The sequence below is a fragment of the Phyllobates terribilis genome, unplaced genomic scaffold (genome assembly GCF_046119375.1).
Source record: "Phyllobates terribilis strain yellow unplaced genomic scaffold, ASM4611937v1 Scaffold_92__1_contigs__length_6168646, whole genome shotgun sequence".
In the NCBI taxonomy this organism is placed as follows: domain Eukaryota; kingdom Metazoa; phylum Chordata; class Amphibia; order Anura; family Dendrobatidae; genus Phyllobates; species Phyllobates terribilis.
The window spans coordinates 5,144,720-5,288,898 of record NW_027362852.1 but is presented as its reverse complement, the minus strand read 5'-3'; the positions used below and the strand labels follow the sequence as shown (position 1 = coordinate 5,288,898).

The 144,179-nt window shown below is 46.3% G+C and overlaps 1 long non-coding RNA gene across 1 annotated transcript; it reads left to right on the top strand.

Moving 5' to 3' along the window:
- Positions 1 to 29,049: 29,049 nt before the first annotated feature.
- On the top strand, positions 29,050 to 86,292 carry LOC141197845 (uncharacterized). Its single transcript, XR_012269875.1, has 3 exons — positions 29,050 to 29,389; positions 32,796 to 32,882; positions 86,232 to 86,292. It is a non-coding gene; the product is annotated as an uncharacterized lncRNA (long non-coding RNA).
- Positions 86,293 to 144,179: the final 57,887 nt, after the last annotated feature.

Genomic DNA, 144,179 nt, shown 5'->3' with positions numbered 1-144,179 from the left:
CATGCGCGGCTCCGCTCCGCACACCTTGTACACGCGCAACTCCGCTTTGCACACCTCGTACACGCGTGACTCCGCACACTCGTACATGTGCAGCTCTGCTCCGCACATCTCGTACACGCACGGTTCCGCTCCATACACTTTGTACACGCGCAGCTCCGTTCTGCACATCGTACATGCACGGCTCCGCTCCGTACAGCTCGTACACGCGCGGCTCCGCTCCGTACAGCTCAACACGCGCGGCTCCGCTCCGTACAGCTCAACACGCGCGGCTCCGCTCCGTACAGCTCCTACACGCGCGGCTCCACTCCGTACACCTTGTACACACACGGATCCGCTCCACACACCACATACACGCGCGGCTCTGCTCCGTACACCTTGTACACGAGCGGCTAAGCTCCGCACACTCGTACACTTGCGGCTCTGCTCCGCAAACCTCGTACACGCGTGGGTCCGCTCCGCACACCTCGTACACGCATGTCTGCGCTCTGCACACCTTGTACATGCACGGCTCCGCTCTGTACAGCTCGTACACGTGCGGCTCCGCTCCGTACAGCTCGTCCACGCGCGGCTCCGCTCCGTACACTTTGTACACTCGCGGATCCGCTCCGCACACCTCGTACACGCGCGGCTCCGCTCCATACACTTTGTACACGCGCAGCTCTGCTCTGCACAACTCGTACATGCACGGCTCCGCTCCGTACAGCTCATACACGCGCGGCTCCCTCCATACACTTTGTACACGCGCGGATCCGCTCCGCACACCTCGTACACGATTGGCTCCGCTCCGCACACTCGTACATGTGCGGCTCTGCTCTGCACACCTCGTACACGCGCGACTCCGCTCCGCACACTTCGTACACGCGCGGCTGTACTCCACACACCTCGTACACGCGTGTCTCCTCTCCACACCTTGTACTTGCGCGGCTCTGCTCCACATACCCCGTACACGCACGGCTCCGCTCTGCACACCTCGTACACGTTAAGCTCCGCTCCGTACACCCTGTACACGCGTGGATCCGCTCCGCACACTCGTACATGCGCTGCTCTGCTCCGTACACCTCGTACACGTGCGGCCCGCTCCGTACAGCTCGTACACGCGCGGCTTTTCTCTGTACACTTTGTACACGCGCGGATCCGCTCCACACACCTCGTACACATGCGGCTCCGCTCCGTACAACTCATACACGATTGGCTCTGCTCCGTACACCTTGTACACGCATGGTTCCGCTCCATACACTTTGTACATGTGCAGCTCCGCTCTGCACACCTCGTACATGCACGGCTCCGCTCTGTACAGCTCATACACGCGCGGCTCCGCTCCGTACACTTTGTACACGTGTGGATCCGCTCCACTCCGCACACTTTGTACACCATTGGCTCCCCTCCGCACACTCGTACATGTGCGGCTCTGCTCCGCACACCTTGTACACGCACGGCTCCGCTCCGCACACCTCTTACACGCGCGGCTCTGCTCCACACACCTCGTACACGCGCGGCTCCGCTCCGCACACCTCGTACACGCGCAGCTCCACTCTGCACACCTTGTACACGCGTGTCTCCGCTCCACACACCTAGTACACGCGCGGCTCCGCTCTGCACACCTCATACATGCTCGGCTCCGCACACTCTTACACGCGCGGCTCCGCTCCGCACACTTGTACACGCGCTGCTCTGCTCCGTACACCTCGTACACGTTCGGCCCGCTCTGTACAGCTCGTACACGCGCGGCTTTTCTCTGTACACTTTGTACACGCGCGGCTCCGCTCCGCACAACTCGTACACGCACAGTTCCGCTCTATACACCTCATACACGCGCGCCTCCGCTCTGCACACCTCGTACACGCACAGCTCCGCTCAGTATACCTTGTACAAGCGCGGATCCGCTCCGCACACTCGTAAATGCGCCGCTCTGCTCCATACACCTCGTACACGCGCGGCTCCGTTTCGCACACATCATACACGCTCGGCTCCGCTCCGTACAACTCGTACATGCGCGTCTCCATTCCGTAAAACTCGTACACGTGCGGCCCCTCTCCACACACCTCGTGCACGCGCGGCTCTGCTCCGTACACGTCGTACACACGCGGCTCCGCTCTGTACACCTCGTACTTGCGCAGTTTCGCTCCGTACACCTCGTACTTGCGCGGCCTCGCTCCGTACACATTGTACACGTGCGGCTCCACTCCGCACACCTCGTGCACGCGCGGCTCTGCTCCGTACACGTCGTACACACGCGGCTCCGCGCCGTACACCTCGTACTTGCGCAGTTTCGCTCCGTACACCTCGTACTTGCGCGGCCTCGCTCCGTACACATTGTACACGTGCAGCTCCACTCCGCTCCGCACACCTCGGACACGTGCGGCTTCGCTCCGTACACCTCGTACATTCACGGCTCTGCTCTGCACACCTCGTACACGCGCGTCTCCGCTCCTTACACGTCGTACATGCGCTGCTTTGCACACCTCGTAAACGCGCGTCTCCGCTCCTTACACGTCGTACATGCGCTGCTCTGCTCTGCACACCTCGTACACGCGCGGCTCCGCTCCGCACACCTCGTACACGTGTGGCTCTGCTCCGCACACCTCATATACGCGTGGTTCCGCACACCTCGTACACGCTCGACTCCGCTCCGCATACCTCATACATGCGCGGCTCTGCTCTGTACACCTCGTACACCCGCGGCTCCGCTCCGCACATCTAGTACACGAGCGGCTCCGCTCCATACACCTCGTACACGCGCGGCTCCGCTCCGTACACCTAGTACACGCGCGGCTCCGCTCCGCACACCTCGTACACGCGCAGCTCCGCTCCACACACCTCGTACACGCGCAGCTCCGCTCCACACACCTCGTACACGCGCAGCTCCGCACACCTTGTCCTCGCGCGGCTCCGCTTCATATACCTCGTACATTATTGAGTTGATCAAAAATGTTGTGACGTTTGGTGTTTTCATGTCAGTTTTGCCCAGCTTCACCAAAATGGGCAGAGTTGGGGCAGGATGGAAGTGTGGCACCACAGCTTGTCTAATTCATAGCGAACTGTGGCTTCCCTTACACCAGAAATCTTACTCCAGTCCATGACTGGAGTAAGATTTGTGGCAAGGTGCACACACCACTTGTCAGAAGTGCATAATTCATGCGCCACTTAATGAATCTGGACCGTCTGACTCCAGCACGCTCCCTCATCAAGAGCAGCTTGAATATGGCCAGTCTTAATGAATCCGTGTCCTAAGTGCTTTATTAGTTAAAGAATAACCGTTGTTTTAATTTTTGTTTTGTAAATTAATATTACACATGAAAATAAGTAATTTTATAATCTTATCAGAGAAGTCTTCTTTTTCCTGCTGGATTGATCTTTCAGTCTCAATTCGCGGTAACATCTGTAAAATCTGTATTCAGTGAAGACAAACTTTCCTATTAGTGAGATAGATGACAGTTAGTGCTATTAATACTCTTTACAGAAGGAAGGGGAGGAGCTAGCAGAAGGGGGAGGAGCTAGCGGAAGGCACAGACCTTCTGCTGCAAGTTCTCCTGAAACCACAGTTACTTCTCCATGGAAGATTGCAGCTGGTGTTTATACATAGAATCCCAGAACATTAGAATTGGAGGAACCTCCAGGGTCCTAGTGTCCAACCCCTGCTCAATGCAGGATTCACTAAACCATCTCAGACAAATGTCTGTCCAGCCTCTGTTTGAAGACTTCCATTGAAGGAGAATTCACCACCTCTCGTGGCAGCCTGTTCCATTGAAAAACGCACCAAATCTGCAGCGTGTGCACACAGCCTTGTTGTTCTTTTGGTCACAGGCAGGTCTTTGCACAGTCCTGAATGATAAGTACAGCACATACACGCTAAGGCTATGTGCACACGTAGCAGATTTACATGCATTTTTTCTGCCAGAGAGAAGTGTTTTTTCAGCATTTTTTCAGCGTTTTTTCAAGCACTTTTCCAAGTGATTTTGAGCATCACCTGGAAAGTGCTTGACAAGTTGGTCACACAATATAAATCCATGCAACCGGTATGGATTTATATTGTGTGACCAACTTAGATGCTTTAAATGCTGCATCTATAGTAAAAAAAAAGAATTAAAAAGTTAAAAATAAAAAAACCCTGTATACTCACCTCTCCAGTCTCCTCCCGGGCGTTCTCTCTCTTCAGCGTCCCGCGGTGTACTTGCAGGACCTGCGGTGACATCATTTAGTCAGCTGATGGTCACGCGACCATCACCTGACCTCTGACATCAGCGGTCGCGTGACCATCAGCTGACTAGATGACGTCACCGCAGGTCCTGCCAGTACACCACTGGACGCCGAGGAGAGAGGACGCCGCCGGGAGCAGACCGGAGAGGGGAGTATACAGGGTTTTTTTTATTTTTAACTTATTTATTTCTTTTTTTCACCGCTTGGTAGCCGGGATGAAGAGGAGTTGTAGTCTCTTCTTCATCCTGGGTGCCACACGCACCCCAATTACGCTGCAAATTCTCGGCCATTGAATTTAATTGAAATGCAGTAAATCCACATATACCTGCGGGTTTGCTGCTTTTCAATGGCCGCGTAATCGCGGTAGAAATGGTCATGCTGCGTTCTGCAACGCAATGCGGATTCGGCGCGCTAATTAGCGCATCATGTGCACAGCACATCCCAATTCACATTGCTTTGCATGGCAGACGGTTTTACATGGGCACATAGCCTAAGAGCGGGGAGCGGCTCTAGTGTCACCGGCTGGGATGGCACAATCACTGTCAGCAGGATACAGGGGACATTATCAGAAAGGAGGAGATGACGTCTCTGCCCTCTCGCCTATCAGAGAATAGATGGCTGTATACGGGGGGCCTTATCCTCCTCTATTACACAGCACTCAGCTCCTAAAGGGAATGATTTGACCATAATACAATATATTTGAGTGGGGCCAGTGCTCCAGGTTTACGTTCATAATGTTGAATGGAGATTGATCAGTTCCAGTGTGTCTGAACAGGGTCCGAGCCCACATCTCCTGAGCTCAGGCTTTACACTGAGCATCACTGTCACGGACGTCAGATTAGAAGGGCATGGAGCACGATGTGGATGGTTGCCTCCGTATCCGCCATTACCTGGACTGCTAGCTTTCCCTGGACACTCTGGATCAGCTCCTCCGTCTTGTCGAGACCTCTAAGGGCCTGTTCACACAAGCAGATAAAATATCATTCAGAGTTTCATCCAGAAAAGTGGGAGAATTCTTTTCTCACTTGTCGTCCATGTGCAGTCCAGATCTAATCTGGCTTTTTAACCATTTACAGTTTCCAGGGCTACAGGATTGCAATGTATCTGTAAAAAGCAGATTTTTTTTCTGTACCCATAGACTTGAATGGGTGAATCTTGTCTGACGGATGAAACGAGGACATGCTGCCATTTTCTTTCTTTATTTTTTGCTCACACACAGATTCGATCAGTGACAAAAAAGAAAAATGACTCCTCTGCACTTTCCCATTGAATCCCATTGGTCTGAGTGCCGTCCATTTGTTCCACAGACAACTTTCCTACTGAAAATACATTCGTGTGAACGAGTCCTAAGAAAGACATTGTAATTGGTTATTAGATGTTGACTGAAGTTTGGCTCTGAAAATGCAGGGCTCTTAAAGACGTTCTCTAATACTTTAATGCAGATGATTTATGCATAAAATAGGTGGTCTATATCAGATCGTTGTAGGTCCGACTCTTGGCTCCCCACCAATAAGCTGTTTATAGCAATGGCAACGGCCGGATGTAACTTGTGAACAGAGCGCACCCCAGTGGCCACTGCCTGGTGCTGCAGATCACCTCCGGTACTCCTCAATAGCTGGTCTGCACCCGGCAGCGGCCGCAGTGTACGGAGCGGTTTTGTTCCACTTTGAACATTGCCTGCATCTTGCCAGAGGTGATGACAGCTGATCATCGGGGGGCCGATGGTTGGACCCCACCTATCTTATATTAATGACCTATCCAGTGGAGTATAAAAGTGTTTGATAACTCCTTTTAAAATCTTGTTTCCATCCCATTGTCTTATACAGCGTGTATCTGTGTTCTTTCTGTAACCAGATGGGCCTGACCTCTGATGGTTCTTCTAGGCTTCTATTACAGCTCTTACAGCCCCAGCATGCATCATTTGTGCTGGAGAGGAATATGAAGACGCAGGAGCAAATAGAAGAACAATTAGGAAAGCTTGGATTATTAGAAGAGCAAAAAATGCTCATAGTGGAGGTGAGACTATTATTATTTTTTTGTAACTTTCATTTTTATATTTTTTTATTTTTAGGACATTTGTTTCCTCTCTTCAGAAAATAACAGCAGATAAGATTGATTAAAGCTTCTGGAAAGGTGTTCAATAACGTCTGATCAGGTGGCTGGTTTGTAATGGTTGTCCCATCTTACCAATCCCTCTCTTCTACCATGAATGTGACATTGTGGGATGAATATATATATATATATGTATATGTGTATGTGTGAAAAGTTGTTTGCCCCTTCCTGATTTCTCATTCTTTTGCATGTTTGTCATACTTAAATATTTCAGATCTAAAAACAAATTTTAATATTAGACAAAGATAACACAAGTAAACACAAAATGCAGTTTTTAAATGAAGATCCTAATTATTAAGGGAAAAAGAAATCCAAACCTACAGGGCCCTGTGTGAAAAAGTGATTGCCCTCTAAACCTAATAACTGGTTGAAGCACCCTCAGCAACAACAACTACAATCAAGTGTTTGGGATAATTGGCAATGAGTCTTTTACAACACTCTGGAGGAATTTTTGCCCACTCATCTTTGCAAAATTGTTGTAATTTAGCCACATTGGAGGGTTTCCGAGCATGAACCGCTTTCTTAAGGTCAGGACTTTGACTAAGCCACTGCAAAGTCTTAATTTTGTTTTCCTTTAGCCATTCAGAGGTGGACTTAATAGTGTGTTTTGGATCATTGTCCTGCTGCATAACCCAAGTGCACTTCAGCTTGAGGTCATGAACAGATGGCCGGACATTCTCTTTCAGGATTTTTTGGTTAACCAGCAGAATTCATGGTTCCATTTACCACAGCAAGTCTTCCAGGTCCTGAAGCAGCATAACAGTCCCAGACCATCACGCTACCGCCACCATATTTTACTGTTGGTATGATGTTCCTTTTTTGAAATGCAGTGTTACTTCTACGCCAGATGTAATGGGACACACACCTTCCAAAAAGTTCAACTTTTGTCTTGTCAGTCCACTGAGTATTCTCCCAAAAGTCTTGGCGATCATCAAGATGTTTTCTGCCAAAACTGAGATGAGCCTTTGTTCTTATTGCTCAGCAGTGGTTTTCGTCTTGGAACTCTGCTATGTGTGTCATTTTTGCCCAGTCTCTTTCTTATGGTGTAGTCATGAACACTGTCCTTAACTGAGGCAAGTGAGACCTGCAGTTCTCTGGATGTTGTTGTGGGGTCTTTTGTGACCTCTTGGATGAGTCGTTGCTGCGCTCTTGGGGTAATTTTGATCAGCCGGCCACGCCTAGGAAAGTTCTCCATTGTTCCATATTTTCGCCTATTGTGGATAATGACTCCCACTGTGGTTCGCTGGAGTCCCAAATCTTTAGAAATGGCTTTAGAACTTTTTCCAGACTGATAGATCTCAATTACTTTGTTTCTCATTTGGTCCTGAATTTCTTTGGATCGCAGCATGATGTCTAGATTTAGAGGATCTTTTGTTCTACTTCACTTTGTCAGGCATGTCCTATTTAAGTGATTTCTTGATTGAGACCACGTGTGGCAGTAAACAGGGCTGTGTGGGGCTACGGAAATTAAACTCAGCTTCCCAAAGATGTGACAAATCACAGTTAATTTATGTTTTAAGGAGGGAGGGGCATCACTTTTTCACACAGGGCCCTGTAGGTTTGGATTTCCTTTTCCCTTAATCATAAAAACCTTCCTTTTAAAAACTGCATTTTGTGTATACGTGTGCTATCTTTGTCTAATAGGAGTCTGCTGCTGACATTGGTATTGGGGTAATGTCCCCCAATTCAGTTAATATCCTCCATCCTGGTATGTATGGTCCCTCCTTCCTGGTATATGTGACCCCCATCCCATCTTGGTATACGTGGCCCTCATCCCCATCCTGGAATGCATGGCACCCCTTGATCCCCCATCCTGGTATTCATGGCACCCCTTTGATCTACCATCCTGGTATGCATGGCACCCCCTGATCCCCGTCCTAGTTTTCATGGCACCCCTTGATCCCCCATCCTGGTATGCATGGCACCTCTTGATCCCCCATCCTGGTATGCATGGCACCCCTTGATCACCCATCCTGGTATGCATGACACCCCTTGATCCCCCATTCTGGTATGTATGGCACCCCGTGATCACACATCCTGGATATATACAGTACAGACCAAAAGTTTGGACACACCTTCTCAGTTAAAGATTTTTCTGTATTTTCAATGACTATGAAAATTGTACATTCACACTGAAGGCATCAAAACTATGAATTAACACGTGTGGAATTATATACTTAACAAAAAAGTGTGAAACAACTGAAAATATGTCTTATATTCTAGGTTCTTCAAAGTAGCCACCTTTTGCTTTGATGACTGCTTTGCACACTCTTGGCATTCTCTTGATGAGCTTCAAGAGGTAGTCACCGGAAATGGTTTTCACTTCACAGGTCTGCCCTGTCAGGTTTAATAAGTGGGATTTCTTGCCTTATAAATGGGGTTGGGACCATCAGTTGTGTTGTGCAGAAGTCTGGTGGATACACAGCTGATAGTCCTACTGAATAGAATTTGTACTATGGCAAGAAAAAAAGCAGAAAAACACGTCCCCAATATGAGACACCCATTCAGGGCCAATAAACACTAAACTATGGAGGGCACCATCCAAATCAAAAAGGGGATCAACATGCTGCACACCACATAAATACACGTGAAAAAAGGGAAAAGAGGTGTGCTATGAAGCAGTGATCACCCAGCAATACTTCAATAAATTATCAAACGTTATAATAAGTGACAATAAATTTTATTCATTACAAATATAAATACATACAAACAACGTCAAAAAACCCAAATAGCTAAAACACAAGTAAAATCAATATAGTGGGGTTACCCACTAATTTGAAGCCCACCTGCTCCAAAAAAACATCCCTAGTTACAACAGAACAACTTTTTGTGGTATGTGAGTATATAGTATTTGTCAGCTCAGATATTCTATATGGGCTTCATTTATGTTTGGGACTCTTTGTATTTTTCAATATATACTCTGCTGTAGTAGGCACATATTTCCCTCTTCATCTTTCTGGACTATAGTACACCTCCTTGAATACTAATGTCAGGCAGTCATAACTAATTTGCATGTGTACGATATTGATCACCAGGGATAATACTGGCACTTGTTGTATTATGGTACTGCTTGTTCTGTTGTAACTAGGGATGTTTTTTTGGAGCAGGTGGGCTTCAAATTAGTGGGAAACCCCACTATATTGATTTTACTTGTGTTTTAGCTATTTGGGTTTTTTGACGTTGTTTGTATGTATTTATATTTGTAATGAATAAAATTTATTGTCACTTATTATAACGTTTGATAATTTATTGAAGTATTGCTGGGTGATCATTGCTTCATAGCACACCTCTTTTCCCTTTTTCACACCCATTCAGGGCCGGCGTAAGGGCATGTAGACTAGGCATCTGCCTAGGGCCTCCAGCCCGTGGCGTGCCGCTATACGGCCCGTGAGTTCATCCCCCCGCATCGCGCATTGAACTGTATTGGTAGCGGGGAAATGACTGTGCCTGCAGAGTGGTGCTGCTGAGACGCTCTGCAGAGCATGGAGCAGCTGGAGAACGAGGAGAGGTGAGTATTGTATGTATTTGTTTTTTATACGTGGTGACCATAATACTGCAGAACTGGGGGGCTGCATTATACTGTATGGAGTGGCTGAATTATACTCTATCGTTGGGGCCGAATTATACTTTATCGAGGACTATGGGTTGCATTATATTATATGTACTATATGTTTGGCTGCTTTATACTATAGGGAGGCTGCATTATACTCTATTAAGGACTGAGGAGAATGCATTATACTATATGAAGGACTATGGGAGTGCATTATACACTATGAAGGACTATGGAGAGTGCATTATATTATAGGGAGGGCTATGGGGAGTGTTTTATACTATAGGGAGGGCTATAGGGAGTGCATTATACTATATGGAGGGCTATAGGGAGTGCATTATACTATATGGAGGACTATGAGGTGCATTCCATTATATGGAGGACTATGGGGAGTATATTATACTATATGGAGGGCTATGGGGAGTGTATTATACTATATGGAGGACTATGAGGTGCATTATACTATATGAAGGGCTATGGGGAGTGTATTATACTATATGGAGGGCTATGGGGAGTGTATTAAACTATATGGAGGACTATGAGGTGCATTATACTAACATGGAGGGCTATGGGGAGTACATTATACTATATGGAGGACAATGAGGTGCATTATACTATATGGAGGACAATGAGGTGCATTATACTATATGGAGGGCTATGGGGGAGTGTATTATACTATATGGAGGGCTATGGGGAGAGTATTATACTATATGGAGGACTATGAGGTGCATTATACTATATGGAGGGCTATGGGGAGTGTATTATACTATATGGAGGGCTATGGGGAGTGTATTATACTATATGGAGGACTATGAGGCACATTATACTATATGGAGGGCTATGGGGAGTGTATTATACTATATGGAGGACTATGAGGTGCATTATGCTATATGGAGGGCTATGGGGAGTGTATTATACTATATGGAGGACTATGAGGTGCATTATACTAATATGGAGGGCTATGGGGAGTGCATTATACTATATGGAGGGCTATGGGGAGTGTATTATACTATATGGAGGGCTATGGGGAGTGTATTATACTATATGGAGGACTATGAGGTGCATTATACCATATGGAGGGCTATGGGGAGTGTATTATACTATATGGAGGACTATGAGGTGCATTATAGTATATGGAGGGCTATGGGGAGTGTATTATACTATATGGAGGACTATGAGGAGCATTATACTATATAGAGGGTTATGGGGCAGTGTATTATACTATATGGAGGGCTATGGGGAGTGTATTATACTATATGGAGGGCTTTGGGGAGTGTATTATACTATGTGGAGGACTATGAGGTGCATTATACTATATGGAGGACTATGGGTAGTATATTATACTATGTGGAGGGCTATGGGGAGTGTATTATACTATTTGGAGGAATATGGGCCATATTATACAATATTGAGCGCTGTGGGACGCATTATACAATATGGAGGACTATGGGGAGTACATTATATTATAGGGAGGGCTATAGGGAGTGCATTATACTATATGGAGGGCTATGGGGCAGTGTATTATACTATATGGAGGGCTGTGGGGCAGTGTATTATACTATACAGAGGGCTATGGGAAGTGTATTATACTCTATGGAGGACCATGGGGAATGTATTATACTATATTGAGGAATATGGGTCACATTATACAATATGGAGGGCTGTGGGACACATTATACTATATGGAGGACTATTGGGAGTGCATTATACTATATGGAGGACTATGGGGAGTATATTATACTATATGGAGGGCTATGGGGAGTGCATTATACTATATGGAGGACTATGGGGAGTATATTATACTATATGGAGGGCTATGGGGAGTGCATTATACTATATGGAGGGCTATGGGGAGTGCATTATACTATATGGAGGGCTATGGGGAGTGTATTATACTATATGGCGGACTATGAGGTTCATTATACTATATGGACGACTATGAGGTGCATTATACTATGTGGAGGGCTACGGGGAGTGTATTATACTATTTGGAGGAATATGGGTCACATTATACAATATGGAGCTCTGTGGGGCACATTATACAATATTGAAGACTTTGGGGAGTGCATTATACTATAGGGAGTGTATTATACTATATGGAGGGCTATGGGGAAGTATATTATACTATATGGAGGGCTATGGGGCAGTGTATTATACTATATGGAGGGCTATGGGGCAGTGTATTATACTATATGGAGGACTATGAGGTGCATTATACTATATGGAGGGCTATGGGGAATGTATTTACTATATTGAGGAATATGGGCCACATTATACAATATGGAGGGCTGTGGGGCACATTATACAATATGAAAGACTATGGGGAGTGCATTATACTATATGAAGGTCTATGGGGAGTATATTATACTATATGGAGGGCTATGAGGTGCATTATACTATATGCAGGGCTATGAGGTGCATTATACTATATGGAGAACTATGAGGTGCATTATACTATATAGAGAGCTATGTGAAGTGTATTATACTATTTGGAGGACCATGGGCCTCATTATACAATATGGAGGCCTGTGGGGCACATTATACAATATGGAGGACTATGGCATGTATTATACTAAACAAGCAAAATGCTGCCTATTCATCGAGTAATTGGATTGTTTATGCCAGAACAAAAATCCTTGTTCTCAGCAGCACATCGCCCGGTGTAACCTGCAGATGTGCTGCTGATAACATGATGCTGTATGGGGACAGATTGATCTATTAGTGATTGTTCTGTATCCATCATTCTTCCTCAGCTGGTGTAAAGAGGTCGGGAAACAAGCGTTGAACGGCTTCAGTATTGCGGATTGCGCTCGTTTAGCGGCCTGATCTCAGCGCATGTACATACAAGCTAAATGTTTGTGTGGTGCTGTATGTCAGCATTTGGGACCCCACTTTAAACTTTTCCCCAGGGCCCCACTTTATCTAAAATCGGCCCTGCACCCATTTAAATGGTTCCCGTCCGCTGCACAGACTGGGAGAGAGAGGGGAGACTATTTATGGCTTATGTAGTGGCGCTCAGTTTTGTGGAAATTGGAGGGAAAGTTTTCTTTTAATTTATGAAATTCAATTCATGTGATAAATTTAAAAAAATATTAGTAACAATTCAACTTTATTTTAATCCTTAGGTTATGGGTGAGGATCTTTTGGCAGAAAGAACAGAGGAAGGACAAACGGACACAAAAACCACTCAGACATTGGCCTCTTACATAATGGCGTCTGACGCCGAGTTCAGAGTCAAATGGTTTCAGAAAGCGACCACTTTCCTAATGAGCAGCGAGTAAAGATGATCAGCTCTCCGCCATCACTGACTGTCTGCCAACTGGAGCTTGTCCATCTCTAATCATTCCTGCTCAATGGGGGCCACAATATTTTGACTTCACAGTAATCACTGACATCTTTTCGGAGTATATTGTATACATAGTGATCTTTATACGGCTGGAGCACTTACAGTAGCCAATCAGATGGCGTGCAGGTAGCGTTGTGCGAGATCCAGTATGCCGTCCTGCTTCTATCATTAGAGGGTCCTGCTAGAGAACAGCGGCCACACTATTATACTGTGTCCAGAGTTACAGGACTCTGTCAGATGTGGACTGCTACGTTCCAAAAAATGCTTAATAAGTTATTTTTTTTCAAACTGGATTGATATGCAAAATATTTTTAATAAAATCATTTTCTTATACTTGCAGGGTTTCTGTTTATTCAGTAATGTTGTAGCTGTTTTCTCTCACGCTGTGGATGATTGTAAATGAATACAGTTTCCTACATAATCATTGCAGCGGATCAGTTAAAAACGGGTGCCGTATGTGTTGTACCCAGGGCCGGCATCACCACCCGGGCAAGTGCCTGGGCCCTGAGCGAGCAGGGGGCCCACTCACCCTCTGGGACACCAGCGCGCTATGGGGCCCATGAGTCGGCGGGGCCTGATGCCAGCGAATGGGCACTTGCACTGGGCCTTCCCCAGTGCTTTAAACTGTTTGCAATACTTACCTCTCCCTGTTCCTCTGCTGCTCCTCTGTCTTCTGCGTCTTCTTACTCTGTGACATCTCAGGGCAGAGGGCGCAATGACGTCACTACAGAGCGCCCTCTGCTGAGCAGTCCCAGTGCAGAGAGTCGGAAGACGCTGATGAGACAGGCCTGCTTCCAGCAAGGAGCGGTGAGTATTTGATTTTTTTTTTTAATGTAATGAGTATTATATGGGGCTCATTATCTATTGAACAATATATGGGGCCCGTTATGTATGGAGTATTATATGGGGCTCATTATGTATGGAGTATTATATAGGGCTCATTATCTATTGAACAATATATGGGGCTCATTATGTATGGAGTAATATATGGGGATCATTATCTATTGGACAATATATGGGGCTCATGTATGGAGTATTATATGGGGCTCATTATCTATGGAACATTATATGGGGCTCATTATGTATGGAGTATTATATGGGGCTCATTATCTATTGAACAATATATGGGGCCCATTATGCATGGAGTATTATATGGGGCTTATTATCTATTGAACAATATATGGGGCTCATTATGTATGGAGTATTATATGGGGCTTATTATCTATTGAACAATATATGGGTCTCATTATGTATGGAGTATTATATGGGGCTCATTATCTATTGAACAATATATGGGGCCCATTATGTATGGAGTAATATATGGGGATCATTATGTATGGAGTAATATATGGGGATCATTATCTACTGAACAATATATGGGGCTCATTATGTATGGAGTATTATATGGGGCTCATTATCTATTGAACAATATATGGGACTCATTATGTATGGAGTATTATATGGGGCTCATTATCTATTGAACAATATATGGGGCCCATTATGTATGGAGTATTATATAGGGCCCATTATCTATGGAGCATTATATGGGGCCTATTCTTTATGGAGCAATATATTGGGCCCACTATTTATGGAGCAATATATAGGGCCCATACTGTATGGAGCAATATATGGGGCCCATACTGTATGGAGCAATATTTGGGCTCCATTATTCTGTATGGAGCATTATATGGTACCCATTATGTATGGAGCAATATATAGGGCTCATTTTACTTTATGGAGTAATATATGGGGTCCATTATACTGAATGGAGCAATATATGGGGATCATACTGTATGGAGCATTATATGCGGTCCATTATTCTGTATGGAGCAATATATGGTGCCCATAGTACTGGATGCAGGACCATGTGCTGCCCATAATACTGTATGGAGGACCATGTGGTGTCCATAATACTGTATGGAGGACCATGTGGTGTCCATAATACTGTATGGAGGACCATGTGGTGTCCATAATACTGTATGGAGGACCATGTGGTGCCCATAATACTGTATGGAGGACCATGTGGTGTCCATAATACTGTATGGAGGACCATGTGGTGCCCATAATACTGTATGGAGGACCATGTGGTGCCCATAATACTGTGTGGAGGACCATGTGGTGCCCATAATACTGTATATGGAGGACCATGTGGTGCCCATAATACTGTATATGGAGGATCACGTGGTGCCCATAATACTGTATATGGAGGACCACGTGGTGCCCATAATACTGTATATGGAGGACCACGTGGTGCCCATAATACTGTATGGAGGACCATGTGGTGCCCATAATACTGTATAGATGACCATGTGGTGCCCATAATACTGTATGGAGGACCATGTGGTGCCCATAATACTGTATGGAGGACCATGTGGTGCCCATAATACTGTATATGGAGGACCATGTGGTGCCCATAATACTGTATATGGAGGACCACGTGGTGCCCATAATACTGTATATGGAGGACCACGTGGTGCCCATAATACTGTATATGGAGGACTATGTGGGGCCCATAATACTGTATATGGAGGACCACGTGGGGCCCATAATACTATATATGGAGGACCACGTGGTGCCCATAATACTGTATATGGAGGACCACGTGGTGCCCATAATACTGTATATGGAGGACCTCGTGGTGCCCATAATACTGTATATGGAGGACCATGTGGGGCCCATAATACTGTATATGGAGGACTACGTGGGGCCCATAATACTGTATAGAGGACTATATTGTCTGGTCTGAACTGTGCGCTGGGAGGATTCGCCGGTTTCTGAGCTGTTGTAGACTTTACAATAGATATCACTCATGTAATGTGAGAAGTGAAATCTTTAGCATTGTACTATACCTATATTCCTGTGCATCATGAATCGTGGTAGGTGTGAAAGGGGCCCACTGAGACTTTTGCCCGGGGCCCATGAAATCCTGGAGCGGCCCTGGTTGTGGCATCTATTTCTTTTTGTACTGTATGCATGAGTTTTAATGGCGAATTTCTTTAAAAAATCAGTGGGATAAACCGTCATCTGAACTTGTCCCTTAACTTACATTGGTCTGTGAGGTGATCTGAAAGCAGAAAATCCAATGCTGACTTCTAGAACATTTGGGGTAACTTTCCCGCATTGGTCTCTACATGATCTGTGAATTCAGGGAACTGCTAGATCTGCGGCAGATAAAAGAGGGATTATATCAAAATGCCATCATGCAGACCAGCAAGTGACACATCGCTGGGATAAGGTCCTCTGCCCGACTTGTTGCTTTTAGATTACATAGCAAAAACCTGATGACAGTTTCCCTGTAATAAAATCCCAGAGCTTCTCACATGGGAAATCCAGCGGGTGGCAGATACTGGCCTGGAATCCTGCAGATACACAGCACTGCCGTCGCCTATACACTGCATTGTGAAAGGATTTGGCCCCCTTGAACTTTTCTACCTTTTGCCACATTTCTGGCTTTAAACATAAAGATATAAAATTCTATTTTTTGGGGGAAGAATCAACAACAAGTGGGACACAATCGTGAAGTGGAATGAAATTTATTTGCTATTTTAAACTTTTTTAACAAATTAAAAACTGAAAAGTGGGGCGTGCAATATTATTCGGCCCCCTTGAGTTAATACTTTGTAGCGCCACCTTTTGCTGCGATTACAGCTGCAAGTCGCTTGGGGTATGCCTCTATCAGTTTTGCACATCGAGTGGCTGAAATTCTTGCCCATACTTCCTTGCAAAACAGCTGGAGCTCATTGAGGTTGGATGGAGGGCGTTTGTGAACAGCAGTTTTCAGCTCTTTCCAAGATTCTCGTTTGGATTCAGGTCTGGACTTTGACTTGGCCATTCTAACACCTGGATATGTTTATTTTTGAACCATTCCATTGTAGATTTTGCTTTATGTTTGGGATCATTGTCTTGTTGGAAGATAAATTTCCATCTCAGTCTCAGGTCTTTTGCAGACTCCAACAGGTTTTCTTCCAGAATGGTCCTGTATTTGGCTCCATCCATCTTCCCATCAATTTTAACCATCTTCTCTGTCCCTGCTGAAGAAAAGCAGGCCCAAACCATGATGCTGCCACCACCATGTTCGACAGTGGGGATGGTGTTTTGAGGGTGATGAGCAGTGTTGCTTTTACGCCAAACATATCGTTTTGCATTGTGGCCAAAAAGTTTGATTTTGGTTTCATCTGACCAGAGCACCTTATTCCACATGTTTGGTGTGTCTCCCAGATGGCTTGTGGCAAACTTCAAACGAGACTTTTTATAGATATCTTTGAGAAATGGCTTTCTTCTTGCCATTCTTCCATAAAGCCCAGATTTGTGCAGTGTATAACTGATTGTTGTCCTATGGACAGACTAACCCACCTCAGCTCTAGATCTCTGCAGTTCATCCAGAGTGATCATGGGCCTTTTGGCGGCATCTCTGATCAGTCTTCTCCTTGTTCGAGATGAAAGTTTAGAGCAGTGTTTCCCATACTCCAGTCCTCACAGACCCCACAGGTCATGTTTTCAGGATTTCCATAGTATTGCACAGGTGAGAAAATTCCTGATGCCTTGATGATACTTCCATCACCTATGCAATACTAAGGAAATCCTGAAAACATGACCTGTGGTGGTCCGTGAGGACTGGAGTTTGGGAAACACTGGTTTAGAGGGACGGTCGGGTCTTGGTAGATTAGCATTGGTCTGATACTCCTTCCATTTCAATATGATCGCTTGCACAGTGCTCCTTGAGATGTTTAAAACTTGGGAAATCTTTTTGTATCCAAATCCGGCTTTGAACTTCGCCACAACAGTATCTCGGACCTGCCTGGTGTGTTCCTTGGTCTTCATGGTGCTCTCTGCACTTGAAACAGAACCCTGAGACTATCACAGAGCAGGTGCATTTATACAGAGACTTGATTACACACAGGTGGATTCTAGTTATCGTTACCAGTCATTTAGGACAACATTGGATCAGTGGATTCTAGTTATCGTTACCAGTCATTTAGGACAACATTGGATCATTCAGAGATCCTCACTGAACTTCTGGAGTGAGTTTGCTGCACTGAAAGTAAAGGGGCCGAATAATATTGCACGCCCCACTTTTCATTTTTTATTTTTAAGTTTAAAATATCCAATAAATTTCATTCCCACTTGTTGATTCTTCCCAAAAAAATTTGAATTTTATATCTTTATGTTTGAAGCCAGAAATGTGGCAAAAGGTGGAAAAGTTCAAGGGGGCCAAATCCTTTCACAATGCGCTGTATCTACCACTCGCTGACCTCCCTCTGTGAGAAGCTGATGGTTATTAATGATGGAATACAATGTTTTATTATAGCGGTGAGTGCTGCATTCACTTCTTACACTCATTCATGTGGATTTGTCTGATTAGTGACCTGCACCAGCTTATATCATGGGGCTGCTCAAAGTATAAACATTTACCAAAAAGGTGTGGTCTGTTTATTTTCTTTTGGTTTCCATTTTGTTTTACTTTTTTTTTTTCTTTACGTGGATCTTTCTGTAAAAAATAAATAAATAAAATATAGTCAACCTCTGGTATGCTCTACTACCATGAGATCCCCATAATAAAGGCAGAATTTAATAAAGGGTTACACATTTATCCAAGACATTGAAAGTTATGGCTAAAAAGGTAAAAAGACTTTTCTTTTTTTGCAGCAAAATTGGCTACAATTGCCCAGACAGGTTATATTTGCCCACAGCGTCGGACTGGGGAGACTGGGGCCCACCCTACAGCTAGATGCAGATACCTGATAGCCGTTATCCCCGTTATAGTGGGACCTCGACTGTAAAACACAGGCGGCTCCTGCACATCTACTGTGCGCACAGCACAACTGGGATGGACAATTACGGTAGTTTGCATTAAAGGGCTTCTTTGGTGAAAACAAGTTATCACCGATCCATGGGCTCCTCAGGATTGGTGATAACTTAATGATCGTTTGGGTCCGACCATAGGAAACCGCACTGATCAGAATTGGGAAGTTTTATCCCTGACAGGACACTTTTATCCCCATTTTAAAATGCAGCGTCAGGTGGGATGTCTGACCGCAGATCCATTCATTCTCTTTGGGGCTTCCAGAAAAAAACAAGAGCAGCGCTCGCAGCCATTGAGGGAATGAATGGATCAGTGGTGAAGTCACACATGCTGCTCCAGTCTAGTGGGGATAAAAGCTCCACATTCTACCAATCGGTGCGGGTCCCAGCAGTCAGACCCCCACCAATCAATACCTTATCACTTATCCTTTGGAAAGGTGATTACCTGTTTTCACAGTAGAATTCCTGTAAGTTCATCTTGTTCCAAGTATTTAATCAGAAATCTAAATAAAGATTATTCTCCTAATATCAGAGAGAACAATTGACTGCTATACACAACACAATCCACTTTTTCAAGACCAATAATACCACATTCAAGGGAGAACTAACGTGACACTGTGACCAGACCACATATTACCAGCATAAAGCGACCGAATAATCCCACGTAGAAGGGAGAAATACAGCCACACCGTGACCAGACCACATATTACCACCACATAGTGACCGAATAATACCACATATTGTATAAGGGACAAATATCGCCACACCATGATCAGACCAGATTTTAGCAGCATATAGCGACCAAATTATTCCACATAGAAGGGAGAACTACCGTCACACCGTGAGCAGACCACATGACCACCACATAGTGACCGAACAATACCTCATACTGTAAAAGGGACAAATATCGCCACACCATGACCAGACCAGATTTTAGCAGCATATAGCGACCAAATTATTCCACATAGAAGGGAGAACTACCGTCACACCGTGAGCAGACCACATATGACCACCACATAGTGACCGAACAATACCTCATACTGTAAAAGGGACAAATATCGCCACACCATGACCAGACCAGATTTTAGCAGCATATAGCGACCAAATTATTCCACATAGAAGGGAGAACTACCGTCACACCGTGAGCAGACCATATATGACCACCACATAGTGACCGAACAATACCTCATACTGTAAAAGGGAGAAATATCGCCACACCATGACCAGACCAGATATTACCAACATATAGCGACCCAAATAATTCCACATACAAGGGAGAAATACCACCACACCATGTCCACACCACATAGTGATTGTTCTGTATCCATCATTCTTCCTCAGCTGGTGTAAAGAGGTCGGGAAACAAGCGTTGAACGGCTTCAGTATTGCGGATTGCGCTCGTTTAGCGGCCTGATCTCAGCGCATGTAAATACAAGCTAAATGTTTGTGTGGTGCTGTATGTCAGCATTTGGGACCCCACTTTAAACTTTTCCCCAGGGCCCCACTTTATCTAAAATCGGCCCTGCACCCATTTAAATGGTTCCCGTCCGCTGCACAGACTGGGAGAGAGAGGGGAGACTATTTGTGGCTTATGTAGTGGCGCTCAGTTTTGTGGAAATTGGAGGGAAAGTTTTCTTTTAATTTATGAAATTCAATTCATGTGATAAATTTAAAAAAATATTAGTAACAATTCAACTTTATTTTAATCCTTAGGTTATGGGTGAGGATCTTTTGGCAGAAAGAACAGAGGAAGGACAAACGGACACAAAAACCACTCAGACATTGGCCTCTTACATAATGGCGTCTGACGCCGAGTTCAGAGTCAAATGGTTTCAGAAAGCGACCACTTTCCTAATGAGCAGCGAGTAAAGATGATCAGCTCTCCGCCATCACTGACTGTCTGCCAACTGGAGCTTGTCCATCTCTAATCATTCCTGCTCAATGGGGGCCACAATATTTTGACTTCACAGTAATCACTGACATCTTTTCGGAGTATATTGTATACATAGTGATCTTTATACGGCTGGAGCACTTACAGTAGCCAATCAGATGGCATGCAGGTAGCGTTGTGCGAGATCCAGTATGCCGTCCTGCTTCTATCATTAGAGGGTCCTGCTAGAGAACAGCGGCCACACTATTATACTGTGTCCAGAGTTACAGGACTCTGTCAGATGGGGACTGCTACGTTCCAAAAAATGCTTAATAAGTTATTTTTTTTCAAACTGGATTGATATGCAAAATATTTTTAATAAAATCATTTTCTTATACTTGCAGGGTTTCTGCTTATTCAGTAATGTTGTAGCTGTTTTCTCTCACGCTGTGGATGATTGTAAATGAATACAGTTTCCTACATAATCATTGCAGCGGATCAGTTAAAAACGGGTGCCGTATGTGTTGTACCCAGGGCCGGCATCACCACCCGGGCAAGTGCCTGGGCCCTGAGCGAGCAGGGGGCCCACTCACCCTCTGGGACACCAGCGCGCTATGGGGCCCATGAGTCGGCGGGGCCTGATGCCAGCGAATGGGCACTTGCACTGGGCCTTCCCCAGTGCTTTAAACTGTTTGCAATACTTACCTCTCCCTGTTCCTCTGCTGCTCCTCTGTCTTCTGCGTCTTCTTACTCTGTGACATCTCAGGGCAGAGGGCGCAATGACGTCACTACAGAGCACCCTCTGCTGAGCAGTCCCAGTGCAGAGAGTCGGAAGACGCTGATGAGACAGGCCTGCTTCCAGCAAGGAGCGGTGAGTATTTGATTTTTTTTTTTAATGTAATGAGTATTATATGGGGCTCATTATCTATTGAACAATATATGGGGCCCATTATGTATGGAGTATTATATGGGGCTCATTATGTATGGAGTATTATATAGGGCTCATTATCTATTGAACAATATATGGGGCTCATTATGTATGGAGTAATATATGGGGATCATTATCTATTGGACAATATATGGGGCTCATGTATGGAGTATTATATGGGGCTCATTATCTAAGGAACATTATATGGGGCTCATTATGTATGGAGTATTATATGGGGCTCATTATCTATTGAACAATATATGGGGCCCATTATGCATGGAGTATTATATGGGGCTTATTATCTATTGAACAATATATGGGGCTCATTATGTATGGAGTATTATATGGGGCTTATTATCTATTGAACAATATATGGGGCTCATTATGTATGGAGTATTATATGGGGCTCATTATCTATTGAACAATATATGGGGCCCATTATGTATGGAGTAATATATGGGGATCATTATGTATGGAGTAATATATGGGGATCATTATCTATTGAACAATATATGGGGCTCATTATGTATGGAGTATTATATGGGGCTTATTATCTACTGAACAATATATGGGGCTCATTATGTATGGAGTATTATATGGGGCTCATTATCTATTGAACAATATATGGGACTCATTATGTATGGAGTATTATATGGGGCTCATTATCTATTGAACAATATATGGGGCCCATTATGTATGGAGTATTATATAGGGCCCATTATCTATGGAGCATTATATGGGGCCTATTCTTTATGGAGCAATATATTGGGCCCACTATTTATGGAGCAATATATAGGGCCCATACTGTATGGAGCAATATATGGGGCCCATACTGTATGGAGCAATATTTGGGCTCCATTATTCTGTATGGAGCATTATATGGTACCCATTATGTATGGAGCAATATATAGGGCTCATTTTACTTTATGGAGTAATATATGGGGTCCATTATACTGAATGGAGCAATATATGGGGATCATACTGTATGGAGCATTATATGCGGTCCATTATTCTGTATGGAGCAATATATGGTGCCCATAGTACTGGATGCAGGACCATGTGCTGCCCATAATACTGTATGGAGGACCATGTGGTGTCCATAATACTGTATGGAGGACCATGTGGTGTCCATAATACTGTATGGAGGACCATGTGGTGTCCATAATACTGTATGGAGGACCATGTGGTGCCCATAATACTGTATGGAGGACCATGTGGTGTCCATAATACTGTATGGAGGACCATGTGGTGCCCATTATACTGTATGGAGGACCATGTGGTGCCCATAATACTGTGTGGAGGACCATGTGGTGCCCATAATACTGTATATGGAGGACCATGTGGTGCCCATAATACTGTATATGGAGGATCACGTGGTGCCCATAATACTGTATATGGAGGACCACGTGGTGCCCATAATACTGTATATGGAGGACCACGTGGTGCCCATAATACTGTATGGAGGACCATGTGGTGCCCATAATACTGTATAGATGACCATGTGGTGCCCATAATACTGTATGGAGGACCATGTGGTGCCCATAATACTGTATGGAGGACCATGTGGTGCCCATAATACTGTATATGGAGGACCATGTGGTGCCCATAATACTGTATATGGAGGACCACGTGGTGCCCATAATACTGTATATGGAGGACCACGTGGTGCCCATAATACTGTATATGGAGGACTATGTGGGGCCCATAATACTGTATATGGAGGACCACGTGGGGCCCATAATACTGTATATGGAGGACCACGTGGTGCCCATAATACTGTATATGGAGGACTATGTGGGGCCCATAATACTGTATATGGAGGACCACGTGGGGCCCATAATACTGTATATGGAGGACCACGTGGTGCCCATAATACTGTATATGGAGGACCACGTGGTGCCCATAATACTGTATATGGAGGACCTCGTGGTGCCCATAATACTGTATATGGAGGACCATGTGGGGCCCATAATACTGTATATGGAGGACTACGTGGGGCCCATAATACTGTATAGAGGACTATATTGTCTGGTCTGAACTGTGCGCTGGGAGGATTCGCCGGTTTCTGAGCTGTTGTAGACTTTACAATAGATATCACTCATGTAATGTGAGAAGTGAAATCTTTAGCATTGTACTATACCTATATTTCTGTGCATCATGAATCGTGGTAGGTGTGAAAGGGGCCCACTGAGACTTTTGCCCGGGGCCCATGAAATCCTGGAGCGGCCCTGGTTGTGGCATCTATTTCTTTTTGTACTGTATGCATGAGTTTTAATGGCGAATTTCTTTAAAAAATCAGTGGGATAAACCGTCATCTGAACTTGTCCCTTAACTTACATTGGTCTGTGAGGTGATCTGAAAGCAGAAAATCCAATGCTGACTTCTAGAACATTTGGGGTAACTTTCCCGCATTGGTCTCTACATGATCTGTGAATTCAGGGAACTGCTAGATCTGCGGCAGATAAAAGAGGGATTATATCAAAATGCCATCATGCAGACCAGCAAGTGACACATCGCTGGGATAAGGTCCTCTGCCCGACTTGTTGCTTTTAGATTACATAGCAAAAACCTGATGACAGTTTCCCTGTAATAAAATCCCAGAGCTTCTCACATGGGAAATCCAGCGGGTGGCAGATACTGGCCTGGAATCCTGCAGATACACAGCACTGCCGTCGCCTATACACTGCATTGTGAAAGGATTTGGCCCCCTTGAACTTTTCTACCTTTTGCCACATTTCTGGCTTTAAACATAAAGATATAAAATTCTATTTTTTGGGGGAAGAATCAACAACAAGTGGGACACAATCGTGAAGTGGAATGAAATTTATTTGCTATTTTAAACTTTTTTAACAAATTAAAAACTGAAAAGTGGGGCGTGCAATATTATTCGGCCCCCTTGAGTTAATACTTTGTAGCGCCACCTTTTGCTGCGATTACAGCTGCAAGTCGCTTGGGGTATGCCTCTATCAGTTTTGCACATCGAGTGGCTGAAATTCTTGCCCATACTTCCTTGCAAAACAGCTGGAGCTCATTGAGGTTGGATGGAGGGCGTTTGTGAACAGCAGTTTTCAGCTCTTTCCAAGATTCTCGTTTGGATTCAGGTCTGGACTTTGACTTGGCCATTCTAACACCTGGATATGTTTATTTTTGAACCATTCCATTGTAGATTTTGCTTTATGTTTGGGATCATTGTCTTGTTGGAAGATAAATTTCCATCTCAGTCTCAGGTCTTTTGCAGACTCCAACAGGTTTTCTTCCAGAATGGTCCTGTATTTGGCTCCATCCATCTTCCCATCAATTTTAACCATCTTCTCTGTCCCTGCTGAAGAAAAGCAGGCCCAAACCATGATGCTGCCACCACCATGTTCGACAGTGGGGATGGTGTTTTGAGGGTGATGAGCAGTGTTGCTTTTACGCCAAACATATCGTTTTGCATTGTGGCCAAAAAGTTTGATTTTGGTTTCATCTGACCAGAGCACCTTATTCCACATGTTTGGTGTGTCTCCCAGATGGCTTGTGGCAAACTTCAAACGAGACTTTTTATAGATATCTTTGAGAAATGGCTTTCTTCTTGCCATTCTTCCATAAAGCCCAGATTTGTGCAGTGTATAACTGATTGTTGTCCTATGGACAGACTAACCCACCTCAGCTCTAGATCTCTGCAGTTCATCCAGAGTGATCATGGGCCTTTTGGCGGCATCTCTGATCAGTCTTCTCCTTGTTCGAGATGAAAGTTTAGAGCAGTGTTTCCCATACTCCAGTCCTCACAGACCCCACAGGTCATGTTTTCAGGATTTCCATAGTATTGCACAGGTGAGAAAATTCCTGATGCCTTGATGATACTTCCATCACCTATGCAATACTAAGGAAATCCTGAAAACATGACCTGTGGTGGTCCGTGAGGACTGGAGTTTGGGAAACACTGGTTTAGAGGGACGGCCGGGTCTTGGTAGATTAGCATTGGTCTGATACTCCTTCCATTTCAATATGATCGCTTGCACAGTGCTCCTTGAGATGTTTAAAACTTGGGAAATCTTTTTGTATCCAAATCCGGCTTTGAACTTCGCCACAACAGTATCTCGGACCTGCCTGGTGTGTTCCTTGGTCTTCATGGTGCTCTCTGCACTTGAAACAGAACCCTGAGACTATCACAGAGCAGGTGCATTTATACAGAGACTTGATTACACACAGGTGGATTCTAGTTATCGTTACCAGTCATTTAGGACAACATTGGATCAGTGGATTCTAGTTATCGTTACCAGTCATTTAGGACAACATTGGATCATTCAGAGATCCTCACTGAACTTCTGGAGTGAGTTTGCTGCACTGAAAGTAAAGGGGCCGAATAATATTGCACGCCCCACTTTTCATTTTTTATTTTTAAGTTTAAAATATCCAATAAATTTCATTCCCACTTGTTGATTCTTCCCAAAAAAATTTGAATTTTATATCTTTATGTTTGAAGCCAGAAATGTGGCAAAAGGTGGAAAAGTTCAAGGGGGCCAAATCCTTTCACAATGCGCTGTATCTACCACTCGCCGACCTCCCTCTGTGAGAAGCTGATGGTTATTAATGATGGAATACAATGTTTTATTATAGCGGTGAGTGCTGCATTCACTTCTTACACTCATTCATGTGGATTTGTCTGATTAGTGACCTGCACCAGCTTATATCATGGGGCTGCTCAAAGTATAAAAATTTACCAAAAAGGTGTGGTCTGTTTATTTTCTTTTGGTTTCCATTTTGTTTTACTTTTTTTTTTTCTTTACGTGGATCTTTCTGTAAAAAATAAATAAATAAAATATAGTCAACCTCTGGTATGCTCTACTACCATGAGATCCCCATAATAAAGGCAGAATTTAATAAAGGGTTACACATTTATCCAAGACATTGAAAGTTATGGCTAAAAAGGTAAAAAGACTTTTCTTTTTTTGCAGCAAAATTGGCTACAATTGCCCAGACAGGTTATATTTGCCCACAGCGTCGGACTGGGGAGACTGGGGCCCACCCTACAGCTAGATGCAGATACCTGTTAGCCGTTATCCCCGTTATAGTGGGACCTCGACTGTAAAACACAGGCGGCTCCTGCACATCTACTGTGCGCACAGCACAACTGGGATGTACAATTACGGTAGTTTGCATTAAAGGGCTTCTTTGGTGAAAACAAGTTATCACCGATCCATGGGCTCCTCAGGATTGGTGATAACTTAATGATCGTTTGGGTCCGACCATAGGAAACCGCACTGATCAGAATTGGGAAGTTTTATCCCTGACAGGACACTTTTATCCCCATTTTAAAATGCAGCGTCAGGTGGGATGTCTGACCGCAGATCCATTCATTCTCTTTGGGGCTTCCAGAAAAAAACAAGAGCAGCGCTCGCAGCCATTGAGGGAATGAATGGATCAGTGGTGAAGTCACACATGCTGCTCCAGTCTAGTGGGGATAAAAGCTCCACATTCTACCAATCGGTGCAGGTCCCAGCAGTCAGACCCCCACCAATCAATACCTTATCACTTATCCTTTGGAAAGGTGATTACCTGTTTTCACAGTAGAATTCCTGTAAGTTCATCTTGTTCCAAGTATTTAATCAGAAATCTAAATAAAGATTATTCTCCTAATATCAGAGAGAACAATTGACTGCTATACACAACACAATCCACTTTTTCAAGACCAATAATACCACATTCAAGGGAGAACTAACGTGACACTGTGACCAGACCACATATTACCAGCATAAAGCGACCGAATAATCCCACGTAGAAGGGAGAAATACAGCCACACCGTGACCAGACCACATATTACCACCACATAGTGACCGAATAATACCACATATTGTATAAGGGACAAATATCGCCACACCATGATCAGACCAGATTTTAGCAGCATATAGCGACCAAATTATTCCACATAGAAGGGAGAACTACCGTCACACCGTGAGCAGACCACATGACCACCACATAGTGACCGAACAATACCTCATACTGTAAAAGGGACAAATATCGCCACACCATGACCAGACCAGATTTTAGCAGCATATAGCGACCAAATTATTCCACATAGAAGGGAGAACTACCGTCACACCGTGAGCAGACCACATATGACCACCACATAGTGACCGAACAATACCTCATACTGTAAAAGGGACAAATATCGCTACACCATGACCAGACCAGATTTTAGCAGCATATAGCGACCAAATTATTCCACATAGAAGGGAGAACTACCGTCACACCGTGAGCAGACCATATATGACCACCACATAGTGACCGAACAATACCTCATACTGTAAAAGGGAGAAATATCGCCACACCATGACCAGACCAGATATTACCAACATATAGCGACCCAAATAATTCCACATACAAGGGAGAAATACCACCACACCATGTCCACACCACATAGTGACCAAATAATAACACATACAGGGATAAATACCACACCATGACCGGACCAGATATTACAACATAGTGACCGAATATTACAATACTGATCATTAATGAAATGTCCTCGGACGTACATTCAGTTGAAACCAGTGGGCCCCCTCTACGTCCTGCTCAGGGTCCTGCCAAGGACCCTGGCCCACCGGATAATCGTTCAGTGTCCCGGTGCTCCAGTCAGACCCTGTTTGCCCACCAAACTCATCCATTTAAATGTCTGATTTTAGAGTTTGCATTGTGTTCCTTTTCTTTGCTTATAAAAACATAATAATTATAGTCTATGGACCTTTTCTGATGCTGATGGTTCACAAAAGAAATTTGAGACATGTTTGATTGTAATCTGATTTGCAGATAAAGCTGGCCCATTCAAATGATTGGATTGCCAAAAAAAGATCCATTTGCATCCTTGTTCTGTATGTTTTTCACTGACTAATGTTAGAAGTTTGTAAATCTTCATCACTTTTTTTCTCTCATCAATAGGTGGCAGAAAATGTCATTTTTCAACATGAGGAGAGAAAACTTCATTCCATCACTTTACCTGATGGGCCCATGCAGGGTCGGACTGGCCTGGTGTGATAAATTCCCGGTGGGCCCCGATGAGAGAGTGAGAGAATTGGTAGCGGGGGCTCTTAAAAAGTGCGGGCCCTTTAAAAGCGCAGCCGAAGGAAATGTAGCGTCGCGTGCGGCGCTCCTACTATTCAGTGGTGACAGCGGGTGACGCGCATAGTCACATGACAGGAGGACGTGATCTTGGTGGGCGGTGACACGCACCGCGCTCTGCTTTCCCGCTGGTGGCTGGCAGTTGTGTGGTGTCAGGTGACACGCTGACGTCACGCTCTCCTCTTTCTGCTCCCCTGCCGGTTTTCGATACGCCGACGCCGCGCTCTGCTCTCCAGTCCCGGCTCCTGCTCCCTTGGAATTGGCCTTGTAACACCGGCTCCCGTCCGGGTATGTAACACCGCACCAGCACCGCGCACCGCCCTCTTCTCTCCTGCTCTCTTGGCCTTTTAAGCCGGCTCCTGGGCTGAGTATGCGGTGACCTGCACTCTGCTCTCTCACCATCACCCTGGAAACAAGGCTGCCGGCCCCGGCTACAGCTCTCCCTGCTTCAACTTCAAGTCAAGTGCAATAGCCACGTTTTTCTGGGTGAGTGTTCCCAGCATTGGTCATCATCCATATATGGAGGGGTTGCAGGCTGGTCACATGGTGACATGGATGGAGACATGGGGCTGAAGGCGGGGCTGGCTGGACCCATGGGGACATGGGGCTGAAGGGGGGGCTGGATGGACTCATGGGGACATGTGGCTGAAGGGGGGCTGGATTGACCCATGGGGACATGGATGGGGACATGAAGCTGAAGGGGGGGCTGGCTGGACCCATGGAGACATGGGGCTGAAGGGGGGGCTGGATGGACCCATGGAGACATGGATGGAGACATGGGGCTGAAGGGGGGGCTGGATGGACCCATGGGGACATGGATGGAGACATGGGGCTGAAGGGGGGGCTGGATGGACCCATGGGGACATGGATGGAGACATGGGGCTGAAGGGGGGGCTGGATGGACCCATGGGGACATGGATGGAGACATGGGGCTGAAGGGGGGGCTGGATGGACCCATGGGGACATGGATGGAGACATGGGGCTGAAGGGGGGGCTGGATGGACCCATGGGGACATGGATGGAGACATGGGGCTGAAGGGGGGGCTGGATGGACCCATGGGGACATGGATGGGGACATGGGGCTGGATGGACCCATGGGGACATGGGGCTGAAGGGGGGGCTGGATGGACCCATGGGGACATGCGGCTGGATGTACCCATGGGGACATGGATGGGGACATGGGGCTGAAGGGGGGGCTGGATGGACCCATGGGGACATGGGGCTGGATGGACCCATGGGGACATGGGGCTGGATGGACCCATGGGGACATGGGGCTGGATGGACCCATGGGGACATGGGGCTGGATGGACCCATGGGGCTGGATGGACCCATGGGGCTGGATGGACCCATGGGGACATGGGGCTGGATGGACCCATGGGGACATGGGGCTGGATGGGGACATGGGGCTGGATGGACCCATGGGGACATGGGGCTGGATGGACCCATGGGGACATGGAGCTGGATGGACCCATGGGGACATGGATGGACCCATGGGGACATGGAGCTGGATGGACCCATGGGGACATGGATGGGGACATGGGGCTGGATGGACCCATGGGGACATGGGGCTGGATGGACCCATGGGGACATGGGGCTGGATGGACCCATGGGGACATGGGGCTGGATGGACCCATGGGGACATGGGGCTGGATGGACCCATGGGGACATGGATGGGGACATGGGGCTGGATGGACCCATGGGGACATGGATGGGGACATGGGGCTGGATGGACCCATGGGGACATGGATGGGGACATGGGGCTGGATGGACCCATGGGGACATGGGGCTGGATGGGGACATGGGGACATGGGGCTGGATGGACCCACGGGGACATGGATGGGGACATGGGGCTGAAGGGGGGGCTGGATGGACCCACGGGGACATGGATGGGGACATGGGGCTGAAGGGGGGGCTGGATGGACCCACGGGGACATGGGGCTGAAGGGGGGGCTGGATGGACCCACGGGGACATGGATGGGGACATGGGGCTGAAGGGGGGGCTGGATGGACCCACGGGGACATGGATGGGGACATGGGGCTGGATGGACCCACGGGGACATGGATGGGGACATGGGGCTGGCTGGACCCACGGGGACATGGATGGGGACATGGGGCTGGCTGGACCCACGGGGACATGGATGGGGACATGGGGCTGGCTGGACCCACGGGGACATGGATGGGGACATGGGGCTGGCTGGACCCACGGGGACATGGATGGGGACATGGGGCTGGCTGGACCCACGGGGACATGGATGGGGACATGGGGCTGGCTGGACCCACGGGGACATGGATGGGGACATGGGGCTGGCTGGACCCACGGGGACATGGATGGGGACATGGGGCTGGCTGGACCCACAGGGACATGGATGGGGACATGGGGCTGGCTGGACCCACGGGGACATGGATGGGGACATGGGGCTGGCTGGACCCACGGGGACATGGATGGGGACATGGGGCTGGCTGGACCCACGGGGACATGGATGGGGACATGGGGGGGCTGGCTGGACCCATGGGGACATGGGGCTGAATGGGGGGGCTGGCTGGACCCATGGGGCTGAATGGGGGGGCTGGCTGGACCCATGGGGCTGAATGGGGGGCTGGCTGGACCCATGGGGCTGAATGGGGGGGCTGGCTGAACCCATGGGGCTGAATGGGGGGGCTGGCTGGACCCAATGGGACATGGGGCTGAATGGGGGGGGCTGGCTGGACCCATGGGGACATGGGGCTGAATGGGGGGGGCTGGCTGGACCCATGGGGACATGGGGCTGAATGGGGGGGCTGGATGGACCCATGGGGACATGGGGCTGAATGGGGGGGCTGGCTGGACCCATGGGGACATGGATGGGGACATGGGGCTGAATGGGGGGGCTGGCTGGACCCATGGGGACATGGGGCTGAAGGAGGGGCTGACTGGACCCATGGGGACATGGATGGGGACATGGGGCTGATGGGGGGGGCTGGCTGGACCCATGGGGACATGGAGGGGGACATGGGGCGGAAAGGGGAGCTGGATGGACCCATGGGGACATGGAGGGGGACATGGGGCGGAAAGGGGGGCTGGATGGACCCATGGGGACATGGGGCTGAAGGGGGGGGGCTGGCTGGACCCATGGTGACATGGATGGGGACATGGGGCTGAAGGGGGGGCTGGGTGGACGCATGGGGTGACATATGGATGGAGGCAGGGGGCTGAAGGGGGGGCTGGCTGGACGCATGGGGAGACATGGATGGAGGCATGGGGCTGAAGGGGGGGGCTGGCTGGACGCATGGGGAGACTTATGGATGGAGGCACGGGGCTGAAGGGGGGGGCTGGCTGGACGCATGATCGGACACATGGAGGTGAAGGTGGCCAAGTTGGGGACCTGGATGGACACATGGAGGTGAAGGGCGGCAAGCTGGACACATGGGGACCTGGATAGATATATGGGGTGGGGTGGGATGCATATATGAGGGGGACAGGATGGATATATGAAGGGGGGCGGGCTGGACACATGGAGGCCCGGATGGATATATGGGAGGGGCAGGCTGGACACATGGAGACCAGAATGGATATATGGGGGGGGGGTCAGGTTGGATAGATGGGTGGCCACGCTGGACAAGGGACTTTATTACTGTTTAGGGGCCAGATTGAGGAACTTTATTAGTTTATGATGGCGAATGGGGAACATTATTACTTTAGAGTCCAATTAGGGACATTATTACTTCTGTAATATAATTTACTTTTTAGGAAACTGTTTTCCATAAGAGGGGACAAAAGGGGGGTCCTGTTACTGTGCAGGGCGCCACTATGTCGCTTTATTTCTTCAACTGGTGTAGTGTAGAATCCTGGGGAAAAGTGGGAATGTGCTCTAAAAGAGATCAGTTATTGATAACTGTGTGTTATTTTCTGCAGAGATGATTCCTGGCTGGAAGAAGTGATGGCGGACTGTGCCAGATGAAGAAAAGCGAAGATGAAGAACTTCACCTAGAGACATCACTGGTGAGTCAGTGTATTACTGTACACTTACACTATATAGTATATACTGAGCTCCTGTGTATGTCACTCGTGATAACTGTATTACCTGTACACTATATACAGAGCTCCTGTGTATAATGTCACCGGTGATCACTGTATTACCTGTACACTGACACTATATACAGAGCTCCTGTGTATAATGTCACTGGTGATCACTGTATTACCTGTACACTATATACAGAGCTCCTGTGTATAATGTCACTGGTGATCACTGTATTACCTGTACACTGACACTATATACAGAGCTCATATGTATAGTGACAGTGTTGTTAGTATTGTGGTTTGTATTCCTGATCAGTATTGTAGTATTTGGTCACTATGTGGTGGTAATATGTGGTCTGGTCATGGTGTGGTGATATTTGTCCCTTTTGTATGTGGTATTATTGGTGTTGTTATAGTGGATTATGTTGTGTATGGCGGTCATTTGTTCTCGCTGAGATTAACTAGGAAAAGATTTTTTTCAATGAGGCCACGGCTTCACTATCCGTATTTGGTCAGTATTTTTTCTCAGTAGTGAGAGGCAAAAGCAGGAGTGGGTGATAAATCCAGAATTGGTGACTTGTTTCTATTCTACCTTTTCTCTGATTGTTCCTCACCTGGTTTTGGCTCCCACTCCTGAGAATAATCCTGACTGAATACTGATAGTGGGGCTGTGGCCTTAGAGATGAAATACTTGGAGCAGAGCGTCAAAGATGGACTTACAGGGGTTCTCCGGTGAAAACAAGTAATCACCTCTCCACAGGATCAGTGATAACTTATTGATTGGTGGGGGTCTGACTACTGGGACCTGCACCGATCGGCAGAATGTGGAGCTTTTCTCCCCATTAGACTGGAGCTCATGTGCGACTCGACCACTGATCCATTCTTCCAATCGGTGCGGTTTCCAATCAATAAGTGATCACCTATCCTGTGTAGCCCATGAATCTGTGATCACTTGTTTTAACCGCAGAAGCTCTTTCATGCAAACTCCAGAAATTGTCCATCCCTGTTCTAGTCTGTGCACAGTAGATGTGAGGAGCCGCCGGTCACTGCTCCACTATAACAGGGAGATAATATAAGAGAACCACCGAATGATAGGTCCAATACAACAAAAGCAATTCAAAAATACCTTTATTCAAGTTATGGTTAAAGTGACACTACATACACAAGGAAAGCCGCATTATAATAGTCATACAGCAATGTTATAATATATACTAGACTCTGAGATATATAGATGAATAAGAATAGATAAACATCAAGCAGGTTAATACATGGAAGGAAGGGGACAAACGGAAAGGGGTTATATCACCGAAATGGCAACTAAGAAAACATGTGAATGGCCAAATCATAAATATATATATATGTACATGGCAGTGTGGAGAGGAAAATTCCCGTGTGCTCCATGTCATTTAATAGTACATATACCCCATGCTTATCCATACAGTCCAGAGTAATCAGTGTGTAAGCCCAAATATAGAGTGTATCTACCTGCACAGAAGTCCAGTGTGTATAAATGGCATCAAGCGGCGCAGCCCCGATGCGCGTTTCGGACACACATCCTTCGTCAGGGGGTAGCGTCCATATGAACCAGCACGTATAAAAATACTAATGTGACCAATCGGTAAGCACCGGGTGTCCTACATAATTAGGATCGCCCGCAATTAAGCTCCAAATTGAGGCGGGCGCATACAGCTGGTTATCCGCCGGTGTATACAGGCAGCGCTTGATGTGCACGCATGCGGCGGCCGGAGGGACTGGAAGTCGCGGGCATCGCGTCATGCATCAGCCGACGACGGGAACACACGTGACCCGGGTCACCTGATGCATAGAGACACGTGACCGCAGCCTCACGGAGCACAGACGGCGCATGCGCGCAGCGCTTACCCGTAGAATGGGCATCAAATTGTCCTCTGTATCCAAGCAACCACGGGAGATCAGGAAGCCAGAATGGAGAAAGGAACACAAGAGGAATAAGGATCACGCAGATAGAGACAACTCGGGGAATCAGAGTGACAATGAGTAAGTGTGAGACTAGTGAAGTGACTGTGCAAATCATACAAATATAATCATATGTTATGTATATACACATCGACCACAATGGGAGATATGCATAGAGAGGAAGAGGGATAAAGTGAACATGTGCTATATATCAAAGACCTATAATGGCCAGTTAAAACATTAAGGTGTGTGTATATAGAGTATAACACAGTGTATATATCCATATTTGAATATATTTGCGTATACATACATATCAAATATAAAGTGTTTACGTGCAATAAATAGAGTAACATGAAAAAAAGGGGGGGGAAAGAAAAAAAGAGAAGAGAAAAAAATATATATATAAAAGATATATATAAAAAATAAAATAAAAATTTTTTTTTACATATAAATATATAGATAGATAGTAAAAACAATCAGATAATACATCAACATACGTATGGAAATAATATACAGGTGAGACATTCTATCCCATCAAGAAAAAATTATATTTTTATATATAAAATATATAAAGAAAGAAAAAAGGGGGAGAGGGGAAGGGGGGGAAGAGAAGAACAATATAATAACGGCTTCCAATCTTCAATCCCGAAATATGTCATAACACTAGGATCCCACTCCGATGCTAGATCAAAGGCCACATCAGAAATAAACTATAAGAGGAGAGAGAGAGTTAAAATTACTATCATATAGAAAATAAATAAAAACATGTTAAAAACAAATTAAAAACAAACAGGCAGGTTCAAGGACTAGATTGGTCACAGAAATGGAACGTAACTCATGTCAATACCGGTAGGCCAATTCCTTAGATTAAGGAGAATCTGCTCCAGTGATGCGGATTTTATACAACAGGCCGATATATTAAAGATGCGATTCTTGGAGAGAGGCTACAGCCGTCTCTCCGTCAAAAGAGCATTTAATAGGGCTAAACATACCTCTAGACACAATGAACTATATTCAAATAAGACACAGCCAACGAACAGAACTGTTAGATTCATCACACAGTATCATGGTCAAACTAATCTGATGCGCTATTTTCTAAACAAATCTTGGCCCATCCTACAATCTGACCCTGTGCTCTCGAGATATTTGAGCCCGAAACCCAATATCACTTTTCGTCGGTCACGTAATTTACGGGACGATCTAGTGAAAAGTCACTATACCAATGAAAGAACAACTTTTATGTCTAAAGTGAAACCACTCAAAGGCTGTAGACCCTGTGGTAAATGTGTGGCATGTTCAAATGTGGTGCGATCCGACACATTTCAAAGCTCGGACGGACTTACAATATATAATATCCAACACCTCATTACATGTACCACAACTGCAGTGATCTATTATGCCACTTGCCCATGCTCATTAATCTATGTGGGATTAACTACCCGCCAATTAAAGGTTAGGATACGCGAGCATGTTCTTGGTATTATAGCAGCAAAAGAAATCAATGATCCATCGCTCTTGAAGACAATACCGAGACACTTCAAGACATTTCACGGATGTGACGCCTCATTACTTAGAGTAATTGGGATTGATATGGTTCCACCTAACATTAGAGGAGGTAAGATAAGTAAACGTCTGGCCCAATTAGAAACAAGATGGATCTGGACATTGAAAACTGTCTGTCCTTTGGGACTCAATGAGAACATGAGTTACGTTCCATTTCTGTGACCAATCTAGTCCTTGAACCTGCCTGTTTGTTTTTAATTTGTTTTTAACATGTTTTTATTTATTTTCTATATGATAGTAATTTTAACTCTCTCTCCCCTCTTATAGTTTATTTCTGATGTGGCCTTTGATCTAGCATCGGAGTGGGATCCTAGTGTTATGACATATTTCGGGATTGAAGATTGGAAGCCGTTATTATATTGTTCTTCTCTCCCCCCCCCTTCCCCTCTCCCCCTTTTTTCTTTCTTTATATATTTTATATATAAAAATATAATTTTTTCTTGATGGGATAGAATGTCTCACCTGTATATTATTTCCATACGTATGATGATGTATTATCTGATTGTTTTTACTATCTATCTATATATTTATATGTAAAAAAAAAATTTTATTTTATTTTTTATATATATCTTTTATATATATATTTTTTTCTCTTCTCTTTTTTCTTTCCCCCCCCTTTTTTTCATGTTACTCTATTTATTGCACGTAAACACTTTATATTTGATATGTATGTATACGCAAATATATTCAAATATGGATATATACACTGTGTTATACTCTATATACACACACACCTTAATGTTTTAACTGGCCATTATAGGTCTTTGATATATAGCACATGTTCACTTTATCCCTCTTCCTCTCTATGCATATCTCCCATTGTGGTCGATGTGTATATACATAACATATGATTATATTTGTATGATTTGCACAGTCACTTCACTAGTCTCACACTTACTTATTGTCACTCTGATTCCCCGAGTTGTCTCTATCTGCGTGATCTTTATTCCTCTTGTGTTCCTTTCTCCATTCTGGCTTCCTGATCTCCCGTGGTTGCTTGGATACAGAGGACAATTTGATGCCCATTCTACGGGTAAGCGCTGCGCGCATGCGCCGTCTGTGCTCCGTGAGGCTGCGGTCACGTGTCTCTATGCATCAGGTGACCCGGGTCACGTGTGTTCCCGTCGTCGGCTGATGCATGACGCGATGCCCGCGACTTCCGGTCCCTCCGGCCGCCGCATGCGTGCACATCAAGCGCTGCCTGTATACACCGGCGGATAACCAGCTGTATGCGCCCGCCTCAATTTGGAGCTTAATTGCGGGCGATCCTAATTATGTAGGACACCCGGTGCTTACCGATTGGTCACATTAGTATTTTTATACGTGCTGGTTCATATGGACGCTACCCCCTGACGAAGGACGTGTGTCCGAAACGCGCGTCGGGGCTGCGCCGCTTGATGCCATTTATACACACTGGACTTCTGTGCAGGTAGATACACTCTATATTTGGGCTTACACACTGATTATTCTGGACTGTATGGATAAGCATGGGGTATATGTACTATTAAATGACATGGAGCACACGGGAATTTTCCTCTCCACACTGCCATGTACATATATATATATTTATGATTTGGCCATTCACATGTTTTCTTAGTTGCCATTTCGGTGATATAACCCCTTTCTGTTTGTCCCCTTCCTTCCATGTATTAACCTGCTTGATGTTTATCTATTCTTATTCATCTATATATCTTAGAGTCCAGTATATATTATAACATTGCTGTATGACTATTATAATGCGGCTTTCCTTGTGTATGTAGTGTCACTTTAACCATAACTTGAATAAAGGTATTTTTGAATTGCTTTTGTTGTACTGGACCTATCATTCGGTGGTTCTCTTATATTATGTGTCTTACCGAATGGTCTGCCATTTCACGTTGGTCCATATAATAAGTACACGATTACTTACCGGCCCGTTGATTTGCGGGTCTGAATATGATCAGTGTCTTATACTGTTATATTCAGTGTTGTATATATCTGATAATTTTACTGTGTTTTGCACAGGCTCCGTCTACTCTGAATATGGACCTAAAAGCCAGGGAACTATCCTGGCAGGGACAAATTAATGAAGTTTTTGGTAACAGTGGTGCTGCAGCTTTGGATTCTATTGGTTCACAGGTTGATATAGCTACTAACGTAATTAGGAACCTATTGTTAAAAAGGACACGCCTTTGGTGGAATAAAGCTTTCCTTGAAAATTACATTCTGAAACAGTTGATCCCTAGAGGCCTTAGGGTACGGGTCATACCATCCTTTCTGATTGAAGATAAGGACTTTATTAGGGATTGGGAGCAAGTGTGTAATGACACATCTAAGAGATTTATGGAGTTATTGATACAACTCAATCTCAAGTCCATCAATGAGATTGATAAATCCCTTGAAAAGACGGTCTCCAATGCAAAAGTGGATTTATCTGTGGATCAAATTAACTCCATTGATGCACAGATGAATAAGTCCATGGACTTGTGGGTAAAGGACATCCAGGCGAACCATGCCAAAAAACTAACTAGAGACCAGAGGGATTTTTCGATGGGCAGAGTATATAGGTGGAAGAAACTTACTCCCCCGGGCCTAACTAGGGATCGCACCCCATCTATTTCATCAAACCCGCCGACCAGCGAGGCATCTGACGCCTCCTCTTCCGTCTCTGTATCTACTCCAAAACGGAAACGCGAGTTACGGTTCCCTCCTAACAAGCGCAACTATAACTACTCACCAGAATCTAGAGGCAGCTTGAAGGTAATTAACCTAAGTTCTCACTCTTTTTCCCAGCAGGAGATTTCGTTGTTGAATAAAGGTTTGATGTTTTGCCCTTCAGCACAATTCGATAGGTTTACGGCCATTAAAGATCTCCATCTTTTTGCACGGAAATTACTATTTAAAAGATACTTCCATGATGAGGCCGCCTTTTGTTTATTTCCCACAGAGACGGAACAGGAGGCGTTAGCCAACCTGGAAGAACTGGCGGAGGAACATAACAGTCCGATAGGGGGTAAGATCCCTTCCTCTATTAGACCACGCTCTCAGAAATTCCCACCCCTATCTACGTGTCCCACCATTGATGTATTTGTTAAAATGGTGAGCAAAGACTTTGAGAAAATTCCACGTTACCCAACATTAGATAATTTGACTAGAGATGAGAGACAGTGTCTCCAGCGGCTGCGTAAGTTGCCAGATGTGGTGTTTAAACCAGCTGATAAGGGTGGGAATGTGGTGATCTGGCCTAAATCAATGTACGAGGATGAAGCCTTCCGCCAATTGAGAAGTGTGGAATGCTATAAGAAACTAACCTTTAATCCCATAATAAAATATCAGACGGAACTCTCCTCTATCTTACAAATAGCTAGGGACAATGGAGTCATTTCAAAAGAACTACATCTAGCACTCCAGGTCAGTGAACCCTCCATTCCCACCCTGTATCTTTTACCAAAAATACATAAAAACTGCCAAACACCACCAGGGAGACCAATTATCTCAGGGAAAGGGAATTACCTGGAAAATGTAAATCGATTCATTGACACCAAACTGCAGCCGCTGGTAGAATCACTACCTTCTTTTACCAAAGACACCTCTGAGTTCTTGAGGAAAATAGATGGGCTTCACATAGATGGGGATACCATTCTCGTAACAGGTGATGTAGAATCATTGTATACCAATATTCCCCATGCAGATGGAATACGGGCTACCCAATTCTTTCTGCAGTCTTCATCCAACACAACGGATATGAGTGATCTCATTATCCAACTACTAGAGTTCACCCTATCTCATAACTTTTTTCTATTCAATGGGTCCTTCTACCTACAGCTCCGGGGTACCGCAATGGGTGCGGCATTTGCACCGGCATATGCTAATTTATTCCTGGGGCTGTGGGAGAGGGACCTATTCCTGTCAGATCAGTATCCATCTATGGACCGCGTTCTTTTTTGGACGCGATACATAGATGATATATTCTTGATCTGGCAGGGGACCATTAAAGAATTACATCAATTTATGAATGATTTGAATCAGAATCATTTAAACATTCACCTTACATATCAATACGACACGGACTCCATCGATTTCCTGGATGTGAAGATATATAGGGATGCCCATAACTGTTTACAATCCACTCTATTCCGTAAAGATACAGCGGTGAATTCTCTACTGCTGGCATCTTCGTCACATCCTCCAGCAATGATTCGGTCAATACCGGTAGGCCAATTCCTTAGATTAACCACTTCGCGCCAGAGCCTGTTTTTGCCTTCGTGACCGGGCCAATTTTTTCAATTCTGACCACTGTCACTTTATGAAGTAATTACTCTGGAACGCTTCAACGTATTCCCCTGATTCTGATTCTGTTTTTTCATGACATATTGTACTTCATGATAGTGGTAAAATTTCTTCCATATAACTTGCGTTTATTTGTGAAAAAATCGGAAATTTGGCGAAAATTTAGAAAATTTTGCAATTTTCAAACTTTTAATTTTCATGCCCTTAAATCAGAGAGATATGTCACACAAAATAGTTAATAAATAACATTTCCCACATGTCTACTTTACATCAGCACAATTTTGGAACCAAAATTTTTTTTTGTTAGGGAGCTATAAGGGTTAAAAGTTGACCAGCGATTTCTCATTTTTCCAACAAAATTTACAAAAACATTTTTTTATGGACCACATCATATTTGAAGTCACTTTGAGGGGTCTTTATGACAGAAAATACCCAAAAGTGACACCATTCTAAAAACTGCACCCCTCAAGGTGCTCAAAACCACATTCAAGAACTTTATTAACCCTTCAGGTGCTTCACAGGAATTTTTGGAATGTGGAAAAAAAAAATTAACATTTAACTTTTTTCACAAAAATGTTACTTTAGACCCAATTTTTTTTATTTTCACAGGGGTAACAGGAAAAAATGGACCCCAAATTTTTTTGTGCAATTTCTCTTGAGCGTGCTGATACCCCATATGTGGTGGAAAACCACTGTTTGGGCGCACTGCAGGGTTCGGAAGGGAAGGAGCGCCATTAGACTTTTTGAATGTAAAATTTGTCTGAATAATTAGCAGACACCATGTTGCGTTTGGAGAGCTCCTGATGTGCCTAAACAGTGGAAACCCCCCACAAGTGACACCATTTTGGAAACTAGACCCCTTAGGGAACTTATCTAGATGTGTGCTGAGCACCTTGAACCCCAAGGTGCTTCACAGAAGTTTATAATATTGAGCTGTAAAAATAAAATTTTCACATTTTTCCCACAAAACCGTTTTTCATCCCTTAATTTTGCATTATCATAAGGGTAATAGGATAAATTGCACCATGAAATTTGTTGTGCAATTTCTCCTGAACACGCTGATACCCCATATGTGGAGGCAAATTACTGTTTGGGCGCATGGCAGGGTTTGAAAGGGAAGGAGCGCCATTTGACTTTTTGAATGTAAAATTTGTTTGAATAATTAGCAGACGCCATGTCGCATTTGGGGAGCCCCTAATGTGACTAAACAGTGGAAACCCCCCACAAGTGCCACCATTTTGGAAACTAGACCCCTTAGGGAACTTATCTAGATGTGTGGTAAGCACCTCGCACCCCCAGCTGCTTCACAGAAGTTTATAATATTAAGCCGTAAAAATAAAATTTTCACATTTTTCCCACAAAACCGTTTTTCATCCCTTAATTTTGCATTATCATAAGGGTAATAGGATAAATTGCACCATGAAATTTGTTGTGCAATTTCTCCTGAACACGCTGATACCCCATATGTGGAGGCAAATTACTGTTTGGGCGCATGGCAGGGTTTGAAAGGGAAGGAGCGCCATTTGACTTTTTGAATGTAAAATTTGTTTGAATAATTAGCAGACGCCATGTCGCATTTGGGGAGCCCCTAATGTGACTAAACAGTGGAAACCCCCCACAAGTGCCACCATTTTGGAAACTAGACTCCTTAGGGAACTTATCTAGATGTGTGGTGAGCACCTCGCACCCCCAGCTGCTTCACAGAAGTTTATAATATTGAGCCGTGAAAATAAAATTTTCACATTTTTCCCATAAAAAATGTTTTTCATCCCCTAATTTTGCATTATCATAAGGATAACCGGAGAAATTGCACCATGAAATTTGTTGTACAATTTCTCCTGAGTACGCCGATACCCCATATGTGGGGGAAAACCACTGCTTTGGTGTACGGCAGGGTTCGGAAGAGAAAGGAGCGCTATGTTGGCTGGGATAGGCAGCAGACACCATGTCACATTTGAAGAGTCGCTGACATGCCAAAACAGCAGAAGCCCCCACAAATGACCCCATTTTGTAAACTACACCTCTCAAGGAATTCATCTAGGGAAGTAGTGAGTATTTTTTAATTTTTAAATTTATACCATTGGGCAGTGAAAAAATCATAATTATATTTTTACCACAAAAAAATGTTTTACCCTCAGATTTTACATTTTCACACAGGGCAATGGGTAAAAATGGTGCCGAAATGTGTCACACAATTTCTTCTAAAAGTGTTAATACCCCATATGTGGCTGTATCGTACCGCTTAGCCATACGGTGAGATCTGGGGGGGACAGAGTGCTATTTGACAATTGGAGAACAAATTATTGTAGAATAGGCATTTGGATTTGGGAGCACAAAATTTTCTGAATTTCTTTTGGGGGGCAAGGGTCATTTTGCTTTTCCAGAGCCTTTCTGCTACCAGTAACTTGGAAGTCCCTTATATTTTTAACAGATGACGGACCTGAGTGGGGACTAGCTTTTTTTGAGGACTGAGTTGAAGCTTTTATTGGGAACATTTTACGTAACATTTATCCGGCGCTCTAGGCTGAGCACTTACATCGGGGTTTCCATCTAAATTTCCAAGTGATGTAATTCAGATGAAACCCCTGCAGGATCCATTCACTGTAATGAGGCAGCAGAGTTACTCTGGACACCGTCTGGCCTCTGTGTAGCGGTGTCCTTTTTTTCAGAAGTGCACAAAACTGTGGCCAACCGCACTTTTATGCACGCCTAAAACAAATGACACCGTGGGATCCCAGGCTAGACGGCGTCCACAGTGGCCTATATCTGTCTCATTACAGGGAATCTTCCGTCATGGGTTCCGGCTGAATCATGTATTTCAGAGATTTACACGGAAACTCTGGTGTAAGTGCTCAGCGCAGAGCACAGGATAAATGTGAGCAGAGCCTTACTGGGATCTTTGGGGACATAATAAACAAATCAGTAGCAGGTGAAGAATTGGTTTTATTTATTTTTTACGCCGTTCCTAGTGTGATATAACTGATTAGATTACTTTATTCTTCGGGTCGGTGTGATTACAGAGATACCAGATTGATATCGGGTTTTTATGACTGACAGCTGTCACACACTAAAAGACGCTTTTTTTGCAAAATCTAGTTTTTGCATCACCATATTTTGAGAGCTATAATTTTTCCATATTTCGGCCGACAGAGTCATGTGACGGCTTGTTTTTTGCGGGACGAGTTGACATTTTTATTGGTACCATTTTTGGGTATGTGACATTTTTTGATCGCTTTCTATTCCGTTTTTTGGGAGGTAAAATTAACAAAAACAAACAATTCAGGAATTGTTTTTTGAGTTTTTTTTTTATGCCGTTCTGCGTGTGGTAAAAGTGATCAGGCAGCGTTATTCTTCGGGTCAGTACATTTACAGCGATACTACACTTACTGTATTTTTTTTATGTTTTGGCGCTTTTACACAATAAAATATTTTATAGAAAAAAATATTTTTTTTGCATTGCTTTATTCTGAGCGCTATAACTTTTTTATTTTTCGGCTGATGGAGCTGTATGGCGGCTTTTTTTTTGCGTAACAAGATGACGTTTTCAGTGGTACCATTTTTATTTCTATTTTGTTTTTTGATCGCATTTTTTTCCACTTTTTGTTTGGCAATATGATGAAAAAGCATATTTTTTTGCTCCGTTTTTTATTTATTTTTATTACGGTGTGCACAGAAGGAGTTAATTAGTGTGACAGTTTTATAGCTCGGGTTGTTTCGGACGCGGCGATACCAAATATGTGTACTTTTTTTGGTTTTGTAAAAATATACGGATTTATTGGTTTAATATTTTATTTATTTATTTTTATTTATTTTGTGATTTTTTTTATTAATAGTTTAAAAACTTTTTTTTTACTTTTTTTCACATTTTTTCTTAGTCCCTGTATGGGACATTAATTTTTATTTTTCTGATCTCTGATCTCATGTAATGTAATAGACATATATTACATTACATGAGATCTTCCCTGACTGTTTCAGTCAGAGTCTCCTGTCTGGCTACAGCTGCAGCTGAGCCAGACAGGACACCATATATGGCAGAGCTGGAGGCGGTCATGTGACCTCCAGCTGCCATAGCAACCCCAGGTCCTGGAAGGACTCGGAGGTCTTCGGAGAGGTAAGTTGACGACCCCCTCTCCTCCTGCTGTCTCCTATATGCCGCGATCACTATAGATCACAGCATATAGAAGACAGCTAGGGGGTTACATCACTGGGACCTGATCTAATCAGGTCCCGATGATGTTCCCTGTCAGAGCTAACGCTCTGCACCGGAATCGCAGCGCTTGCAGGACCCTGGGGGTCCTGAGCGCTGCGAGACCACCCACCGTTTTTAAACGTCGGCGCTGCACAGAGCCCAGCAAGCGCCGACGTTTATCTACAGTGGGCGGTCGGGAACCGGTTAAGGAGAATCTGCTCCAGTGATGCGGATTTTATACAACAGGCCGATATATTAAAGATGCGATTCTTGGAGAGAGGCTACAGCCGTCTCTCCGTCAAAAGAGCATTTAATAGGGCTAAACATACCTCTAGACACAATGAACTATATTCAAATAAGACACAGCCAACGAACAGAACTGTTAGATTCATCACACAGTATCATGGTCAAACTAATCTGATGCGCTATTTTCTAAACAAATCTTGGCCCATCCTACAATCTGACCCTGTGCTCTCGAGATATTTGAGCCCGAAACCCAATATCACTTTTCGTCGGTCACGTAATTTACGGGACGATCTAGTGAAAAGTCACTATACCAATGAAAGAACAACTTTTATGTCTAAAGTGAAACCACTCAAAGGCTGTAGACCCTGTGGTAAATGTGTGGCATGTTCAAATGTGGTGCGATCCGACACATTTCAAAGCTCGGACGGACTTACAATATATAATATCCAACACCTCATTACATGTACCACAACTGCAGTGATCTATTATGCCACTTGCCCATGCTCATTAATCTATGTGGGATTAACTACCCGCCAATTAAAGGTTAGGATACGCGAGCATGTTCTTGGTATTATAGCAGCAAAAGAAATCAATGATCCATCGCTCTTGAAGACAATACCGAGACACTTCAAGACATTTCACGGATGTGACGCCTCATTACTTAGAGTAATTGGAATTGATATGGTTCCACCTAACATTAGAGGAGGTAAGATAAGTAAACGTCTGGCCCAATTAGAAACAAGATGGATCTGGACATTGAAAACTGTCTGTCCTTTGGGACTCAATGAGAACATGAGTTACGTTCCATTTCTGTGACCAATCTAGTCCTTGAACCTGCCTGTTTGTTTTTAATTTGTTTTTAACATGTTTTTATTTATTTTCTATATGATAGTAATTTTAACTCTCTCTCCCCTCTTATAGTTTATTTCTGATGTGGCCTTTGATCTAGCATCGGAGTGGGATCCTAGTGTTATGACATATTTCGGGATTGAAGATTGGAAGCCGTTATTATATTGTTCTTCTCTTTCTCCCCCTTTTTTCTTTCTTTATATATTTTATATATAAAAATGTAATTTTTTCTTGATGGGATAGAATGTCTCACCTGTATATTATTTCCATACGTATGATGATGTATTATCTGATTGTTTTTACTATCTATCTATATATTTATATGTAAAAAAAAATTTTTATTTTATTTTTTATATATATCTTTTATATATATATTTTTTTCTCTTCTCTTTTTTTCTTCCCCCCCCTTTTTTTCATGTTACTCTATTTATTGCACGTAAACACTTTATATTTGATATGTATGTATACGCAAATATATTCAAATATGGATATATACACTGTTTTATACTCTATATACACACACCTTAATGTTTTAACTGGCCATTATAGGTCTTTGATATATAGCACATGTTCACTTTATCCCTCTTCCTCTCTATGCATATCTCCCATTGTGGTCGATGTGTATATACATAACATATGATTATATTTGTATGATTTGCACAGTCACTTCACTAGTCTCACACTTACTTATTGTCACTCTGATTCCCCGAGTTGTCTCTATCTGCGTGATCTTTATTCCTCTTGTGTTCCTTTCTCCATTCTGGCTTCCTGATCTCCCGTGGTTGCTTGGATACAGAGGACAATTTGATGCCCATTCTACGGATAAGCGCTGCGCGCATGCGCCGTCTGTGCTCCGTGAGGCTGCGGTCACGTGTCTCTATGCATCAGGTGACCCGGGTCACGTGTGTTCCCGTCGTCGGCTGATGCATGACGCGATGCCCGCGACTTCCGGTCCCTCCGGACGCCGCATGCGTGCACATCAAGCGCTGCCTGTATACACCGGCGGATAACCAGCTGTATGCGCCCGCCTCAATTTGGAGCTTAATTGCGGGCGATCCTAATTATGTAGGACACCCGGTGCTTACCGATTGGTCACATTAGTATTTTTATACGTGCTGGTTCATATGGACGCTACCCCCTGACGAAGGACGTGTGTCCAAAACGCGCGTCGGGGCTGCGCCGCTTGATGCCATTTATACACACTGGACTTCTGTGCAGGTAGATACACTCTATATTTGGGCTTACACACTGATTACTCTGGACTGTATGGATAAGCATGGGGTATATGTACTATTAAATGACATGGAGCACACGGGAATTTTCCTCTCCACACTGCCATGTACATATATATATATTTATGATTTGGCCATTCACATGTTTTCTTAGTTGCCATTTCGGTGATATAACCCCTTTCCGTTTGTCCCCTTCCTTCCATGTATTAACCTGCTTGATGTTTATCTATTCTTATTCATCTATATATCTTAGAGTCTAGTATATATTATAACATTGCTGTATGACTATTATAATGCGGCTTTCCTTGTGTATGTAGTGTCACTTTAACCATAACTTGAATAAAGGTATTTTTGAATTGCTTTTGTTGTATTGGACCTATCATTCGGTGGTTCTCTTATATTATGTGTCTTACCGAATGGTCTGCCATTTCACGTTGGTCCATATAATAAGTACACGATTACTTACCGGCCCGTTGATTTGCGGGTCTGAATATGATCAGTGTCTTATACTGTTATAACAGGGAGAGCAGAGAAAAGAGATCTGCATATTGCTGTAGTTGGCCCCTAGAGTCAATGTCCCCTGTGGGCCCCAGACACCCCAGTCCGACCCTGCTGACATCTGATTAAGGCCTAAGGCCCCGTTCACATGTCAGGTTTTAATCAGTGTTTTTTTTCTAATTTTCATCTGATTTTGGTCAGTGTGTCAGTTTTTCTCCTCAGTGGGGCATATTTTTTTATATGTAAAGTAAAAAGCTAAAGGTTTCCTAGCCTCGCTTGCCCGGCCTATAGACCCTGGAGAACAAGCAGTACAGGCAACATGGTTGGTTCTGGCCATTTTTCTGACAGACTCATTGACTTCAATAGATGATCTTTATCTACAAATCGGAAGAAAATCGGACCGGTCTCAGTTCTGATTTACAGATCAATCGTCCACAAAAAATAGAGCTGTAAACCTGTCCCCGGTCTATAACGGAGCATATTCTACCTGTTAGAGAAATAACCAGACGTGAAAAGAGCCATGTGCTATTCTTACAGGGAAGGGGCCACCATTTTATGTTTTGTATTAATAATTATGTAATCAATTATTTTTAATACAAAATTAAATGTCCCACTTTATTAGTTTTTTATTTATTTATTTTTACATTGGCCACTGGGGGCTGCCATTTTTATTTGGGGGGTGTGTAAGAAGCGCTCTTACACACCTCATTTACTGCAGCCCTGGCCATAAGAGACAGTAGTCTGTCACCGACCCTATCTCTAACATTAGAGGCAGCTCCTCCTGCCTCTAGCTGTGACCTGGGCACGCCCCCTTGGCTGTCCAGGTCGCAGCCATGGGAGGAGATTGCAGCCATCTTTGTGGAGCCTGCAGTGTAAGCTGTACATTCCCCCTGTCGTCGCACGCACTGCTCAGTCAGAGCGTGCCATGACAGGAGCTGCCGGGGAGGAAATGCCTGGGAGTGGACGTCCCGAGTGAGTATCTGCAGCGGCGCCGTGCGGTGATCTCAGCTTCTCTGCTGTTATCACCGCCGACATCTTCAGGCAACACAGACACAGCGCTGCATGGGAACGTGGAAGGTGAGTAGAAGCGTTTATTGTTTTTTGTTTTTTTTTCCTTTGCAGTGAATATATGGGGGCATATACACACAAGGGTGGAGTTGGAGGCATATACCCACCAGGATGGATGGAAGAGGCATATACCCACCAGGATGGAGGGGGCATATACCCACCAGGATGTAGGGAGTGTGCATATACCCACCAATGAAGGGGGGCATTTACCCACCAGGATGGATGAAGGGGGCATATATCCACCAGGATGGATGGAGGGGGGGTGTATACCCACAAGGATGAAGGTGGGGCATATACCGACAAGGATGGAGGGGGGCATATACCCACCAGGATGGATGGACGGGGGCATATACCCACCAGGATGGATGGAGGGGGGGCATATACCCACCAGGATGGATGGAGGGGGGCATATACCCACCAGGATGGATGGAGGGGGGGCATATACCCACCAGGATGGATGGAGGGGGGGCATATACCCACCAGGATGGAGAGGTGGCATATACCCACCAGGATGGAGAGGTGGCATATACCCACCAGGATGGAGAGGTGGCATATACTCACCAGAATAGAGGGAGGGGGCATATACACCTACCCAGGATGGATGAAGGGGCATATACACCTACCCAGGCTGGATGAATGGAGGGGCATATACACCTTCCCAGGATGGATGGATGGAGGGGCATATACACCTACCCAGGATGGATGGATGGAGGGGCATATACACCTACCCAGGATGGATGGATGGAGGGGCATATACACCTACCCAGGATGGATGGATGGATGGAGGGGCATATACACCTACCCAGGATGGATGGATGGAGGGGCATATACACCTACCCAGGATGGATGGATGGAGGGGCATATACACTTAGGATGGATGGATGGATGGAGGGGCATACACACCTTCCCAGGATGGATGGATGGAGGGGCACATACACCTACCCAGGATGGATGGATGGAGGGGCATATACACCTACCCAGGATGGATGGATGAATGGATGGAGGGGCATATACACCTACCCAGGATGGATAGATGGAGGGGCACATACACCTACCCAGGATGGATGGATGGAGGGGCATATTCTCCTACCTAGGATGGATGGAGGGGCATATTCTCCTACCAAGGATGGATGGAGGGGCATATACTCCTACCCAGGATGGATAGATGATGGAGCATATATACTTATCCAGGATGGATGGAGGGGCATATACACCTACCCAGGATGTATGGAGGGGCATATACACCTACCCAGGATAGATGGAGGGGCCGATACACCTACCCAGGATGGATTTATGGATGGAGGGGCATCTACACCTACCCAGGATGGATGGATGGAGAAGCATCTACACCTACCCAGGATGGATGGATGGGGAAGCATATACACCTACCCAGGATGGATGGATGGAGGGGCATATACACCTACCCAGGATGGATGGAGGGGCATATACACCTACCCAGGATGGTTGGAGGGGAATATACACCTACTCAGGATGGATGGATGGAGGGGAATATACACCTACCCAGGATCGATGGATGGAGGGGAATATACACCTACCCAGGATGGATGGATGGAGGGGCATCTACACCTACCGAGGGTGGATGGATGGAGGGGCATCTATACCTAACCAGGATGGATGGAGGGGCATATACACCTACCAGAATAGACTACCCAGGATGGATGGAGGGGCATCTACGCCTACCCAGAATGGATGGATGAAGGGGCATATACACCTACCCAGGATGGATGGATGGAGAAGCATATACACCTACCCAGGATGGATGGATGGAGGGGCATATACACCTACCCAGGATGGATGGATGGAGGGGAATATACACCTACCTAGGATGGGTGGAGGGGAATATACACCTACCTAGGATGGATGGGTGGAGGGGAATATACACCTACCCAGGATGGATGGATGGAGGGGCATCTACACCTACCCAGGGTGGATGGATGGAGGGGCATCTATACCTAACCAGGGTGGATGGATGGAGGGGCATTTTCACCTAACCAGGATGGATGGAGGGGCATATGCATCTACCAGAATAGACTACCTAGGATGGATGGATGGATGGAGGGGCATCTACACCTACCCAGGATGGATGGATGAAGGGACATATACACCTACCTAGGATGGATGGATGGAGGGGCATATACACCTACCTAGGATGGATGGATGGAGGGGGATATACACCTACCTAGGATGGATGGATGGAGGGGGATATACACCTACCCAGGATGGATGGATGGAGGGGGATATACACCTACCCAGGATGGATGGATGGAGGGGGATATACACCTACCCAGGATGGATGGATGGAGGGGCATATACACCTACCCAGGATGGATGGATGGAGGGGCATATACACCTACCCAGGATGGATGGATGGAGGGGGATATACACCTACCCAGGATGGATGGATGGAGGGGGATATACACCTACCCTGGATGGAGGGGGATATACACCTACCCTGGATGGATGGATGGATGGAGGGGGATATACACCTACCCAGGATGGATGGATGGAGGGGCATATACACCTGCCCAGGATGGATGGAGGGGCATATACACCTACCCTGGATGGATGGATGGATGGAGGGGCATCTACACCTACCCAGGATGGGGACCATATTCCATATACCAGGATGGGGCATATAGAAGGATGAGGGGCATATACTGTAGGGCGTATATGGTGTCATTACGCTTTGGCTCTTTTGATACCTGTGATACGTCTGACCTCATAGTATGTCCCCCCCTTTTTACTCTTTTGAAGGAGGCTGTTTTACACTTGAAGCATATATGTGTTACAATCCATAACTAAATCGTGTATATTTTTTATTTTTCCTCTTTATTGGTTAACTCTGGAATGAAGCACCGCTTTGTATTCATTTATATGAGATATTTTCATGTGCTGAGTGTCGACTTATTTGTTACCCCCCCTCTTTTTCTCAGATATGATTGTAATTTGATTTATCATGAGACGATGGATTTTCGTTTTTTATACAGTTCTTCCCATTTTTTGTATTGTTTTAGATAAACCTTAATAAAGGCTGAGGCCGAAGTGTTGGTCATACATCTGTCTCATGAACAATTTATTGTCTGAATAAATTCCTTGATTTGCATCAATATCCATTGTGCCTAAAGGTTTTTATATATATATATATATATATATATGTATATATATATATATGTATATGTATTTTTCCATGTGAGTTTTCTTATAATGTTTTTAAATAGAAGACCGTATTGCGATATCATTGAGATACAAATGTTTCTGTTGCGATCCTCAGCTCTACCTGAGAACACAATCTGCGTGGGACTGGGCCGAGTGGGGGGCAACTGGCCAACATATAGCGGCGGGCACTCTGCAGCAACTCAGCACTGTTGACTTTGGAGGTCCTCTTCATTCCCTGGTGGTCAGCGGCTGCATGCATCCCCTAGAACTAGATATGCTAAGATTGTTTGCTGTGGAGCCCTTTAGTTTCTATCAGATAAATGTGGAGGACAACTCAACATATCTGTCATCATAGACAATCTGTGCCGAATCCGCACCCCTCACTGCTGAGCAGCTACCCTGTCTAGGTGGCAGCACACAGTGCTTTGTGTGTGTCCCATTGTGTTACTAGTGATATAGCAGTATACTAGGGATGCACCAACTCCACATTTTTATTAATATTACTCCAGATATGGACGAAACCCTCCAAGATGCAGGCTTTATTATACTACAGAATTTTGGTGCATCCATAATATATGCTCAAGCACTTTAATAGAAACCTGTTCCACCATGTCCATCCTTCACTGCGTTACTGGTATTTATTTGGAAACACAGGGATATTCCAGGAAAACGTGTTTTATGCTTAATAAAAATAAACTGATCACATTTTCAGAGAATTTCCACTGGTATTTATCTCCTTTTTTGTAATTTATCTGTCTGGTTAATTCACACTTTTCTTGTTTTTTGTACAACCAGTTAATGGGGTGGTCTCAGTTTCTTAAAGGGAGTCTGTCACCCCAATACTCAAATCATTTATGGATTTGTATAGGAATCTTGGCCCCTATAAAAAAAATATACTTTAGGTACAGATATTTTTATGCAAAAACAGCATTTACACCCCACGCTTAATTACCATCCTCTGCCCCTCCCCTTACGATGATTGACAGCACTGCCTATATTGAATCCTCAGCCCTGCACACACTGACACTGCAGGAGCTGAAAACTCAGTGTCCGAGCTTGCGGGCATCCTCTGATCCCCTTGTCCAGTCTACAGTTGTCTCGTTCAGTGGGCAGAAAAAAGCTTTTACTTAAAAATTGTAAGTCTCGATTTGAGTTTGCCAAAAGACATGTGGGAGACTCCCAAAATATATGGAGGAATGTGCTGTGGTCAGATGAGACCAAAATTGAAGTTTTTGGCCACCAAGGTAAATGCTATGTCTGGCACCAAACCAACAGCTCATCACCCCAAGAACACCATCCCCACAGTGAAACATGGTGGTTGCAGTATCATGCTGTGGGTATGTTTTTCTGCAGCAGCCACCTCCATTATCTGAATGCAAGGAAGATTGTGAACTTGTGCTACTTGTGCAGTAACACTTTGTCATTTCTGCTCCATTCTGTCTTCAAGCACAGGGTTAACAATGCTCTGACTCCATATCCGGCTTCATGGCTTGATCATAGATGCTGGATCCTGATTCCCAAGAAAATCCCACCAACCCAAGATTGTGAAAGAAATGCACAAAACACTTTTAGTGAATGTTAAATAGACCAAATTTTATTACAAATCATATTATTTCATTCAGTGTCTGAAATTTAGAATCAGCCAATTGCTATGAAAAAGACACTGAAAATGGCAAACCTCCGACTCACGAAGAATCATCCGTCAGCACTCAGGAGAGGAAAACCCCCTGTGGAGGAAACCTCTAGGGAACCATGGCTGGAGGACTTGCCCATCCCTCGGGCTTAGAAGGATAGTGCCAACAAGTAACAGCAAATTGTACTAGAATTTGTACATTGTATCATATTTACAGTGAGACATAATATACATCCACTATAGATATGATAGCAGTGACATCACATAGTCATACAAGTTACACATTACATCATCAGAAAACAGACAGTAATGGAGAAGGTCAAAGTAGGTGCCCTGTGCGAGCACCATATGGAGAAGTCTAATGCGACATCTCCAGGCCGTACACATAAAGGTGAAGGCAACTAGTACCGGACGTGAGGGAGATCTGGCTGCAACATCTGTCACCCCATTGATCGCTAGGGTTAGGCTGATCTGGCTGGCTAGGCGATATGGCTGATCTGGCTGGCTAGGCGGTATGGCTGATCTGGCTGGCTAGGCGGTATGGCTGATCTGGCTGGCTAGGCCGTATCCCCTTCCTCCCTTACAGGTTATGGAGTGATGAAGCTCCAGGTCTCCAGACACATCAAGTACGGCGCTTCATACGGCTGAATGACCTGTGGTTCCGGAATCATCTTCTATATCATAGATGTATGTGTTTATGACATCAGCACAGTTGCCGTAGTTACCACAGGTGTTCATTACTGGTGCTTCACTGGCTAGAAAGTCTCTCTCAGTGTTCCAAAGAATTAACCCTTGAATGACTGGCACTGTACATTTGTCCAGAATCCTGTAACATAATCTTGTCACTGTGCAGGACCGTTATCAATATTATACTTTAAAATTGCCCTAAACAAAGTCTAATTAGTGAGCGCATCTACAGATTTGATGGGTAACAAGCACAATAATCCCCACTAAATGCATAAATGTCCAATATGAGTACAGAGCAGTCCATACAGAATGGATGATACAGAGGGCAATACAGTTAGATAAAGAAGTAGAAAGCCAAACCAAGTAAATGTCTCCTGAGATCTCGGCTACTGAGGTCTCAATTGCGCATCTGCTGCCTCAGGCGGCCATTTGTGTAACACAAGCGATCGGAAGATCACAGCTTCTAGTCTGCTAAGGAGACTATTGAAGCATGTAAAAAGTATAAAAAAAATATTTAAAAGTTCAAATCACCCCCCTTTTACCCCATTCAAAATAAAACAATCAAAAATCCACGTTTGGTATCGCCGCATTTAGAATCGCCCGATCTATCAATATATAATAAGAATGACTTCGATCAGTAAACCGTATAACGAGAAAAAAAAACAAAACTCCAGAATTAAGTTGTTTTGGTCACCGCAACATTGCATTAAAATGTAATAACAGGCGATCATAACATCATATCTACACCAAAACGGTATCAATAAAAATGTCAGCTCAGTGCGCAAAAAATAACCCCTGACCCGGCTCTAGATCACGAAAAATGGAGACGCTACGGTCTCGGAAAAATGATTATTTTTTTTTACAAGCTTTGAATTTTGATTTCACCACTTAAATAAAATAGAAGCTCCACATGTTTGGTAACTACGAACTCGTAATGACCTGGAGAATCATAATGGCCGGTCAGTGTTAGCATTTACTGAACATGGTAAAAAAAAACCTTTTGTGGAATTGCACTTTTTTTGCCATTTCACTGCACTTGGATATTTTTCCCATTTTCCAGTACACAATATGGTAAAATCAATGGTGGTGTTCAAAAGAATAACTCATCCCACAATACAACAAGCCCTCACATGGCCATATTGACGGGAAAATAGAAAAGTTATGGCTCTGGGAAGAAGGGGAGCAAAAAATGAAAACGGAAAACCTGAGGTGATAAAGGGGTTAACTGGAATTTTCTGCCATGGACTCATTGGCAAATCTGAAATAGATATTTCTCGCTCCCTTATCAGTGTGGAAACATATATCTTTGGCCTCATTCAGACGTCTGTTTTTCATGTTTGTGTCCTCTCCATATTTGTTACGGATAGATCACATACACAATATAATCTGTGGAGTCGTCCACATGTCATTTTTTTGTTGAAAACCGTGTAGTGTCCGTTTTTTATCCTAGTGGTTGATGAAAATTCTCCAGTCAGATCTATGGGTCCATGACATCGCTGACAGCTGGCATTGCCATCCATGTGCTGTCTGTGATAACACTGTCACCAGAGGAGAAGCTTCTCAATTTATGGATTTATTTTGCATACAAGAAAAGCTGATGAAACGCTGAAGATAAAACTGACCACTTTCAGACATTTTTTGCATATACGATAAGTCACTGACATCTGATTAAGGCCTAAGGCCCCGTTCACATGTCAGGTTTTAATCAGTGTTTTTTTCTCATTTTCATCTGATTTTGGTCAGTGTGGCAGTTTTTCTCCTCAGTGGGGCATATTTTTTTATATGTAAAGTAAAAAGCTAATGGTTTCCTAGCCTCGCTTGCCCGGCCTATAGACACTGGAGAACAAGCAGTACAGGCAACATGGTTGGTTCTGGCCATTTTTCTGACAGACTCATTGACTTCAATAGATGATCTTTATCTACAAATCGGATGAAAATCGGACCGGTCTCAGTTCTGATTTACAGATCAATCGTCCACAAAAAATAGAGCTGTAAACCTGTCCCCGGTCTATAACGGAGCATATTCTACCTGTTAGAGAAATAACCAGACGTGAAAAGAGCCGTGTGCTATTCTTACAGGGAAGGGGCCACCATTTTATGTTTTGTATTAATAATTATGTAATCAATTATTTTTAATACAAAATTAAATGTCCCACTTTATTAGTTTTTTATTTATTTATTTTTACATTGGCCACTGGGGGCTGCCATTTTTATTTGGGGGGGGTGTAAGAAGCGCTCTTACACACCTCATTTACGGCAGCCCTGGCCATAAGAGACAGTAGTCTGTCACCGACCCTATCTCTAACATTAGAGGCCGCTCCTCCTGCCTCTAGCTGTGACCTGGGCACGTACCCTTGGCTGTTCAGGTCGCAGCCGTGGGAGGAGATTGCAGCCATCTTTGTGGAGCCTGCAGTGTAAGCTGTACATTCCCCCTGTCATCGCACGCACTGCTCAGTCAGAGCGTGCCATGACAGGAGCTGCCGGGGAGGAAATGCCTGGGAGTGGACGTCCCGAGTGAGTATCTGCGGCGGCGCCGTGCGGTGATCTCAGCTTCTCTGCTGTTATCACTGCCGACATCTTCAGGCAACACAGACACAGCGCTGCGTGGGAACGTGGAAGGTGAGTAGAAGCGTTTATTGTTTTTTGTTTTTTTTTTCCTTTGCAGTGAATATATGGGGGCATATACACACAAGGGTGGAGTTGGAGGCATATACCCACCAGGATGGATGGAAGAGGCATATACCCACCAGGATGTAGGGAGTGTGCATATACCCACCAATGAAGGGGGGCATTTACCCACCAGGATGGATGAAGGGGGCATATATCCACCAGGATGGATGGAGGGGGGGCATACACCCACAAGGATGGAGGGGGGGTGTATACCCACAAGGATGAAGGTGGGGCATATACCGACAAGGATGGAGGGGGGCATATACCCACCAGGATGGATGGACGGGGGCATATACCCACCAGGATGGATGGAGGGGGCATATACCCACCAGGATGGATGGAGGGGGGGCATATACCCACCAGGATGGATGGAGGGGGGGCATATACCCACCAGGATGGAGAGGTGGCATATACCCACCAGGATGGAGATGTGGCATATACTCACCAGAATAGAGGGAGGGGGCATATACACCTACCCAGGATGGATGAAGGGGCATATACACCTTCCCAGGCTGGATGAATGGAGGGGCATATACACCTTCCCAGGATGGATGGATGGAGGGGCATATACACCTACCCAGGATGGATGGATGGAGGGGCATATACACCTACCCAGGATGGATGGATGGAGGGGCATATACACCTACCCAGGATGGATGGATGGAGGGGCATATACACCTAACCAGGATGGATGGATGGAGGGGCATATACACCTACCCAGGATGGATGGATGGAGGGGCATATACACTTACCTAGGATGGATGGATGGATGGAGGGGCATACACACCTTCCCAGGATGGATGGATGGATGGAGGGGCATACACACCTTCCCAGGATGGATGGATGGATGGATGGAGGGGCATACACACCTTCCCAGGATGGATGGATGGAGGGGCACATACACCGACCCAGGATGGATGGATGGAGGGGCATATACACCTACCCAGGATCGATGGATGGAGGGGCATATACACCTACCCAGGATGGATAGATGGAGGGGCACATACACCTACCCAGGATGGATGGATGGAGGGGCATATTCTCCTACCTAGGATGGATGGAGGGGCATATTCTTCTACCAAGGATGGATGGAGGGGCATATACTCCTACCCAGGATGGATGGATTGATAAAGGGGCATCTACACCTAACCAGGATGGATAGATGATGGAGCATATATACTTATCCAGGATGGATGGAGGGGCATATACACCTACCCAGGATGGATGGAGGAGCATATACACCTACCCAGGATGGATGGAGGGACATATACACCTACCCAGGATGGATGGAGGGGCATATACACCTACCCAGGATAGATGGAGGGGCCGATACACCTACCCAGGATGGAGTTATGGATGGAGGGGCATCTACACCTACCCAGGATGGATGGAGAAGCATCTACACCTACCCAGGATGGATGGATGGAGGGGCATATACACCTACCCAGGATGGATGGATGGAGGGGCATATACACCTACCCAGGATGGTTGGAGGGGAATATACACCTACCCAGGATGGATGGATGGAGGGGAATATACACCTACCCAGGATGGATGGATGGAGGGGCATCTACACCTACCGAGGGTGGATGGATGGAGGGGCATCTATACCTAACGAGGATGGATGGAGGGGCATATACACCTACCAGAATAGACTACCCAGGATGGATGGAGGGGCATCTACGCCTACCCAGAATGTATGGATGAAGGGGCATATACACCTACCCAGGATGGATGGATGGAGAAGCATATACACCTACCCAGGATGGATGGATGGAGGGGCATATACACCTACCCAGGATGGATGGATGGAGGGGAATATACACCTACCTAGGATGGGTGGAGGGGAATATACACCTACCTAGGATGGATGGGTGGAGGGGAATATACACCTACCCAGGATGGATGGATGGAGGGGCATCTACACCTACCCAGGGTGGATGGATGGAAGGGCATCTATACCTAACCAGGGTGGATGGATGAAGGGGCATTTTCACCTAACCAGGATGGATGGAGGGGCATATACACCTACCAGAATAGACTACCTAGGATGGATGGATGGATGGAGGGGCATCTACACCTACCCAGGATGGATGGATGAAGGGGCATATACACCTACCCAGGATGGATGGATGGATGGAGGGGCATATACACCTACCTAGGATGGATGGATGGAGGGGGATATACACCTACCTAGGATGGATGGATGGAGGGGGATATACACCTACCTAGGATGGAGGGGGATATACACCTACCCAGGATGGATGGATGGAGGGGGATATACACCTACCCAGGATGGATGGATGGAGGGGCATATACACCTACCCAGGATGGATGGATGGAGGGGGATATACACCTACCCAGGATGGATGGATGGAGTGGGATATACACCTACCCAGGATGGATGGATGGAGGGGGATATACACCTACCCTGGATGGATGGATGGAGGGGGATATACACCTACCCAGGATGGATGTATGGAAGGGGATATACACCTACCCAGGATGGATGGATGGAGGGGCATATACACCTGCCCAGGATGGATGGAGGGGCATATACACCTACCCTGGATGGATGGATGGATGGAGGGGCATCTACACCTACCCAGGATGGGGACCATATTCCATATACCAGGATGGGGCATATACAAGGATGAGGGGCATATACTGTAGGGCATATATTGGGCCGTTACGCTGTAATGCAATATATAGGGCCATTGCTCTGTGGATCTGTGGCACCCCAGGGGTCTGGTTTTCCACAGTAATGTAATGTTATGTCTGAGAGCAGGTGGGAGGTCCTTTGGTCAGGGATCCTGTGCATGCCACACCTCCTGCCCAGTCTTGGGAGGGGAAGAACTTCCCCTGTATAAACCCGGGGCTGAGGCAGGGTGAGTCAGACAAGGAGAGTGGAGACAAGAAGCAGCATAGGAAACAGCAGAGTTACAAGGAGTCAGGGGCTGGCAGCTGCAGAGTTCGCCCTGACTAAGAAGATTCTTTACCGGACCCGGAGTCCGAGGCTGTGGGGACTAACTCCTACCCAGCAGCAGAATCCGTCAGGCAGGGGATTTCAGGTCCTCTGGCCCAGAAGCCCGAAGGCACGGTCACACGCGTGGGACCAGCACCGCCATCGTGGAGCGGAAGCCATTAGAAGGCCCCGAGTCACCGGCCATACGGGTGAGCACCACACGGTACACTCAGGGACGTGGGCTACTTATATCCGCTTCTAGCAAGGTAGCCAGAAGAGTACAGTCAGTTTGGGAGGCCTACAACTCCGCCTGGCCAGGGGAGATCCCATCTGCTCAAGGACTGACCAGGCCCCGTTCGCTAGCAAGTACTCCGGGAGGGTCTATCGTTGTTACCAGTAAAGACCCTGAATTACACCGCACCGTCTCTGAGTGGTTCCTGCTACCCCCATCATCCACGTCGGCTGCCCTGAGGCCATACCCCTCCCGTTGGGGGTTATACCATCCCCGCTGCACCATCCATCCACCGGCCTCAGCGGACTGTCCTGCAGTGGCAGCTCCATAAGCTGCATTCAACGGGTGGCGTAGTCGTACTACATCTACTGCCGTCCAGTTTGACTCCCTGGGCACGGACCGGGTCACCGCCACGAGACTACAACCCTCAAGAGATCCGGCTCCGGGTAAGCTCCCGTGTGCGCAACGCAGCGCGACACAGGCCCAGGGGCGCGTCAACTTTGGCGTAGTCGGCAGGATCTCGTGCCCGCAACCACCGGGTACTGCGTGCCTGAAAAGCAAAGACTGTTCAAACTTACCAGTGGTGAAGATTCCCGCTATCCGTGGAGGTTTCCCGCCATCCGGCGCCATCTTCTACCTTCTTCCCGCCATCGGTGAAGTTTCCCGCCATCCGGCGCCATCTTCGGCCTTCTTCCCGCCATCCGTGGAGTTTTCCCGCCGTTGGACGCCATCTTGGGGACGCCGCGCGGGAAGAAGAGGGGCGTGGACTCTGAAAGCGCGCGAGAACTGAAGCCCCGCCTCACGTCCGGACGTTGCGTAAGGTCCTGGAAGGAGCCCAGCACACGCCGACGTCACAGGAGCGCGACGGAAGGTCCTCAACCCTGACGATCCACTGCGGAGCCGCGGCCTACGGAAGAGGATCATCGCAAGGTAGGCCACGGTCCACTAGGGGGGAGGAAGATGTCGGATACGGAGGAGAGCTTCACTGCCCCAACCCCCGCCAGCGCTACCGCTGCTGCAGTTATGCCCTTCACCATGCCCTATATCCCGGGAGCAGCCTGGCTACCCCAGTACTCAGGGGAGTCACATACCCTGCATGACTTTAGAGAAAAGCTGGATAGCCTCTTCCAGGTGTACCCCCTCACAGAAGAGCAAAAAGTGAGCATCCTGGTGGCCCAACTAACCGGGGCAGCCAAAAGGGAAGTAAAATCCTGGCCACCTGGGAGGAAGACTGTCGCAGGGATACTAACCCGGCTGAAGGACACCTTTGATACCCGCACCTCAGCCGAGATTAAGCTTAGATTCTACGGGTGCAAGCAGCGAGCGCATGAGAGTATAAGGGACTATGCACTAAACCTACAAGAGGCCCTGAGGGCCATAAAGCAGACCGACCCTGATGGGGTGGGAAACGAGGACAGGCTGTTGACTGAACAATTTATAGAGGGTTTATATTGCAATGCCCACCGAACCCAGTTGCGGGCAATGGCCTTACAGGATCCCCATCTGGACTTTGCACAGTTCAAGGACAGAGCCATCCGGGTGCTCCGAGAACCGGCACCAGGTGGCGTTGTGACCCACAGACGCCCCACTACCACTTACTACCAGGAGGCGGCGCCCTTGTCAGCAGGGCCTGTGGGAGCTGATGCGCAGGCTTTGGACAATGACCCGGCTCCAGACCTACACCATCAGGTCCAAGAGCTAGCTAAGAGCGTTGCTGCGCTAACCCGAACTGTGCAGTCTTTACAGGTTTCCACCCCAGGGAAGATCCAGCTGGCATCCGGACCGGAGGACATCCCGTGGCGTCGACCAAGGAGGACCCCACCGGCCAGAGGAAGACCCAGTGACCGATACAGCGAGGACGGACGACCCATCTGCCGCCGCTGCAATCAATCCGGACATATGGAAAGGTACTGTTCTTTAAACGGGCACAACCTGGGGTAGAGGGCCAACCCCCAGGAAAAAGATCACCAGGCCCATCGAACTGGCGCGACAGATATGTGGGAGGACGTCCAGTCTTGCCTGTGGTACTGGATGGCATTCCCATGAGTGCCCTACTGGATACCGGGTCACAGGTCACCACCATCCCGTACGTGCTCTTCAAGCAGTACTGGAATGACTCGGATATTACCCACTACCCTGACGACGACTTGAGTATCATCGCCAGCAATGGCCAGCCCGTGCCACAGATCGGATTTAAAGAGGTGGCCCTCAAAATCGGTAGAGTCGAACTGGCCGCACAGGGACTGATCATTGTAGATATTGATAAACATGAGAGTCACCCAAAAATAACTCTGGGAACTAACGTAATTGAAAATTGTCTTGCAGAGGTGATTTTCCTTTTACAGCGGGTTGCCAAGAACGCCAGCTCCGGCGAGCAGCGGGTGCTCCAGAAAGAGATCCGGGCACTGATGCAACGGCAACAAGTGGAACTCTCCGGCGGTGAGATTGGTAGCGTAAGAATGTGTGACCCTTTTCCTATTGCCATGCCCCCAAAAAGTGAAATGATGATTTGGTGCCGGGCAGCTATTGGTCTGAGAGGAAGAGATTACCAGGCAATGGTGGAACCAGTTTACTCAGACAGTAGGCCCACCATTTTGACAGCACGGGGGGTGGTCAATGTACGCCATGGGAGGGTGCCCATTCGCATAATAAATATCGGGGAGAGGGAAGTGTACCTGCCCCGGTATGCCACGCTAGCCAAATTATATACCACTAATCAAAATTCTATACAATCTGTGGAACCCTTGCCTCCATCTCACCCGGAGGAAGGTAACGGCTCTAAGAAAGACATGGAGGACTGGTGTCAGCAACTACATTTGGGTACTGATTCCACTCCCTCACATCAGAAACAAGGAGTCTATCGGGTGGTTCAAGAGTATGAGAGAGTGTTTAGTAAACACCCGTTAGACTTTGGGCGGGTCAAGGGGGTAGAACACCGCATCCCCACGGGAGATCATCCTCCCATAAAAGAGAGGTATCGACCCGTACCCCCTGCACACTACCAACACGCCAAGGGGATGCTTCGAGACATGAAGGAGGCTGGGGTAATCCGGGATAGCTGTAGCCCCTGGGCAGCCCCACTAGTTTTAGTCAAAAAGAAAGACAACACCATGAGGATGTGTGTAGATTACCGGAAAATCAACCGTATCACACACAAGGATGCGTACCCCTTACCAAGGATAGAGGAGTCATTGGCTGCTTTAAGATCTGCTAACTTCTTCTCTACCTTGGATCTCACTAGCGGGTACTGGCAGGTTCCTGTAACAGAGGCGGACCGGGAGAAGACCGCATTCACCACCCCGATGGGACTTAGCGAGTTCACCTGCATGCCGTTCGGACTCTGCAACGCCCCAGGAACCTTCCAACGATTAATGGAGTGCTGTCTGGGCCACAGAAACTTTGAGACGGTCCTGTTGTACCTGGACGATGTCATCGTATACTCCAAAACTTATGAGGACCACCTGAAACACCTGGCGGAGGTGTTCGAAGCTCTGGCGAGTTACGGCCTAAAGGTGAAACCCTCCAAGTGTCACCTCCTGAAACCAAAGGTGCAATACCTGGGACACGTGGTGAGCGCTGACGGAGTGGCTCCCGACCCCGATAAGATCACCGCAATTAAGGGATGGCCAAGCCCCTCCAGCGTAAAAGAAGTGCGGCAGTTCCTAGGGTTGGTAGGCTACTACCGAAGGTTTATTCCCGGTTTCACCAAAAAGGCAGCGCCTATGCAGGACCTCCTGATAGGCCAGTCCCGGAAGGCCAAGAACCAGAAGCCGCCCTTCAAATGGGAAGAGCTAGAAGAGGAGTCCTTCCGCCAGCTGAAGATGGCCCTCACGGGGGATGAAATCTTGGCGTACCCGGACTATAGCCAGCCCTTCATCCTCTACACCGACGCCAGTAACATCGGGCTAGGAGCCGTACTGTCCCAGATTCAGCAGGGGAGAGAACGAGTAATCTCCTATGCCAGCCGAAAACTGCGACCCACCGAAAGGAACCCCGAGAATTACAGCTCATTTAAGTTAGAGTTCCTGGCCGTGGTATGGGCAGTCACCGAGCGCTTTAGGCATTACCTCGCTTCTTCCCGGTTCACCGTATACACGGATAACAACCCGTTGATACACCTGGACACGGCAAGACTCGGTGCCCTGGAGCAGAGGTGGATGGCCCGTCTGTCCAACTACGAGTTCACAATCAAATACCGGGCAGGACGCTCCAATACTAACGCGGATGCCCTGTCCAGGATGCCCAACCTGCCGGACGAAGGAGAAGATCCGGAGGGACTGGAAGAAGTTGAACTCCCTGCGTTCCACCGTCATGGGACTATCCAGTATTCCCACCGGGTAAGGGGTAAGCAGGCTGCTACGTTGAACCCCTTACCCCACTACAACTGGGCGGAAACGCAAGACAGCGACCCTGCCGTCCGACTAGTGAAGGAGATGCTGACTCGGCCGGAGGCTCGCCTTGAACCAGACGCTCCGGAGGAAGCCAAACAACTATGGGCGGAGAAGAGTCGACTATTCCTTTACAAGGGGAAGTTGTGCCGCAGAATGGTCAACTCCCGGACGCATGAACTACTCTGGCAAGTAGTGGTGCCACGAAGAGACGCAGCCATGGTGATGGAGGCATACCACGACGGAGCTGGACACTTCGGGTGGAAAAAGCTGGAGTTCCTGCTGCGCGAGCGGTTCCACTGGGTAGGCATGAGGGGAACCATCGAGAAGTGGTGCAGAGACTGTGGCCCGTGCAATCTGAGAAGGAAGGACCGGGCCAGCCAGAAGACTCCCCTGCAGTCCATCGTCACCCGGCAACCGTTGGAACTGGTAGCCTTGGATCATGTAAAACTGACCCCAAGCAGAAGTGGCTACGTCTACGCGTTAACCATCGTGGATCATTACTCCCGGTTCTTGGTTGTCGTCCCCGTCAAGGACTTAACGGCTCAAACAGCAGCTAGAGCCTTCCAGCAGCACTTCTGCCGTCCACACGGGTACCCGGACCAAGTGCTGACGGACCAGGGACCTGCCTTTGAAGCGGAGGTCTTCCAGGAATTCTGCAATCTGTATGGCTGCCGGAAGATAAGGACGACACCCTACCATCCGCAAACTAATGGACTTTGTGAAAAAATGAACCAGGTGGTAATGGATCTTCTAAAAACATTGCCCCTGGAAGAACGCAGTCTGTGGCCTGAGAAGTTGCCCGATCTGGTGGACCTATACAACCACATCCCGGTAGGTTCCACCAACTGTACCCCGGCTTACCTAATGAGGGCGAGACCTGGTAAGTTACCTGTTGACCTGGAAATGGGAGTCCTGACACCTGAGGACACTTCACCAGAAACAGACTGGGACACAGAGAGGCAGCAGCAGTACCGGAGAGTACAAGAGAGCGTGGAGCGAAGTCTCTGTCAGGCTAGGGAAAGACAAGAGAAGACTTACAACCAGTATGCTCCCGCTGTTCCCCTGGTACCCGGAGAGCAGGTCTTGAAGAGGAAAAGACGGCTCCACAAGTTGGATGACCAGTGGGAGAAGGACCCGTACACCGTACTGCCCTCAAGCCACGAGAACCCGAAGGTCTGTACCATCAGTAAAGACGGAGGGGAAACCACAGCCATTGTGTCCCGGGACCACCTGAAGAAGTGTCCCGAACAACTGAGGAACCCTGAAGAGGAACAAGAAGACCATCGACCCGTGGGAGAAAGGGAAGATATGGTTAGTACCGTGCTCGGGGACTTCCCTCGGTCTTGGACTCAAGTCAATGGTGCAGTTGTGGTACCCGTACTCACCTTCCTCCAACCATCATCCCAAGAACCAACGGAGCAACGGGTAGAGCTGGAAGAACAGCCGGTCCAGGAGGCAGAAGACTCCACACGAGTAGAACAGGAGAATCAACCCTCTGCTTATAGTGAGCCTGCCGTACCCCTAGTGAGACAAAGAGCCAGTAGACAGCTGCCCAGTTTACCCTTGACAGCTCCTACACCCTGTAGTTCAGGGCCAGACAGTCAGCTCCGTAGGTCCACTAGGGCCACTAGAGGCCAGTTACCCGCACGCTGGAGAATTTGAAGTGTAAAAATAGTTTTATTTATGTTTATCTGTGTATTGTTGCTTGTGTATAATTTTGTGTTTCCAGTTGTTTTTAGGAAACCTTGGTGGATTTACCGGGAATCCTTGTACATAGTTGGAGCGTAACCCAGGATGGACTAGAGACTGTTAAGGACTCGGGGTAGGACAGACCCCTACCTGGTTACGTCTCCCTGTGTTGGTGAAATGGACACCTTGCTTCTTTCAGAGACTGCACCCGGTTGCGGACACGCCGTAACCATCTTTATATGTTTTCTTATTGTATTATTAATGTTTTTTTGCCTTGTTATGTTTTTCTAAATGTGTTTAGTCCCGGAGTACTAAATTTCACTAGGGGGGAATATGCCACCCCAGGGGTCTGGTTTTCCACAGTAATGTAATGTTATGTCTGAGAGCAGGTGGGAGGTCCTTTGGTCAGGGATCCTGTGCATGCCACACCTCCTGCCCAGTCTTGGGAGGGGAAGAACTTCCCCTGTATAAACCCGGGGCTGAGGCAGGGTGAGTCAGACAAGGAGAGTGGAGACAAGAAGCAGCATAGGAAACAGCAGAGTTACAAGGAGTCAGGGGCTGGCAGCTGCAGAGTTCGCCCTGACTAAGAAGATTCTTTACCGGACCCGGAGTCCGAGGCTGTGGGGACTAACTCCTACCCAGCAGCAGAATCCGTCAGGCAGGGGATTTCAGGTCCTCTGGCCCAGAAGCCCGAAGGCACGGTCACACGCGTGGGACCAGCACCGCCATCGTGGAGCGGAAGCCATTAGAAGGCCCCGAGTCACCGGCCATACGGGTGAGCACCACACGGTACACTCAGGGACGTGGGCTACTTATATCCGCTTCTAGCAAGGTAGCCAGAAGAGTACAGTCAGTTTGGGAGGCCTACAACTCCGCCTGGCCAGGGGAGATCCCATCTGCTCAAGGACTGACCAGGCCCCGTTCGCTAGCAAGTACTCCGGGAGGGTCTATCGTTGTTACCAGTAAAGACCCTGAATTACACCGCACCGTCTCTGAGTGGTTCCTGCTACCCCCATCATCCACGTCGGCTGCCCTGAGGCCATACCCCTCCCGTTGGGGGTTATACCATCCCCGCTGCACCATCCATCCACCGGCCTCAGCGGACTGTCCTGCAGCGGCAGCTCCATAAGCTGCATTCAACGGGTGGCGTAGTCGTACTACATCTACTGCCGTCCAGTTTGACTCCCTGGGCACGGACCGGGTCACCGCCACGAGACTACAACCCTCAAGAGATCCGGCTCCGGGTAAGCTCCCGCGTGCGCAACGCAGCGCGACACAGGCCCAGGGGCGCGTCAGCTCACCATATAGTGTCATTACGCTTTGGCTCTTTTGATACCTGTGATACGTCTGACCTCATAGTATGTCCCCCCTTTTTACTCTTTTGAAGGAGGCTGTTTTACACTTGAAGCATATATGTGTTACAATCCATAACTAAATCGTGTATATTTTTTTATTTTTCCTCTTTATTGGTTAACTCTGGAATGAAGCACCGCTTTGTATTCATTTATATGAGATATTTTCATGTGCTGAGTGTCGGCTTATTTGTTACCCCCCCTCTTTTTCTCAGATATGATTGTAATTTGATTTATCATGAGACGATGGATTTTCGTTTTTTATACAGTTCTTCCCATTTTTGTATTGTTTTAGATAAACCTTGATAAAGGCTGAGGCTGAAGTGTTGGTCATACATCTGTCTCATGAACAATTTATTGTCTGAATAAATACCTTGATTTGCATCAATATCCATTGTGCCTAAAGGTTTATATATATAAAATAAGTATTTTTGCTTGTGAGTTTTCTTATAATGTTTTTAAATAGAAGACCGTATTGCGATATCATTGAGATACAAATGTTTCTGTTGCGATCCTCAGCTCTACCTGAGAACACAATCTGCGTGGGACTGGGCCGAGTGGGGGGCATCTGGCCAACATATAGCGGCGGGCACTCTGCAGCAACTCAGCACTGTTGACTTTGGAGGTCCTCTTCATTACCTGGTGATCAGCGGCTGCATGCATCCCCTAGAACTAGATATGCTAAGACTGTTTGCTGTGGAGCCCTTTAGTTTCTATCAGATAAATGTGGAGGACAGCTCAACATATCTGTCATCATAGACAATCTGTGCCGAATCTGCACCCCTCACTGCTGAGCAGCTACCCTGTCTAGGTGGCAGCACACAGTGCTTTGTGTGTGTCCCATTGTGTTACTAGTGATATAGCAGTATACTAGGGATGCACCAACTCCACATTTTTATTAATATTACTCCAGATATGGACGAAACCCTCCAAGATGCAGGCTTTATTATACTACAGAATTTTGGTGCATCCATAATATATGCTCAAGCACTTTAATAGAAACCTGTTCCACCATGTCCATCCTTCACTGCGTTACTGGTATTTATTTGGAAACACAGGGATATTCCAGGAAAACGTGTTTTATGCTTAATAAAAATAAACTGATCACATTTTCAGAGAATTTCCATTGGTATTTATCTCCTTTTTTGTAATTTATCTGTCTGGTTAATTCACACTTTTCATGTTTTTTGTACAACCAGTTAATGGGGTGGTCTCAGTTTCTTAAAGGGAGTCTGTCACCCCAATACTCAAATCATTTATGGATTTGTATAGGAATCTTGGCCCCTATAAAAAAAATATACTTTAGGTACAGATATTTTTATGCAAAAACAGCATTTACACCCCACGCTTAATTACCATCCTCTGCCCCTCCCCTTACGATGATTGACAGCACTGCCTATATTGAATCCTCAGCCCTGCACACACTGACACTGCAGGAGCTGAAAACTCAGTGTCCGAGCTTGCGGGCATCCTCTGATCCCCTTGTCCAGTCTACAGTTGTCTCGTTCAGTGGGCAGAAAAAAGCTTTACTTAAAAATTGTAAGTCTCGATTTGAGTTTGCCAAAAGACATGTGGGAGACTCCCAAAATATATGGAGGAATGTGCTGTGGTCAGATGAGACCAAAATTGAAGTTTTTGGCCACCAAGGTAAATGCTATGTCTGGCACCAAACCAACAGCTCATCACCCCAAGAACACCATCCCCACAGTGAAACATGGTGGTTGCAGTATCATGCTGTGTGTATGTTTTTCTGCAGCAGCCACCTCCATTATCTGAATGCAAGGAAGATTGTGAACTTGTGCTACTTGTGCAGTAACACTTTGTCATTTCTGCTCCATTCTGTCTTCAAGCACAGGGTTAACAATGCTCTGACTCCATATCCGGCTTCATGGCTTGATCATAGATGCTGGATCCTGATTCCCAAGAAAATCCCACCAACCCAAGATTGTGAAAGAAATGCACAAAACACTTTTAGTGAATGTTAAATAGACCAAATTTTATTACAAATCATATTATTTCATTCAGTGTCTGAAATTTAGAATCAGCCAATTGCTATGAAAAAGACACTGAAAATGGCAAACCTCCGACTCACGAAGAATCATCCGTCAGCACTCAGGAGAGGAAAACCCCCTGTGGAGGAAACCTCTAGGGAACCATGGCTGGAGGACTTGCCCATCCCTCGGGCTTAGAAGGATAGTGCCAACAAGTAACAGCAAATTGTACTAGAATTTGTACATTGTATCATATTTACAGTGAGACATAATATACATCCACTATAGATATGATAGCAGTGACATCACATAGTCACACAAGTTACACATTACATCATCAGAAAACAGACAGTAATGGAGAAGGTCAAAGTAGGTGCCCTGTGCGAGCACCATATGGAGAAGTCTAATGCGACATCTCCAGGCCGTACACATAAAGGTGAAGGCAACTAGTACCGGACGTGAGGGAGATCTGGCTGCAACATCTGTCACCCCATTGATCGCTAGGGTTAGTTTGATCTGGCTGGCTAGGCGGTACGGCTGATCTGGCTGGCTAGGCGGTATGGCTGATCTGGCTGGCTAGGCGGTATGGCTGATCTGGCTGGCTAGGCGGTATGGCTGATCTGGCTGGCTAGGCCGTATCCCCTTCCTCCCTTACAGGTTATGGAGTGATGAAGCTCCAGGTCTCCAGACACATCAAGTATGGCGCTTCATACGGCTGAATGACCTGTGGTTCCGGAATCATCTTTTATATCATAGATGTATGTGTTTATGACATCAGCACTATAAAACAAGCCCTCACATGGCCATATTGACGGAAAAATAAAAAAGTTATGGCTCTGGGAAGAAGGGGAGCAAAAAATGAAAGCGGAAAAACCTGAGGTGATAAAGGGGTTAACTGGAATTTTCTGCCATGGACTCATTGGCAAATCTGAAATAGATATTTCTCGCTCCCTTATCAGGGTGGAAACATATATCTTTGGCCTTATTCAGACGTCTGTTTTTCATGTTTGTGTCCTCTCCATATTTGTTACGGATAGATCACATACACAATATAATCTGTGGAGTCGTCCACATGTCATTTTTTTGTTGAAAACCGCGTAGTGTCCGTTTTTTATCCTAGTGGTTGATGAGAATTCTCCAGTCAGATCTATGGGTCCATGACATCGCTGACAGCTGGCATTGCCATCCATGTGCTGTCTGTGATAACACTGTTACCAGAGGAGAAGCTTCTCAATTTATGGATTTATTTTGCATACAAGAAAAGCTGATGAAACGCTGAAGATAAAAACTGACCACTTTCAGACATTTTTTGCATATACGATAAGTCACTGTCATCTGATTAAGGCCTAAGGCCCCGTTCACATGTCAGGTTTTAATCAGTGTTTTTTTTCTCATTTTCATCTGATTTTGGTCAGTGTGTCAGTTTCTCTCCTCAGTGGGGCATATTTTTTTATATGTAAAGTAAAAAGCAAATGGTTTCCTCGCCTCGCTTGCCCGGCCTATAGACACTGGAAAACAAGCAGTACAGGCAACATGGTTCGTTCTGGCCATTTTTCTGACAGACTCATTGACTTCAATAGATGATCTTTATCTACAAATCGGATGGAAATCGGACCGGTCTCAGTTCTGATTTACAGATCAATCGTCCACAAAAAATAGAGCTGTAAACCTGTCCCCGGTCTATAACGGAGCATATTCTACCTGTTAGAGAAATAACCAGACGTGAAAAGAGCCGTGTGCTATTCTTACAGGGAAGGGGCCACCATTTTATGTTTTGTATTAATAATTATGTAATCAATTATTTTTAATGCAAAATTAAATGTACCACTTTATTAGTTTTTTATTTATTTATTTTTTCATTGGCCACTAGGGGCTGCCATTTTTATTTGGGGGGGGGGTGTAAGAAGCGCTCTTACACACCTCATTTACGGCAGCCCTGGCCATAAGAGACAGTAGTCTGTCACCGACCCTATCTCTAACATTAGAGGCAGCTCCTCCTGCCTCTAACTGTGACCTGGGCACGCCCCCTTGGCTGTCCAGGTCGCAGCCATGGGAGGAGATTGCAGCCATCTTTGTGGAGCCTGCAGTGTAAGCTGTACATTCCCCCTGTCGTCGCACGCACTGCTCAGTCAGAGCGTGCCATGACAGGAGCTGCCGGGGAGGAAATGCCTGGGAGTGGAGGCCCCGAGTGAGTATCTGTGGCGGCGCCGTGCGGTGATCTCAGCTTCTCTGCTGTTATCACTGCCGACATCTTCAGGCAACACAGACACAGCGCTGCGTGGGAACGTGGAAGGTGAGTAGAAGCGTTTATTGTTTTTTTTTTTTTTCCTTTGCATTGAATATATGGGGGCATAAACCCACCAGGATGGAGGAGGAGGCATAAACCCACCAGGATGGAGGAGGAGGCATAAACCCACCAGGATGGAGGAGGAGGCATAAACCCACCAGGATGGAGGAGGAGGCATATACCCACCAGGATGGAGGGTGCATATACCCACCAGGATGGAGGAAGGGCATATACCCACCAGGATGGATGGAGGGGGGGCATATACCCACCAGTATGGAAGGGGGGCATATACCCACCAGGATGGATGGAGGGGGGGCATATACCCACCAGTATGGAGGGGGGGATATACCCACCAGGATGGATGGATGGAGGGGGGCATATACTGACCGGGATGGATGGAGTGGCATATACACCTAACCAGGATGGATGAAGGTACATACGTTCCTCTCCCAGAACTCCAACTATTGGTCTCCTCACTACCCGGAGGTTTACTGACTGCTGTACAAAGAGGAGGAGATGCCACACAGTGGTAGACATGACCATGACCTTATTTTGAGTTGTGTTGCTGCCGTCAATTTCTACATTAGGTAAGTTTTTCAAATGAAATGGAAAATGTCTGATGTTCACCCTCTGATCTGTGATCTATGTTCTGTTGTGAATAAAATGTGGCTATAAGAGATTTCCCAATCATTGCATTCTTGTTTTCTTTCCATTTTTACACACGGCCCCAACTTTTTGGGAATTGGGGCTGTAATTTATGGTCATGTTCACAATGTCCACAAAGATAAAACATGGATATATCCATTTTCCATCGGATTTGCAGATAAAACTCGCCCCTTCGAGTGAAAGTTTGTAAGGAGAATGCACAGCACTCGGATGCTATCCACGTCATTTGAGCGATGTTCGTCTTTTAGGGTTTAATGGGCAGAAGACGCTTGGAAACGCTAAAGGGACGTCACATAAATGTGTCACATACATTGACATGATGCAGATTTTAATTCTACATTGCAAACAATTTCTGCATGAAATCAGCAGAGACATTTATTTTCAGCGTGCAGATTACATTTTGTAAACTTCCATCCGCTTTCCTGCTGCTATAATACGCTGCGGCTTTTCCACAGAGAGAGGACCCTGGTCCACAACATTTTGCTTATTTTGTTGGGAATTGGGCCCTCCGGAGTATGGGAGCTGACACTGATATGGGAGGTTTTATGCTGTTTGTGCAGTATTTGGGACATTAATTTATCAATTATTCGGCCAGGGTATAACAGTATTTTTAGGTAATGATTTGTATTGTACTAATATTTAAAACTTTAATACAATAAACTTTACGGTGTGATGTCAGGACTATGGCACAGTTATTCGGCCGGTGTATTTCAGTATTGTACAGCACTATTATTTGGGGACTTTCTGACGTGTATTTATGGACTGCGGGGTAGAATTATTTTGTGCATTGTATTGCACTATTTTCCATAGAACTGTGTGGCTATATTATTTGGCCAGCATATGGTAGTAGTTTTTGGCACTAGGGATACTATTATTCTGAAACTTTGTGTCATCATTTTATGGACTGTACAATTCTGTTCATACTAATGTAATTGCTTCTATTTTTATAGTCTATGTAACATTTTGAACACCGTACGGTATTATTTTATGACAGAATTATTTGACCACTTTATGGAATTATTTTCTTATGGACTGTATGGCGCCATTATTTAGTTATTGTATCGTCGTTTTTAGTAATTATGTGTTACTATTCTTTAGAGTTTCATATGGTGGGTATTTAGGGATTGTTTGGTGGAATTAATTTGACCACTGTATGGCAGTATTATTGAGGCATTATAATAGGCCCATTGTGTGACTGTTGAAAGTATATCCAGCGGAGCCGTCACCACAGGGAGTCTCACATGCAGACCCAGGTGATGTGTTTGACCTGAGAAAAATACCTCCACTAGCTTTGGGGGGGAGGGTGAGAGCAGTTCTGTCCATTCAGAGGGCTGATCCCAGTGAAGGAGAAAAGAAGCCACATGGTTAGAGTTGGTGGAATGTCGTTGAAGGGATAGTATCTAGTCTGAGGATCTGGACCATGGATGAATCGATGGCTTATGGCGTAGAGATCAGCTACCACCTGAGCTGAATAAATGTGCTACAGTTGTGGGATCCGTGATCCATTGTCTGGATTTGATACATTTTCTTAAAGGACTGTTGATACTGGGCACCTTTGCTTCTATCGTTTTATGTGTCACATGGAGGATCGTGGACTGTGACTACAGACTATACTTGCTGGAGATACGAAATATGTGGGCCAACCAAAAGTTGGGGGATAGTGAGTATCGCTTGGCACAAAGGCAGTGGAATTACCTCCCCGGGGAGGGGATCTTGTGGACTGAGACAATTGTATTTTGGACATTTACCTGGAATTGCTGTATTACCATGGATGTAAGGAATAAAATAGTGTTGCTTGTAGATGGTAAGCTTAGGAGCAGGGACCTCACTCCTCATGTAACAGTTTAAACTGTCTTACCGTGTATTGAACTTATTGTATGTACATGTCCCCGCTTAATTGTAAAGTGCTGCGGAATATGTTGGCGCTATATAAATAAAAATCATTATTATTATAAACCTGCCTAAGTAATTATTGAAATGCACCATCTCAGATCTTCACAGTATGGACCCCAAAATAGTAAGGATAAAAACTACAGCAAACACTGCAAATAAAAAAAATAAGAAAGTTGGAAAGCAAAGAGGAAGCAATAGGACTATGTGACCCAGGACCTGGTGCAGCCATCTACTAATGTGCAGGACACCCTGGGGACAATGTCCTCCCCATCCATTAGAACTACAAGGTCCAGCAGACAAGCAGCAGAGCACATCACTCCTTCCCTCCATGTTCCGCTGCAAGTCCAGCGCCGACATTACCGCACATGGCCGCTAGATGGCGGGGCACCTCTGCTGTTGCAGCCAATACTAGCGTGCAGGTGAAGTCGCTGGCCACTAGGTGGAGGGTCATCTCTGCTGTTGCTTCCATTACAATTGCTGGGTGCAGTCGCTGGCCACTAGGTGGCGGCAGACTTTTCCAGGCTGGAATGTTGCTCTCCTCTGCTCTTGCAGTCTGATATAACGCTGGGGATTGTGGGCAGAAGAGATCACAGCCGCCTTGTCTCCTCCACACTCCGTGGAGAGATCCTGTCAGTGAGCCGCCCCTCCTGTCAGGGAGCCGGGGAGAGCCTGACCGCTGCCTCCATCCATCACCGGCCGCTGCTGCGGGCTCAGGTAAGTAGCAGCCCCGTGCCCGCAGCCCATGTCCCGGGCTGAGAAGCCTCCGGCTGCTGATTGCTGCTGGCAGAGGCGATGGCATCCGGGACTGGCAGCAGGTGATGGGTCCTGTGTGATGTGGGCACATACTGGTCAGATGGGGGCACAGCAGTGCCAGGGAAGCTGGCAGGAGGAGATGCCCATAGTGTGTGGTGTCTGGGGTGATGGGGTGAGACTGGCACCTGCCCTGATAACGCTGCCAGTGCCCGGGAGACTTGTGCCGCTCACTGTGCCCGGGGAGACTCGATCACCTGCTGATCTGCCAGTATTCTACAGCTGGGATTGGCTGTAAGAAGCGGATTGTAACCAAGTCCTAGTGATTAGCTGCAGCGTCGCTATGTTCCATTGTGATCATTATATACCAGGGATTAGCTGCAGCATCGCTATGTGCCATTGTGATCGTTATATACCAGGGATTAGCTGCAGCGTCGCTCTGTGCCATTGTGATCGTTATATACCAGGGATTAGCTGCAGTGTCGCTCTGTGCCATTGTGATGTTATATACCAGGGATTATCTGCAGCGTCGCTCTGTGCCATTGTGATCGTTATATACCAGGGATTAGCTGCAGTGTCGCTCTGTGCCATTGTGATAGTTATATACCAGGGATTAGCTGCAGTGTCGCTCTGTGCCATTGCGATCGTTATATACCAGGGATTAGCTGCAGCGTTGCTCTGTGCCATTGTGATCGTTATATACCAGGGATTAGCTGCAGTGTCGCTATGTGCCATTGTGATCGTTATATACCAGGGATTAGCTGCAGCGTCGCTCTATGCCATTGTGATCGTTATATACCAGGGATTAGCTGCAGCGTCGCTCTGTGCCATTGTGATCGTTATATACCAGGGATTAGCTGCAGCGTCGCTCTGTGCCATTGTGATCCTAATATTCCGGGTTACAATGTGACCCTATAAGATGTGAGTAGCCCCTGAGTAATAGACACGAGGAGGTGAAGGACCCTCCTGCTGTTCCTCCTGGCCCGGTGGCCGTGGCACATGAGGACGTCCACTCCAGTGATGGGTATCAATGTTATTATATTATTTTCTGATAACTGAATATTTTATCAACGGTATTTTCTGCCGTTAATGTTAGTGTTGGTGAGGTCCCAGTGTGCTATGAGATATTCCCCAGCGCCTTCTCTCCTGCTGATCCCCCTTCCATTCCTCCGTGCTGCTGATATCCCCCCCTCCATTCCTCCGTGCTGCTTCTATCCCCCCTCCATTCCTCCGTGCTGCTGCTATCCCCCCTCCATTCCTCCGTGCTGCTGCTATCCCCCCTCCATTCCTCCGTGCTGCTGCTATCCCCCCTCCATTCCTCCGTGCTGCTGCTATCCCCCCCTCCATTCCTCCTTGCTGCTGCTATCCCCCCTCCATTCCTCCGTGCTGCTGATACCCCCCCTCCATTCCTCCGTGCTGCTGCTATCCCCCCTTCCATTCCTCCGTGCTGCTGCTATCCCCCCTCTATTCCTTCGTGCTGCTGCTGATATCTCCCCCTCTATTCCTTCGTGCTGCTGCTGATATCTCCCCCTCCATTCCTCCGTGCTGCTGCTGATATCCCCCCTCCATTCATTCCACCGTGCTGCTGCTGATATTCCCCCCTCCATTCCTCCGTGCTGCTGCTGATATCCCCCCCTCCATTCCTCCGTGCTGCTGCTGATATCCCCCCTCCATTCCTCCGTGCTGCTGATATCCCCCCCTCCATTCCTCCGTGCTGCTGATACCCCCCCTCCATTCCTCTGTGCTGCTGCTGATATACCCCCTCCATTCCTCCGTGCTGCTGATATCCCCCCCCCCTCCATTCCTCCGTCCTGCTGACCGGGTCCCCGCTACTTTCTTCTCTTCTTCCATTGTTGGCTCGTGCCTTTCCCATTCAAGTAGTGGTGGTAGCAGGTATGGCCACTGAATTGGCTGCAGCAGTCACATGCCAACAGTACTGGGAAAGGAGCCTGGTGGGACCCGACCAGCAGCATGGAGGACTAGGGGGGGATCAGCAGGGGCTGTTCAGTATTTCCATCCCACACTCAGCCCATACCTACATATAGAATGTGATGTCTGCAGCCGATCTATAGCTACTGATTGTCTGCAGCGTTCCTCGGTGCACTTCACTATTGAGGGCGCTGTCTGGGATCGTCCTCACCCACTGGGATTCTGGCAATAATGAGAAGCGATAAATGACGGGTGAGGAAAATCCTGGAGAAAAGCCGCAAAGAGAAACCTTCAGGGTGTTTCCTACTGATTCTATAGAAATCCTTTTCTCCGCCAGTAACATAGTCCATTAGCCCCCATAGGGACCGCCTGGTGGTCAGGAGGTCCGGGGTGTTGTGCCCTGGTGGTCAGGGTGTCCGGGGTGTTGTGGTCAGGGGGTCTGGTGTGTTGCACCTGTGGCCTCTGTACATTTATAAGGGTGGAGTCGCTGATATCAGCCACAATATAGTGAGACATAAAGATGGAGAAATGCTGGAGATCTCCGGATCCACTGTGATCTCCTAGAAGAGATCTGCCGGTGACGCCCCAGAAACGATGACTGTTCGGAGCTCCGCACCTTGGATACGAGTGGGGTCTCATTCACACCTCCGTGATCTTCACGTGTGCAAGAAAAATGCTCCCGTGGTCCTCAGTGTTCTGGATATAAGTATAAGGGTCTGTGCGCACCACGTCTTGTAGATGCCGGCGACCCGCTCAACTTTACTACAGGAAGAAGCTGCAGAAACCGAGACAGGGAGAACTCCGAGCAGAAACCGCCTGGAGAACGGAGCGGTCACTTCTAACCGTGTGGCCTCTTCATAAACGTGAAACGGTTAAAGGACTGACCATGTGCACAGCGAGGCGGATTACATTGCAGGGTATATGGTCATTCTATCTATTTAGTGGGTGGTTGTTCTTCAGACGGGTTGTGGAGCGTACCGGCCTGATAAAGGCGCTGTGTGCACAGAGCCTAAACCTGCAGCGGGAATCATAGGGTCAGCCATGAATCTCTGCTCGTAGATCACATTGCAAATGCACAAGGGATTTATTAGTGTGAACTCCCGGTAACAATGCTCACACTCACTGGGTGGATGTGGACCAAGCCTGCTCATATTCACCACCCAACATGTATGGTGTTTCTTCATGTCTGGGAAGGAAAGATCAGGCATATTGGATAGCAGCATGCCCAATCCTTTTCTTCTGAGAGAAGCTGTCATCAGTAAATATATTTCTAAAGGTGCTATTGCCATGAAATTCTCACCAGATGTCGGTAACAGCCCATCCAATCCACACAGGCAAAGAAATCACCATAGATGTCCATAAATGAAGTTTTGTGTAATGAGAAATGACAATTTCTCAGCTGGAGGACTACGAGGCATCGAGTGATATCATTGCTACTAATGGAGACAAGTGTAGAGAATTCTGCTACTTCTGGGCTTAGGACCATTATGTGCAAAAAGTGTATGGTGTGTGTTACCAAAATAGGAATACCTCTTTAAAGGGGTTGTCCGAGCTTTTATACTTTTCAATGTGTGTGTCTAAGTTGCAGAATGCTGCCCCCTTGTAATATACTCACTGTCAGCATTCTGCACGGTTGCCTACATACTATACTTCAGCATGTGACCAGCCTCACTCCTGATTTTGGAGGACCTGGTCACATCCTGACTAGTCTTTTCGTGTTCTGTTCGGAGACTAGTCATGAAGTCACAACTAACACCACACCCAGTTTCTGCCAGACCCTCCTCCTTCAGCCTCCTGTGCCTGCACACAGTGCAAGGCGGCAGTGGCATGTCACAGCTGGTGGCACTAACCAGTCCAATCAGCTGCTAGCAGAGACATACGGGTGAACTGAATGGTGGAACAAGGAACTGAAAGCTTCTTCCTCCACTGATCAATCTCAGGAAAGGCTGGAGGTCCTGTCACTGATGATGATGGGAAAACAGTGCTGCTGTAGGTGCAGCGCAAAATCACATTCTGCAAATGGGAAAGTAATCAGACCTAGGTATTTCTAATAGCTGCAGAGCAGGTGACATTACTTTGACCAATGTCCTAATAGACCTTTCTTCAGTCAAGGTCTAATAGGAGCAGTAAGATGTCAGTCATGGGGGTCACTGTTAGGACCCCAACTTCTATAGAAACTCATCTGCCCTGTAATCGTATCTCCCTCTCCTTCTGTCCAAACCATCTAGATGCTGTGGTTGCTACTGACGGTGGGGTATAAGGGGTTAACCTGCCAGGATCAGGAATAGCTCCGCCAGCAGCGGGACTGTGTAATACAGCTGTACGACTGCTGCAGATCTCGTAGGTGCCCTGACGACACCTGCCTGATGAAAATGTGCACTATTGAGCGGGTGCTGGATCCTGACTGTGAAGTAGATTTTCGATGCTTCTCGGGAACCAGTTATTCTTAATCTTTCAGCAGGTTAAGGGTAGAGAGTCTGATTCCAGTGATGTGTCAATTACTGGGTGTGTTTTGCTGTTTTAATACAATCAGTATTTTATCAGCAGGACGTTGTCACTACAAGACTAGGTGTCTCGTGTCTCCTAGTCCAACCACACCGCCATCACTGGTTAGCGGCTTTCTGTCAATATACAGTGTACACAGAAAGCTGCCAATCAATGGTGTGTTCAGGGTTATACAGGGCTCAACATCTGAGCTCTGCTACAGAGAAAAGTGTGATTCTATCACAATTGCTGCACCCAGTAAGTGGCACATCGCTGGAATCAGGGTCTCTGTCCCTACATCATGCTGCTGTCAGATTACATAGCAAAAACCTGCTGACAGATTCCTGTTAAGGCCCAGCTATAATATCACTGTAACACTATCATTAGATGTGAGCTCCCTATACCTGTATACCTGCTGCTGTGGTGCTGCACAAAAAGTTATTCACAAAACGAGTGTATACATGTATATCTATATCTCCTGAATGGTATTACTGCTAGATTTACTATAGATATACAGTACAGACCAAAAGATGAAGCTCATCAAGAGAATGCCAAGAGTGTGCAAAGCAGTCATCAAAGCAAAAGGTGGCTACTTTGAAGAACCTAGAATATAAGACATATTTTCAGTTGTTTCACACTTTTTTGTTAAGTATATAATTCCACATGTGTTAATTCATAGTTTTGATGCCTTCAGTGTGAATGTACAATTTTCATAGTCAAGAAAATACAGAAAAATCTTTAAATGAGGTGTGTCCAAACTTTTGGTCTGTACTTTATATGATTGTGAACTAAAAGTAAACGACACAAAGTGAATAACAATTGATCATACTTTCCATACGCTAATGAAAGTGCTACAGTGCATATATGAACAATAAAAAATGTGTATATAATTTATTTAAAACAATAATAAATATATAAGGATTGAGAGGAGCCACTAATTTTAAAAACCTCTATATCAAAAAAGCTCTTGTATGAATATCCAGCCGCCTGTCACTGGTATTTATTCAGATAAGTATGATGAACAGAACCTGGAATGTGACGACCAATTCCTCGTTGGCGAAATATCATCAATTCAGATGCATTTTTATTGTGTAAAAGCGCCAAAACCTAAAAAAACTATATAGATGTAGTATAGCAGTAAATGTACTGACCCGAAGAATAAAGCGACCTTATCAATTTTACCACACGTGGAACAGCGTAAAAAAACAATTCCTGAATTGTTGATTTTTGTTTGTTCTGCCTCCCAAAAATAGGAGTAGAAAGCGATCAAAAAATGTCACGTGCCCGAAAATGATACCAATAAAACCGTCAACTTGTCCCGCAAAAAACAAGCCCTGACATGACTCTCTCGGCCGAAATATGGAAAAATTATAGCTATCAAAATATGGGATGCAAAAACTAGTCTTTACAAAAAAAGCGTCTTTTATGAATATGAATCTGGTATCGTTGTAATCGCACCAACCCGAAGAATAAAGTCGTCTAATCACTTATACCGCACGAGGAACAGCGTAAAAAATAAACTCTAGCATTAGAGTTACGGTTAGACCACGGCCTCATTATCAGTATCTGGTCAGCATTTGGTCAGTATTTTTCTCAGGAGTGGGAACCAAAACCAGGAGTGGGTGATAAATGCAGAGTTGGTGACTTGTTTCTATTCTACCTTTTCTCTGATTGTTCCTCTCCTGGTTTTGTCTCCCACTCCTGAGAAACAATACTGACCCAATACTGATAATGGGGCCCTGGCCTTAGGGTTGTTTTAGGGTTAGGGTTGTGTTGAGGTTGGGATGTTTTCAAAAGTAAAGAAAAAAAAAAAAAAATGATGACGATATGGTGACTAGTCTTGAGAGCAAGTGCTCGCTACTTGAGTATGCATCGGGTGCCGGGTATGCACTGAGTATCGCAGGTGCTCAAGTGACATGCTCGAGTCTCTGCCCCATATGTTTCACGGCTGTTATACAGCCAAAAGAAAAAAACACATGGGGATTGCCTGCTATGCATCGGCAATCCCTGCATGTTTTTTTTTTGTTGTTGTTTTTTCGAGTGTCTAGAAACCGTGAAACATGCGAGGCGGGGACTCGAGCATGTCACTCGAGCCCCCGCGATACTTGTTTCATACCTGAGTACCTGATGCAAACTCAAGTAGCGAGCACTTGCGCTTAAGACTAATGACAACATATTCAATATGATGACATAATGTTATCAAACTCTGTGTTCTGTGTCGTACCTCTGGGTTCAAAATGTTCACTATACCCTGTGACAAAGTCACTGGCAAAGTACTGGAGGGAAGATGTGTAACACTGAGACTGGGAGCTCCAGTAATTAAATATAGGAAAAAGGTTCCAGCACACGAAGGGGTTACTCAGCCATCTTTAGTTCTAAGGTGGTTAAACACCTGTAGAAAGGAAGGAGGTCAGAGGATAAAATCCCAGCCTTTTAGAGCATTTGTGTGTAGGGTGGGTTTGGAGGTGAAAGCTCTGAGCTGTTTTGTCATGTGAAGGAAAGACAAACCTTGAGTTGTTTGTTCCTGAAGCGGGCGGTTACTCGTAGCAACAAGGACTGTGCCATACGTTATGTTTTGTTTTTCCTGTTAGGCCAGGAAGGCCGTGTTTGTTTTTGCTATCTGTGCTGTGGTTTATGCAGCATTCTTAATAAACCCAGCAGAAGATTTAAAGAGACAATGTTCCTGTGTACCGCTATATGCAACCAAGTGAGCCGATCTACAACAACCCCTTGATAAAATCCTTGGGGGGGGGTCTAGTTTCCAAAATGGGGTCACTTGTGGGGGATGTCCACTGTTTAGGTGCATCAGGGGCTCTCCAAATGCGACATGGCGTCCGCTCTCGATTCCTGCCAATTTTGCGTTCAAAAAGTCACACGGTGCTCCTTCCCTTTTGAACCCTGCCGTGCACGCAAACAGTGGTTTTTCCCCACATATCAGGTATCGGCGTACTCAGGAGAAATTGCACAACAAGTTTTGGGGTCCATTTTCTCCTCTTACCCTTGTGAAAATAAAAAATTTGGGGCTAAAAGATCATTTTTGTGAAAAATGTTAAATGTTCATTTTTTTCTTCCACATTCCAAAAATTCCTGTGAAGCACCTGAAGGGTTAATAAACTTCTTGAATGCTGTTTTGAGCACCTTGAGGGGTGCAGTTTTTAGAATGCTGTCACTGTTGGGTGTTTCTATCATATAGTCACTTCCACCTCCTATCCACGATCTGTCACAAACTCTCGCAACCATTCTAAACTTATTCCCATCCGCCCAGCCCCCGCCTCCCCAGTCCCACTAACAGGAGCTCTATGCAATGCTCGCTCCGTGTGCAACAAACTTTCCTACATCCATGATCTTTTCATTACTAACAAACTCTCCTTCATCGGCATCACCGATACCTGGCTCACCACCTCTGACACGGCGTCCCCAGCTGCACTTTCTTACGGTGGATTCCATCTTTCTCACACACCCCGCTCCAATTTCAAGCATGGTGGAGGAGTAGGTTTTGTCCTGTCAGGCAACTGCTCCTTCACCCATATCCCACTGCCACCCTCCATTACTCTTCCCTCCTTTGAAGTACACTGTGTGCTCATCTACGCCCCCCTCCAACTGGCCGTCGTTTACTGCTCCTCAGGACTAGCCACCACCTTCTTTGACCACTTCAACGACCTGGCTGCTTAATTTCCTTTCCGATGACATCCCCACTATCATCATGGGTGACTTCAACATCCCCATTGACACTTCCCACTCATCTGTCTCGAAGCTTCTATTCCTCACTTCCTCCTTCAGCCTTGCTCAATGGTCTTCAGCCCTCACTCACAAAGATGGCCACACACTGGACCTCATCTTCACCCTCCTCTGTTCCCTATCTAACCTCTCAAGCTCACCTCTCCCTCTTTCTGACCACAACTTACATTCTCTTACCTCTCCTCTCCAGGTACACAAGCCACACTCCACAAACTTGCACACCCTCACAGAAATCTCAAACACCTTGACCTACACTCAATCTCTGAATCCCTTCTCCCTCTCACAGGCATAAGTTCATTACACAATGCAATGCTGCTGCCACTTTATATAACACCTCAATAGCTGCAGCTCTCAAATTGGTCGCCCCCTGACACTTATCACAGCTCGCCCATTCAACCGGCAACCCTGGCACACCAACCTGACTAAAGAACTGCGAAGGGCCTCCAGGGTTGCTGAGTGAAAATGGAAAAGGTCCCACTCCAGCGAGCACTTCATTGCATTCTAACAGTCCCTCACTACCTTCAAGTCCACACTTACTGCAGCAAAACAATCATACTTCTCATCTCTCATATCATCCCTGTCTCACAACCGTAAACAGCTATTCAAAACTTTCAGTTCTCTCCTCCGTCCCCCAGCGCCTCCTTCATCTCCTCTCATCTCAGCCGAAGACTTTGCCACATTCTTCAAGCAGAAGGTTGACACTATCAGACAAATCTTTTGACTAAAGTCCCCACAGCCCCTCCTCACACCTACTCAACCATCCTCCTCCAAAACCAGCTTCTCCACCATTACAGACAATCAACTCTCCTCTTTACTCTCCAAATCACACCTCACCACCTGCAAACTTGACCCAGTCCCGTCCCAACTCATCCCTAGCCTTAACACTATTCTCATCCCAACCCTAACCCACCTTTTCAACCTGTCACTAACAACTGGTGTCTTCCCCTCATGCTTCAAACATGCCTCGATCACACCCATCCTCAAAAAGCCATCCCTTGACCCATCCTCTCTGTCTAGCTATTGCCGCATATCACTTCTCCCCTATGGCTCAAAACTACTGGAACAACACGTCCATTCTGAACTGTCCTCCCACTTCTCCTCTTTGACCGCCTCCAATCTGGCTTCCGACCGCACCACTCCACTGAAACTTCCCTGACTTAAGTCACCAACAACCTACTAACTGCCAAATCCAGGCAACACTACTCTGTCCTCCTCCTCCTGGACCTGCCATCTGCCTTTGACACAGTCGACCATTCCCTCTTACTACAGACTCTCATCTCTTGGCATCACGGACTTGGCCCTATCTTGGATCTCTTCATACCTAACTGACCGGACATTCAGTGTCTGCCACTCACACACCACCTCCTCATCTCGCCCCCTATCTGTCAGTGTCCCCCAAGGTTCAGTCCTAGGACCCCTGCTCTTCTCCATCTACACCTTCGGCCTTGGACAGCTCATAGGGTCCCATGGCTTTCAGTATCACCTCTATGCTGATGACACACAGATCTACCTCTCTGGATCCGATTTCTCCTCCCTACTAACCAAAATCCCACAATGTCTGTCTGCTATTTTATCCTTCTTCTCTGACAGGTTTCTAAAACTTAACATAGACAAAACTGAATTCATAATTTTTCCACCGTCTCACTCAACCCCCCCCAACTGACCTATCCATCAAAGTCAATGGCTGCCCAATCTCCCTAGTCCCGCAAGCCCGCTGCCTCAGGGTAACCCTGGACTCTAACCTCTCCTTTAAGCCACATATCCAAGCCCTTTCCACTTCCTTCCGACTCCAACTCAAAAAATATCTCCCGGATCCGCACATTCCTCAACCACGAATCTGCAAAAACACTAGTGCACGCCCTCATCATCTCCTGCCTTGACTACTGCAACCTCTTGCTCTGTGGTCTCCCTTCTACCACTCGCACACCTCCAATCTATCCTAAACTCTGCTGCCCGACTAATCCGCGTGTCCCCCGCCTCTCCTCTCTGTCAATCCCTTCACTGGCCCCCCATTGCCCAGAGACTCCAGTGTAGGGCCAGCAATGGCAGCCCTGGGAGCAGCAGTACAGTATATCACTATAACCATAGTGAGCATCCAGGAGATGTGTGGCTGGCATGGCCGTGCTGTTTATGTGGCAGAAGCCACATGATATAAAGACAAAGTAGCACTCTGTAGTGCTAAAGCATGGAAACATGAAATACATGGAATCTGAATGTCATTACTGCTTTAGATAATAAGAAAAAATGGAGATGTTTAGCTCATAATTTGGCCAATTCACGCAAACCCAGCAGCCAACGACAAGGCACTTTCCGGTTTGCTGGGAACTGATGTAATGTGAATCCTCTGCTAGGCTAAAGCCTGCATTTATGGGTAGCTAGGATCCTGCTGCAATTAAATCCACCACAGGCTGGAGGGTGGAGCGCTCGGTCAGAGAGACAATATACAAATAGCAAAAAACTGACTGTCACTTCCAAATCAGAAGACTGGTGTGTACAAGTCCCCTCTGGAGCGGAGCTGCGCCCACTAGTCGGGTTCTGCCCGGGAGTATGTATAATGCATATATCCCCGCCGTCCCCGGGTCAGAAACCAGCGACTCCGCACAGTGCACAGTCTCTGCGCTGGAGGATTTATAAGTCTGCAGTTACACACTGACCCCACAACCCCTTACAGCAGCCAACCATTAGCTTTGTGTGTAATACCAGGGTGAACCCAAGGTTATGGAATGATTTGTACTCACAGAACAATAATAAAACAATATATTTGTCACTTAGTTGATTTCCTTATAGAATGATCAGACTCGCAGAATTGCAAGAAATCAGTTCTACAGTTTTGTAGGAAAGACTTTGCCCATAAATCCAAAAGACTTTGCTAAAACATCTGAAAAGACTTCTGCCAACATCCCTTTCTTTTAGGAAGGATAATGGCCGTTCTCTTTCTTCCCTTTCAGAAGGCGTTTAATGTGTCCAGCGACTGCTCTGCACTTATACCGCTGGCAAACACCGCAATGAGGAGCGATGTCCAGGAAAGTCAGGCGCGCGGCTTACTACGTCTGGGGAGGCGCAAAGAAGCGCTGGAGAGCGCAGAACTGCTGGGAATGGAATTGGAGACATTATAGGAAACATTATTTCTCCAACTTGAGAAGAAAAAGTTGCTTTATTATGTTTAAAAGTAAAAATGGATGAAACTTACCTTTTTTTTTTAACTAGAGCATAATAGTATGGAAAAGTTGTCATATTTGCATTGGTCCAGGATCTCCTTCTGCCAGTGCCACCTATGTGAGAATGGAGCTGCCAACACCTGGGACCAGCGCTGATATAGTGTTGTGGGAAAACGCTGCAAAGTCAGAATGCTTTACAAAATAAGTGTTGTGTAGGGGGGCATGTCTGGCAGCCATTGGGTGCGTATGTGTCCAAGGGTCTCCGAGTTGCACAGAGGGCTCATCCCGGCATGGAGGGCCATCAGTGTGACTCCTCTTGGTTACAAGAAGCTTATGGGCCATTTTCAGATGAGTTTGGCTGAGCTCCATTAGCATGGCCTACGCGATGCTCAGAGTTGCGGCCTCACTTGAGCTGAGGTGGGAGACCAGAGGACCTTGTCTGCCATTGTCCTGTTACGAATGGGCCCCAGACTGTGAGACCCGACTCAGAAACACATGGCCCCTTAGCAGCGCTTCACTAATTGGTACTGTCCGTTACCACAAGATGGCGTAGTTGGCCCAGACCAAGGGTGCAGTTCTAGGTAGACATTGTCCCCCCTGATACCATCACCTATTTACCAGCGCTCAGAGGGAGAGCGAGAGGAGACTGAGGAACAGGGCACAGATACGCCCTCACAGACATTATCGGGCGCACGTACAGTCTGATGTCAGCCATACCAGTGCAAGTGGCAGTATCTTTCATTAGTCAGCACATGTAATATGCAGGTACTGTTATGTCTGACCTTATTCTGTGCATAGTACTCTGCTGCCCTCATGTGGTGAATGTGAAAACTGAAACATCTCTGCACATATAAATAAAAATGATTATTCTATCATAGCACCAACATATTCTGCAGCACTTTCCAATTAAGTAATGACCTGTACAGACAATAATAACAATAAAATGTAAGACGTTTTATCCGTTACAGGAGGAGTGAGGGCCCTGCTCGCAAGCTTACAATTTATATACTGAACTCTCTCAGCATCTTAAAGAAGGAAGGGGGAGGAGCTAGCAGAAGGGGGAGGAGCTAGCGGAAGGCACAGACCTTCTGCTGCAAGTTCTCCTGAAACCACAGTTACTTCTCCATGGAAGATTGCAGCTGGTGTTTATACATAGAATCCTAGAACATTAGAATTGGAGGAACCTCCAGGGTCCTAGTGTCCAACCCCTGCTCAATGCAGGATTCACTAAAGCATCTCAGACAAATGTCTGTCCAACCTCTGTTTGAAGACTTCCATTGAAGGAGAATTCACCACCTCTCGTGGCAGCCTGTTCCATTGAAAAACGCACCAAATCTGCAGCGTGTGCACACAGCCTTGTTGTTCTTTTGGTCACAGGCAGGTCTTTGCACAGTCCTGAATGATAAGTACAGCACATACACGCTAAGGCTATGTGCCCACGTAGCAGATTTGATGCAGAGCGTTTTTGCCTCTCTCTGGCAGAAAAAAACGCATGCAGATTTACATGCAGACTTACATGCAGATTTACATGCATTTTTTCTGCCAGACAGAAGTGTTTTTTCAGCATTTTTTCAGCGTTTTTTCAAGCACTTTTCCAAGTGATTTTGAGCATCACTTGGAAAAGTGCTTGACAAGTTGGTCACACAATATAAATCCATGCAACCGGCAACCGGCATGGATTTATATTGTGTGACCAACTTAGATGCTTTAAATGCTGCATCTATAGTAAAAAAAAAAAAAGAATTAAAAAGTTAAAAATAAAAAAACCCTGTATACTCACCTCTCCGGTCTCCTCCCGGCGGTGTTCTCTCTCTTCGGTGTCCCGCGGTATACTGGCAGGACCTGCGGTGACGTCATTTAGTCAGCTGATGGTCACGCGACCATCACCTGACCTCTGACATCATCGGTCGCATGACCATCAGCTGACTAGATGACGTCACCGCAGGTCCTGCAAGTACACCGCTGGACGCCGAGGAGAGAGGATCGCCGCCGGGAGCAGACCGGAGAGGGGAGTATACAGGTTTTTTTATTTTTAACTTATTTATTTCTTTTTTTCACCGCTTGGTAGCCGGGATGAAGAGGAGTTGTAGTCTCTTCTTCATCCTGGGTACCACACGCACCCCGATTACGCTGCAAATTCTCGGCCATTGAATTTAATTGAAACGCAGCAAATCCACATATACCTGCGGGTTTGCTGCTTTTCAATGGCCGCGTAATCGCGGTAGAAATGGTCATGCTGTGTTTTGCAACGCAATGTGAATTCGGCGCGCTAATTAGCGCATCATGTGCACAGCACATCCCAATTCACATTGCTTTGCATGGCAGACGGTTTTACATGGGCACATAGCCTAAGAGCGGGGAGCGGCTCTAGTGTCACCGGCTGGGATGGCACAATCACTGTCAGCAGGATACAGGGGACATTATCAGAAAGGAGGAGATGACGTCTCTTCCCTCTCGCCTATCAGAGAATAGATGGCTGTATACGGGGGGCCTTATCCTCCTCTATTACACAGCACTCAGCTCCTAAAGGGAATGATTTGACCATAATACAATATATTTGAGTGGGGCCAGTGCTCCAGGTTTACCTTCATAATGTTGAATGGAGATTGATCAGTTCCAGTGTGTCTGAACAGGGTCCGAGCCCACATCTCCTGAGCTCAGGCTTTACACTGAGCATCACTGTCACGGAGGTCAGATTAGAAGGGCATGGAGCACGATGTGGATGGTTGCCCCCGTATCCGCCATTACCTGGACTGCTAGCTTTCCCTGGACACTCTGGATCAGCTCCTCCGTCTTGTCGAGAACTCTAAGGGCCGGTTCACACAAGCAGATAAAATATCATTCAGAGTTTCATCCAGAAAAGTGGGAGAATTCTTTTCTCACTTGTCGTCCATGTGCAGTCCAGATCTAATCTGGCTTTTTAACCATTTACAGTTTCCAGGGCTACAGGATTGCAATGTATCTGTATAAAGCAGATTTTTTTCTGTACCCATAGACTTGAATGGGTGAATCTTGTCTGACAGATGAAACGAGGACATGCTGCCATTTTCTTTCTTTATTTTTTGCTCACACACAGATTCGATCAGTGACAAAAAAGAAAAATGACTCCTCTGCACTTTCCCATTGAATCCCATTGGTCTGAGTGCCGTCCATTTGTTCCACAGACAACTTTCCTACTGAAAATACATTTGTGTGAACGAGTCCTAAGAAAGACCTTGTAATTGGTTATTAGATGTTGACTGAAGTTTGGCTCTGAAAATGCAGGGCTCTTAAAGACGTTCTCTAATACTTTAATGCAGATGATTTATGCATAAAATAGGTGGTCTATATCAGATCGTTGTAGGTCCGACTCTTGGCTCCCCACCAATAAGCTGTTTATAGCTCTGGCAACGGCCGGATGTAACTTGTGAACAGAGCGCACCCCAGTGGCCACTGCCTGGTGCTGCAGATCACCTCCGGTACTCCTCAATAGCTGGTCTGCACCCGGCAGCGGCCGCAGTGTAAGGAGCGGTTTTGTTCCACTTTGAACATTGCCTGCATCTTGCCAGAGGTGATGACAGCTGATCATCGGGGGGCCGATGGTTGGACCCCCACCTATCTTATATTAATGACCTATCCAGTGGAGTATAAAAGTGTTTGATAACTCCTTTTAAAATCTTGTTTCCATCCCATTGTCTTATACAGCGTGTATCTGTGTTCTTTCTGTAACCAGATGGGCCTGACCTCTGATGGTTCTTCTAGGCTTCTATTACAGCTCTTACAGCCCCAGCATGCATCATTTGTGCTGGAGAGGAATATGAAGACGCAGGAGCAAATAGAAGAACAATTAGGAAAGCTTGGATTATTAGAAGAGCAAAAAATGCTCATAGTGGAGGTGAGCCTATTATTATTTTTATTTTTTTTTTTCTTAACTTTCATTTTTATATTTTTTTATTTTTAGGACATTTGTTTCCTCTCTTCAGAAAATAACAGCAGATAAGATTGATTAAAGCTTCTGGAAAGGTGTTCAATAACGTCTGATCAGGTGGCTGGTTTGTAATGGTTGTCCCATCTTACCAATCCCTCTCTTCTACCATGAATGTGACATTGTGGGATGAATATATATATATGTATATGTGTATGTGTGAAAAGTTGTTTGCCCCTTCCTGATTTCTCATTCTTTTGCATGTTTGTCATACTTAAATATTTCAGATCTCAAAACAAATTTTAATATTAGACAAAGATAACACAAGTAACCACAAAATGCAGTTTTTAAATGAAGACCCTAATTATTAAGGGAAAAAGAAATCCAAACCTACAGGGCCCTGTGTGAAAAAGTGATTGTCCTCTAAACCTAATAACTGTTTGAAACACCCTCAGCAACAACAACTACAATCAAGTGTTTGGGATAATTGGCAATGAGTCTTTTACAACACTCTGGAGGAATTTTTGCCCACTCATCTTTGCAAAATTGTTGTAATTTAGCCACATTGGAGGGTTTCCGAGCATGAACCGCTTTCTTAAGGTCAGGACTTTGACTAAGCCACTGCAAAGTCTTAATTTTGTTTTCCTTAAGCCAATCAGAGGTGGACTTAATAGTGTGTTTTGGATCATTGTCCTGCTGCATAACTCAAGTGCACTTCAGCTTGAGGTCATGAACAGATGGCCGGACATTCTCTTTCAGGATTTTTTGGTTAACCAGCAGAATTCATGGTTCCATTTACCACAGCAAGTCTTCCAGGTCCTGAAGCAGCATAACAGTCCCAGACCATCACGCTACCGCCACCATATTTTACTGTTGGTATGATGTTCCTTTTTTGAAATGCAGTGTTACTTCTACGCCAGATGTAATGGGACATACACCTTCCAAAAAGTTCAACTTTTGTCTTGTCAGTCCACAGAGTATTCTCCCAAAAGTCTTGGCGATCATCAAGATGTTTTCTGACAAAACTGAGATGAGCCTTTGTTCTTATTGCTCAGCAGTGGTTTTTGTCTTGGAACTCTGCTATGCGTGTCATTTTTGCCCAGTCTCTTTCTTATGGTGGAGTCATGAACACTGTCCTTAACTGAGGCAAGTGAGACCTGCAGTTCTCTGGATGTTGTTGTGGGGTCTTTTCTGACCTCTTGGATGAGTCGTTGCTGCGCTCTTGGGGTAATTTTGATCAGCCGGCCACGCCTAGGAAAGTTCACCATTGTTCCATATTTTCGCCTATTGTGGATAATGACTCCCACTGTGGTTCGCTGGAGTCCCAAATCTTTAGAAATGGCTTTAGAACTTTTTCCAGACTGATAGATCTCAATTACTTTGTTTCTCATTTGGTCCTGAATTTCTTTGGATCGCAGCATGATGTCTAGCTTTAGAGGATCTTTTGTTCTAGGGTTAAGATAATTGTGTAAATTCGCGCTAATGGTAGTGGGTTTGGAGAAAGAAAACCAGAGGTGGATAACTTAATTTGCTTGAAGCTTTTATTAAGATATAAAATATAAAATATATGGGGGTGGGAAAAAAAATAAGTTTTAAAAGGGTGATATGTATCACCAGGATTAGTGTACAAATTTCTTTAAAAATGCACCAGGCTAATATGATAAAAACATAAAACATAGAAAGAAATTTGATGATTGAAATTAATCTTCCTGCTCAGGTGCGACGGGTAGGTTAGATCGGCTGGGCCTGTTGTTGAGTACTTGTAGAATGTGGATAGGGACTCTCGTAGGAGAGGATTAGATACTCAGCTCAGCAGACAGTATCACACAGGAGAGGATTAGATACACGGCTCAGCAGACAGTATCACACAGGAGAGGATTAGATACACAGCTCAGCAGAGAGTATCACACAGGAGAGGATTAGATACACAGCTCAGCAGAGAGTATCACACTGGAGAGGATTAGATACACAGCTCAGCAGACAGTATCACACAGGAGAGGATTAGATACACGGCTCAGCAGACAGTATCACACAGGAGAGGATTAGATACACAGCTCAGCAGAGAGTATCACACAGGAGAGGATTAGATACACAGCTCAGCAGAGAGTATCACACAGGAGAGGATTAGATACACAGTTCATCAGACAGTATCACATAGGAGAGGATTAGATACACGGCTCAGCAGACACTATCACACAGGAGAGGATTAGATACACAGCTCAGCAGACAGTATCACACAGCATAGGATTAGATACACGGCTCAGCAGACAGTATCACAAAGGAGTGGATTAGATACACAGCTCAGCAGACAGTATCACACAGGAGAGGATTAGATACACAGTTCATCAGACAGTATCACATAGGAGAGGATTAGATACACGGCTCAGCAGACAGTATCACACAGCATAGGATTAGATACACAGCTCAGCAGACAGTATCACACAGCATAGGATTAGATACACAGCTCAGCAGACAGTAGAACACAGGAGAGGATTAGATACACAGTTCATCAGACAGTATCACATAGGAGAAGATTAGATACACGGCTCAGCAGACACTATCACATAGGAGAGGATTAGATACACGGCTCAGCAGACAGTATCACATAGGAGAGGATTAGATACACGGGTCAGCAGACAGTATCACACAGCATAGGATTAGATACACTGCTCAGCAGACAGTATCACACAGGAGTGGATTAGATACACAGCTCAGCAGACAGTATCACACAGGAGAGGATTAGATACACAGTTCATCAGACAGTATCACATAGGAGAGGATTAGATACACGGCTCAGCAGACAGTATCACACAGCATAGGATTAGATACACAGCTCAGCAGACAGTATCACACAGCATAGGATTAGATACCCAGCTCAGCAGACAGTAGAACACAGGAGAGGATTAGATACACAGTTCATCAGACAGTATCACATAGGAGAGGATTAGATACACGGCTCAGTAGACAGTATCACACAGCATAGGATTAGATACACAGCTCAGCAGACAGTATCACACAGCATAGGATTAGATACACTGCTCAGCAGACAGTATCACACAGGAGTGGATTAGATACACAGCTCAGCAGACAGTATCACACAGGAGAGGATTAGATACACAGTTCATCAGACAGTATCACATAGGAGAGGATTAGATACACAGCTCAGCAGACAGTATCACACAGCATAGGATTAGATACACAGCTCAGCAGACAGTATCACACAGCATAGGATTAGATACACAGCTCAGCAGACAGTAGAACACAGGAGAGGATTAGATACACAGTTCATCAGACAGTATCACATAGGAGAGGATTAGATACACGGCTCAGCAGACAGTATCACACAGCATAGGATTAGATACACAGCTCAGCAGACAGTATCACACAGCATAGGATTAGATACACAGCTCAGCAGACAGTATCAAAAAGGAGTGGATTAGATACACAGCTCAGCAGACAGTATCACACAGGAGAGGATTAGATACACAGTTCATCAGACAGTATCACATAGGAAAGGATTAGATACACAGCTCAGCAGACAGCATCACACAGCATAGGATTAGATACACAGCTCAGCAGACAGTATCACACAGCATAGGATTAGATACACAGCTCAGCAGACAGTAGAACACAGGAGAGGATTAGATACACAGTTCATCAGACAGTATCACATAGGAGAGGATTAGATACACGGCTCAGCAGACAGTATCACACAGCATAGAATTAGATACACAGCTCAGCAGACAGTATCACACAGCATAGGATTAGATACACAGCTCATCAGACAGTATCACACAGGATGGGATTAGATACACAGCTCAGCAGATGGTATCACACAGGATAGGATTAGATACACAGCTCAATAGACAGTATCACACAGGATAGTGTTATAGCAGAAGATGGAGTCCCTCAAGTTTAAAGGCCCCATCTATGCTATATAAGTCTGACAGTTATTTTAGGTGAAAACAACAGCTATGAATGTTCCTTCTTGTATCATTGGGAGAAGATAAAGTATACTCCCTGGCCAGATGTTTCTTCTTGTAGCAATAATGTGTTCTTGCAGAAAGATGAAATGACCTTGCTAACTAGATAAGTCTAATTAAATATTTTAAAGCATACAGAAACTAGCTTTTTTTCGCTTGTTCAGCTAAACTGTATAATCGAACCATATATGGCAAATCCGTTTCCTGCCTTTTAGGGTGTATATTAGCCCTGTGTTTTGTAATAAAGTTTTTAGAGTATGTTTAGACACAAACATCCTGTCCTGTGTCTTCATTCTCTCCGAGCTCGTAATTCAAAGGATAGAAGACCCAAAATTCAGTGACGACAGCTGGCGCCCGAACAGGGACCTTGAGTTAATCTACCCAAGGGTGCTCGACCGGTCAAAGACGTGGGACGAGTGAAGATCTCTGTTGGTGATATATACAGCGCTGAGGTAAGAATAACTGTTATATTCTACCTAATTATATCACTGCATAGAAGAGACTCCCTCACCCCCGAGCGGTCGGCTCCCCAGGTAATTCAACAGATTGTTGTCTGGCTCAGGTCCCTTTGAACCAGTAGAATCCCTCAGATAAATTGACAGTCCTGCCTTCTATCCTTTAGAGAATTTAAGAATGAAAGTATGGATCCGATGATTGTGTTGTGGATGTGTCCCGGGATTGATGTTTTTGGTCTGTTTTTCTGGTTGGCGTATAAGTCCTAGAGAGGCTAGTAGTGGAATGGTTCAGAAACCTTTGTGGCCCATTGTCTAAGTGACCATTGTCTAAGTGACTGAGGAGTCTCTTCTAGGTGAGGAGAACCGAAAAAAATGGGGAACCAAAATGCCAAGGAAGGCATTATAGCCAAAGACTTAGTGGTACGCAGAGAAGGGAAACAGGCACTGATTGGAATTGACAAAATATTGTGTAAAGCGGGAATGAATGAGAATGGAGAGATGAATGGAGAGAAATGGAAATCCTTCTTTAACTCCTATCATGGATGGTTGAAAGATAAGGGTCTGTTGAAGACAGTGGATGTATGGATGAATGCATGCGCTTATTTTGAAGGAAAGATTGAAGAATTAGGAGACGGACGTTACAGACTGACAAAAACTGGAATGACAGATTTTCCTCCCTGTCCGCTCCCGACGTCACCCCCACCCCAGTACCAGAATTCTCAAGAACCTAAATGTTGGGTTTGCCCCAGATGTGGACAGCAGAACCCCTTGACAGTAGACATCTGTGTGGCATGTGGAGGACCGAGTCCCCACCCAACTAGTCTATTCCCAATGAGGACGGTAGTTATGCCAGGAGCACCGGGAGCAGCAGCAGCAGGGGGGGATGCAGTGGTTCCAGGTCAGGAAGCTCGTACAATGTTAATGTATAGACCATGGAGTCCTTCAGAGCAGTTGGCACTGATCTCCCAGCTGCCAGACCCATCCCAGTCCCCTATGGGTTTCGCTAGAATGATCACCACCATACAGGATACGTACCATGCCACTAGAATAGATCTGCAGGGGGTAATTAAGGGAAAATTGGCAGATGAAGCCCGCTATGATAGGTTGATAGATGAGACAAAAAAACAGTATGCCAATAGGACCGGACCCGTAGATGCAGAATCTAATGATGCAGCAGCTGGAGTCCTATTCGCAGCAGCGTTGGTAAAAGCATGTCAAGACAGGCAAGCAGAAAAGCAAGTTACACTAGAAGATAGAGTGCAGGGAAAGGAGGAAGATCCTAAGGATTATTTCTATGCACTAAAGAAAACCTGGTCAGAAATGGGGTTCAACCCCGGGAATAAGACTAGTGAGAGGGTATTAGCAAGTGCTTTCATGAATGGACTAAAGAAAGAGATTGCAGAGAAGGTAAAAGCAAGTAGACCGGACTGGAGATCAGTGAAGGCAGAAGATTTAGCTAGAATCGCTCAGGGGGCACAGCATGACATAGCGCAGGCAAAAAGAGCTGCCAGAATACATATAGTAGAGACGACCCCCAGAAACAACAGAGGCAGAGGACGGACTGAAGGAGGAGGACAGAAACTGTGTTACGGATGTAAAAAGCCAGGACATTTTAGAAAGAACTGTAGGACCAACCCGTATCCAAATGCTCAGAGTACGGGTCCTCCAGCCGACCAAACAACGCCCCTATAGGATGAGGGTAGCTTGCACATGAACCCCCTCATCTCCTTACCCCCAACTCCCAGTTGTATAGTGCAGGTGAACCTACCAGGGGGACATGAAATCGATTTCCAAGTAGATACGGGGGCCGACAATTCAGTAATTACGCAAGGTAATTGGCCATATACTGACACTGATTTTTCACATCTTGTCATTGCCACCCCCTTCAATTCCCCGTCTGTCCTGCTTCCTGTCACTAAAAGAATTCCCCTGCAAATTCAAGGAGCTACTGTACATAGCCAGCTCATGGTATCGCCCCGAGGCCAATGTAATCTATTGGGAAATGATGTGTTGTCCCAATTACAAGCACATATTGAGTATCATCCCGATGGCACTGTCACCATGACCCCAGGTTTAAAACCAAGTACCCTTTGCAAAATTATGTCACTAGATATTGCCAGCATAGAAGAGACAAATGAGTTTCCCCCGATATTGGAGCAGGCTGTGCCACATGATTTTTGGGCCTCAGACAAAACAGATGTTGGTAGGTTAAGAGTTCAACCAGTAATGGTGAAATTAAAACCAGGAGCCATCTTGCCTCAACAGAGGCAGTATCCCCTTAGCTCGGCTCAGGAGAATGCCATAGCCCAGCAAGTCCAAAAATTACTACAGAGAGGAGTCCTAGTCAAAACCCAGTCCCCTTGCAACACTCCCCTGTTCCCAGTAAAGAAAAAGAGCGTGCCAGGACAACCAGCCGCATATAGAATGGTCCATGACCTCCGGTTGGTTAACAAAGCCACAGAACTTCTAACACCAGTTGTGCCCAACCCGCATACTCTCCTGTCACAGATACCTTCTAACTCTCTTTGCTTTTCAGTGGTTGATTTGGCAAATGCATTTTTCAGTGTACCATTACATCCTGACTGCCAGTACCTGTTTGCTTTCACATTCCAGGGCAGTCAATATACATGGACAGTGTTGCCACAGGGTGCCCAGAATTCACCCACAATTCACCCACAATGTACACTGCAAGTCTGCAGGAAATACTGGAGGGATGGTCTGAACCACATATCGTTGTTCTGCAATATGTTGATGACCTGCTCATTTGTGCCCCCTCCAGGAAACAATGTCATAGTGCAACTATATCGCTTATGTTGTTTCTCTATCACGCTGGCTGCAAGGCATCGAAAGATAAGCTTCAGTTTTGTAAATCTTCAGTCACCTTTTTGGGACATTGCATTACACCAGGAGCTCGTCATTTAACAAATGCACGCAAACAAGCAGTACAGGCATTCACCGTCCCCATTAATGTTGCAGCCCTCAGAACTTTTCTTGGACTTGTTTCCTATTGCAGACAGTGGATTCATGCCGTCTCTGTTTTGATGCAGCCCCTCTATGACTGTCTTACCCCAACACCTTTTGTACTAACATCAGAGGCAATAGACTGTTTTTATTCTCTCAAGAACCGTATTTTGGCCGCTCCAGCTTTGGGTACCCCTAATTATGAGCTCCCATTTACTCTGTACCTTCATGAACAAGCTGGACATGCAGCAGGAGTTTTAACTCAAACACACGGTGATAATCAGAGACCTGTTGCCTACTTTAGTGGCAGATTAGATGCGGTAGACAGAGGTGCACCATCCTGCGTACGTGCTCTGCATGCTGTTGGACTATTACTCCATAAATCCGCAGACATTGTTCTTGACCACCCGCTCACCGTGCTAACACCTCATGATGTCTACACTATATTGAATCAAGTGCAACCCACTCACCTCTCAGCAGCAAATAGTAACATAGTAACATAGTTTGTAAAGCCGAATAAAGACTTGCGTCCATCAAGTTCGACCTGTTAGTTCTGTAATTGCTAAAGTTGATCCAGAGGAGGGCAAAAACCCCCAATGATTTGGCCAATCTTCACCTGAGGAAAAATTCCCTCCCGACTCTGAAACCAGCAGTCAGAATAAATCCCTGTATCAACCTACTATTTTATTTTATTTTTAAGTATATGCTGAAATCTGCCTGGTATCTAGAAATGCATCCAGTCCCCGCTTGAACTGGTGTAGTGAATCCGACATTACCGTCTCCTCACTCAGTGAATTCCATATTCTCACTGCTCTTACCGTAAAGAACCCCTTCCTATGCTGGTGCTGAAACCTTTTCTCTTCCAGTCTTAGTGAATGCCCTCTAGTTACCGTAATATCCCTCCTTTTGAACAAATCCCGGGCAAGATCTCTATACTGTCCCCTAACATATTTGTACACATTTATTATGTCCCCCCTCAACCTTCTCTTTTCCAGGCTGAATAGTTCTAGTTTTGCCAACCTCTCTGGGTATTGCAGTCCATCCATTCCCTTTATTAATTTTGTTGCCCTCCTTTGTACCTTTTCAAGCTCATTTATATCCTTTCTATATATTGGGGCCCATAACTGAGCACAGTATTCCAAGTGTGGTCTGACCAGTGCTTTGTACAGTGGAAGAACAATGTTCTCATCCTTTGCAGCTATACCTCTTCTGATACATCCCATTACCCTGTTTGCCCTTACAGCAGCGGCCTGACTTTGGGCACTCCAATTTAGTTTGCTATCAATCAAGATGCCCAAGTCCTTCTCCATCTCTGAATTCCCCAATGATTTCCCATTCAGTGAGTACTGGTGACTTCCATTTTTCCTTCCCATATGTATGACCTTACATTTCTCCTCGTTAAACCTCATTTGCCATTTAATGCTCCACCTACCCAGCTTATCCAAATCCCTCTGTAGGTCTGCACTGTCCTCTTTTGTATTAATTGTTTTACATAACTTTGTGTCATCTGCAAATATTGATATTTTACTATTTATCCCGTTGACTATGTCGTTAATAAAGATATTAAATAACATTGGGCCTAGTACAGACCCCTGTGGTACCCCACTAGTGACGCTTACCCACTCTGAGTATATTCCATTTATAACCACCCTCTGCCTTCTATCCTTTAGCCAGTTAGCTACCCACTTGCAGACATTTTCCCCCAGCCCCATCATTCTCATTTTGTATACCAACCTATTATGTGGCACGCTATCGAACGCTTTTGAGAAGTCGAGATACACGACATCCACTGGTTCCCCCTGATCTACTCGAGAGCTAACCTCCTCGTAGAAGTCAATCAGGTTTGTTTGGCAGGAGCGATTCCTCATGAATCCATGTTGGTTCGGGATTAAAAGATTATTAGCATCAAGATGCTCCGTAATTGCCTCTTTAATGAAGCTTTCAAAAATTTTGCCCACAACGGACGTCAGACTCACCGGCCGATAGTTTCCGGCGTCACTTTTCGCTCCCTTTTTGAATATTGGCACTACATTCGCCTGTCGCCAATCAAGTGGCACAGACCCAGTCTCAACAGAGTCCTTAAATATAAGATATAACGGTCTGTCTATCACATTACTTAGTTCCCTTAGTACCCGTGGGTGTATGCCATCAGGTCCTGGTGATTTGTTTATTTTAATGTTACTGAGGCGTTTCTGTACCCCAGCTTGGGTTAGATTTGTCATACTTAGTGGAGGATTAAGTTTGTCACTTCTCATTTCTCCTGTTAGTTCGATTTCCTTTGTGAAAGTTGTCGAAAAAAAATTATTTAATAGATTAGCTTTATCCTCATCTTTCTCTATGATTTTGCCTTCCTCACTTTTTATCGGTCCAATATTATCCGATTTAATCCTTTTACTATTTATATACGTAAAGAACAGTTTGGGATTTGATCTACTTTCCCTAGCAATACGTCTCTCTGTTTCCTCCTTCGCTATTTTTATTTGTTTTTTACAGGTTCTCGTTTTTTCCTTGTAACACATTAGTGCCTCCTTACTGTTTTCCTGTTTTAATCTCTTGAATGCCTCTTTTTTGCTATTTAACGCCCCTTTTACGTTCTTGTTCAACCATATTGGTTTCCTCTTATTTCTGGCCCTTTTATTCCCATACGGTATATATCTCTCGCACTGAGTATTCAGAATTCTTTTGAAGGTTTCCCATTTACTATTCGTATTCCTTTGATTAAGAACTTTGTCCCAGTCAATAAGTTGAAGGCTTTCTTTCAGCTGATCAAACTTCGCCCTCCTAAAGTTTAATGTTTTTGTTGTTCCCTTATTGATAACCCTACTGAAGGGCATTTTGAAGTCGATAATATTATGGTCGCTATTACCTAGGTGCCCCCCTATCTGTACCTCAGTTATTCTATCAGGCCTATTAGTCAATCTTAGGTTACAATGTGCACTGTTAATGCCTCCCAATGTTTCTTTACAGAGGTGTACTACCCTGAATCCAGCAACTTTGTTACCTCTCTCGGATCTGAAGGAGGGGTCAGGTACTGTGCTTTATAAGGAAGATCCAAGAGAGGAAGTTCCTCATGACTGTGTACAAATGATGGCACAAGAAACGGCAGGTTTACCTACTGTATTTGAACATGAATTACAAAATGCAGATTTTAATTTTTTGTAGATGGATCCCGTCATCAGGACGATTCAGGTACCTTCCATACTGGATATGCAGTTGTCTCCCTCAATGCAGTAATCAAGGCAGAACCAATGCTCCCACACCAGTCGGCTCAAGAAGCTGAACTTAGGGCCCTAACCGAGGCCTGTAAACTAGCGGAAGGTAGTATTGTTAACATTTACACAGATTCTAGGTACGCATTCGGTATATCGCATGATTTTGGTCCAATATGGAAGTCAAGAGGTTTCCTGACGGCAGCAGGACACCCCATTAAGAATGCTGATGCGGTCCAGCAGTTAATTGATGCGCTACAACTACCTAAACAAGTAGCTGTCATAAAGGTAAGAGCACATACCAGACGCACCGACAAGGTAAGCAGAGGAAACGCGATGGCAGATGCAGCGGCAAAAACAGCAGCCTGTAAGCCGCAACAAGGGTCAACAGTACGTTAGTTAAGTGCCCCTAAAAACCCCTTTGTGTCGGAGGACATCTTATCCCAAATGCAGGCTCAGGCTCAAAAGGAGGAGGTTGATAAGTGGTTAAAGGAAGGTGCATGCCTGAATGAAGCAAATGGGGTATGGGGGAAAGGGACACGACGATGCCTTCCAAGGGCACTGTACCCAGCAGCTGCCCAGATACTACATGGGCCGACACACCAATCTAAAACGGGTGTGATGAGTGTGATGCAGAAACATTGGGTGGCACCAGGATTCTCCACCTGTATAGAAAACCTGGTACAAGGGTGCATGATATGTGCTACACATAATCAGGGTAGAGTAGTTAAAACACCACCCAAACACACCCCCCGGCCCCTCTATCCATTCCAGAGACTGCAAATTGATTATATTCAGCTGCCAAAGTCAGGATCATGGGAATATGTGTTGGTCTGTATTGATTTGTTCTCAGGATGGCCAGAGGCTTTCCCGATTGCCAAAGCCACGGCTGCGGCAACCGCAAAGAAACTGCTTGCGGAGGTGGTCTGCAGGTATGGGGTACCAGAGGTAATTGAGAGTGACAGAGGTACACACTTCACAGGTGAAATAATGAATGAAGTCATGTCAGCTCTAGGAATTCAACAAGCATTCCACACCCCATATCACCCACAAAGTAGTGGTAAAGTGGAAAGACTGAATGGGACAATGAAATTAAAAATTCAGAAAGCCATGGCTGAGACAGGAAAACCATGGCCGGACTGTTTACCACTTGCTCTGTTTTCAGTAAGATACACGCCTAATAGAAAGACTGGACTCTCTCCATATGAGATATTGTTTGGCAACGTACCCAGCCTAGGGTGTTTCTATCCGCAAGCATTAGAAATGAACAACCATGTGCTAAGTTCCTATGTGAGGGCTTTACACAAAAAGATTAAGCAAGTACATGATAATGTCTTCAGTTCTCTTCCAGATCCAGATCAAGACTCTAGCAGCCATACGCTGCAACCTGGAGACTGGGTGGTTATAAAAAGACACGTGAGGAAAAGCCTAGATCCACGGTTTGACGGACCCTTTCAAGTTCTGCTGACCACAAGTACAGCCGTTAAGCTAGAGGGAAAAGAGACCTGGATCCACGCGTCCCATTGCAAAAAGATACTAGGAGAACCAGCGGACAAAGAATGATGACATTTATACTTACCTGCATACTTACAATCACAGGTGCATGGACTACGTTAGGCACCATGGATGGAGATGACAATAGATTCATTAGACACCATCTTGCTCTAATCGATTGACTAAAGGAGCAAAACCAGACCATTGCTAATTGTTGGATATGTACACATGCCCCTGTGACGTCCACTAGCATACCCTTTCTCGCTGTCCCGGTCTCATGGGAAGAGATAAACTTTTGGGTGAACTGTTCAGATACTTGGGCCAATAATTCCACACAGAGATTTTCCTTTCTAAATCCCACAAATTGGTTTAAAGGTATTGGTGGGTGGTTGGCTGGTATAGTACAAGTGATTTTACAGGTTTTGCTAATGTGTCTTGCGGTTTATTTGGTTTTTAAGCTTTTTTTAATGTGTATTCAGCGTTGTACTAAAAGAAAACATAGAAATTCGTATTGATAAATGAAGGAACAAAAGGATGGAATGTTATAGCAGAAGATGGAGTCCCTCAAGTTTAAAGGCCCCATCTATGCTATATAAGTCTGACAGATATTTTAGGTGAAAACAACAGCTATGAATGTTCCTTCTTGTATCAATAGCGTGTCCTTGGGAGAAGATAAAGTATACTCCCTGGCCAGATGTTTCTTCTTGTAGCAATAATGTGTTCTTGCAGAAAGATGAAATGACCTTGCTAACTAGATAAGTCTAATTAAATATTTTAAAGCATACAGAAACTAGCTTTTTTTCGCTTGTTCAGCTAAACTGTATAATCGAACCATATATGGCAAATCCGTTTCCTGCCTTTTAGGGTGTATATTAGCCCTGTGTTTTGTAATAAAGTTTTTAGAGTATGTTTAGACACAAACATCCTGTCCTGTGTCTTCATTCTCTCCGAGCTCGTAATCCAAAGGATAGAAGACCCAAAATTCAGTGACGACAATAGGATTAGATACACAGCTCAGCAGACAGTATCACACAGGAGAGGATTAGATACACAGCTCAGCAGACAGTATCACACAGGAGGGGATTAGATACACAGCTCAGGAGACAGTATCACACAGTATAAGATTAGATACACTGCTCAGCAGACAGTATCACACAGGAGAGGATTAGATACACAGCTCAGCAGACAGTATCGCACAGGAGAGGATTAGATACACTGCTCAGCAGACGGTATCGCACAGGAGAGGATTAGATACATGGCTCCACAGACAGTATCACACAGGGTAGGATTAGAGATACAGCTCAGCAGACAGTATCACACAGGAAAGGATTAGATACATAGCTCAGCAGACGGTATCACACAGGACAGGATTAGATGCATAGCTCAGCAGACAGTATCACACAGGATAGGATTAGATACACAGCTCAGCAGACAGTATCACACAGGAGGGGATTAGATACATAGCTCAGCAGACAGTATCACACAGGAGAGGATTAGATACACAGCTCAGCTGACAGTATCACACAGGAGAGGATTAGATACACAGCTCAGCAGACAGTATCACACAGGAGAGGATTAGATACACAGCTCAGCAGACAGTATCGCACAGGAGAGGATTAGATACACGGCTCAGCTGACAGTATCACACAGGAGAGGATTAGATAAACAGCTCAGCAGACAGTATCACACAGGAGAGGATTAGATACACAGTTCATCAGACAGTATCACACAGGAGTGGATTAGATACACGGCTCAGCAGACAGTATCGCACAGGGCGGGATTAGATACACGACTCAGCAGACAGTATCACGCAAGATAGGATTAGATACACAGTTCATCAGACAGTATCACACAGGATGGGATTAGATACACAGCTCAGCACACAGTTTCACACAGGAGAGGATTAGATACACGGCTCAGCAGACAGTATCACACAGGAGAGGATTAGATACACAGCTCAAAAGACAGTATCGCACAGGAGAGGATTAGATACACAGCTCAGCAGAAGGTATCACACAGCTTAGATACACTGCTCAGCAGATGGTATCACACAGGAGAGGATTAGATACACGGCTCAGCAGACAGTATCACACAGGAGAGGATTAGATACACTGCTCAGCAGACGGTATCACACAGGACAGGATTAGAGATACAGCTCAGCAGATGGTATCACACAGGGTAGGATTAGAGATACAGCTCAGCAGACAGTATCACACAGGAGAGGATTAGATACACGGCTCAGCAGACAGTATCACACAGGAGAGGATTAGATACACAGCTCAGCAGACAGTATCACACAGGAGAGAATTAGATACATGGCTCAGCAGAAAGTATCACACAGGAGAGGATTAGATACACAGCTCAGCACACCAGTATCACACAGGAGAGGATTAGATACACGGCTCAGCAGACAGTATCACACAGGAGAGGATTAGATACACAGCTCAGCAGACAGTATCACACAGGATAGGATTAGATACACTGCTCAGCAGACAGTATCACACAGGATAGGATTAGATACACGGCTCCGCAGACAGTATCACACAGGAGAGGATTAGATACATGGCTCAGCAGACATTATCACACAGGAGAGGATTAGATACACAGCATAGGATTAGATACATAGCTCAGCAGACAGTATCACACAGCATAGGGTTAGATACACAGCACAGCAGACAGTACTACACAGGATAGGATTAGATACACGGCTCAGCGGACAGTATCACACAGCAGGGGATTAGAGACACTGCTCAGCAGACAGTATCACACAGGAGGGGATTAGATACATGGCTCAGCAGACAGTATCACACAGCATAGGGTTAGATACACGGCTCAGCAGACAGTATCACACAGCATAGGATTAGATACACGGCTCAGCGGACAGTATCACACAGCAGGGGATTAGAGACACTGCTCAGCAGACAGTATCACACAGGAGGGGATTAGATACATGGCTCAGCAGACAGTATCACACAGCATAGGGTTAGATACACGGCTCAGCAGACAGTATCACACAGGAGGGGATTAGATACACAGCTCAGCAGATAGTATCACACAGGAGTGGATTAGATGCATAGCTCAGCAGACAGTATCACACAGGAGAGGATTAGATACACAGCTCAGCAGATAGTATCACACAGGAGAGGATTAGATACACAGGAGAGGATTAGATACACAGCATAGGATTAGATACACAGCTCAGCAGACGGTATCACACAGCATAGGATTAGATACATAGCTCAGCTGACAGTATCACACAGGAGGGGATTAGATACACAGCTCAGCAGACAGTATCACACAGGAGAGTATTAGATACACAGCTCAGCAGACAGTATCACACAGGAGAGGATTAGATACACAGCTCAACACACAGTATTACACAGGAGAGGATTAGATACACAGCTCAGCACACAGTATCACACAGGAGAGGATTAGATACACATCTCAGCAGGCAGTATCACACAGGAGAGGATTAGATACACAGCTCAACTCACAGTATTACACAGGAGAGGATTAGATAACGGCTCAGCAGACAGTATCACATAGGAGAGGATTAGATAGACACCTCAGCAGACAGTATCACACAGGAGAGGATTAGATACATGGCTCAGCAGACAGTATCACACAGGAGAGGATTAGATACACGGCTCAGCAGACAGTATCACACAGGGTAGGATTAGAGATACAGCTCAGCAGACAGTATCACACAGGAGAGGATTAGATACACAGCTCAGTAGACAGTATCACACAGGAGAGGATTAGATACACGGCTCAGCAGACAGTATCACACAGGGTAGTATTAGAGATACAGCTCAGCACACAGTATCACACAGGGTAGGATTAGATACACGGCTCAGCAGACAGTATCACACAGGAGGGGATTAGATACACAGCTCAGCAGACAGTATCATACAGGAGGGGATTAGATACACAGCTCAGCAGACAGTATCACACAGGATAAGATTAGATACACTGCTCAGCAGACAGTATCACACAGGAGAGTATTAGATACACAGCTCAGCAGACAGTATCACACAGGAGAGGATTAGATACATGGCTCAGCAGATAGTATCACACAGGATAGGATTAGATACACTGCTCAGCAGACAGTATCACACAGGAGAGTATTAGATACACAGCTCAGCAGACAGTATCACACAGGAGAGGATTAGATACATGGCTCAGCAGATAGTATCACACAGGAGAGTATTAGATACACAGCTCAGCAGACAGTATCACACAGGAGTGGATTAGCTACACGGCTCAGCAGACAGTATCACACAGGAGAGGATTAGCTACACGGCTCAGCAGACAGTATCACACAGGAGAGGATTAGATACACAGCTCAGTAGACAGTATCACACAGGAGATGATTAGATACACAGCTCAGCAGACAGTATCACACAGAAGAGGATTAGATACACAGCTCAGCAGACAGTATCGCACAGGGCGGGATTAGATACACGGCTCAGCAGACAGTATCACACAGGATAGGATTAGATACACAATTCACCATCATAATAGCACAGCGGTATGTGGTGAGGGACTACTACTCCCAGCAAGTGACAGCGCAGGCACCGATCATGTAACTAAACCATCACTGCGTCATAATAGCACTGCAGTATGTGGTGAGGGACTACAACTCCCAGCAAGTGACAGCACAGGCACCGATCATGTAACTAAACCATCACTGCATCATAATAGCACTGCAGTATGTGGTGAGGGACTACAACTCCCAGCAAGTGACAGCGCAGGCACCGATCATGTAACTAAACCATCACTGCTTCATAATAGCACTGCAGTATGTGGTGAGGGACTACAACTCCCAGCAAGTGACAGCGCAGGCACCGATCATGTAACTAAACCATCACTGCGTCATAATAGCACTGCAGTATGTGGTGAGGGACTACAACTCCCAGCAAGTGACAGCGCAGGTACCGATCATGTAACTAAACCATCACTGCGTCATAATAGCACTGCAGTATGTGGTGAGGGACTACAACTCCCAGTAAGTGACAGCGCAGGCACCGATCATGTAACTAAACCATCACCGCGTCATAATAGCACTGCAGTATGTGGTGAGGGACTACAACTCCCAGCAAGTGACAGCGCAGGCACCGATCATGTAACTAAACCATCACTGCATCATAATAGCACTGCAGTATGTGGTGAGGGACTACAACTCCCAGCAAGTGACAGCACAGGCACCGATCATGTAACTAAATCATCACTGCATCATAATAGCATTGCAGTGTGTGGTGAGGGACTACAACTCCCAGCAAGTGACAGCGCAGGCACCGATCATGTAACTAAACCATCACTGCATCATAATAGCACTGCAGTATGTGCTGAGGGACTACAACTCCCAGCAAGTGACAGCGCAGGCACCGATCATGTAACTAAACCATCACTGCATCATAATAGCACTGCAGTATGTGCTGAGGGAGTACAACTCCCAGCAAGTGACAGTGCAGGCACCGATCATGTAACTAAACCATCACTGCATCATATAGCACTGCAGTATGTGGTGAGGGACTACAACTCCCAGCAAGTGACAGAGCAGGCACCGGTCATGTAACTAAACCATCACTGCATCATAATAGCACTGCAGTATGTTGTGCGGGAGTACAACTCCCAGCAAGTGACAGCACAGGCACCGATCATGTAACTAAACAATCACTGCATCATAATAGCCCTGCAGTATGTGGTGAGGGACTACAACTCCCAGCAAGTGACAGCGCAGGCACCGATCATGTAACTAAACCATCACTGCATCATAATAGCACTGCAGTATGTGGTGAGGGACTACAACTCCCAGCAAGTGACAGCACAGGCACCGATCATGTAACTAAATCATCACTGCATCATAATAGCATTGCAGTGTGTGGTGAGGGACTACAACTCCCAGCAAGTGACAGCGCAGGCACCGATCATATAACTAAACCATCGCTGCATCATAATAGCACTGCAGTATGTGGTGAGGGACTACAACTCCCAGCAAGTGACAGCACAGGCACCGATCATGTAACTAAACCATCACTGCATCATAATAGCACTGCAGTATGTGGTGAGGGACTACAACTCCCAGCAAGTGACAGCGCAGGCTCCGATCATGTAACTAAACCATCACTGCATCATAATAGCACTGCAGTATGTGCTGAGGGACTACAACTCCCAGCAAGTGACAGCGCAGGCACCGATCATGTAACTAAACCATCACTGCGCCATAATAGCATTGCAGTATGTGCTGAGGGACTACAACTCCCAGCAAGTGACAGCGCAGGCACCGGTCATGTAACTAAACCATCACTGCGTCATAATAGCACTGCAGTATGTGGTGAGGGAGTACAACTCCCAGCAAGTGACAGTGCAGGCACCGATCATGTAACTAAACCATCACTGCATCATATAGCACTGCAGTATGTGGTGAGGGACTACAACTCCCAGCAAGTGACAGAGCAGGCACCGGTCATGTAACTAAACCATCACTGCATCATAATAGCACTGCAGTATGTCCTGAGGGACTACAACTCCCAGCAAGTGACAGCACAGGCACCGATCATGTAACTAAACAATCACTGCATCATAATAGCCCTGCAGTATGTGGTGAGGGACTACAACTCCCAGCAAGTGACAGCGCAGGCACCGATCATGTAACTAAACCATCACTGCATCATAATAGCACTGCAGTATGTGGTGAGGGACTACAACTCCCAGCAAGTGACAGCGCAGGCACCGATCATGTAACTAAACAATCACTGCATCATAATAGCCCTGCAGTATGTGGTGAGGGACTACAACTCCCAGCAAGTGACAGCGCAGGCACCGATCATGTAACTAAACCATCACTGCATCATAATAGCATTGCAGTGTGTGGTGAGGGACTACAACTCCCAGCAAGTGACAGCGCAGGCACCGATCATGTAACTAAACCATCACTGCATCATAATAGCACTGCAGTATGTGGTGAGGGACTACAACTCCCAGCAAGTGACAGCGCAGGCACCGATCATGTAACTAAACCATCACTGCATCATAATAGCACTGCAGTATGTGGTGAGGGACTACAACTCCCAGCAAGTGACAGCGCAGGCTCCGATCATGTAACTAAACCATCACTGCATCATAATAGCATTGCAGTGTGTGGTGAGGGACTACAACTCCCAGCAAGTGACAGCGCAGGCACCGATCATGTAACTAAACCATCACTGTGCCATAATAGCATTGCAGTATGTGCTGAGGGACTACAACTCCCAGCAAGTGACAGCGCAGGCACCGATCATGTAACTAAACCATCACTGCGTCATAATAGCACTGCAGTATGTGCTGAGGGACTACAACAATCCGAATTGTATCAATGTTTGTTACTATATGCAAATAAAAAAATATATATATATGGATATGTGAGCTGCCCCATAGATGATAAAGGTGCGTATAATGTCTGTCAATAACATGGATGTAAAAAAACAGACGTCTGAATGAGACGTTCACCCACAAGATCATCTAGCAATAGTGCAGCTCTGACCTGACACATAGCATTCACAGAAAGGCTCCTGATCAGCACATATGATGTCTGTGATCTATAAAGAGTCCTCCACATTGTACCCACTACATATACATTCACAATAAAGCTGCCCCCGTAACATCAACTGCCCCACACCTACCACATATAGCCAGGTCCCAGCTCCCCCACACACAGTATATAGCCAGGTCCCCGCTCCCCCACACACAGTATATAGCCAGGTCCCCGCTCCCCTACACACAGTATATAGCCAAGGTCCCCGCTCCCCTACACAAAGTATATAGCCAGGTCCCCGCTCCCCCACACACAGTATATAGCCAAGATCCCCGCTCCCCCACACACAGTATATAGCCAGGTCCACGCTCCCCCACACACAGTATATAGCCAGGTCCCCGCTCCCCCACACAAAGTATATAGCCAGGTCCCCGCTCCCCCACACAAAGTATATAGCCAAGGTCCCCGCTCCCCCACACACAGTATATAGACAAGATCCCCTCCTCCATGTATAGCATATTTATCCAGGTCTCCCTCCCCCACATATAGCAAAGAGAACCAAGTCCAGCACCCCCTCCCCCACCACACAGCATACAGTATATAGACAAGTCCCCCACACACAGCATACGGTATATAGACAAGTCCCCCACACAGCATACGGTATATAGACAAGTCCCTCCCACACAGCATACGGTATATAGACAAGTCCCCCCCACACAGCATACAGTATATAGACAAATTCCCCCCCACACAGCATACAGTATATAGACAAGTCCCCCACACACAGCATACAGTACATAGACAAGTCCCCCATACACAGCATACGGTATATAGACAAGTCCCCCCCACACAGCATACAGTATATAGACAAGTCCCCCACACACAGCATACAGTACATAGACAAGTCCCCCATACACAGCATACGGTATATAGACAAGTCCCCCCCACACAGCATACAGTATATAGACAAGTACCTCACACAGCATACGGTATATAGACAAGTCCCCCACACACAGCATACAGTATATAGACAAGTCCCCCCCACACAGCATACGGTATATAGACAAGTCCCCCACATAGCATACGGTATATAGACAAGTCCCCCACACACAGCATACAGTATATAGACAAGTCCCCCACACACAGCATACAGTATATAGACAAGTCCCCCACACACAGCATACAGTATATAGACAAGTCCCCCACACACAGCATACGGTATATAGACAAGTCCCCCACACACACAGCATACGGTATATAGACAAGTCCCCCACACACAGCATACAGTATATAGACAAGTCCCCCACACACACAGCATACAGTATATAGACAAGTCCCCCACACACAGCATACAGTATATAGACAAGTCCCCCACACACACAGCATACAGTATATAGACAAGTCCCCCACACACAGCATACAGTATATAGACAAGTCCCCCACACACAGCATACAGTATATAGACAAGTCCCCCACACACAGCATACGGTATATAGACAAGTCCCCCACACACAGCATACGGTATATAGACAAGTCCCCCACACACAGCATACAGTATATAGACAAGTCCCCCACACACAGCATACAGTATATAGACAAGTACCTCACACAGCATACGGTATATAGACAAGTCCCCCACACACAGCATACAGTATATAGACAAGTCCCCCCCACACAGCATACGGTATATAGACAAGTCCCCCACATAGCATACGGTATATAGACAAGTCCCCCACACACAGCATACGGTATATAGACAAGTCCCCCACACACACAGCATACGGTATATAGACAAGTCCCCCACACACAGCATACAGTATATAGACAAGTCCCCCACACACACAGCATACAGTATATAGACAAGTCCCCCACACACAGCATACAGTATATAGACAAGTCCCCCACACACACAGCATACAGTATATAGACAAGTCCCCCACACACAGCATACAGTATATAGACAAGTCCCCCACACACAGCATACGGTATATAGACAAGTCCCCCACACACACAGCATACGGTATAAAGACAAGTCCCCCACACACAGCATACAGTATATAGACAAGTCCCCCACACACACAGCATACAGTATATAGACAAGTCCCCCACACACAGCATACAGTATATAGACAAGTCCCCCACACACACAGCATACAGTATATAGACAAGTCCCCCACACACAGCATACAGTATATAGACAAGTCCCCCACACACAGCATACGGTATATAGACAAGTCCCCCACACACAGCATACGGTATATAGACAAGTCCCCCACACACAGCATACGGTATATAGACAAGTACCCCCCCACACAGCATACGGTATATAGACAAGTCCCCCACATAGCATACAGTATATAGACAAGTCCCCCACACAAAGCATACAGTATATAGACAAGTCCCCCACACAGCATACAGTATATAGACAAGTCCCCACACACAGCATACGGTATATAGACAAGTCCCCCCCACACAGCATACGGAATATAGACAAGTCCCCCCCACACAGCATACAGTATATAGACAAGTCCCCACACACAGCATACAGTATATAGACAAGTCCCCCCCACACAGCATACGGTATATAGACAAGTCCCCCACCACACAGCATACGGTATATAGACAAGTCCCCCACACACAGCATACGGTATATAGACAAGTCCCCCACACACAGCATACGTTATATAGACAAGTCCCCCACACACAGCATACGGTATATAGACAAGTCCCCCACACACAGCATACAGTATATAGGCAAGTCCCCCACACACAGCATACAGTATATAGACAAGTCCCCCACACACACAGCATACGGTATATAGACAAGTCCACCACACACAGCATACGGTATATAGACAAGTCCCCCACACACAGCATACGGTATATAGACAAGTCCCCCACACACAGCATACGGTATATAGACAAGTCCCCCACATAGCATACAGTATATAGACAAGTCCCCCACACAAAGCATACAGTATATAGACAAGTCCCCCACACAGCATACAGTATATAGACAAGTCCCCCACACACAGCATACGGTATATAGAGAAGTCCCCCCCACACAGCATACAGTATATAGACAAGTCCCCCCCACACAGCATACAGTATATAGACAAGTCCCCACACACAGCATACAGTATATAGACAAGTCCCCCACCACACAGCATACGGTATATAGACAAGTCCCCCACACACAGCATACGGTATATAGACAAGTCCCCCACACACAGCATACGGTATATAGACAAGTCCCCCCCACACAGCATACGGTATATAGACAAGTCCCCCACACACAGCATACGGTATATAGACAAGTCCCCCCCCACACATCATACGGTATATAGACAAGTCTCCCACACACAGCATACGATGTATAGACAAGTCCCCCCCACACAGCATACAGTATATAGACAAGTCCCCCACACACAGCATACGGTATATAGACAAGTCCCCCCCACACAGCATACGGTATATAGACAAGTCCCCCACACACAGCATACAGTATATAGACAAGTCCCCCACACAGCATACAGTATATAGACAAGTACCCCACACACAGCATACAGTATATAGACAAGTCCCCCCCACACAGCATACGGTATATAGACAAGTCCCCCACACACAGCATACAGTATATTGACAAGTCCCCCACACAGCATACAGTATATAGACAAGTCCCCCACACACAGCATACAGTATATAGACAAGTACCCCACACACAGCATACAGTATATAGACAAGTCCCCCCCACACAGCATACGGTATATAGACAAGTCCCCCACACACAGCATACAGTATATTGACAAGTCCCCCACACAGCATACAGTATATAGACAAGTACCCCACACACAGCATACAGTATATAGACAAGTCCCCCCCACACAGCATACAGTATATAGACAAGTACCCCACACACAGCATACAGTATATAGACAAGTCCCCTACACACAGCATACGGTCTATAGACAACTCCTCCACACAGCATACGGTATATAGACAAGTCCCCCACACAGCATACGGTATATAGACAAGTCCCCCACACACAGCATACAGTATATAGACAAGTCCCCCACACACAACATACGGTATATAGACAAGTCCCCCACACACAGCATACGGTATATAGACAAGTCCCCCACACAGCATACGGTATATAGACAAGTCCCCCACACAGCATACAGTATATAGACAAGTCCCCCACACACAGTATACAGTATATAGACAAGTCCCCCACACACAGCATACAGTATATAGACAAGTCCCCCACACACAGCATACGGTATATAGACAAGTCCCCCACACAGCATACGGTATATAGACAAGTCCCCCCCACACAGCATACGGTATATAGACAAGTCCCCCCCACACAGCATACGGTATATAGACAAGTCCCCCCCACACAGCATACGGTATATAGATAACTCCCCCCCACACAGCATACGGTATATAGACAAGTCCCCCACACACAGCATACGGTATATAGACAAGTCTTCCCCACACACAGCATACGGTATATAGACAAGTCCCCCACACAGCATACAGTATATAGACAAGTCCCCCTCACACAGCATACGGTATATAGACAAGTCCCCCACACACAGCATACGGTATATAGACAAGTGCCCCCCACACAGCATACGGTATATAGACAAGTCCCCCCCACACAGCATACGGTATATAGACAAGTCCCCCCCACACACAGCATACAGTATATAGATAAGTCCCCCCCACACAGCATACGGTATATAGACAAGTCCCCCCCACACAGCATACGGTATATAGACAAGTCCCCCCCACACAGCATACGGTATATAGACAAGTCCCCCCCACACAGCATACAGTATATAGACAAGTCCCCCACACACAGCATACAGTATATAGAAAAGTCCCCCACACACAGTATACGGTATATAGACAAGTCCCCCCCACACACAGCATACGGTATATAGACAAGTCCCCCCCACACAGCATACGGTATATAGACAAGTCCCCCCCACACACAGCATACAGTATATAGACAAGTCACCCACACACAGCATACAGTATATAGACAAGTCCCCCCCACACAGCATACGGTATATAGACAAGTCCCCCCCACACACAACATACGGTATATAGACAAGTCCCCCCCACACACAGCATACAGTATATAGACAAGTCACCCACACACAGCATACAGTATATAGACAAGTCACCCACACACAGCATACGGTATATAGACAAGTCCCCCCCACACACAGCATACAGTATATAGACAAGTCCCCCACACACAGCATACAGTATATAGACAAGTCCCCCCCACACAGCATACGGTATATAGACAAGTCCCCCCCACACACAACATACGGTATATAGACAAGTCCCCCCCACACACAGCATACAGTATATAGACAAGTCACCCACACACAGCATACAGTATATAGACAAGTCACCCACACACAGCATACGGTATATAGACAAGTCCCCCCCACACACAGCATACAGTATATAGACAAGTCCCCCACACACAGCATACAGTATATAGACAAGTCCCCCACACACAGCATACGGTATATAGACAAGTCCCCCATACACAGCATACGGTATATAGACAAGTCCCCCACACACAGCATACGGTATATAGACAAGTCCCCCACACACAGCATACAGTATATAGACAAGACCCCCACACAGCATACAGTATATAGACAAGTCCCCCACACACAGCATACGGTATATAGACAAGTCCCCCACACACAGCATACGGTATATAGACAAGTCCCCCACACACAGCATACAGTATATAGACAAGTCCCCCACACACAGCATACAGTATATAGACAAGTCCCCCACACACAGCATACAGTATATAGACAAGTCCCCCACACACAGCATACGTTATATAGACAAGTCCCCCACACAGCATACAGTATATAGACAAGTCCCCCACACACAGCATACGGTATATAGACAAGTCCCCCATACACAGCATACAGTATATAGACAAGTCCCCCACACAGCATACGGTATATAGACAAGTCCCCCACCACACAGCATACAGTATATAGACAAGTCCCCCACCACACAGCATACGGTATATAGACAAGTCCCCCACACAGCATACAGTATATAGACAAGTTCCCCACACACAGCATACAGTATATAGACAAGTCCCCCACACAGAGCATACAGTATATAGACAAGTCCCCCACACAGAGCATACAGTATATAGACAAGTCCTCCACCCCCTCCCCCCACACACAGCATACAGTATATAGACAAGTCCCCCACCCCCTCCCCCCACACACAGCATACAGTATATAGACAAGTCCTCCACACAGCATACAGTATATAGACAAGTCCCCCACACACAGCATACAGTATATAGACAAGTTCCCCACACAGAGCATACAGTATATAGACAAGTCCCCCACACACAGCATACAGTATATAGACAAGTCCCCCCCACACACAGCATACGGTATATAGACAAGTCCCCCCCCCACACAGCATACAGTATATAGACAAGTCCCCCACACAGCATACGGTATATAGACAAGTCCCCCATACACAGCATACAGTATATAGACAAGTCCCCCATACACAGCATACAGTATATAGACAAGTCCCCACCACACAGCATACAGTATATAGACAAGTCCCCCCCACACAGCATACGGTATATAGACAAGTCCCCCACCACACAGCATACGGTATATAGACAAGTCCCCCCCACACACAGCATACAGTATATAGACAAGTCCCCCACCCCCTCCCCCACACACAGCATACGGTATATAGACAAGTCCCCCCCACACACAGCATACCGTATATAGACAAGTCCCCCACACAGCATACAGTATATAGACAAGTCCCCCATACACAGCATACAGTATATAGACAAGCCCCCCATACACAGCATACAGTATATAGACAAGTCCCCCCCACACAGCATACGGTATATAGACAAGTCCCCCACACACAGCATACAGTATATAGACAAGTCCCCCCCACACACAGCATACAGTATATAGACAAGTCCCCAACACAGCATACGGTATATAGACAAGTCCCCCATACACAGCATACAGTATATAGACAAGTCCCCCATACACAGCATACAGTATATAGACAAGTCCCCCCCACACAGCATACGGTATATAGACAAGTACCCCACACACAGCATACAGTATATAGACAAGTCCCCCACACACAGCATACGGTATATAGACAAGTCCCCCACACAGCATACAGTATATAGACAAGTTCCCCACACACAGCATACGGTATATAGACAAGTCCCCCACACACAGCATACGGTATATAGACAAGTCCCCCCCACACAGCATACAGTATATAGACAAGTTCCCCACACACAGCATACAGTATATAGACAAGTCCCCCACACACAGCATACGGTATATAGACAAGTCCCCCACACCCCCCCCACACACAGCATACGGTATATAGACAAGTCCCCCACACCCCCCCCCACACACAGCATACGGTATATAGACAAGTCCCCCACACACACAGCATACGGTATATAGACAAGTCCCCCACACACAGCATACAGTATATAGACAAGTCCCCCACACACACAGCATACAGTATATAGACAAGTCCCCCACACACAGCATACAGTATATAGACAAGTCCCCCACACACACAGCATACAGTATATAGACAAATCCCCCACACACAGCATACAGTATATAGACAAGTCCCCCACACACAGCATACGGTATATAGACAAGTCCCCCACACACACAGCATACGGTATATAGACAAGTCCCCCCCACACAGCATACGGTATATAGACAAGTCCCCCACCACACAGCATACGGTATATAGACAAGTCCCCCACACACACAGCATACGGTATATAGACAAGTCCCCCACACACAGCATACAGTATATAGACAAGTCCCCCACACACACAGCATACAGTATATAGACAAGTCCCCCACACACAGCATACAGTATATAGACAAGTCCCCCACACACAGCATACAGTATATAGACAAGTCCCCCACACACAGCATACGGTATATAGACAAGTCCCCCACACACAGCATACGGTATATAGACAAGTACCCCCCCACACAGCATACGGTATATAGACAAGTCCCCCACATAGCATACAGTATATAGACAAGTCCCCCACACAAAGCATACAGTATATAGACAAGTCCCCCACACAGCATACAGTATATAGACAAGTCCCCCACACACAGCATACGGTATATAGACAAGTCCCCCCCACACAGCATACGGAATATAGACAAGTCCCCCCCACACACAGCATACAGTATATAGACAAGTCCCCACACACAGCATACAGTATATAGACAAGTCCCCCCCACACAGCATACGGAATATAGACAAGTCCCCCCCACACACAGCATACAGTATATAGACAAGTCCCCACACACAGCATACAGTATATAGACAAGTCCCCCCCACACAGCATACGGTATATAGACAAGTCCCCCACCACACAGCATACGGTATATAGACAAGTCCCCCACACACAGCATACGGTATATAGACAAGTCCCCCACACACAGCATACGTTATATAGACAAGTCCCCCACACACAGCATACGGTATATAGACAAGTCCCCCACACACAGCATACAGTATATAGGCAAGTCCCCCACACACAGCATACAGTATATAGACAAGTCCCCCCCACACACAGCATACGGTATATAGACAAGTCCCCCACACACAGCATACGGTATATAGACAAGTCCCCCACACACAGCATACGGTATATAGACAAGTCCCCCACATAGCATACAGTATATAGACAAGTCCCCCACACAAAGCATACAGTATATAGACAAGTCCCCCACACAGCATACAGTATATAGACAAGTCCCCCACACACAGCATACGGTATATAGAGAAGTCCCCCCCACACAGCATACAGTATATAGACAAGTCCCCCCCACACAGCATACAGTATATAGACAAGTCCCCACACACAGCATACAGTATATAGACAAGTCCCCCCCACACAGCATACGGTATATAGACAAGTCCCCCACCACACAGCATACGGTATATAGACAAGTCACCCACACACAGAATACGGTATATAGACAAGTCCCCCACACACAGCATACGGTATATAGACAAGTCCCCCACACACAGCATACGGTATATAGACAAGTCCCCCACACAGCATACGGTATATAGACAAGTCCCCCCCCACACATCATACGGTATATAGACAAGTCTCCCACACACAGCATAAGATGTATAGACAAGTCCCCCCCACACAGCATACAGTATATAGACAAGTCCCCCACACACAGCATACGGTATATAGACAAGTCCCCCCCACACAGCATACGGTATATAGACAAGTCCCCCACACACAGCATACAGTATATAGACAAGTCCCCCACACAGCATACAGTATATAGACAAGTACCCCACACACAGCATACAGTATATAGACAAGTCCCCCCCACACAGCATACGGTATATAGACAAGTCCCCCACACACAGCATACAGTATATTGACAAGTCCCCCACACAGCATACAGTATATAGACAAGTACCCCACACACAGCATACAGTATATAGACAAGTCCCCTACACACAGCATACGGTCTATAGACAACTCCTCCACACAGCATACGGTATATAGACAAGTCCCCCACACAGCATACGGTATATAGACAAGTCCCCCACACACAGCATACAGTATATAGACAAGTCCCCCACACACAGCATACGGTATATAGACAAGTCCCCCACACACAGCATACGGTATATAGACAAGTCCCCCACACAGCATACGGTATATAGACAAGTCCCCCACACAGCATACAGTATATAGACAAGTCCCCCACACACAGTATACAGTATATAGACAAGTCCCCCACACACAGCATACAGTATATAGACAAGTCCCCCACACACAGCATACGGTATATAGACAAGTCCCCCACACAGCATACGGTATATAGACAAGTCCCCCAAACACAGCATACGGTATATAGACAAGTCCCCCCCACACAGCATACGGTATATAGACAAGTCCCCCCCACACAGCATACGGTATATAGATAAGTCCCCCCCACACAGCATACGGTATATAGACAAGTCCCCCACACACAGCATACGGTATATAGACAAGTCTTCCCCACACACAGCATACGGTATATAGACAAGTCCCCCACACAGCATACAGTATATAGACAAGTCCCCCTCACACAGCATACGGTATATAGACAAGTCCCCCACACACAGCATACGGTATATAGACAAGTGCCCCCCACACAGCATACGGTATATAGACAAGTCCCCCCCACACAGCATACGGTATATAGACAAGTCCCCCCCACACACAGCATACAGTATATAGATAAGTCCCCCCCACACAGCATACGGTATATAGACAAGTCCCCCCCACACAGCATACGGTATATAGACAAGTCCCCCCCACACAGCATACGGTATATAGACAAGTCCCCCCCACACAGCATACAGTATATAGACAAGTCCCCCACACACAGCATACAGTATATAGAAAAGTCCCCCACACACAGTATACGGTATATAGACAAGTCCCCCCCACACACAGCATACGGTATATAGACAAGTCCCCCCCACACACAGCATACAGTATATAGACAAGTCACCCACACACAGCATACAGTATATAGACAAGTCCCCCCCACACAGCATACGGTATATAGACAAGTCCCCCACACACACAACATACGGTATATAGACAAGTCCCCCCCACACAGCATACGGTATATAGACAAGTCCCCCCCACACACAGCATACAGTATATAGACAAGTCACCCACACACAGCATACAGTATATAGACAAGTCACCCACACACAGCATACGGTATATAGACAAGTCCCCCCCACACACAGCATACAGTATATAGACAAGTCCCCCACACACAGCATACAGTATATAGACAAGTCCCCCACACACAGCATACGGTATATAGACAAGTCCCCCATACACAGCATACGGTATATAGACAAGTCCCCCACACACAGCATACGGTATATAGACAAGTCCCCCACACACAGCATACAGTATATAGACAAGACCCCCACACAGCATACAGTATATAGACAAGTCCCCCACACACAGCATACGGTATATAGACAAGTCCCCCACACACAGCATACGGTATATAGACAAGTCCCCCACACACAGCATACAGTATATAGACAAGTCCCCCACACACAGCATACAGTATATAGACAAGTCCCCCACACACAGCATACGTTATATAGACAAGTCCCCCACACAGCATACAGTATATAGACAAGTCCCCCACACACAGCATACGGTATATAGACAAGTCCCCCATACACAGCATACAGTATATAGACAAGTCCCCCACACAGCATACGGTATATAGACAAGTCCCCCACCACACAGCATACAGTATATAGACAAGTCCCCCACCACACAGCATACGGTATATAGACAAGTCCCCCACACAGCATACAGTATATAGACAAGTTCCCCACACACAGCATACAGTATATAGACAAGTCCCCCACACAGAGCATACAGTATATAGACAAGTCCCCCACACAGAGCATACAGTATATAGACAAGTCCCCCACCCCCTCCCCCCACACACAGCATACAGTATATAGACAAGTCCCCCACCCCCTCCCCCCACACACAGCATACAGTATATAGACAAGTCCTCCACACAGCATACAGTATATAGACAAGTCCCCCACACACAGCATACAGTATATAGACAAGTTCCCCACACAGAGCATACAGTATATAGACAAGTCCCCCACACACAGCATACAGTATATAGACAAGCACCCCCACACACAGCATACGGTATATAGACAAGTCCCCCCACACACAGCATACAGTATATAGACAAGTCCCCCACACAGCATACGGTATATAGACAAGTCCCCCATACACAGCATACAGTATATAGACAAGTCCCCCATACACAGCATACAGTATATAGACAAGTCCCCACCACACAGCATACAGTATATAGACAAGTCCCCCCCACACAGCATACGGTATATAGACAAGTCCCCCACCACACAGCATACGGTATATAGACAAGTCCCCCCCACACACAGCATACGGTATATAGACAAGTCCCCCACCACACAGCATACAGTATATAGACAAGTCCCCCACCCCCTCCCCGCACACACAGCATACGGTATATAGACAAGTCCCCCACACAGCATACAGTATATAGACAAGTCCGCCACACACAGCATACAGTATATAGACAAGTTCCCCACACAGAGCATACAGTATATAGACAAGTCCCCCACACACAGCATACAGTATATAGACAAGTCCCCCACACACAGCATACGGTATATAGACAAGTCCCCCATACACAGCATACAGTATATAGACAAGTCCCCCACACAGCATACGGTATATAGACAAGTCCCCCACCACACAGCATACAGTATATAGACAAGTCCCCCACCACACAGCATACGGTATATAGACAAGTCCCCCACACAGCATACAGTATATAGACAAGTTCCCCACACACAGCATACAGTATATAGACAAGTCCCCCACCCGTTCCCCCCACACACAGCATACAGTATATAGACAAGTCCCCCACACACAGCATACAGTATATAGACAAGTTCCCCACACAGAGCATACAGTATATAGACAAGTCACCCACACACAGCATACAGTATATAGACAAGTCCCCCCTACACACAGCATACGGTATATAGACAAGTCCCCCCCACACACAGCATACAGTATATAGACAACTCCCCCACACAGCATACGGTATATAGACAAGTCCCCCATACACAGCATACAGTATATAGACAAGTCCCCCATACACAGCATACAGTATATAGACAAGTCCCCCATACACAGCATACAGTATATAGACAAGTCCCCCCCACACAGCATACGGTATATAGACAAGTCCCCCACACACAGCATACAGTATATAGACAAGTCCCCCATACACAGCATACAGGACAAGTCCCCCCCACACAGCATACAGTATATAGACAACTCCCCCACACAGCATACGGTATATAGACAAGTCCCCCATACACAGCATACAGTATATAGACAAGTCCCCCATACACAGCATACAGTATATAGACAAGTCCCCCATACACAGCATACAGTATATAGACAAGTCCCCCACCACACAGCATACGGTATATAGACAAGTCCCCCCCACACACAGCATACAGTATATAGACAAGTCCCCCACCCCCTCCCCCACACACAGCATACGGTATATAGACAAGTCCCCCACACAGCATACAGTATATAGACAAGTCCCCCACACACAGCATCCAGTATATAGACAAGTTCCCCACACAGAGCATACAGTATATAGACAAGTCCCCCACACACAGCATACAGTATATAGACAAGTCCCCCCCACACACAGCATACGGTATATAGACAAGTCCCCCCCACACACAGCATACAGTATATAGACAAGTCCCCCCCACACACAGCATACAGTATATAGACAAGTCCCCCACACAGCATACAGTATATAGACAAGTCCCCCATACACAGCATACAGTATATAGACAAGCCCCCCATACACAGCATACAGTATATAGACAAGTCCCCCCCACACAGCATACGGTATATAGACAAGTCCCCCACACACAGCATACAGTATATAGACAAGTCCCCCCCACACACAGCATACAGTATATAGACAAGTCCCCAACACAGCATACGGTATATAGACAAGTCCCCCATACACAGCATACAGTATATAGACAAGTCCCCCATACACAGCATACAGTATATAGACAAGTCCCCCCCACACAGCATACGGTATATAGACAAGTACCCCACACACAGCATACAGTATATAGACAAGTCCCCCACACACAGCATACGGTATATAGACAAGTCCCCCACACAGCATACAGTATATAGACAAGTTCCCCACACACAGCATACGGTATATAGACAAGTTCCCCACACACAGCATACGGTATATAGACAAGTCCCCCCCACACAGCATACAGTATATAGACAAGTTCCCCACACACAGCATACAGTATATAGACAAGTCCCCCACACACAGCATACGGTATATAGACAAGTCCCCCACACCCCCCCCACACACAGCATACGGTATATAGACAAGTCCCCCACCCCCCCCCCCACACACAGCATACGGTATATAGACAAGTTCCCCACACACAGCATACAGTATATAGACAAGTTCCCCACGCACAGCATACAGTATATAGACAAGTCCCCCACACACAGCATACGGTATATAGACAAGTCCCCCACACCCCCCCACACACAGCATACGGTATATAGACAAGTCCCCCACACCCCCCCCCACACACAGCATACGGTATATAGACAAGTCCCCCACACAGCATACAGTATATAGACAAGTCCCCCACACACAGCATACAGTATATAGACAAGTTCCCCACACAGAGCATACAGTATATAGACAAGTCCCCCACACAGCATACGGTACATAGACAAGTCCCCCCCACACAGCATACGGTATATAGACAAGTCCCCCACCACACAGCATATAGTATATAGACAAGTCCCCCACCCCCTCCCCCCACACACAGCATACAGTATATAGACAAGTCCCCCACACACAGCATACAGTATATAGACAAGTTCCCCACACAGAGCATACAGTATATAGACAAGTCACCCACACACAGCATACAGTATATAGACAAGTCCCCCCCACACACAGCATACGGTATATAGACAAGTCCCCCCCACACACAGCATACAGTATATAGACAACTCCCCCACACAGCATACGGTATATAGACAAGTCCCCCATACACAGCATACAGTATATAGACAAGTCCCCCATACACAGCATACAGTATATAGACAAGTCCCCCATACACAGCATACAGTATATAGACAAGTCCCCCCCACACAGCATACGGTATATAGACAAGTCCCCCACACACAGCATACAGTATATAGACAAGTCCCCCATACACAGCATACAGTATATAGACAAGTCCCCCACACACAGCATACGGTATATAGACAAGTCCCCCCCACACAGCATACGGTATATAGACAAGTCCCCCACACACAGCATACAGTATATAGACAAGTCCCCCATACACAGCATACAGTATATAGACAAGTCCCCCATACACAGCATACAGTATATAGACAAGTCCCCCATACACAGCATACAGTATATAGACAAGTCCCCCATACACAGCATACAGTATATAGACAAGTCCCCCACCACACAGCATACGGAATATAGACAAGTCCCCCCCACACACAGCATACAGTATATAGACAAGTCCCCCACCCCCTCCCCCACACACAGCATACGGTATATAGACATGTCCCCCACACAGCATACAGTATATAGACAAGTCCCCCACACACAGCATCCAGTATATAGACAAGTTCCCCACACAGAGCATACGGTATATAGACAAGTCCCCCCACACAGCATGCAGTATATAGACAAGTCCCCCCCACACACAGCATACGGTATATAGACAAGTCCCCCCCACACACAGCATACAGTATATAGACAAGTCCCCCCCACACACAGCATACAGTATATAGACAAGTCCCCCACACAGCATACAGTATATAGACAAGTCCCCCATACACAGCATACAGTATATAGACAAGCCCCCCATACACAGCATACAGTATATAGACAAGTCCCCCACACACAGCATACAGTATATAGACAAGTCCCCCCCACACACAGCATACGGTATATAGACAAGTCCCCCCCACACACAGCATACAGTATATAGACAAGTCCCCCCCACACACAGCATACAGTATATAGACAAGTCCCCCACACAGCATACAGTATATAGACAAGTCCCCCATACACAGCATACAGTATATAGACAAGCCCCCAATACACAGCATACAGTATATAGACAAGTCCCCCCCACACAGCATACGGTATATAGACAAGTACCCCACACACAGCATACAGTATATAGACAAGTCCCCTACACACAGCATACGGTATATAGACAAGTCCCCCACACACAGCATACAGTATATAGACAAGTCCCCCCCACACACAGCATACAGTATATAGACAAGTCCCCAACACAGCATACGGTATATAGACAAGTCCCCCATACACAGCATACAGTATATAGACAAGTCCCCCATACACAGCATACAGTATATAGACAAGTCCCCCCCACACAGCATACGGTATATAGACAAGTACCCCACACACAGCATACAGTATATAGACAAGTCCCCCACACACAGCATACGGTATATAGACAAGTCCCCCACACAGCATACAGTATATAGACAAGTTCCCCACACACAGCATACGGTATATAGACAAGTCCCCCACACACAGCATACGGTATATAGACAAGTCCCCCCCACACAGCATACAGTATATAGACAAGTTCCCCACACACAGCATACAGTATATAGACAAGTCCCCCACACACAGCATACGGTATATAGACAAGTCCCCCACACCCCCCCCCACACACAGCATACGGTATATAGACAAGTCCCCCACACCCCCCCCCACACACAGCATACGGTATATAGACAAGTTCCCCACACACAGCATACAGTATATAGACAAGTTCCGCACGCACAGCATACAGTATATAGACAAGTCCCCCACACACAGCATACGGTATATAGACAAGTCCCCCACACCCCCCACACACACAGCATACGGTATATAGACAAGTCCCCCACACCCCCCCCCACACACAGCATACGGTATATAGACAAGTTCCCCACACACAGCATACGGTATATAGACAAGTCCCCCACACACAGCATACGGTATATAGACAAGTCCCCCCCACACAGCATACAGTATATAGACAAGTTCCCCACACACAGCATACAGTATATAGACAAGTCCCCCACACACAGCATACGGTATATAGACAAGTCCCCCACACCCCCCCCACACACAGCATACGGTATATAGACAAGTCCCCCACACCCCCCCCCACACACAGCATACGGTATATAGACAAGTTCCCCACACACAGCATACAGTATATAGACAAGTTCCCCACGCACAGCATACAGAATATAGACAAGTCCCCCACACACAGCATACGGTATATAGACAAGTCCCCCACACCCCCCCACACACAGCATACGGTATATAGACAAGTCCCCCACACCCCCCCCCACACACAGCATACGGTATATAGACAAGTCCCCCACACAGCATACAGTATATAGACAAGTCCCCCACACACAGCATACAGTATATAGACAAGTTCCCCACACAGAGCATACAGTATATAGACAAGTCCCCCACACAGCATACGGTACATAGACAAGTCCCCCCCACACAGCATACGGTATATAGACAAGTCCCCCACCACACAGCATATAGTATATAGACAAGTCCCCCACCCCCTCCCCCCACACACAGCATACAGTATATAGACAAGTCCCCCACACACAGCATACAGTATATAGACAAGTTCCCCACACAGAGCATACAGTATATAGACAAGTCACCCACACACAGCATACAGTATATAGACAAGTCCCCCCCACACACAGCATACGGTATATAGACAAGTCCCCCCCACACACAGCATACAGTGTATAGACAACTCCCCCACACAGCATACGGTATATAGACAAGTCCCCCATACACAGCATACAGTATATAGACAAGTCCCCCATACACAGCATACAGTATATAGACAAGTCCCCCATACACAGCATACAGTATATAGACAAGTTCCCCCCACACAGCATACGGTATATAGACAAGTCCCCCACCACACAGCATACGGAATATAGACAAGTCCCCCCCACACACAGCATACAGTATATAGACAAGTCCCCCACCCCCTCCCCCACACACAGCATACGGTATATAGACATGTCCCCCACACAGCATACAGTATATAGACAAGTCCCCCACACACAGCATCCAGTATATAGACAAGTTCCCCACACAGAGCATACGGTATATAGACAAGTCCCCCCACACAGCATGCAGTATATAGACAAGTCCCCCCCACACACAGCATACGGTATATAGACAAGTCCCCCCCACACACAGCATACAGTATATAGACAAGTCCCCCCCACACACAGCATACAGTATATAGACAAGTCCCCCACACAGCATACAGTATATAGACAAGTCCCCCATACACAGCATACAGTATATAGACAAGCCCCCCATACACAGCATACAGTATATAGACAAGTCCCCCACACACAGCATACAGTATATAGACAAGTCCCCCCCACACACAGCATACGGTATATAGACAAGTCCCCCCCACACACAGCATACAGTATATAGACAAGTCCCCCCCACACACAGCATACAGTATATAGACAAGTCCCCAACACAGCATACGGTATATAGACAAGTCCCCCATACACAGCATACAGTATATAGACAAGTCCCCCATACACAGCATACAGTATATAGACAAGTCCCCCCCACACAGCATACGGTATATAGACAAGTACCCCACACACAGCATACAGTATATAGACAAGTCCCCCACACACAGCATACGGTATATAGACAAGTCCCCCACACAGCATACAGTATATAGACAAGTTCCCCACACACAGCATACGGTATATAGACAAGTCCCCCACACACAGCATACGGTATATAGACAAGTCCCCCCCACACAGCATACAGTATATAGACAAGTTCCCCACACACAGCATACAGTATATAGACAAGTCCCCCACACACAGCATACGGTATATAGACAAGTCCCCCACACCCCCCCCCACACACAGCATACGGTATATAGACAAGTCCCCCACACCCCCCCCCACACACAGCATACGGTATATAGACAAGTTCCCCACACACAGCATACAGTATATAGACAAGTTCCGCACGCACAGCATACAGTATATAGACAAGTCCCCCACACACAGCATACGGTATATAGACAAGTCCCCCACACCCCCCACACACACAGCATACGGTATATAGACAAGTCCCCCACACCCCCCCCCACACACAGCATACGGTATATAGACAAGTTCCCCACACACAGCATACGGTATATAGACAAGTCCCCCACACACAGCATACGGTATATAGACAAGTCCCCCCCACACAGCATACAGTATATAGACAAGTTCCCCACACACAGCATACAGTATATAGACAAGTCCCCCACACACAGCATACGGTATATAGACAAGTCCCCCACACCCCCCCCACACACAGCATACGGTATATAGACAAGTCCCCCACACCCCCCCCCACACACAGCATACGGTATATAGACAAGTTCCCCACACACAGCATACAGTATATAGACAAGTTCCCCACGCACAGCATACAGAATATAGACAAGTCCCCCACACACAGCATACGGTATATAGACAAGTCCCCCACACCCCCCCACACACAGCATACGGTATATAGACAAGTCCCCCACACCCCCCCCCACACACAGCATACGGTATATAGACAAGTCCCCCACACAGCATACAGTATATAGACAAGTCCCCCACACACAGCATACAGTATATAGACAAGTTCCCCACACAGAGCATACAGTATATAGACAAGTCCCCCACACAGCATACGGTACATAGACAAGTCCCCCCCACACAGCATACGGTATATAGACAAGTCCCCCACCACACAGCATATAGTATATAGACAAGTCCCCCACCCCCTCCCCCCACACACAGCATACAGTATATAGACAAGTCCCCCACACACAGCATACAGTATATAGACAAGTTCCCCACACAGAGCATACAGTATATAGACAAGTCACCCACACACAGCATACAGTATATAGACAAGTCCCCCCCACACACAGCATACGGTATATAGACAAGTCCCCCCCACACACAGCATACAGTGTATAGACAACTCCCCCACACAGCATACGGTATATAGACAAGTCCCCCATACACAGCATACAGTATATAGACAAGTCCCCCATACACAGCATACAGTATATAGACAAGTCCCCCATACACAGCATACAGTATATAGACAAGTTCCCCCCACACAGCATACGGTATATAGACAAGTCCCCCACCACACAGCATACGGAATATAGACAAGTCCCCCCCACACACAGCATACAGTATATAGACAAGTCCCCCACACAGCATACAGTATATAGACAAGTCCCCCACACAGCATACAGTATATAGACAAGTCCCCCATACACAGCATACAGTATATAGACAAGCCCCCCATACACAGCATACAGTATATAGACAAGTCCCCCACACACAGCATACAGTATATAGACAAGTCCCCCCCACACACAGCATACGGTATATAGACAAGTCCCCCCCACACACAGCATACAGTATATAGACAAGTCCCCCCCACACACAGCATACAGTATATAGACAAGTCCCCCACACAGCATACAGTATATAGACAAGTCCCCCATACACAGCAAACAGTATATAGACAAGCCCCCCATACACAGCATACAGTATATAGACAAGTCCCCCCCACACAGCATACGGTATATAGACAAGTACCCCACACACAGCATACAGTATATAGACAAGTCCCCTACACACAGCATACGGTATATAGACAAGTCCCCCACACACAGCATACAGTATATAGACAAGTCCCCCCCACACACAGCATACAGTATATAGACAAGTCCCCAACACAGCATACGGTATATAGACAAGTCCCCCATACACAGCAAACAGTATATAGACAAGTCCCCCATACACAGCATACAGTATATAGACAAGTCCCCCCCACACAGCATACGGTATATAGACAAGTACCCCACACACAGTATATAGACAAGTCCCCCACACACAGCATACGGTATATAGACAAGTCCCCCACACAGCATACAGTATATAGACAAGTTCCCCACACACAGCATACGGTATATAGACAAGTCCCCCACACACAGCATACGGTATATAGACAAGTCCCCCCCACACAGCATACAGTATATAGACAAGTTCCCCACACACAGCATACAGTATATAGACAAGTCCCCCACACACAGCATACGGTATATAGACAAGTCCCCCACACCCCCCCCCACACACAGCATACGGTATATAGACAAGTCCCCCACACCCCCCCCCACACACAGCATACGGTATATAGACAAGTTCCCCACACACAGCATACAGTATATAGACAAGTTCCGCACGCACAGCATACAGTATATAGACAAGTCCCCCACACACAGCATACGGTATATAGACAAGTCCCCCACACCCCCCACACACACAGCATACGGTATATAGACAAGTCCCCCACACCCCCCCCCCACACACAGCATACGGTATATAGACAAGTCCCCCACACAGCATACAGTATATAGACAAGTCCCCCACACACAGCATACAGTATATAGACAAGTTCCCCACACAGAGCATACAGTATATAGACAAGTCCCCCACACAGCATACGGTATATAGACAAGTCCCCCACCACACAGCATATAGTATATAGACAAGTCCCCCACCCCCTCCCCCCCACACACACAGCATACGGTATATAGACAAGTTCCCCACACACAGCATACAGTATATAGACAAGTCCCCCCCACCCCCCCCCACACACAGCATACGGTATATAGACAAGTCCCCCACACAGCATACAGTATATAGACAAGTCCCCCACACACAGCATACAGTATATAGACAAGTTCCCCACACAGAGCATACAGTATATAGACAAGTCCCCCACACAGCATACTGTATATAGACAAGTCCCCCATACACAGCATACAGTATATAGACAAGTCCCCCATACACAGCATACGGTATATAGACAAGTCCCCACCACACAGCATACAGTATATAGACAAGTCCCCCACACAGCATACGGTATATAGACAAGTCCCCCATACACAGCATACGGTATATAGACAAGTCCCCCATACACAGCATACGGTATATAGACAAGTCCCCCACACAGCATACAGTATATAGACAAGTCCCCCACCCCCCCCCCCACACAGCATACGGTATATAGACAAGTCCCCCACACAGCATACAGTATATAGACAAGTCCCCCACACACAGCATACAGTATATAGACAAGTCCCCCACACACAGCATACAGTATATAGACATGTCCCCCACACACAGCATACGGTATATAGACAAGTCCCAGTCCCCCCTCACACAGCATACGATATATAGACAAGTCCCCCACACACAGCATACAGTATATAGACAAGTTCCCCACACACAGCATACAGTATATAGACAAGTTCCCCACACAGAGCATACAGTATATAGACAAGTCCCCCACACACAGCATACAGTATATAGACAAGTCCCCCACACACAGCATACAGTATATAGACAAGTCCCCCACACACACAGCATACGGTATATAGACAAGTCCCCCACACACAGCATACAGTATATAGACATGTCCCCCACACACAGCATACGGTATATAGACAAGTCCCCCACACACAGCATACGGTATATAGACAAGTCCCCCACACACAGCATACAGTATATAGACAAGTCCCCCACACACAGCATACAGTATATAGACAAGTCCCCCCCACACACAGCATACGGTATATAGACAAGTCCCCCCCACACACAGCATACAGTATATAGACAAGTCCCCCCCACACACAGCATACAGTATATAGACAAGTCCCCCCCACACACAGCATACAGTATATAGACAAGTTCCCCACACACAGCATACAGTATATAGACAAGTTCCCCACACAGAGCATACAGTATATAGACAAGTCCCCCACACACAGCATACAGTATATAGACAAGTCCCCCACACACAGCATACAGTATATAGACAAGTCCCCCCACACACACAGCATACGGTATATAGACAAGTCCACCACACACAGCATACAGTATATAGACATGTCCCCCACACACAGCATTCGGTATATAGACAAGTCCCCCACACACAGCATACAGTATATAGACAAGTCCCAGTCCCCCCTCACACAGCATACGATATATAGACAAGTCCCCCACACACAGCATACAGTATATAGACAAGTCCCCCACACACAGCATACAGTATATAGACATGTCCCCCACACACAGCATACGGTATATAGACAAGTCCCAGTCCCCCCTCACACAGCATACGATATATAGACAAGTCCCCCACACACAGCATACAGTATATAGACAAGTTCCCCACACAGAGCATACAGTATATAGACAAGTTCCCCACACACAGCATACAGTATATAGACAAGTTCCCCACACAGAGCATACAGTATATAGACAAGTCCCCCACACACAGCATACGGTATATAGACAAGTCCCGCACACACAGCATACGGTATATAGACAAGTCCCCCACACACAGCATACAGTATATAGACAAGTCCCCCACACACAGCATACGGTATATAGACAAGTTCCCCACACACAGTATACTGTATATAGACAAGTTCCCCCCACGCAGCATACGGTATATAGACAAGTCCCCCACACACAGCATATGGTATATAGACAAGTCCCCCACGCACAGCATACGGTATATAGACAAGTCCCCCACACACAGCATACAGTATATAGACAAGTCCCCCACACACAGCATACGGTAGATAGACAAGTCCCCCACACACAGCATACGGTATATAGACAAGTCCCCCACACACAGCATACGGTATATAGACAAGTCCCCCACACACAGCATACGGTATATAGACAAGTCCCCCACACACAGCATACAGTATACAAACAAGTTCCCCACACAGAGCATACAGTATATAGACAAGTCCCCCACACACAGCATACGGTATATAGACAAGACCCCCACATAGCATACAGTATATAGACAAGTCCCCCATACACAGCATACGGTATATAGACAAGTCCCCCATACACAGCATACAGTATATAGACAAGTCCCCCACCACACAGCATACGGTATATTGACAAGTCCCCCACACACAGCATACGGTATATAGACAAGTCCCCCGCACACAGCATACGGTATATAGACAAGTCCCCCACCCCCTCCCCCCCCACACACAGCATACGGTATATAGACAAGTCCCCCACACACAGCATACAGTATATAGACAAGTCCCCCACACACAGCATACGGTATATAGACAAGTCCCCCACACACAGCATACGGTATATAGACAAGTCCCCCACACACAGCATACAGTATATAGACAAGTTCCCCACACACAGCATACAGTATATAGACAAGTCCCCCACACAGCATACAGTATATAGACAAGTCCCCCATACACAGCATACGGTATATAGACAAGTCCCCCACACACAGCATACAGTATATAGACAAGTACCCCACACACAGCATACGGTATATAGACAAGTCCCCCACACAGCATACAGTATATAGACAAGTCCCCCACACACAGCATACAGTATATAGACAAGTCCCCCACACACAGCATACGGTATATAGACAAGTCCCCCACACACAGCATACAGTATATAGACAAGTCCCCCACACACAGCATACAGTATATAGACAAGTACCCCACACACAGCATACGGTATATAGACAAGTCCCCCACACAGCATACAGTATATAGACAAGTCCCCCACACACAGCATACGGTATATAGACAAGTCCCCCACCTCCCACACACGGTATACAGACAAGTCCCCCCACACACACACAGCATACAGTATATAGACAAGTCCCCCATACACAGCATACAGTATATAGACAAGTCCCCCATACACAGCATACGGTATATAGACAAGTCCCCCACACACAGCATACAGTATATAGACAAGTCCCCCACACACAGCATACGGTATATAGACAAGTCCCCCACACAGCATACAGTATATAGACAAGTCCCCCACCTCCCACACACGGTATACAGACAAGTCCCCCCCACACACACACAGCATACGGTATATAGACAAGTCCCCCGCACACAGCATACGGTATATAGACAAGTCCCCCACCCCCTCCCCCCCCACACACAGCATACGGTATATAGACAAGTCCCCCACACACAGCATACAGTATATATACAAGTCCCCCACACACAGCATACGGTATATAGACAAGTCCCCCACACACAGCATACGGTATATAGACAAGTCCCCCACACACAGCATACAGTATATAGACAAGTCCCCCATACACAGCATACGGTATATAGACAAGTCCCCCACACACAGCATACAGTATATAGACAAGTACCCCACACACAGCATACGGTATATAGACAAGTCCCCCACACAGCATACGGTATATAAACAAGTCCCCCACACACAGCATACGGTATATAGACAAGTCTTCCCCACACACAGCATACGGTATATAGACAAGTCCCCCCCACACAGCATACGGTATATAGACAAGTCCCCCACACACAGCATACGGTATATAGACAAGTCCCCCCACACAGCATACGGTATATAGACAAGTCCCCCCCACACAGCATACGGTATATAGACAAGTCCCCCCCACACACAGCATACAGTATATAGATAAGTCCCCCCCCACACAGCATACGGTATATAGACAAGTCCCCCCCACACAGCATACGGTATATAGACAAGTCCCCCCCACACAGCATACGGTATATAGACAAGTCCCCCCCACACAGCATACAGTATATAGACAAGTCACCCACACACAGCATACAGTATATAGACAAGTCCCCCACACACAGTATACGGTATATAGACAAGTCCCCCCCACACACAGCATACGGTATATAGACAAGTCCCCCACACACAGCATACGGTATATAGACAAGTCCCCCCCACACACAGCATACAGTATATAGACAAGTCACCCACACACAGCATACAGTATATAGACAAGTCCCCCCCACACAGCATACGGTATATAGACAAGTCCCCCCCACACAGCATACGGTATATAGACAAGTCCCCCCCACACACAGCATATGGTATATAGACAAGTCCCCCCCACACAGCATACGGTATATAGACAAGTCCCCCCCACACACAGCATACAGTATATAGACAAGTCACCCACACACAGCATACAGTATATAGACAAGTCACCCACACACAGCATACGGTATATAGACAAGTCCCCCCCACACACAGCATACAGTATATAGACAAGTCACCCACACACAGCATACAGTATATAGACAAGTCCCCCACACACAGCATACGGTATATAGACAAGTCCCCTCCACACACAGCATACGGTATATAGCCAAGTCCCCCCCACACAGCATACGGTATATAGACAAGTCCCCCCCACACACAGCATACAGTATATAGACAAGTCCCCCACACACAGCATACAGTATATAGACAAGTCCCCCACACACAGCATACAGTATATAGACAAGTCCCCCACACAGCATACAGTATATAGACAAGTCCCCCACACACAGCATACGGTATATAGACAAGTCCCCCACACACAGCATACAGTATATAGACAAGTACCCCACACACAGCATACGGTATATAGACAAGTCCCCCACACAGCATACAGTATATAGACAAGTCCCCCACACACAGCATACAGTATATAGACAAGTCCCCCACACACAGCATACGGTATATAGACAAGTCCCCCACACACAGCATACAGTATATAGACAAGTCCCCCACACACAGCATACAGTATATAGACAAGTACCCCACACACAGCATACGGTATATAGACAAGTCCCCCACACAGCATACAGTATATAGACAAGTCCCCCACACACAGCATACGGTATATAGACAAGTCCCCCACCTCCCACACACGGTATACAGACAAGTCCCCCCACACACACACAGCATACAGTATATAGACAAGTCCCCCATACACAGCATACGGTATATAGACAAGTCCCCCACACACAGCATACAGTATATAGACAAGTCCCCCACACACAGCATACGGTATATAGACAAGTCCCCCACACAGCATACAGTATATAGACAAGTCCCCCACCTCCCACACACGGTATACAGACAAGTCCCCCCCACACACACACAGCATACGGTATATAGACAAGTCCCCCGCACACAGCATACGGTATATAGACAAGTCCCCCACCCCCTCCCCCCCCACACACAGCATACGGTATATAGACAAGTCCCCCACACACAGCATACAGTATATATACAAGTCCCCCACACACAGCATACGGTATATAGACAAGTCCCCCACACACAGCATACGGTATATAGACAAGTCCCCCACACACAGCATACAGTATATAGACAAGTCCCCCACACAGCATACAGTATATAGACAAGTCCCCCATACACAGCATACGGTATATAGACAAGTCCCCCACACACAGCATACAGTATATAGACAAGTACCCCACACACAGCATACGGTATATAGACATGTCCCCCACACAGCATACAGTATATAGACAAGTCCCCCCCACACAGCATACGGTATATAGACAAGTCCCCCACACACAGCATACGGTATATAGACAAGTCTTCCCCACACACAGCATACGGTATATAGACAAGTCCCCCCCACACAGCACACGGTATATAGACAAGTCCCCCACACACAGCATACGGTATATAGACAAGTCCCCCCACACAGCATACGGTATATAGACAAGTCCCCCCCACACAGCATACGGTATATAGACAAGTCCCCCCCACACACAGCATACAGTATATAGATAAGTCCCCCCCACACAGCATACGGTATATAGACAAGTCCCCCCCACACAGCATACGGTATATAGACAAGTCCCCCCCACACAGCATACGGTATATAGACAAGTCCCCCCCACACAGCATACAGTATATAGACAAGTCTCCCACACACAGCATACAGTATATAGACAAGTCCCCCACACACAGTATACGGTATATAGACAAGTCCCCCCCACACACAGCATACGGTATATAGACAAGTCCCCCCCACACAGCATACGGTATATAGACAAGTCCCCCCCACACACAGCATACAGTATATAGACAAGTCACCCACACACAGCATACAGTATATAGACAAGTCCCCCCCACACAGCATACGGTATATAGACAAGTCCCCCCCACACACAGCATATGGTATATAGACAAGTCCCCCCCACACAGCATACGGTATATAGACAAGTCCCCCCCACACACAGCATACAGTATATAGACAAGTCACCCACACACAGCATACAGTATATAGACAAGTCACCCACACACAGCATACGGTATATAGACAAGTCCCCCCCACACACAGCATACAGTATATAGACAAGTCCCCCACACACAGCATACAGTATATAGACAAGTCCCCCACACACAGCATACGGTATATAGACAAGTCCCCCCCACACACAGCATACGGTATATAGCCAAGTCCCCCCCACACAGCATACGGTATATAGACAAGTCCCCCCCACACACAGCATACAGTATATAGACAAGTCCCCCACACACAGCATACAGTATATAGACAAGTCCCCCACACACAGCATACGGTATATAGACAAGTCCCCCATACACAGCATACGGTATATAGACAAGTCCCCCACACACAGCATACGGTATATAGACAAGTCCCCCACACACAGCATACAGTATATAGACAAGACCCCCACACAGCATACAGTATATAGACAAGTCCCCCACACACAGCATACGGTATATAGACAAGTCCCCCACACACAGCATACGGTATATAGACAAGTCCCCCACACAGCATACGATATATAGACAAGTCCCCCACACACAGCATACGGTATATAGACAAGTCCCCCACATACAGCATACAGTATATAGACAAGTCCCCCACACACAGCATACGGTATATAGAGAAGTCCCCCACACACAGCATATAGTATATAGACAAGTCCCCCACACACAGCATACGTTATATAGACAAGTCCCCCACACAGCATACAGTATATAGACAAGTCCCCCATACACAGCATACAGTATATAGACAAGTCCCCCACACAGCATACGGTATATAGACAAGTCCCCCACCACACAGCATACAGTATATAGACAAGTCCCCCACCACACAGCATACGGTATATAGACAAGTCCCCCACACAGCATACAGTATATAGACAAGTTCCCCACACACAGCATACAGTATATAGACAAGTCCCCCACACAGAGCATACAGTATATAGACAAGTCCCCCACCCCCTCCCCCCACACACAGCATACAGTATATAGACAAGTCCCCCCCACACAGCACACGGTATATAGACAAGTCCCCCACACACAGCATACGGTATATAGACAAGTCCCCCCACACAGCATACGGTATATAGACAAGTCCCCCCCACACAGCATACGGTATATAGACAAGTCCCCCCCACACACAGCATACAGTATATAGATAAGTCCCCCCCACACAGCATAAGGTATATAGACAAGTCCCCCCCACACAGCATACGGTATATAGACAAGTCCCCCCCACACAGCATACGGTATATAGACAAGTCCCCCCCACACAGCATACAGTATATAGACAAGTCTCCCACACACAGCATACAGTATATAGACAAGTCCCCCACACACAGTATACGGTATATAGACAAGTCCCCCCCACACACAGCATACGGTATATAGACAAGTCCCCCCCACACAGCATACGGTATATAGACAAGTCCCCCCCACACACAGCATACAGTATATAGACAAGTCACCCACACACAGCATACAGTATATAGACAAGTCCCCCCCACACAGCATACGGTATATAGACAAGTCCCCCCCACACACAGCATATGGTATATAGACAAGTCCCCCCCACACAGCATACGGTATATAGACAAGTCCCCCCCACACACAGCATACAGTATATAGACAAGTCACCCACACACAGCATACAGTATATAGACAAGTCACCCACACACAGCATACGGTATATAGACAAGTCCCCCCCACACACAGCATACAGTATATAGACAAGTCCCCCACACACAGCATACAGTATATAGACAAGTCCCCCACACACAGCATACGGTATATAGACAAGTCCCCCCCACACACAGCATACGGTATATAGCCAAGTCCCCCCCACACAGCATACGGTATATAGACAAGTCCCCCCCACACACAGCATACAGTATATAGACAAGTCCCCCACACACAGCATACAGTATATAGACAAGTCCCCCACACACAGCATACGGTATATAGACAAGTCCCCCATACACAGCATACGGTATATAGACAAGTCCCCCACACACAGCATACGGTATATAGACAAGTCCCCCACACACAGCATACGGTATATAGACAAGTCCCCCACACACAGCATACGGTATATAGACAAGTCCCCCACACAGCATACGATATATAGACAAGTCCCCCACACACAGCATACGGTATATAGACAAGTCCCCCACATACAGCATACAGTATATAGACAAGTCCCCCACACACAGCATACGGTATATAGAGAAGTCCCCCACACACAGCATATAGTATATAGACAAGTCCCCCACACACAGCATACGTTATATAGACAAGTCCCCCACACAGCATACAGTATATAGACAAGTCCCCCACACACAGCATACGGTATATAGACAAGTCCCCCATACACAGCATACAGTATATAGACAAGTCCCCCACACAGCATACGGTATATAGACAAGTCCCCCACCACACAGCATACAGTATATAGACAAGCCCCCACCACACAGCATACGGTATATAGACAAGTCCCCCACACAGCATACAGTATATAGACAAGTTCCCCACACACAGCATACAGTATATAGACAAGTCCCCCACACAGAGCATACAGTATATAGACAAGTCCCCCACCCCCTCCCCCCACACACAGCATACAGTATATAGACAAGTCCCCCACCCCCTCCCCCCACACACAGCATACGGTATATAGACAAGTCTTCCACACAGCATACAGTATATAGACAAGTCCCCCACACACAGCATACAGTATATAGACAAGTTCCCCACACAGAGCATACAGTATATAGACAAGTCACCCACACACAGCATACAGTATATAGACAAGTCGCCCCCACACACAGCATACGGTATATAGACAAGTCCCCCCCACACACAGCATACAGTATATAGACAACTCCCCCACACAGCATACGGTATATAGACAAGTCCCCCATACACAGCATACAGTATATAGACAAGTCTCCCATACACAGCATACAGTATATAGACAAGTCCCCCATACACAGCATACAGTATATAGACAAGTCCCCCATACACAGCATACGGTATATAGACAAGTCCCCCCCACACAGCATACGGTATATAGACAAGTCCCCCACCACACAGCATACGGTATATAGACAAGTCCCCCCCACACACAGCATACAGTATATAGACAAGTCCCCCACCCCCTCCGCCACACACAGCATACGGTATATAGACAACTCCCCCACACAGCATACAGTATATAGACAAGTCCCCCACACACAGCATACAGTATATAGACAAGTTCCCCACACAGAGCATACAGTATATAGACAAGTCCCCCACACACAGAATACAGTATATAGACAAGTCCCCCCCACACACAGCATACGGTATATAGACAAGTCCCCCATACACAGCATACAGTATATAGACAAGTCTCCCATACACAGCATACAGTATATAGACAAGTCCCCCACACACAGCATACAGTATATAGACAAGTCCCCCATACACAGCATACGGTATATAGACAAGTCCCCCCCACACAGCATACGGTATATAGACAAGTCCCCCACCACACAGCATACGGTATATAGACAAGTCCCCCCCACACACAGCATACAGTATATAGACAAGTCCCCCACCCCCTCCGCCACACACAGCATACGGTATATAGACAACTCCCCCACACAGCATACAGTATATAGACAAGTCCCCCACACACAGCATACAGTATATAGACAAGTTCCCCACACAGAGCATACAGTATATAGACAAGTCCCCCACACACAGAATACAGTATATAGACAAGTCCCCCCCACACACAGCATACGGTATATAGACAAGTCCCCCCCACACACAGCATACAGTATATAGACAAGTCCCCCACACAGCATACAGTATATAGACAAGTCCCCCATACACAGCATACGGTATATAGACAAGTCCCCCACACACAGCATACAGTATATAGACAAGTCCCCCATACACAGCATACAGTATATAGACAAGTCCCCCATACACAGCATACAGTATATAGACAAGTCCCCCCCACACAGCATACGGTATATAGACAAGTACCCCACACACAGCATACAGTATATAGACAAGTCCCCCACACACAGCATACGGTATATAGACAAGTCCCCCACACAGCATACAGTATATAGACAAGTTCCCCACACACAGCATACGGTATATAGACAAGTCCCCCACACAGCATACGGTATATAGACAAGTCCCCCACACAGCATACGGTATATAGACAAGTTCCCCACACACAGCATACAGTATATAGACAAGTTCCCCACACACAGCATACGGTATATAGACAAGTCCCCCACACAGCATACGGTATATAGACAAGTCCCCCACACAGCATACGGTATATAGACAAGTCCCCCACACACAGCATACGGTATATAGACAAGTCCCCCACACCCCCCCCCACACACAGCATACGGTATATAGACAAGTCCCCCACACAGCATACAGTATATAGACAAGTCCCCCACACACAGCATACAGTATATAGACAAGTTCCCCACACAGAGCATACAGTATATAGACAAGTCCCCCACACAGCATACGGTATATAGACAAGTCCCCCCCACACAGCATACGGTATATAGACAAGTCCCCCACCACACAGCATACGGTATATAGACAAGTCCCCCCCACACAGCATACGGTATATAGACAAGTTCCCCACACACAACCTACAGTATATAGACAAGTCCCCCCCACCCCCCCCACACACAGCATACGGTATATAGACAAGTCCCCCACACACAGCATACAGTATATAGACAAGTTCCCCACACACAGCATACAGTATATAGACAAGTCCCCCACACACAGCATACGGTATATAGACAAGTCCCCCATACACAGCATACAGTATATAGACAAGTCCCCCACACACAGCATACAGTATATAGACAAGTCACCCACACACAGCATACAGTATATAGACAAGTCACCCACACACAGCATACGGTATATAGACAAGTCCCCCCCACACACAGCATACAGTATATAGACAAGTCCCCCACACACAGCATACAGTATATAGACAAGTCCCCCACACACAGCATACGGTATATAGACAAGTCCCCCCCACACACAGCATACGGTATATAGCCAAGTCCCCCCCACACAGCATACGGTATATAGACAAGTCCCCCCCACACACAGCATACAGTATATAGACAAGTCCCCCACACACAGCATACAGTATATAGACAAGTCCCCCACACACAGCATACGGTATATAGACAAGTCCCCCATACACAGCATACGGTATATAGACAAGTCCCCCACACACAGCATACGGTATATAGACAAGTCCCCCACACACAGCATACAGTATATAGACAAGACCCCCACACAGCATACAGTATATAGACAAGTCCCCCACACACAGCATACGGTATATAGACAAGTCCCCCACACACAGCATACGGTATATAGACAAGTCCCCCACACAGCATACGATATATAGACAAGTCCCCCACACACAGCATACGGTATATAGACAAGTCCCCCACATACAGCATACAGTATATAGACAAGTCCCCCACACACAGCATACGGTATATAGAGAAGTCCCCCACACACAGCATATAGTATATAGACAAGTCCCCCACACACAGCATACGTTATATAGACAAGTCCCCCACACAGCATACAGTATATAGACAAGTCCCCCACACACAGCATACGGTATATAGACAAGTCCCCCATACACAGCATACAGTATATAGACAAGTCCCCCACACAGCATACAGTATATAGACAAGTTCCCCACACACAGCATACAGTATATAGACAAGTCCCCCACATAGAGCATACAGTATATAGACAAGTCCCCCACCCCCTCCCCCCACACACAGCATACAGTATATAGACAAGTCCCCCACCCCCTCCCCCCACACACAGCATACGGTATATAGACAAGTCTTCCACACAGCATACAGTATATAGACAAGTCCCCCACACACAGCATACAGTATATAGACAAGTTCCCCACACAGAGCATACAGTATATAGACAAGTCACCCACACACAGCATACAGTATATAGACAAGTCGCCCCCACACACAGCATACGGTATATAGACAAGTCCCCCCCACACACAGCATACAGTATATAGAC